The 107,596-nt window shown below is 40.7% G+C and overlaps 3 protein-coding genes across 11 annotated transcripts; 1 reads left to right on the forward strand and 2 right to left on the reverse strand.

The window, feature by feature from the left end:
* The first annotated feature begins 3,099 nt into the window (after positions 1-3,099).
* Positions 3,100-81,609, forward strand: LOC148316874 (uncharacterized). 8 transcript variants are annotated; one of them, XR_015840159.1, is made up of 4 exons: positions 3,100-3,245; positions 16,506-16,582; positions 41,740-41,798; positions 81,046-81,609. XR_015840159.1 is itself a non-coding variant. In XM_088286250.1 (3 exons), the coding sequence occupies exons 1-3, from the start codon at positions 3,191-3,193 to the stop codon at positions 81,370-81,372; spliced, it is 441 nt and encodes a 146-aa protein (XP_088142376.1). In that variant the 5' UTR covers positions 3,100-3,190; the 3' UTR covers positions 81,373-81,609. The 8 variants fall into 8 exon arrangements, 1 of the variants encoding a protein (XP_088142376.1); XR_015840160.1 differs by lacking the exon at positions 81,046-81,609 and adding an exon at positions 59,480-61,637; XR_015840158.1 differs by lacking the exons at positions 41,740-41,798; positions 81,046-81,609 and adding exons at positions 30,916-30,995; positions 31,152-31,703.
* On the reverse strand, positions 29,663-40,346 carry tfap2b (transcription factor AP-2 beta). 2 transcript variants are annotated; one of them, XM_088286248.1, is made up of 7 exons: positions 40,282-40,346; positions 37,962-38,423; positions 37,073-37,127; positions 35,553-35,772; positions 35,254-35,372; positions 34,587-34,728; positions 29,663-31,402 (listed from the first exon to the last, which is right to left on the reverse strand). In XM_088286248.1, exons 1-7 carry the CDS (start codon positions 40,327-40,329, stop codon positions 31,120-31,122), a joined length of 1,329 nt encoding a protein of 442 aa, XP_088142374.1. In that variant the 5' UTR covers positions 40,330-40,346; the 3' UTR covers positions 29,663-31,119. The 2 variants fall into 2 exon arrangements, with proteins under 2 accessions (XP_088142374.1, XP_088142375.1); XM_088286249.1 differs by lacking the exon at positions 40,282-40,346 and adding an exon at positions 38,531-38,667.
* On the reverse strand, positions 46,331-60,708 carry tfap2d (transcription factor AP-2 delta (activating enhancer binding protein 2 delta)). The gene is made up of 8 exons (XM_088286247.1): positions 60,515-60,708; positions 59,474-59,989; positions 55,844-55,904; positions 51,986-52,151; positions 50,614-50,732; positions 50,376-50,517; positions 48,807-48,920; positions 46,331-48,053 (listed from the first exon to the last, which is right to left on the reverse strand). The coding sequence occupies exons 1-8, from the start codon at positions 60,551-60,553 to the stop codon at positions 47,837-47,839; spliced, it is 1,374 nt and encodes a 457-aa protein (XP_088142373.1). The 5' UTR covers positions 60,554-60,708; the 3' UTR covers positions 46,331-47,836.
* Positions 81,610-107,596: the final 25,987 nt, after the last annotated feature.

The raw sequence follows: 107,596 nt of genomic DNA on the forward strand, positions 1-107,596 counted from the left end.
TCATAGTCACCCCAAATGAGGATTATTAAAGGTATTAATGAATTCAGATTACTGTATATTTTGTTTTGACCAACCAACCAGAAGAGAGAAAATTGCTGACGTCATTGGTCGTATCGACGGTACTGGGTGGGTTTTAAACTTGAATGGTTGACGAAACAGTCCCATTGCTAACAAAGTTTAAGTAGCAGCACTAACACCTCCGAAAGTAAGTGTGCGATAATTTATTTTTTTCTTTTTTAATTTTCCATCACTTATTTACATTTTAGTTCTGAAAATTAAAACAAAAATCTAAAACTAAATCTAAAACTGTAATGAAATCAAACACAGTGAGTAACTGCTCACATGCATCATATACACTCATCCCAGAGTAACATGCATTAAACAAAATGAGTCTTGTATGTTAGCAACCACAAAAGTTTCCTTGAGCATGTTTCATTCCTGCAAAGACTCTCACACACACACAAACAAACACACACGCACAGGGTAGGTCCATTGGGTGTGTGTTTGGCTGTAGGCCCACACGGTGTTAATTGGATAATGATGTACAAATGACAATGACAAATCCATGGTGCTGTGACCACAATAAGGTGCTGCTGTCTAGGTTTAATATCACACGCCTTAATATAATAACGTTTGGTTGGATGAACACACGCACACCAGGCACACTTAACCTAACCTTACCTGACCTCATGGTAAGTATTTGTTCTCAAATGTAATGTGATTTACATTACGAGGATTTCTGTCTCCATGGTCATCATATTACAATCTCGGGAACATATTTGTGTCCCAACAACATAAAGAACACCTGCAACACACCAGCTCAGGTGTTGCTATAATTTGGAATTCAAACGGGCGGTGAGCGGCGTTTCCCCCGGAGCCAATTAATAATAATAATAATAATAATATTGCCTTTATTAGTCCCACAATGGGGAAATTCGAGATTCGAACCCAGGCCTCCTGGGGAGACTGGGTCCTGAACGCGGCGCCTTAGACCACTCGGCCATCCTGGCAGCCAGCCAATTGGTGTCGTCGCAGCACTCAAATAGCTTAAATGCAAAGCTGTGGTTTTGTCCTCTCTTGATTGTTGCACTTTGTCTGTCCAGGTTTATTTGTAGGATATTGGAAAGATAACATTCACTATTATCTTCATGACTATCATGAGACTAAAACACACAAATTGACAATTCTTGGATTTCTCCTATGGATTATCCTGAGCGATTATTCTTCGGTGTGGGGTGTTAATCTTGTCATTATTAACAATTATAATCCAATCGCAAATCCTTGCGTGAGGTCAACAACAAGTTCGGCTGACCCAACAAATACGCGGCCTGAAACCTCCGCTGAGGTCGGACACAAGATGAGAAACAATTAGTTGTCGTGAGTGTTTGCGCAATGTGCTTCACGGGTTACTGTGTATAAAACACAAAGAGAAATTACAAAGAGAAGTGTAAGATAATTGTTGGATTAGTTTTCTTCTTTTTGTTCGCCTGGATGCCTTGTAGCACTATGCTGCCCCCCACAGGTCAGGTTTGGAACTACGACATTCTGCTACATATAGACATTCTTCTCCTCACAAACTTTAAAAAAAAACAACAAAAAAAAACAAGTTCAAAGTCTTCTCTCTTTTCATTCCCTTCGTCTTCTTTAACTGTCTTAATTGACGTGTGCTTTCTTAATGATTGTTTTCCAAAGGCGAGTTAGAAACCTTTCTTGTCATTGCACCACTGCATTCATACACTATGTACTCCCTTTCATTTCCACCTTCTTCCATCACCTCTCCTTTTTCTCTCACCGGGCTATAACAGGGCAGATGATGGGCAATAATTCATCAAAACGCGAGTCGCCTCAGACACGGTCACATTAATTGGATGTCCATATTAAATGGAAAATGAGAGCTGCGCTGAGGGAAAAAGTGGATGACTGACTCTCTTGGCTGCGATTGACCTATGGGGAAGAGACGCTGCCCTTTTCCGTAACGCTCTCCCTCACCCAGTTTTCTCTGCTCCCGTCAGTCTGATGGATATCAAAGCATTCATTTTCTGACCCCTCACCTGGAAGCAGATTAAGCACTCTGATTCAATAGGGCTGTTAATGGGGGCGCCAAAAGTTTATGAGGATTCCTGGAAAAGGCCAGGGAAATTAGATTGTAAGCTAACAGATTTATTGCTCTGTTTCAACACATTGTAAAAAGATTATAGGACCTCGAGGCAGGTTGGAGGGACACGGGCCGTATGCGGCGTGTCTCTCGGTGTGAAGGAGAAGAAAGGGAGGAAAGAGTTGTGCTCTCGTATATTCCAGATAGTGACAGGGCAAAGACAAGCATGTCACCGGGCCGAGGACACGCACGTGCTTGGCTGTAACCTGAAGGATGTTTTGACAGCTCGCCGAGCACCGCTGCCACTTGTCATGTGACCTGCGGTCTTCTTTGCAACATTTCCACTTTTATCTCACAGTGTGACTGAAGCCACATTTTGCAAATGAAATCATACATTTGTATGACCACATGATTGTGGTGATGATTATCAGATTAAAAAAAAAATAAAATCAGTTATGACAGTATGTTTATTTTGGTGGTTGTTATCTGTTGTCATGTGAAATGGTTTTCTAATCTTTTGATTACCTTAATTAGTTTGTAACTGGGGCTTACGTGTGCTTTGTAGTTTGCAGTCACATTTTTTTTTCATTGACAAAATCAAACAAAGTCTTTCAAATTATTTGTATTCAATTAATTATTTTAATCTATTAAGTGAAGATGGATAATTTGGGGGGAATTGCTGGCAATCAGTCGACCAGTGTTCCCTAACTTTTAGTGAGCCAAGGTACACTTATTTCAAAAATTTCCTGGCAGGTTGCCAAACAAATGAGATCAAAGAGAACTTTTCAAGAGGGGAAGTAAACATAATCAACCCAGATAGTTTGGTTGCACAACAGTGCACACACTCTTGCAGCTGGGTTGGCTGTGCTCATAATCAACCAATCAGATTCAAACTCACGTGAAATGGGAGGCGGCGCACACCTGGCACCATTTAATCATCATGATGATGAAGTCTTAGAAAGTTCCTGTGGATTATCAGGTTTTTATTGTTTTTTTTTAAATTGCTTTCAAGCAGAAGCCTCAACTTTTGTGCTAACATTGACTGCTTTTTGGAACTTTTTATAATCCTATACCCCTTTTGTGGAAGCCCCAAGAATGGAGCAAAAGACCCCCAAAGCACAATGTTTCCCCCCACCATGCTTCAATGCAGGTACGGAGCTCTTTTGGTGAACTTTTCCAATTACAGTATGGCCAAAAATGTCATCAGAAACATTTCAACTGATCTATTGCAAACTTTATCTAGCTTTGGATGTTTTTCTTAACTTTGACAGATGTTAAGAACATCAAAATGAAAAATTTGATTTAAAAACAACAACAAAAAATATGATATTTGATTCAGTTTAATTAGTCATCCATCCGACCAAGACAAACATTTTGTGTTAATTATTTGAAATAGAGTTAGCTGTAGTGATGAAGTGTTGAGTACGCTAACTCAAGTGTTTGCTCATCCACTCGGAAGCAAAGTGAAACTCAGACTGGCACTCGAATATGTGCATGGCGTGCTAAGTTTAGATTGACTCGCCAGGGTTGAAGTGTCTCCGTAGGCTAAACTGCAGAGTTTGGGTTCAACCCTCCGTGCTGTTGGGATGCACACAGGCGCTTTGGGGGCCCTTTCTCGCGTAAATTAATTTACATTTGGAGGATTCTCTAAAGATGCCGGCTTCCTGCGGAGCCTGGCAAGATCAAAGTGTCTCGTTGCGTGTGTTGGCTGATGTTTGATGTTTGCGTTGAGTGTGAATGTTGCTGACTTGTGGTTCTGTCTCGCTTGCACAGCGGGTGCTGCTTTTTCCCGCCTTTCACATTATGCCCTTCCTCCCCCCAAATCCGACAAATATTTTTTTTTTCACCAGCGCGAATTCAGATTCCATTTGCTGACATATACTTAATCCTCCCCACCTACCTAACAAGTGCTGCGTGGTGGATGATGACTGATACTGGAGAAGTTCAAATACAAACTCGGTGTAAAAACTATTTATGTGCTGTCATGAAAATCAAATGTTTGGCAACTGAGTTTTCCATGCGACAGATGCTTACATTTGGAATCTGGTGAGGTTTTTTTTTTTTTAATCGATGAGCCATTCATGCATAACAGTGTTCATCTTATTTTTCAAACATTGGCATTTTTTTTTTTTAACTGGTTTACTATGTGGTGTCCATCAACCACCTGGTGTCATGTCCCGAGGCAACGTGGGACCAATGGGCATCCAGATGCCCAAAAATACGAAGATGAGTATGTTTAGAAGAGAGGCTAATTATCTATTCAGCCAACTCCACTGTGATTAGAAACTTCAAATTTTTTTGAGGCGAGATGCTCAAATTAGGACGCTGTCGTTGTTGTGAAGTTGCATATCTTCAGATGGTTACTTTATGACATGATCAGAACTGGGCACTTGACCCATTTTTGCCGGTCACTCCCCTGCCCTCCGGCCGCAATCTCTGTACCGTTCCGGCCTTGACCCTCCGGCCTTATTCATAAAATTTGTCACCAGCCCGACCCCTGCCCTAATAATGGGCGACCGGCCGGGACGGAGGGCCGGATGGTTCTGCCCCCGGGACGGGCTACAACTGCAACTGATGTATTATTAGCAGAGCCAGATTGGCAATTGGGAACTTCGGGACAACTCTTGAACAGCTGGGTTATATCATGCCGGCCTGGTCCAGCTCTTCTTTTTTCCTTTTTCTTCTTTTATCCTTTTTAATTTTTTTTAATTGAAGGGAAGGATTAATACTTTTCTGTACTTCTATAAGCAGGCTCAAAACAGTTCTCATGTTCCGGAGTGTGTTTCTTAATGTAATGTAATACTTTTAAATGACCCCATAGGCAGAATTTAAATGATAAGTCAACTGTGAGCAAATTATGGCAACAAGAGAGGTGTGTCAATGCAGTTGCCGAGATGTATTGTACATTGGAGGTTACCAAAATCACATTTTTGCTTGTAATGTGCAAATTTTTTAAAATTAAAAATCTGTTCTGATTCACTAGAAACTAAGTTCGACTTAATTTGCCTACCAAATGTTACTTGATATTCGGCCTGAGATGCTCATGCTGCTTTACTTCAATGTGCTGACGAACATTCCCACCACGTTGATGATGCAGAATTGGTGCATAATGCAACATTTTTGTAATTTATATAATTTTTTTCATTGATCTGTACGGCCTGTTGCAAAATGGCAAATGGGTGATTGGAGACCAGTCTGTGTGTTCATCGATCCATCTTCTGCAGCACTTGTCATCATTAGGAGGGCATGTGAGCAGGGGTCAATCGCATCTGACTTGACACCAGAGGCACAGTGTACACCTTCTACTGGTCTCCAGCCAATCATTGTGTGTGCGTGAGGTTTTTTCTTTTTATTATTTCTGCCATGTGGCTGGAAAAGCCTGTATTCAATATCCTAATTATAATAGATTTTTACGTAACGTACTGACATAGAGATTTGTTTAAACTGTATTTTTTCTATTTGCATAGATGTAATGACCGATGACCTCATTAAAATTGTGACAGGACGGCGTGATAACGCACGTGAGCGCTTAACACCCACTAACAGTCGAGCGGAGTCTTGTTGGTTTATCCTCGTTTTCCTCCACGTTGAAGATCTTGGGAGTGAGACAAGTGTTTGTGTGTTTATTGCATCCGCAGTATCTTAGCTGTGATATTCAGCTGACCTCAAAGCTAACAATCACCCCCCTTCCACGTCGACTGTCCCCCTTTCTCTCCCTCCTGCCTCACCCCCCCTCCTCTCTCGTACCTGGGGCAAAGTCTTATGTAAAACACATTTATTTTTAATGGATTTTTTAATGAATTTTTTAGCTGCCTATTAATAATGCCATTAGTGGTGGCAGAGCGGCATCAGACAGCGGCTCAGCCTGCTAATCCTGCCCCCCAGCCCTGGCAAACGCCGCTAATCCAGGCCCCTGCTTCTACTCCAAGTAGGCCTCACACAACCGTACACACGCAGACCAAGCTTGTGCAAACACACACTGTATGCACGGTTGTATGTCTTCAAGATGTGTGTGTGTGTGTGTGTGTGTGTGTGTGAGTGTCTTCACTGACCCACACCACCTCTTTTTTTGCATTTGCTTTTAATCCCTCTGTCACTCTCTCTCCTCCCTCACGTCCATCCTTTGCCTCCCACCTTATTATGCTGCTTTCAAGTCTTCCCTTCTATTTTGACCGCCCCCCACCCCTTTACTCTCTCTCTTCATCTTCACATCTCTCCTGAAACGTCTTTCTTCTTCTTCTCCCCTGGGCACCCAGCAGGCCTGGCCTTGGTGCTTGACTCCTCGCGGAGTCTCCTTACCTGGGGCCCTGAAGTGTGCATGAACGCACACACCAACACACTCACATCTGTGGATTCTGCAAAAATTCGGTGTTAGGCGGGCAAAGTCGGGAGCCGCCTAATAGAATTTGAGCCTGGCTCAGAGAGCACAGCAGAAAAGCTGTTAATTACTCCTGGTTTTAATGCTAATTAAATGTTTCAATTAATGGTGCGTTTGTTGCCAAAATGTGTGTCGGTAATTGGTGAATGGCAATAAGGTGTGTGAAGGCAATAAAGAAAGACACAAAGAGAGAAAGAGAGCGTGCTACCTCCAAGATGTGCCAGGAGCCTGGAGCAGTGCAGCATGGGAAATTGCATTCATGAGGTAGAAAAAAGGCCTGGAACAGATTCAATACAGCTGTTTTCCATAAAAATGTTCATGGCCTCCATCAAATAGAGTGTCTGTCTGGGCTTTGCTGGTGGTGTATACTCTGTAAATACTAATGAGGGCACCGAGGGAACAATACAAACAGACAGTGTTTTAATCAACACGGGTTCGCTATTTTCCTGTAAGGAATTCATTTTATGAGCTAAGGGAAACTTAAAATAGAAACATATGCGATGACATCAAACATTAGAGGCTTTTTTTTTTTTTCTTTTAAAGACATCAAATGATTTTTAGAAATACTGTATTTACAAAGGAATTTCAAACGTTTGACTTCCCTTTTAATTTTTTTTTAAAACATTTAAACCCGTATCTCATTACTGCCGTGAGAATAGTAATATACGGTATGTATACTAATTTAAGTACTATTTACTCTACAATGTCCATTCAGTCCAATATAAACATGCAAATATGGATACGTAGTTCTCAGAAATAATTTGGACAACTAAGTCTTAATTCAGTCTTCGAGTGAAATTCACTATTTACTGTATTTTGGGAGGGCAGACTGAGCCTGTTTGGGGCATGCCCCCAAAATCCAGACAACTGAGACAGTGAACAAGTTAATGATTCAGTACTAAATTCTCAGTCCGTTTCACATGTTTTTAGCACTAATCTTCAAATGTACGTATATTATAAAAAAATATATATATATATATATATATATATATATATATATAAAACAAAAAACCTCAAACGTGACCTTACATATTCTAGATGGCAACTTGGCACGAGTGCGCTAGCACGACAAGTGAGCCTCGCAGTCTAAATCTTCACTCACCTTTAAATGTGTTTGAAAGTTGAGTTTCCATATTTTGCCCCCCATAGCAAGAAGTGTGATTCCAGACAAAAACAGATGCATAAACCATTTTTTAATATTCACTTTAAAGAAACTCACTCACACTTTTTTCAAATTTATTTATTTTTTTGTGAACTTTGGAGACTTTTACCGTCTGACCGTGGCTGTTGACTTGCTGCCTTTTAGCATCGTTAGTTGGCACGACAGGAGAGGGAAGAAGGGAGGAAGGAGGAGAAAAAAAGTGTGTTCCATATGTCAGAGAGGTGATCATTTTTATTTATTTATTTTATCACAAGATTACTTTGCCCTGTGTTTACTTTCCAAGTTGGTATTCAAATAATATCGGGTAGGCTTTTCAGATGGATTTCCCGACCATCATCCTAGTCAAAGTTTAACTTGTAAACAAACAAACTTATCACACAGTCAGACTTCTCCTGGTATTCGATAGGTGGATTTGTTTTCTTCAAAATATTTGGCTTGTTAAGTTCAAATTTGGGCTGGCTGGCTGTCTCATTAAAAGTTTAGTCAGAGCTTGAAAAACTGAACTTTTGCAGTTGCCAGAACCCTTATTGTTCACTTTTTTACTTACAACACGAGTGTTGTATGTCGAAAACCTACAACGGAGAAGCTCGTGACATTTGAAAGTGTTTTTCGTCAGTATTTGGATGGTTTTGCGCATGAACCTCACTGATGTGCATTCCACCTGACTTTGTATACAAATCTAAAGACGTTAGTGATGTTTTATTGCACAGTGGTTCTTTGGGATGATTGTACTCTACTGTATGTTTTCTTCACAGTAACTAATTTAGGTGCTGCTTACACATGAACGTTTTAAATAGCAATGAATAAAAACTCTAAATTGTCAGTAGGTGTGAATGTGAATAGTTTTCATCAGAGTTGATTTTGTGACACCATTCTCCTCCTGTTGCCAAGTTACCACCCACTTTTATAAAAATGAAGAGCAATAAAGAACTTGTATTGTTGAAAAATTGCCTTTTCTGCCAATGATGCCCGTAGCGCGTAACTTTAAATCATGATATTAGTGTTTGGTAATTTCATTCAGAATTTTAGCGTCTCAAGGAAATGAACACAAATCAGTTGAAGGTGTGTGTGTATTAGAGAGAGAGAGTGTGTAAAAACGCTTATACATGTGTGTGAGTCCTGAGGCTTTGGGGATAAGGATGTGAAATTCCAGATCAGCGTTTCAGTGCTGAAGCCCGTAGGCCCCTGTCAATCCTGCTGACACACACATACACTGACACCAACACTCACACGCTCTTGGAGTTTCCGGCCCATATTAGCATAATTAAGTCATTTGTTGTAGTTGCGCATGATCAAATCATTGAATTATTCAATACCAACAATATCACGGGATAGATAAACCTGTGCGTTTATGTGCAGGGCTAAAACAGCTCAGCACCCACGGTGCTTGCTCTCCTGGCTGTGATCTGCCAGTTTGGCATCGCACATATTCATCTGTTGCCGTGGAAGCAACATTGTCAACAAAAAGGGTTCGTTAAACCGTCAATCACACAGTCTTGATGTGCTCTCACCTTATTTGTTGCCTCCATGTTGTAACAGCTTTTATTTTTATTTTATTTATTTATTTTTTTGGCAAAACGTAGTAAGGGTCTAGTGTCAGTAAGAAAGTAATGCGCTCTGAAAACGTAGCCAACGTAAGCGTCTCTAAAAGCCTTAATATTCCTCAGTCCATGGGACGACTGATTTTTATATAAAGTAAATAGAGAAAGTCGAATGAAATAAATAATAGCTTGTCGCTGTAAAATATTCAGAGGGAAAATATTCAAGACAGGAGGAGGAATATTTGTGATATGATAATGGAACAGACAAGATGTGCATATTCTGAAAAAGTAGAAGTAAGGCATGACCCTGTGTGTGGGTAATATGAAGTTCATGAACTTCAAATGTGAGGTAAATTCAGTTCATAAAAAGGAGATCCAATATTTTGATATTCTCTGATCTTCACTCCACACTGATCTCCGCATCAATGAAGTCCAAATCTTGACATCAAGTGAAAATCACATGTCGGTAGCCGTCCAATCAGAGCTGCACACACAAAACCAGGCAGAACCCCCCCCACACACGCACACACACAAATGGAAAAAAAATAAAACACTGTTGTGAGCTGCCACTTTAAGGAAACAGCAACAATAAAGGAAAAAAAAAAAGTTTAGCAGCAAAAACTAATAATTGCAAAGCAGCCAATTAAATTGTGCGGGTGAGATGAAACCGCTCATATTTCCCCTGGTAATTTCATGCTCTAAACTCGCTTCCGTGCGCACATAAAAAGAGCAGAGAAAATATAATTTCAGAAGCTGACAGAACTCATTGTTCGTGGAATTCTAAATTCAAAAAAGTTAATAAAGGCGAGTGTGAGACGAAGGGAATTTGCATTTCTCAGATTAACAGCATGTAGAGCAGCGGCGGCGCGCGCAGCCTCGGGTCATCATTTAAGAAACCTTTGCATATTTTATTTAAGAGTGGCCCGGTTTGGAGCGTAATAAGACAGACAGATAATGATTAGAAGGTCGGGCCTGCGGGGCACAACCGGGCCGGGCGCTGCAACGCTCGACTACCCAACACACACATGCATGCACAAAGCACAAGCAAGCCTGCGCTGGCTCCTCTAATTGGCTCCTGATGGTTTATGAAATGTTTTCCAAAGGTTTTGAAATTGTTGTTGCTTTTATTGCTTTCATTATTTTAATGGAGGTTCCAGCCTCTGAGTAGCAGTTTAGCTCAAAGCCACCAAGTTTTGCTAACATGCTCCTTTTTAATCAACGCAAACCGGTCGGGAGATGTTAGACCAGGCTACAATGCTAATAGCTTGCAGGGACAATTGTCATTCTATAGTTTAGCTTTTGTGCCAACATCCAGGGCCATACATTAAAAAAATAAAAAAATTCCTTTATGGAATGTATGTATTTAATTCTCATCTTATTTTTCAATATTTCTTTGCTGAATTAAAGCAGCTTTGATTTAATGCAACCAGGTTAATATAAAAACGTTTTTTTTTGGGGCGTGGGGTAATTGACACCTTTTAGTTCGCAGTCCAATGGAGCCACTCATTTCCAACGTAATCAGTTCTAATGGATAAACAAATGTTGCGTTCAGGATGAGTCAAATTTTAAAAAAGAAAAATAAATACTTTCAGTGTTGAAATTAAAAGCTCCATTTCTATGAACAATGTGAATCCTGCGTGCGTACTAGATGCCGTGTTCGTAACTTAGCAGATGAGCACCGGACGGAGGATCTGAGAAGGTGTGCGCTGCTGTGGGAGTGATCACAGTCGACTTGGATCATGGTCAATCCAAGTAGCTCCTTTCATTCCCTTTTAAAACAAAGATAGTCACACACTGATATCTCACATGGTGCAGCGTCCCCGAAGACTATCAGGGCGTCTTACAGTCACATCTATGAAAATAGAGCCCCATGTGTAATGTATTTGCTTATACTAGCGTTTACTACTTTGAATGTAGGCACAACACTTAACTGCATTTTTAGTCTCCTAGTCGTCGTCTTCCACTGTTTTGAGCCTGTTTTTTTTTTTTATGTTTTACCAAAACTTTTCATACGGAGTTGAATTCTAAATTCCAAGGCTTAGGTTTGAGAGCTTCCGTTGTGTTTAATGTTCACGGTAATCTGCATTTATGACCTTAGATACCAACCTCCAAAATACATGCAAAACAATTCCGTTTTTTTTTTTAGTTAGCCTTAAGCAGTGTACGATGCGGCTTGGTTCTAAGAGAAACTTGAAGCTTGACTTGTTGTCATGTCGTCTTCAACTTCCCCCAACTCTGCCTCAAAAATGCATTCACTGATAATCTAAGCTGTTATTAAAGAAAAATGCTGAAATTCTATCTTTGACGTCGGGAATCACAGAACCTTTGTTGTGTTACTTTAACATCCACCATCAAGATAAGAGAGTTCGCAGCACAAATCACCTCTGTTGTACCTACAAAGTAATGTCACCAATTAAGAATAGCGGCATTTGGACGGAAAGCAGGGATTGATTCTTCTTTTGTGCTATGCTTTCTTTTTGTACTATCTATCTGCAGCCCTGAAACTATGCATCTTTTTGATCTGTTGCACTCGGAAGTGTGTGTTTGTGTGTTTCCGAGGCCTTGGGGCTGTCGGAGCATCGCTACCATCTCACAGGCCCCCTCCATGGGATTGGGGTCTTATTATGTGAGAAGGTAAAGTCATTTCTCAGCTCGATCACTGTTCTACTCAAATGTGCGTGTGTGTGCGGGGTGCGTGTGTGTGTTTGTGTGCACACATCAAAGAAGTGCAAAGAGATGAGCCAGATAGTATTTCTCTGATTAATTTAGTCATTTGGGACACTGTGTTAACTGGATTACATTCAGATGTGTTGATATGACCACATGGCCCTGGGATCCATGTGTGTGTGTGTTCATTCTCTACATTTGTGTGTACATTTAATAATTATAGAAAATCACAGTGGAAAATATCCTCTTGTGGGGTCCACAAATGAAAACTGAGGAGGAGTTCGCAACTTTCCAGTCACAAGGGATGCCACGTTCTGTTGTCAAGCTTTAAGGGAAAAAAAGAAATTTGTTTATTTGGAATCGCACGACTAAATCCACAAACTTACACTTATAAAATATGCACACTTTGTTGGACAAGATACAAAGCAATACAATGTCTTTTATTTGTGTATTTTTGTTAAATCCAGTACAATCATATCATAGGATTGTGAGTAGAATTATGCTTAAAAAACACACACAAAAAAACAGGTATGGCAGAGGTGGTTGCTATGGCAATATGACTTTCTAATGCTTACTCAAACGGAATGCAGCCAATCAAAGATGCACCCTGACCAATGAGCAAATAATCTGTGGTAAATAAAACTAAATATGTCCTATCCGACGCTTTTTATTTATTTATTTTTTAAATGAACGCGGGTTCCCCAGACGCCTGAAGTGCAAGCAAATCTTTTATTCCTGATGTCGACATTTTATAATGCTCCACCTTTAGTCCTTTTCAGAAACACTCATGTAACATCGACGTGTATCTGGGAGCTTCTGCTTCTTCTCTGTGACATTGGTGGCAGACGAGAATGTTTGTGCGTTGAGATTTATGTGGGAGGTCTGTCACGGAATAAAAAAATAAATAAATCTTTTAAGATTTGAAAAAGATGCAAATGCAGTACATTACTACTACAGTAAATTACTACTTCCAAGTTTTAAAACACACTATAATTTCCGGTCAGGTTTTGTTGCAAGCATCTTGTTTTGCTATGTCTGACTAATTTTCTCATCTGCATTCCGTGGCAAATGTTTTTGCGCTTTTAAAATCTTGCCAGCCATCCGCGGCAGTTATGGCCTGCATGTTTGCCCATCACTTCCCAACATGTTGAGTCACAACCAACCAGAAACAGGGCTGCCATTCCTGCCGAGAACATTGTGTAAAAATGACTTGACCGACTACAAAAAAAAAAAAGACAAAACATAATCTCTCAATTTAAGGGAAGAAGAGATACAACATTGTTTTTGAAATAGTTATATTGAATTCTAATAATCATTCTAACAAATGTTAAGCAGAACATAACCTTTGACCTCGTGCTAATCGCACTTGTATGTAATAAACTCTTAAAAAGAAGACATGGAAAGGTAGAAGCAAGAGGGAGTTCATGGAAATAAGTAAATTTTGATACTCCTGTGATACTAGAGGAGACAATGACATTCTATTGATAACTTATGTGGAAAGAAACTTTCTCATGTGATGCTAACCATAGAATTGATACAAACAAATACACCTGAATCCGCCAATGCACATAAAACCGAATATGTTCAAATGTGCCGTAACGCCCAAACGCAATTTTGAGAGTCTATGCAGTCGAAATGCATTCTGGAAGACAAGCGAGAGGGAGTGGTTCGGAGTATAGCGCTGGGTAGAGAGACACCCAGAAGAAGAGAGCGAGAGAGAAGAAGAGCACACAGGCGAGAGAGATGGCTGAGTGGCCAGAGGGCAGTGAGCATTAGAGTAAGAGCCTGATTGGCTCTGACCTTCCTCACAGCCAGCTGTCAGCCTCTTAGATACACACTCGCGTACACGCACGCACACAACACACACGCACACACACGCACGGCCTGCTACGGCCCTGCAGGCTGTGATTACCATATCAGCACAGCCTCATTTGCATAAATCCCAGCACTCTTAATTAGGCTTCATCTCTCTCTTCCTCTCTTTACCTCACTCTCGTTTTCTACTCTTTCCCTCACTTTTTCTCACCAGCTCTTCCTCTATTTGCTCGCAGATATGGGCTGGGGTTTAGGGTTAGAATTAGTAGATAGGAGGGTCCATGACTCCCAATTAGTTTAGCGCTGATTAGCCTAATGACAATTTCACTTCATCAACATGCATTAGCAGAGTGTGTTCTTTTTTTATTTTTTTTTTAAACAGTGTCCCATTCATATAAACATGATATGGTACGACTTTCCTCTTCTTTCAGCTTCTCCCCTCCCTGCACTTCACCGCCTCTGTACAGATCAGAGGCTGCAGGCGCTTACGTTATCGGGTTGTCCAGCCATTCGTCTGCCTGTCCGTCCCATTCTAGTACATGCATATCTTCGCACCACCTTAAGGGATTTTTTTCCCAAATTTGACACAAACTCGCACTTGTGACCCGTTGATGAACTAAATAGATTTTAGTGGTCAAAGGTGAAAAGTCAAGGTCACTATGGCCTCGCATTTTACCGTATTCTTATGAATATCAACCAGAAGGGAATTTTATTGTCTCTGGCTCTAGAATGTGATTGGAATGAAATGTGAACTCATTAGAATTTAGGGTCACGGGTCAAAGTGACTGTAACCTTACAAAATACATTTTTGGCCTAAATACTTCATGCTCGGGTTATGTCAAAGAAAGCATATGTATGTACAGCATGTCAGGACATTTTGCCTCTACGCGGGTGAAGGTCAACTAGTGAATACATGTCGTGGGTGTAAAGAAGTTTAAATGTTTTGGAGTCAAATATTGACAAGAATTAAGTCTTAAAATTAGAAATTGATAAAAACTTCAAATTTAATTACTATATATATATATATATATATATATATATATATATATATATATATATATATATATATTAATTAATAACAAAGCACACTGGCTATGATTGGTAAATGTTGGGACACAAATGAAAAGGACTTTGGTTCCTCTCTGGGCCTGGGGCAATCGTGATCCACAGACCCCTAGTATGTCTGTCGGAGGGTTTATGACATCACCTGAAATTCTGTGAAAACTGACATGCACTAAAGAACCAACTTCTATGGCCAAAGATGCTCTGCTGCGTTTACATTATTTTTTAACAAAGATTCACAAGCAGATGGTTTTTAGGGGTTCCAAGTGGTACCAGAGGGCGCTCTGGGAGACTGTTGAACCCAAAAAACACTGCATTCTGTGTGTGTATGCCATATGTGTGTGTTGTCAGAGGGAGGTGTGTAGGGGGGTTAAACACAGCTATATTCTGTAGATAACAGGATTAGCTGGGAAGCGGATAATAAGTTAGCATTTCCTGCCTGCGGCACTCTCTCCTCTCCTCTCTTTAATCCTGCAGCTTTGATGTCCCTGCTCCCATCAGGTATCTGGGCTGCTCTGGCCCCGGGGCCCTGGGGCCTCCAAATGCTCAGACACTGTGTGTGGATGTGGGTGTGGATGGTATGCCTGTTTAATGTGTGTGTGTGTGCGCGTGTGTGTGAGTTTGTTCGGCGTCCTCATTAGTTCTGCTCGTTTTCTAAAGTTGGCTTCCTGGGATGAAATCTGCTGTTCGGCCTCTCTGCCAGAGATCTGCTTACTGTTTACAGCCCGCTCTCTTTCTGCCTCGGTCCGACCCGGCTCAAAACTGCTGATCAGGCATCTTCTGCCTGGCATGAAACATTTAAGCCATAAAAAAGGCTAGGCACACCCATACACACAATAATATACAAAAGACAAGTTTTGCAGAACATTTCTATTAATTGCTAAGGATATAAATAAGGAAAAATGGTAAAATCTCAAGAATAGTTATTTACCATCACTTGAATTGTTTCTGAAATCGATATGGTCTAACTTGTTAAGATCAGGTATGTTTATGCTTTATGACATTTGTCGCAGAATTTTATGACTTCTTTTGATCCAGCATTGTCTCATAACATCAAAGTTATGTTCTCATAAATACCCTTGCATCATTATATTTGTCATATTGCATTATATCGTTGGCATTGGGCCAAAACCTCATAAGTCACATTTTGGTGAATTTCATATTTTTTCAAACACCTCTCCTATTGATCAATCTACACATGTGGGTATTAATTTGACACATTAACCAATCCAAAGTGTTGATAATGGCTTGCTCACTTTCACGAAGCAATGCTAATAGTTGAACAAACTTGCCATTTATTGGGGTCTCCCGAAAAGTGAACATTTTCGAGGTACAAGGTTTTGGCCCGACACCAGCAATATGCATTTCGTATTTTTCATTTCATAAAAGGACATACCTCCCTTCGGAAGTAATCGCATATTTAAAGTTAATGTTTGGATGATTGGTGTTCAATAAAATATTCAAAATATTCAAGAAATATTTAAATAACACTGCAACAAGTAACCAAATAAAAACTGATCATGTAAACTAAATTAGGGAACTATTTTGGTCCTTTTAGCACGAGTGTGTATTTTATTATTATTTTTTTTTCCATTAAAAAAAAAAAAAGCAATAGATTTATTACTATACAATGAATTCTTGCTGTAATGTGATTACAATGTCTTCTCGGCAGCAAAAGTTCATACAAGCACCAATCAATAAGTGTACCAATTTTTAGTTCCTACAAGAAAAAGCAACAAGACTCTGATATTGATTATTCTGATTGATTGTTTGTTTTATCTTTAGGCAAAATAATGCTTCATTATTTTTGGGAAGTCAGATGCCCAACAAGGATTGTTTGAAACAATAACCACGGACAGCAGGTAAAGCCGCCTCTTCTTGATTCCTCACTGTTTTGTTTTTTTTTTCGCCCAAGCAAACGCTATGTCTCCTTCTCAATGGGAAAACTTTGAAAAAAAATTCTTTGAAATGGCTTATTGATCACTCTCGCCAATTTTAGACGTAACCCAGCAAATAATTAAGATCAAACTTCTTCTTGTGTTGCACGTAGTTTTGTGTTACTCAAACGTCAGCCCCGGAGATTTTGCTCCAATCAGTGCTGTTTCTTGTTCAATGGGCTTCCTTCTTTTATTGTCATAAATTGTAACACGTTTGTATTGATTGTGCTGTACATTTTCAATTTGACGATACAGTGGAATGCTCAAGGCTCAACACGATCTATTCTGAGATGCTGGTGGACCTCTGATATATTGGGGGAAAATAAAAATAGTGTGTCCGCCGCATATTGTGCGTAGCCCGACATGTAAGTGGTCTGTTTTTACTCATTTTGCTAGCTTGTTTGATTTAACATTCGCCTAATGCGACAGAAAAAAATTAGGGCGTCAAGTGTCCGATGCAATGCAGATAAGCCGGTCACTTTTCAAACTAAAATATTTTTCAGCCTTGAATAATTAATAAATTGTAATTACTGCAAGTTTTTTTTTTTTTTTTCATCTGTGCGGTCCGGGCCAAAGTGGTCTGCTGTCCGTTACCAGGACACAAACCAGTGTTTGAGGATCACTGATTTTGTACACGTTTTGTGTGCTGGTGGGTCTTTGGTTGCATACGTAAATTATACGACATTCGAGGTATTCAGATTCTCCTGTTCGTCACTATTAATTTTCTTTGTCACTTTGCATTCCAAGTTTTCGATCATGGTCAAATGTGATCATCTCGATGCTGCAGCGTGAAAGTTCAAGAGCGCCCCGTTTGTTGTCATGGGGCGTAGGCTCACTGAATGGAGCAACTTGGAGGGGATAAGGAATTGAGTGGAGAAATGTGTGAGTCTAATTAAAACGATGAAAATAATTACTGATACAGGCTGACAGACAGCCTCGCCCTCAGACATCCTCAGTAATTAGTTAATTAACCAAACGCAAATTAGCAGTGAGAATTTGTCAGCCTGGCTTAATGGAGAAGATGGTGAGCCCTCCTCTCGCTCTTTACTTTGACGCCCTCTTCTCCCGAACAGCTTCGTTATCTGCTTGTTTGTTTGTATGTTGTGTGTGTCAAACTATAATGGACATTTTTTTTCAAATAGTTTCAAATAGACCATGTGCTTTGCTTCTCCTTATCATCAATTTGCATGCCAGTAACGTCACAGAAGGTAATATATTTATGGCCAAGTCAATTCATTCACATTAAATATGATTTCAAGATAACGAGGCGAGAATATTCTCGAGTTTCGCCTCAAATAACAGGAACAAATTGAGTCACTGCTGCCATCTGTTCCTCTTCAAACGCCCTCATGTAAAGTTAATGAATTGCATAACTTTTTAAATATTTTCTTGGATAACTTGAAGCAAAAGTTAAAATATTAAAGGGGTCGTGTTATGGAAAAATTATTGCTTGTTCTCAAATGGTTCGACCAAAGTGTGAAATCAAATAATCGATTATCTGTCTATTTAGGAAAATATCTGTGAGTGAGCTTTTCTGAACATTGCCTTTAAAGTTAATATTGCATAATAAACACACTCACTGTGCACTTGGAAGAATTAAACGAGCTAAACTAATCTGGAGGAAGATCAGCTATTTACAAGCCCGGCTGCCTTTCTGTGAGTCAGCAAGCTAGCGGTTAGCTAGCAGTTAGCTACCAACTAGCTCACATACTAGCGATCTAGCTTGCTTATGGCCCGGCTTACAATAAAACGATAATAAAAGCAACAATATTCCAAATCGGTGATGATCTATGTTCACTCAATCCAAACAATCCAGTGCTCTTTTAGTGAAACCCTGCAGGCCTTAAGTACAATCCCTCGCTTCCACCCGCACCCTAGTCAATGTGATTACAAGAGTGCGAATGAATATTCGCCCACCATGGACTCCGGGGAGCGAATGGAGACTCAGTGCTGCAAGCGGTTGGTAGCCCTTCTTGTTAACACTCATTTTGTCTTGCCTGTGGCTCCTGTTAGCCAAGATCTGAGAGTAAACAATGTGCAACAACCTACAGACCTGACTCATGATAGCCCCATTTATGTCTAAATAACGGACCATTGCGGAAATATTCTTTTGTTATTTCTTAATATAGTACTAATACATGTCCAGAAAAACAGCCTGCAGCAATATTTGACAATGCCCCGTTCAGATAATAAACGTTTAACGACGTCAAAAGTGACCGTTTCCGAATGTGTTCAACCATTGAGATTCTGCTCTACTTTCTGTCATTATCGCACTACCTCCTCCTTCCACCAATGACAAAATATTTTGTTGGTGGTCTTTTTTTTCCTTGACGATAACTTGACGGTGACGAGCTTTTTGATGGCTAAAACGTGTTGACACGATGAAACATGATTTGAAATTTCCCACATAAGGGTTGCATGGAAAAATCTAAATATTAAATTGACAAACTCATCATAAGTAACCTAATAGATGGGTTTTCAAACTGGGTTCAGGGGACCTCTTCGGGTCCGCGGACCACAGTTTAGGGGTCTGTTAAATTTGCTATAAATTGTCATGTCATTTGTCATATTTCTAAAAATACCACTACTACTACTTACCTTCGGAATCAATTTCCAATCCCCTACTTAGCTATCTGCCAATTAAGAAGTTAAGCTATGCCTTCGACCTAGCACATTAACGTCTCACCCGAGCATCATGCACTTTACTCGTGAATCAGTTGAATCACAGCATTCCCAGCTGCTGAGAAAGGACAATAAATTAAATATGAAAATATGACTATTTGGACCAGGGGTGGGCAAACTGATTGGCGGGCCACAATGGGTTCTAAAATTTGACAGAGGGGCCAGACCAGTCGCAGATGGATGGAGTCTTTTGGTAACCTCACCTCATCAGAGAAAATAAATACATTTAATTTTAAATGAAAGTGGGAAAAAAAGCATTTCAACTATATATATATATATATATATATATATATATATATATATATATATATATATATATATATATATATATATATATATATATATATATATTGTAAAATCACCTTATTTAGAAAATAAAACATTAACAGGGTTTATTCATTTAATTTTTTCAAGTTTGGCGGGCCGGATTAAAACGTTTAATGGGCCGCATGTGGCCGTAGTTTGCCCACGCCTGATTTAGACCAAAGTGTTAAAAAAAATAAGTAAATAAATTCTCACTGTATATCCTCAGGGATTTGCATGATAGTTACAATATGTTTAATTGTCCTTCGCATTATGTCCTTGGAAAGATTTCTCCTCTCTGTAAAAGTTTGTGAATCTTTGACTTCAACTATCATGCATTTAAATCTTGTAAATGCACACAACCTTAATTAGTTAAGACGAATGACAAAATCTGCATATCCAGCCTGGGTAAATTGCAACCTCCATACATTGAATGTAGAAAGTTTTGTCTGTGAGCATCTGAACAGGCACGTGTAAGGTGTGTTTTTTTTTGTCTGTGTTTGGGTGTGTGCTGGTGTGCCGGTGCCTTGAGGGATAGAAGAAATATGCACATTGAGGTCAGAGCTGTCAATCAAGCCCAATCTGTTTGTTGTATGCGTGTGTGCGTGTGTGTGTGTGTGTGTTTGTGTTTATGTGCAATGACTCATAAGAGTAACCTATTGTCACTGGAAACGTTTTCGCTCTATTAGCGCCATTGTCTTTCGGTTCTTGGCACACTTAAAAAAAATTAAAAAAAATTAAAAAAAATGTTGAAACCTGAGAAACATTATCCTTATTTGTATGTATGCAACAAAGTGCTTGGTTGATACGCCTTTTATTTGACCTTTTCAATGATTTGTTTCATATTTTATCCAACCTGTTTTTGTACTTCACCGAAAGATGCCCTTCAGCATTGTTGTTATTCACAAGCATAAATTACTAACGCTCAATGTGCCAGCATAGTAAACCTTTCATAGTCTTATCACCTACTTTGACTATCTGGATCAAGTTTTGTGAAACCTCCCTTAATGGCCCCAACGTGGCCGTTTTAAGTCTGTTAGTTGCACAATTGCACTGCAATTTGTCACTGTGCCAGTAGAAGGCGCTGTGGTGCCATCAACGGAGAGAAACTGGGATTTTTTTTTTTTTTTTTCGCGGATTGCACTGCTCGTAGATAGTCAGACTCAAGAGTCGACTCGAGCAGGCTAAAACTCGTCAATGTTAGCAGTCGCGATATTCCCATCAAAGGTAATGGAAAGCATGGGCAATAGCTTAGCATCGGCGTAAGCGTGCGGCTCAAAGGAGCGTGTCGTAGTTACCTATTCATATCTATGGCTGTTTTTTACTCAGATGCTAGTATACATGTCTCTTAAGCATTCTATTTTTGGTGCAGTAAACTTTTTTTTGTTGTTGTTTTGTTTTTTGTAAAGCCCTAATATAACATTATTAATAGAAGTGAAAAAAGGAAGCGCTAACATCCCGGCGTGTGAAAGCGACAAGTTTACGTAAACTTTTTGAACAGTATTAACAGAATATTGATTTTGTACTGTACTGGGCATTTTTAAACTACGACTAAAAATGCTTATTTTTGTACTCTACTGGGTGGTTTTAGGCCATACATTAAAGTCCATTAATGTACACGTACGTCAATCAGCTCTAATGGTGTGACCTCTTGAAAATTATCTAATCTCGTCACTATTTTGTTAACCAACATAAAATTGTCTGGCGCTAAATAAGCCAAACAAAATAAAAAAAAATAATTTAAAAAGTAATTCTGGGAATCTCTCCATCTCTTTCTTAATGATTTTTGTACTTGTGACAGTTCCCCCTCAAAACCTCAAACAGTAAATAGGTAACGATTTAATTTGTTTACCTATACAGCATAAAAAAAAAAAACAATTGCTTTGAACAATAATTTACATTTATTTGTGATGGATCCATGGAGGAAACATGATACTCTATTTTTCCTTGTAGTGACTTTGACTTGGCCAAGCATCCACGGAAGATCATGCAGATTTTGGCCCGGTGCCGCATCCAGTCTGGCCACTTACTTTGTTTCCACTGGCCACTCTGCACCCGACTTTGCCCTCATGTTGAAGATATGGCATGACCCGCAGGCATCTGTTCTCCTTCCCTTGGACACCCTCCCCACACCCTTGTCTTGTGGTATTCCTCGGATGTCCACGCCCCGTGTCCTGTGGTGTAGCTCCTTTAGAGAAATGTATGTTTTGGTTATGGTCAGTGACATGCAAAAACACTGTGGGGCCTAACAGAATGTGAGCACTGTCACAATCAATTAGAGCCATACGTGTTGTTGCGTTTGTGTGTGTTTGGCTACGTGACTGGTGGGGAGACACCAGTACAGATGGAGGCTTCAGATGCGATGAGTGTCACGGCCGGGCCTCCTTCTGTCCTCTCTGGTCGACATCAAGAAAAGCCCTCGTGCTTCTGTTCAAGGTAACCCAAGGAGCCCTTTGGCCACACGAGTGTCCCCTTTTGTTTCCTTGTCTCACATTTGGCCAGTGTGGGTATTGCACAGTTTCTTGTGCCTGAATCTTGAATATGTTGCCGGTAATGTCTGCTGGAAACATAGCAGGAATATAAATAAATTGCCAAGACACAGGTTTGTGAATGAGATCCTCATTTGACAATCATTTTGCTTGAAATAATTTTCAATTGTCAGAATGCAAAGAGAAATTAAACATTTTCTTAGAGGACCATAAAAAAAAAGAACAAACTTAATTCAATGCAATAAGAATGCAGTGTTAATTGTTAGTCGGTTATAAGAATTGATTATGAGTACCGGTGAGTAACTTGCGCAAAAGTGGTATCGTCTCAAAAAATGTCATTACCGTAAATGATGAATTTTGTCTAAAATGCGTTAAAACCACCCAATTTTTAGTTTTCAAAGTTCAACATAGTTTTCAAAAAATATATATTTTTCATGGCATGGAGCCTTGAATATCAGTCTGATACGTGTCCAAGCAGTGGTGTGCAGGCTGAAACAATCACTGAATTAAATTAATCTTCCAAATTTCACAAAAGCATAACTTTATAAAAAATCTGTAATGTCTTGAAACATTTACAAGTCCAATTTTTATTTAACCTAATTACAATGCATATTAAGTGAACTATGAAATGAAAATATAAATGAAATATAATAGGAATTATTTTTTAAATATTTATTCATGTTATTATTTATTTTATTATTATTTCCCCTTAAGTCGATTGACACTTTCCAACTAATTGCATTGCAATTCTCTGATAATAAATGACACGTTTGTAGTTTTTGTGTATTCAAACTGAATTGGACTGGTGGCTATATCGCTGTCTAGCCTTAGTGCGCACGCACGCACACACACAGGGTATTAGAAGTGTTATGAGGCTGGGCTTGATGCTATAGGGGCAGATGGTTGGTTCATGGCCTTGCTCACTCGATCAGACTAGGCATTTTGTTCAGACACCGAGCAGAGACCTCCACTGCCCCGAGGCAAACTCTCTCTCTTTCACGCAGTCTGTGAGCCAAAGATGAATTTCTATTATATCTGAAACACAGCAGATAATACACTGTCTCTTCTCCCCCTCATCATCTTCTTCGATAACAAATGATCAGACCTGCTCCCCTGCTCTTATCGGGGCCGCAATTGTTGTTGGCAAATCTGCGGTCACGCCTTACCTGTTTGCAATGCATTTACGTTATAATGTGGAGGGACACAGAGGAATGAAACAAGATTCGTTGACCTGATGTGATTTTTTTTTTTCTGTCTCCTCCAAGGTTAAAATGATCTGACATAGACTTTAATGCGAGGTTCTCCGAACTTTTTAAGCTTAATCAAGTCAATTGCTTTTTGTTGTTTGCTTTGTTCTAGCCAAGGCACTGATATTCAATCCTCCATTATACTTCTCCGGGTTCAAATTCATTCATCCTGGACATAACGAGCCGATATTAATCTAACATATTTGCCAAAACTATCCAACCCAAACCTTACAACTCAACGCCCAAGTCGTGAACCTAAAACCTGAGCTAATGGCGAGCGAGCGCTTCTGTTTGCTCCTCCATCCCCAGTGACACGCCTCAGTGCACAAGCGCTCTGTTTATTCAAAAGGAGGGATTAAGAGGAACCGTGCAAATGTTTCTTTTGAAAGTAAATCAATTCATAATGCCAGCAGGCTTTAAGGGGTACTTAACAGGGTCAATCAATTAAGTGCGGCTTCAAACATTTTCATGCTAAGACTGTAAACTGAAAACCTGTTTTGATGGCTCATAATGTTGATATTTTTAAGTACTGTCATTTGTGTTGGGTGCGTTATGATCCTTTACAGTCTGACGCTTTAATGCGCTCGGATTTAAATAGTTGTTTTGCATTATTGGCAACTCGTTAACTAGATACGTCTCATATACACATTTTGATGTTTACTTGACAACTTATTTAACTCGCCCTTTTGTAGGATTAAAATACATCAGTCTGCTCTTATTTAATGTGGGTTTGTCTCATCTCTGACCTGGAATGATTTTTTTTCACGTCCCTGTTTTTTTTTTTTTTGTCCGTAATTGCTCTGACCCAAGCATTCCTCAAACAATAACCACACCTAATAAATACCAGTTCTCAAGGGATTGTGAGGTGTACAAATATTATGCAAGGCGGAGGTTGCTGGGCCTCGGCAAAGTCGCGTTTAAGGGTTGGCGCCCAGGATAGCTTTGCATTTTGTATCAACATTGTGATTTTATTTTGGATTCAGGTTAGTCCGCTTTGCTAAAAGCGATTGTGATGAGCTAATAATCTTTGTAGTAAATTGACGGGCATGCTGCTCTTGGTTTAAAAGCAAAACAAATGGAAAAGATCTGTTTGAGTTACTTTAGAGGCATAACTTTTGTGTTTGCAGTGCTGACTGAATGCTGCGGTTTGCGGAATATGCACCCTTGAATTTTTTTTTTTTTCCCCCATGAATGTTTGTCCAATGACAAAACAGGGAATGTGTTCAACTCTGCAGGGTCTAGTGTTGTTGTCATCCTTGTAATGTTACTTTAGTAAAAATGCAACAGGTGCAAACCTGTAATAGGTCACATGACTAGGCGAGAGTATTCCACGGGTCTGAAGTTGCCAGCCAAATTGATTTGATAGAAAACACATCAAGTATCATGTCTTTATTCATTTTTTTTGCAGATAATCAGAATAAATTGTGTATTTTTTTTTTATGTTGGGATGGTTTATATTGCATGTTTCTGTGTCCAAATGAGCATTGGTGACGTGGTGACAGGATTGCGTCCTCCTCTGTGTGACCTTGAGCCTTCTGGAGAAGCCGCCTTGCCTCGGCAACAGCGACTGTGTCACTTCAACTTAATATCTTCAAACCGTCCTCAAGGAACTCTGACTGCCAGCATCCCTCCGAGACCCCCCCCCCACTCCTCCGCCCTTCTCCTCCCAATACAAGCACCCATAACTCCCACCCACAACTCGCCCTGAGCTACCATCCACGCGCATTGTCTGTCATGCATACTGATCCACACGCTGCGTCTCAACAGCAAACACTGACTCGCTGCTCGACTCGACTCAGCCGGGCTGGCCCCGCGGACGCAAGAACGGCCCGTCAAGGCGCACACTGGCCTGCAGCTCCTCCTCGTCAGCTCTGCATATGTCACGTGTTAATGACATCAAGTCGGTGGCCACCCACAGGTCACGGTGTACTTGAGGGCCAGCACATTGAGATACACAGCTTTCTTTCTTCTTTGGAATGTCAACTCTTTTCCCTTTTGGCTTTTTAGTGTCAGGATTTCAAGGTTTTAACAAGAAGGCGGGTGGGTTTTCTTGACCATGCAAAATTTGGTCATTTTAACGAGAATATTTTTTTTTCACATGGCAGCAGCAGGATGAGCGTTGAATGAAGTTGGTCTTTGTTGTTTTAATGGCATCGCCTCAATTTTAGCATCTTTTTCGTGTGGGATTTTCCCAGCTACTGGACCTACTGTCGCTATATTGAGTTTACGTTTCAGCCCTGAGCATGTTGACAAGCTGGAGTTTCTTTATTTTTGTTACAGTTGACTTGTGCTTTTGAATGTAAAGTGTTTGCAGCCCTAAGCCTCGGGCCTTTTGTGGAGCTCTCCCCTCTTTTCTGTTTTTTCCCCAAAGCAGATGATTAGTGGTTGATTGTTGAAACCTATTAATGGGAAACAAACCACTTTGTATTTGTTGAACAAATACACTTTCATTTGTCTTTCTGACATCCAGAAATACATTCTGCTTGTTGTTTGGGGTGTTTGTTAATAAATTACAGGAGGGGAGTTGGGGTTGAGCCTTTTTTCGCAACCACTTAAGACATGAGAATATATATTATTTTCATGATAGAAGGCAAATAATAAGACTTATAACGCCATCAATGCACTAGAGCTGATTAATTTAATATATTATATTTCCATAGGGTGTTTAAATGGAGCAAAATACTGAAACAACATATTTATTCAATTGTGCACAGCAACCGCAATGATATCTGATGCTGATTTATTGATAATATACTATGTGATGCGTTGTATCACAACAGTAATATTTTTATCAAATTCCAACACTTTGAAAAGTCTATTAATAATGAATAAACTACGTGTTATTTTAGCCCTTTCCCCGAACGCCAATCCCATTTTCAAAATTCTCGTAACAAGCTGGTGTTTACTGGTACAAGATGGGCACAGCAACAGCCGTGACGCATTTTTTTTTCTTCTTCTCTGTTGCAACAATAGCAGCAGAACTCTAACAAGACTGTTTAATTTTTTTTCCTGTGGTGACTACACCCACAAAAAAACAAAAAAAACAAACATTCACACGTCATTAATGTCGGCCGTGAATAAAATAAGCAGCAGCTGTGCTAACCTTCTTTTATGCTAAACATGAAATGGTAAAGTGTCGCCCGCACCTTCCGCGTGAGCGGGCGGGTGTGGTGGGGGCCCTTGCCTTTCATATCGATCACACTTGTGCCAACTGTTTGCTTTGTCTTTTCATATAAAGAACCTCGGGCGTCTATTGCAGGCCCCAGCGGACTTTTGCTGCACGCTAAAGGGCTTTTTTTTGTGAGGTAGTGTCACGCTTGCTCGTTCCGCCAAAGCTCCGCGTTTCTTATTATTCATGGCTCTCTACACATTTGTTGAGAAGGCCAGGATCAAACAGGCCGATTTGCAACGCCTGACACCCGCTACTGTGCATGTGTGTGTGTGAGAGAGAGCGAGAGAGAGAGAGAGAGAGAGCGAGAGAGCGAGAACTCAGCTCTAGCTCAGTAATGACAGGATTTGTTAAACAGTAAATTAATGAATAATGAAATATCCAGCGCCTCTATTGCCTGCAGCACAGTGCTGTGAGCAGGAATTACTCCCGACCTGCACTCGGCTGTCTGCGTGTGCATGCTGTATAACCTGTGTGTGCGTGGGGGGGTGGGTGTGTGTGTGTGTGTGTGTATGGGATAAGCGTTTTTACAGCCCATTGGGTGACTGAGTGCTGAAAGGCTTTGCTGATGGCAACATGCTTTCTCACTCTCTGGCAAAATGACAGGCCGACACACAGGATACAAGTCGTCACATCTGCATGTGCTGAGTTTTTATGGACTCGTTTTTTTCACAGCTGGAACACTTTGAACCGGTCGTCTCATTAAAGTAACACCCTGTGACATTTCCATGAAAACAACTTCGTCAGACGCATCAGTCATCTTTTTGTGTGCTTACGGATTCATATAGTTGATTCAACAGAATGGATCGTCCACTGGATTTTTCTGGTTAACCAACTTTGAGACCAATGAGAATTAAAAGATTTTTCTGAATGAACTGCAACAATTAAACACTTGCTATTTAAAAAAAGAATATAAAAGTATTCATACCCTTTAAAGTTTTCAACATTTTTGGCATTTTACGGCCTCAAACATATTTTATCTGCCTCTTTTAGGATTATACCAACCCAAAATGTTGCAAATAAATGAGAAGTGAAAAGACACTCATATATGCATTTTATGAAAATCTAAAAAGCGTTGTATGCAATGGTATTCGTCAGCTCTTTTACTCTGTTACCCCTAAATAAAAACCTGGACAAACAATTGCATGAAGTGACCTCGTGAGTGAATAATCTTCCCATGGTTATTCTAATGGGAGGGCTGCGCCGGTGTGGGAGTGATCACAGCCAACTTTAGTTATAACCAATCAATGTGGTTTCTTTTATTCTTCTTCAACGTGTTGAGCTAGTGAATATGAGAGTCTGGACATGGCGCAAGTAGATCTGCGTCATGGAGTGATCTTGTGGCCACACTTTTCGGAATCACATAAAATCCAAATAAGTAGTACATGTGGGAATCATGACAAAATGCAGGCTCAAGGGTTATCAACTTTTGCAAATCACAAATCTATTGTGTATCTGGGCCAAATGTTATTGAGAATTAATTTATCATAAGGTCATGCTCGTCTTATGCACGATTGTTGTTGCAGCCAGCCAACCTGCCTTTGTTGTGCAGCCACTAATCCTCAATAGCGTCTCCTTATGTTGAACGGGAATCGCTCACGGACGTGCGGGTTCTGAACTCTGCACCTGCGTCACGCGACGTTCCACTCCACGGGTCACATTCAGCCTGAGGCTGCCTCTAGCACTCTCTTCCTTTCTGTCTCTCTCTCTCTCTCTCTCTCTCTCTCTCTCCCTCACTCTTTCTCTTGTGCTCTCATTTTGTGTTTTCTAAGATATTTTAGTTGTCCATTGCCAATATGCACTGTTAAAAAAAGCCTAATGAAGTTGATTTCAGAATCTCGCTCTCTCCCACTCTGTCTCTCCTCGAACCAGCGCGTCACGTGCTCTCTCATCATTAGTACATTGCGAGATAACCACCACAGGAGAAGATAGCCAACACAGAAGAAGGCCCCCCCCAAGGCACAATTCCTTTCCCCTTGCACACTTGCGAGTGAGAGGCCTCTAGAATGCAGCCAATTATCTCGCTGGAATCCATCCTGCTGTGTTCATGCTCTGGAATACATTGCCGCCTCCTTGCATGATGAAATACCAGTATCTGGTCTATTTTTACCAGTAGCAGTATTAGTATTGTTTTAGTTAAAAGTGATATTGTTTGCAAAGAACTATTAAATACCTTGTAATAACTGGTGTTGGACAAAAAAAAAAAAAAAACATCAAATCATCAAGGTTCAAATGCATAGAGTGAATTTATAGTATTGTAGTAGTCGGAAATGCATATCAAATGATTGCGCAATGATGAATTGCATAATGTCTTGGTCAATCAGAGCAATTACTAAATTACTAATCAGATTTCTCTGACGAGGCAAGGTTCCTTGGAATTGCTCTGATGTATTAATCAGCAATAAAGTTTATAGATTTTAATCTTAATGCATGGCTCAGAATAAGTGGTTTCGCACGGCAAAATTAGCAAAACTGACGGTGAAGCCATGCTTATTGCTCAGCTAACCTAAGACTGATGGATAGTGCGTTTAACACCGCAATTAAGGGCTTAGGGTGACACAATACAATCATCACTGAAGTATGACTGTAACCGTATTAAAGCCTAGAACATCCAACTTTGAACAGCAAAATAGCAGACAAATTAGTACGTGTCTCCGGTGTGTACAGCAAATTTACTCGTTAAACAGAACTGGACAGCAGGAATGAATTGCGATACCCTGTGTCGTACATCAACCAGGAGGAGTGGCCTATTAGCTTTGAAGTATATTAATATAGTGTAAAATGTTGATAATATTGGTCATATTATTTGTTTTCACAACCAAGTTTTGAGTATGGATTTTGACTTTTGAGGTCTACATTACAATATATATATATTTTTTTTAAATCAATTTAGCTTTGCTTCCAGGCAAGAAAATATAGTTTGTTGCTGCTACTCTTGCTTCCCTGTGAAAAACAAAAAATGCAAAAAAATAGAATAAAAATGCTCCACAAAATTAGAAAGTTGCTCCTCAAATGAAGTCAATGACTGTTCCGGGGGAAAAAAAAATATTTTGAGCCTTATGAACCAATGGTAATAATCTTAGCCGGACAGCTGCGATAAAGTTTTTGTTTACAGAATTAAATATATTTTTCCTCTTAGATTTTATTCAAAACACACCCAGCAGTCCCACGCGAGCTGACCTTCTTTTTTTTTTTATCTTAGTCTTTAATTGAACTTTCAACTTTTGTGGTACATGGGAATAATAAGGGAATCATAACCTTCACCGCCTCTCTGGATTTATTTTTCAAAATAATGCCCTTTCTGATGGAACTCTTATTACAACATCTTCCAGTCAGAAAGATTTGGTGTCTTGTATATAGCGCATATTTGAAATTCCAGTATGAATAATAAAATTGCTTGAAATGTTTAAAGACTGATTCATTTTATTTTTACGTTGTCCCTGATAATTCATCTGCATTTTGTTTTTTTTACATTTGTAAGATAGGACGCATAAGACATCATTTCCTCCTGTAGAATAATTATATTGGAGAGGTCCGTTTCAGAATTTAGAAAAATAAAAACAATATTAAAGCGCGTGGCAACATTATAGGAGAAATATTGTTAGCCAGTGCATGCTGTGATCCTAATGAACTGAATCTCTGAACAATTTCAAGGGGATCATTATTGTAGGGTAATTAAATCTAACAGTAAGTTTTTAATATAACAAAAAAAAAAAATCTCTGATGGTGGCTAAACCCTCGGTTATTGTTTTATGATTATTTTAGAGCTGGATTTTAAGTAAAACTTTTGGTCAAATTCCCAATTTCATTTTTCAACACCGGCACAGTCGCAAAATTTCGGAACAATAAATCCCTTCTGAAATGTTGTACCATGATGAATATTGCGGTTTGCAATCTGTATCGAGGACACATTTACGAGTGGAGTGTTTTCATGGAGGAAGGGTGCCTGCAGCATACCTCTCATAATAAAACACATGGTTTATTATCAATGTGATAGAAATGAAAGCACAGGACAATTCAAAGCATGTCTACCCATCATCAGCACCATGACAACAGCTCTATAAGAAGAGAAAAACACCGGATGAGTCCTCACTTCCCCCATCCCCACCGCTGGCGACTCACAAAGATCAAATCACAGATAAATAGGCCTACTCCAAAATAGCTGGCACCTATTTACAAAATCAACCATTTAAATTAATATAAATAAATATGTACACGCATAAATTACCCCCGACCCTTCTTTTTGTTTTGATTCCGGACAAATCTGTTTTACAGATAGATAGCTCATCACCTATCTTCATACTCACAATGCTTTTGTTGCGTGAGGACAAACACAAGTGCACACACAATGTCTGTTTCGGCACACAGCACCGCAGTCTGGATATCGGCACGAGGAGCAAAATGGATGTAATGCCGCAACCAGCATGTCCTCAGGGCAGTGAAAGAAGGTAACGCCGATGAACAATCCCTCTGTGTCTCTGAACTCCTTCCTCCCCTTCCTTCCTCATGCGGCCCCGCGTGTGTGCACGTCAGTCTCAGTGGCTTAAAGCTGCAAGTAACATCACGTCTGGTTCATTTCCGTTGCTTTTCCTCTTTCTCGCCAGCCTTGTTGTCCCCGTGCCTGTTGGGAGGGTTGTTGAGGAACATCTTGTCCAGTCCTTTGAGGGCCTCTGTGAGGTAGTTTTGGAGGGCTGTGAGCGCAGCGCAGATGGCGGGCGAACCGAAGCCGTGTGTGATGAAGGAAAAGTGAGAGAGGCAGCTCTGGATGCCGGGCTCCAGGATGGGGGCGGGCCTTGAGTTGCCCAGGGGAGTCCTGTCCTGGGCCAGCAGGTCTGTGAACTCCTTACACAGCTGTCTGTAGGGAAGAGAAGCAAGAACATGTCAGGCGAGAAAAGATCTTTCCTAGATTGATTGCTACTTCAGATGGCAGAGCCCCGCATGATGTTTGGCTTATCTCTGTAACTGTTGCTTTTAGTTCTAAAATCAGAATGTTGTCAATCTCCAAAAGATTATCTATTTTCATGATCGGCATTAGTCCTGTGTGCTGTCGCTCTATGAATAGGCGGGTGAGACCAGATGAGCGCAGGCCAGCGCATCTGAGGGAGAGGACTCCAATATTGAAAGAGAGGGGGGGCTGCAATGTTGTGGGGGTGATCACAGCCGACTTCAATCATGGTCAATCAATTACTTTAAATGTGGCGCACTCGTCACATGGAGTGAGCCGTTTGCTCATCTTAAAAATCAGGATCCTCCGGCATATTTTTAAATTATTACATATTTTTATTTTTACAGCGAGCAAAAAATGTGTTGTTTTTGTATATCTAACTTCATTCTGCTATGGCTGTGGTGTCCAAACTGCTGCCTGGGGGCCATTTGTGGCTCACCATCTGTTTTCCAGCGGCAAGGCCCGACAATAATGTGACACATTTATCAAAGAAAATCGCAACGGAAATTAAAAGTGATATGAAGAAGTTGGCCATGTAAAACTGCATAACCTATCCATCAACAACTTAAAATTAAAAAATGATAAATAAAATTTGCATAAGGTTTACAATAATCTAAAAGTACTGAAAATACAGTCAGCATTTAAATCAAGTGACGTGGATATAATAGCAGAAGAAATGTTCTAAGGTTGAGCTCAACCCAAAGCATAATCATTTCACAGAGTGGAGATAAAAAGCAGTTTACCTGTGAACCTCTAAAAGTGTTTGCAAAAGCCACGGTGTACAATTTTTGAACATCAGTAATTGGCACTGTGGAAGGGAATAGTTCACGTTTATTTATTTATTTCATTTTTAAAATTACGCTGATTTGTTGTACAAAAACGATACACACTGAGTATTATTTCCCTCATACTATTTTGGTAATGTGACATTGCCTGTGATTTTTTTTTTTTTTCATGTTTAAATTTAACAGTTTGATTTGCAGTTGAAAACATTTTGCCAGTACCTGTCTACTCTTATGTAGTGCACGTTTTCTCTGGAGAGCACAGAAAAAAACTCAAGAAATGTGATCGCATAAAAGTTTTTTTGTTTTTTTTTTCCCAAGTAAATATAAACCCCAAAGCATTGTGGATTAGATGTCATTTAAAGAATAAAAGCTGTTGCCTTATTTTGTGTTTTTAGTTATTAGGGGCACATTGTTGTAAGGTTGTCGGGGGCGGTTGAATTACTCCTATGGTAGAGTATCGCTAAACAATTGGAGGATGCCTCGCGGGACAAACTGTGGTTGTCTAAGACCATACTGTTGTCATTGTTTATCATACCATCCACAGTCAGCACATCATTAAATAAAATTAAAACATATCCAGAACAATGCCCATTACACTCATAGCAGGAACACATCTATTAATTAATTTATAATATATAATTATAATAATGTATTTTGCTTTTGTGTACTATCTCGTAGTCAACTTCTAATTTTCCACTCAATAAGGGGGTGGCCACACCCTGTAGCGCCGCCCCTGGTTTAAGATTTTCAATAGATTTAATTAGTCGCCATATAGACTCTTGTTGCAATGTTGACATAAATGACATCATTGTTAAAACCTTTGAAACAACAAATGGCAAAATAATAGCACAACAAAGAAGAGGTATATTTGAAGGCGTCAAAATGGGGACAATAGGTTTTAACATCTCATTTTGGACACCCTGTTAAATTTAAACATCCTTTTTCATTGAGTTTTGGGCCCTATTTATATCCGAGGGACCTCTAGGTTATCAGCCCCCACCCCCAACTCACACACACACACACACACACACACACACACACTATAGAGGCCTAAGGGCAGCACCGCAGCAAATGAGTGACAGGCGGTGCAGGCCGAGCCCAGCTGGGGTTAGTTGAGTAGAGAGAAGTCTCCACCTCGGGCTACACTTTAGGCCCTCGCTGTTGTTTTCTGATGACTTGAAACACTTCACTGATAAATAATGAATTTCGAAGAGGCACCACCGGCACACAGTAGTGGAGCAGGTTCACATCTGAGCATCAAACATCCACGGGCGAACATGTCAGCCATACTGAGCACCAGACAGACAGGAGAATTTACTCGCAAATATTGCCATGCAATTATATGACAACCCACTTATTTTGGACTTTTTCAATGTCTTAATGTTAATCCTTAAAGGTGAGTGAGTAATTGTGTGTTGCTCACACTTCCACTTCCACTGCATAACAACTTTAAAATTGATAAACAACTTTACATAGGGATCAGTACAATCGATCGCATCTAATATGATAAGCAGGGGTCAAAGATGCACAGCAACTGAGCTTGTTTTTTCAAATGTCAGTGAGCTCTCCTGGTCTCAGCAAATTGTTCACCATTAAATATATTCTGAAAGGTTTCCTCCAAATGAACCTTTTAAAGATATTTAAATGTCCGGATAATGCTAATCTTGGGCTGACATTTGCCACAAATCAAATATGTTAATATTAGAGCTATATTTTCAGGAAGCCAATAAAAGGTTTAATGCTGAATCCTTGCATTAACTGGTGATATTTTCTAATATCAAACATTAAATTTTATTCCAGGTTAAAACCATATCAAACTATGAATAAAATCTCATATCCAAATGTCATTGCCATGCTCGCTTCGCCAGAATGGTCCAGACATATATGCTGTAGCACAGCAGGCTTTGCTCCCTCAGGCCATCCTTTAAGAGGAGGACCAAAGAGGGCCCTGGAAAATGAAGGGAGGATTTAATTTCTCACTAATTCCTTCAACCAGAAATCCCCCCCATTTGGAAGTGATGAATGCCCTATTTTTTACCCCAATGTGTGCAGTTATCTCATTCAATTTAAACGGGCAAAAATATTTCTGCAGGGACTTTCAAGTGAGGGAGCTATAGGCTCAGGTAAAAATAGATTTGCATTAGTTATGCATTGACTTGAAAATATTTATTTCCACTTAAAAAAATAACAGAGATTCGACGTTTAAAATTAGAATACGGTGCTATCTTTTTAAGGCGTGCAAGGCAAACAGCAGAGTGGCCATAAAAGACAACGAGTGAGAATCCAATCAAACGGTCCATCAAACTCACTTGGTGGCCAGCAGCATGTTTTTCCGCGTGTGCAGCTCGTTGGGATCCGCGTGCTGCCGGTTGAGGTACTCGCTCACGGCTTTGGTGGGGAACTCCGTCTCGCAGATGTAGCCGAAGTCTCGGGCAAGGTGCACGGCCTCGCCTGCACATAAGGACCGCGAGTCAGCGTGGATGCGCACAGCAACAAATTCACTTCTAATATTCAAATGCGTCAAATAATATCCTACTTTCGTGTTTGGTAAGTATTTAATGAATTGGCGTTCAATCAAATAAATTGGAGGGCCTTTACGCACAAAAGATGATTTGCTTTTTCCCCTGAATGATTTACATGTATTACGTTTTTTATTTAATTGCCCAATTATAATCAATTTGCTAATAAAATAAAATAAAAAAAACATTTATTCCCATTAGATGTACAAGAATGGCAAATGGTGACTATAAAAATAAATAAAATCAAAGTTGTAACTATTATTATTTATTATTATTATTATTATTATTGCTTGAATTCTTTAATCAAATTCATTATCATCCCAGTCCTCCCTCCTCTCGCAACACTCATCGACCTGATATTAAGCTGCGGAAACTGCTGCTCGGCCACGCCCTCTGGGGGGGGGGGGGGGGGGGGGTAATATAGATCTAAAATTTAAATAAAGATTGTAATAATCACCTTCAACTAGTGATGTTAGTAACGTGACATTTGCTGCCTTGCGTCTCCCAGCAGGTAAATTCAGTCCAATCTTCTCTAGTTTTTCCCTCAGGCATTTCCCACCGTTTTTGGACTTTGCTCTGTCAAAATGTAAAGGAGGAAAAAAATTGTAAACATTTGGATACACAGCATTTGCTTTTCGAACGTGCCACGAGGGATGCTTGAAGTAATATTGTCTGTATGTGTGGATGTGATTGTTACAAAGTGTCTCCAGAGATCTGCATAGACGTGCATAGGTGTGGGTGCGCGCGTGCGTGTACCTTCGCAACACGCCCCCCAATAAGGATGCGTTGAGGCACTCGGGCGGGGAAAGTCTCCTCTGCACCTCCCCAACGGTCACTTTGTATTTGGAGGTGGAGCTGAGCAGGGACAGCCGACCCGGTACCGAACAGAACAGTTCGTTTATGTTGACGCTGACTCCACCAATCAGGCCGTCCTTGCCCAGCATCAACGAACCGATGTTCTTGGGTGGCATGGGTACTAAAAGAGGGAGATTTTTGTTATATATTTTTCATTATCATTATTAATTGACTAGAATTTTGACGTAAATTAGATCGAATACAGGAGATACATTAAAAAAAAATGTTTTCAAAGATGATAATGTGAAGTTGTGGTTTGTCTCCCTCGCGTTTTTTCCTGGCATTTTTGTATATTGGTGTGTAAAACATGCACTCATAGATTTTCTTTCGGTCCTTTGAAACATGCTACTTTAGATAATGAACCTGTTTCTAGTATTTTGACGAGCGATATAATTACATTGGCCAACCCAAATATTCGATACGCTTGCCTGGCGTTGTCGATTAAAAGTGATTATTTTTAGCTTTGTCAATGCAGAATCTTAAGTACAGTTCTTGCAACATATATATTTTTGCGATTTTATTTAATGCTGTGGCCCGTGGGTGTATTTTGGGCATAATTGCTGGCGCAATGTTTAAATGAATTCTTCTCTTAGTCAAACTCGTTCACGAGACAACAAATTTCTGGTTGCAATATCTTCGATTGTTGCTCCAATCGCATTAAATCACCCATATGCACGGCCATTTTTAACTCCCACCAGCAACACTCAACTTGCTTCCAATCATGTGAATGCTTACGCGAGGTGTTAAAAACGCCGCTGCAGCCAAGCAGGCGCAGGCATGCATGCGCGGGGCTAGTGTGATTATTATTATTTTTTTGATAGCTCCACGGGGGATAATACAGCAGATTAGCTCTAAACGAGCTCACGAGATCTCCGTGAGCGGTGCCATTTATTACATCAGCGGATTAAATGCCCCGCGGGGAGCTCAGTCACTCAACATCCCACTACTGAATCATTGCACATCATCAGCGGCTCGCCTGCATGCGTGGCAAGCCTGTCAGTCGCTCTGCAGGGGGAGCAGAGGTCGTTATCCCGCTTTAGAGCCCCCCCATGCTGGAGCCACTGAGCAGGAATAAGTGCCCGTTTTTACCACTAGAACTCCCTTTTAATACTTTCCAGTAATACGGTGCCTGAATCGTTTTAGTCCCTCGTCATCATCTTGTGGCCAACAATAAGAAAAACATTCACCGGTCATCTTATTAGGAACAGTGATGACCAATGCAAAGTGATTTTTATTTTTAAATTAACAACAACAAAAAAACGTAAATTATTTTTTTTTTGTCAACCCTGTTTCCAATTTGAAGTGAGCCCAATGAGTCGCACTCGGGCCACTTTGACATCGAAGCAATCTTATAATTCATCAATACAAACATGCATCATTTTAAAAATACCATATCTATCATTTTCATTGCAGATATTTACCTTTCTTAATAACGGATTGATCCAGTATGTTGGTTCCATTGGTGTCGTCAATAGTCTGCCAGTACCAAGACAGATATAAACCATCGTTAAAAGCTTGTTGTAAACTGACAGTTCACACTAATAGCCCACTTACACGTCACACGTAATTAAGTCTTGGGTGTGTTAAGTGAATTCAGACAAACGCCCATTCATCACATCACGAGCAAAAGCAAAATGACTTTGCATGCCACTCAAATATACATTGGCAATGAACATCCTGAGCGTGCAATTCAATTTACATTGACAAGGGGAAAAAAAGAAAAACAAGAGAAACTCAGTTTCTAACAATTTATTCCATTTGAAGTTAATTAATACCCCATTTATTTATAAATAACAAATGTAAATTTACTATTTATATAGTCCATGTTAGTTTAGGTTACGTTATTTCCCCCAGTTTATTTTTTTAAAAACGACAATTTCAAAATACTATATGATTCAAAGACTATACATTTTATATCTATTTAGAACAGACACTCTGGCATGCATGTAGTGGCCTTGTTTTTAGCCTTAGGCCCTTTTGGGTCAGACCACAGCTGCATTTTTTTATTTCCAGAGGTCAACCCTGAGCGGGCACCTCATTCACTGACCCCTGATCCCGTTCAAAAATTCACAATTATTTGATCCAGGCATGTAAAGTAAATTATTTATAATCTCTGAAATATTTTTGGGAAGTGTTAAATTTTCTGTCATTATATTCTTTTGGGGGAATTCGTTCTTTAACAGTACAGGATATTCCATGTTTTCGCACTTCAAATGTAAATTACAATTTGAAAGGATACACACAAAAATGGAAATAAAGATTTACATCCCTCTCAAGGTGAGAAATGTCATTTTCTGACCTTCGACTCACCTGCACATCCTCCATGCCGTGTAGCCCGTGCAACAGTCCGTCGCCCATCCCGGGCTCCAGTCCCGGATGAGCGGCGTGCAGGAGCACGTCGGGCCGCCTCACCCCTCCATAGTCCCGCCGTGGGTCCAGCCCAGGCAGCTGCGGCAACGAGGCCCGAGGTTGGGCCAGCAAAGACGTGCTGTCCATCCGATCCCCGGCGGCGTCCTGCCGCTGCCGCGCCCCCCATGCGCCCTGCTGGCTCTGGTGCAGCGAGTTCAGGGAGTACGGGTCGCTCACGTGGGAATAGGGGTCCTGACTCTGGTAGTGGGCGAGCGGCTGGTACGGCGGAGGGAAGTAAGGAGGCTGGAAGTCCGACGAGGGCGCGTGGGAGAGGGGCGGCGCGCTGGAGTAGGGCCCGGCGTGGGAAACCGAACCCAGCTGCGACAGGCGAGAGCTGTGACTCGAGACACCGTCATGGCGGTCCTTGAGGGAGCACAGAAAATTAGAAACTCCAAAAAAAAAAAAAAAAAAAAGCAGCCTGAAGAAATACATAAATTAACCACAAACCATAACCATGAGCATAAACTCACCGCAGTGCAGTAAGAATGAACTAACATCTGGACAACCGCTGTCAGCCTCACTAAAACAACAAAACCGACCGAAACGCCAACTTTTTAGTCCAGGAGAGCCCCGGCATATGCTCCTCCAAACACCTCCAGGGGCTGACTGCTCTCTCCCTCTCTCTCCCTCTCTCGCTCTCTTTCGCCCCCCATTCCCTCCCCCGTGTAATTGTTATTCAGGACTGAGATTTACACGACTACTGTATTAATGCGCGCAAGGGAGGCCATTGGCGTCATATGGGCACGAGTGAAGCATCTTGCGCCACCATGTGTGACGTTCTGAGACGCGCAGGGACGTTTTTAATCGCATGTGTACAAACCCCGGTTTTTCGCGGGGGTACGTTTTGATCCCTGAAATTAATGAAAATGCTGGATAAAAATAAACAATGTCCGCGTTAAAATTGATTGACTCCTCTCACACGTATAAACACGCACACAAACGTATTTGAAATTGCAAAAATATAAATAAATACTATTCAGGTGTAGTGCTGTGTGTGTAATTTTCCTTAGGTGGCAGTAATGCCAAATGAATTGGGCGCCACGTTCTTAGGCTACTTTAGGAGTTTTTATCTTTTCCTGTTGGCACATAGGCTCTTTACCAAAATCCTTCGAAGATAATTGGAGGACTTAAAATGAAACCAAAAAGTTTTCTAACTGAGAATGCATCATGATACAGTCAGCCAATCGGAATCCAAGAGAATGAAAAGCCAGCAACACTGTATTTATTTTATGCAAAGCCTTTTTCTACTACAGTTTCCAATTTATATCTTAAATACTATACAGTAGACTATTTAAAAAGTTGCAACAACCCATTAAAAAAAACAAGTCTGTGATATGGTAGCATCTCCGAACCGCGATATAGCGGATTCACTTGAAATAGAATAATACAGACTATACTACAACAAAAACACTGCTGTGAATCTCCATGACAACACAAAAGTAGCTCACCAGATAAAACACGCACCCTCAAAGTAAGTTCAACAAACGGAAGTCTGCCCTATATGCACTGTTATCCAAAAGAAACTATGATTTGCGCTCCACGGCGCGTGGGGGGCTCGTGTGAACCGTGTCACGAGTCAAAAGGCGCATTAAACTCCACAATGCCCTCCGCGTAGGGCTTGTTTAATGACATTAGGCGCTCCCTTAAACTCCGGTGGCCGTGGGAGAGAGGCCATGTGCGGCACGAGACAAGGCTGTCCCACTGGGCTCTGCCGAGGGGCCCTATTTTTTTTCTCTCGCTCTCGCCACTCCAGTCTGCAGCAGTTCTGCTATTTTCTTCTATTATAGTTCTGGGATAAAAGCCAAGGTGATTTACATATATCTCACGCTTGAACTCGTTTTTTTTTTCTTTTTTTAACTTTTGATGTTGTATATTTTAGCCAATTTCAGACAATATTGCCTTTGAATTAAAAATGTTTAAAATGCTTACATTTTACCACCACCCCTTTATTTTAAAAAATTATATTTTTCCTTAAATATTCTTAATCAAATCAACATATGCTTCAAATAAATACAAAACATGCATCAAAACCACAAGCACTGCATCCAAAATTACAAATTTCACCCTAGGAGGCTCGCATTCATGTCCACAAGCCAATTTAGGCCTATAACGGTTGCACCACCTGGAAAACACCTGGCGGACTAACGGCACACGGATCCATTTAAAGCATGCCTAAAAATTCCATTTTAGCCAAATGCAGTAGTAAGGATTGTAACGTTACCTCATAAATATCTTCATACTTGACATTCTCAACTAGTTTCCACAGCATGGTCGCTGCTTCTCCGCTGTCTGTAAACCGAATGCGAGAGAGGAAGAGATGTCACATCCCTCAGTCTCTCGCTCTCGCCCTCCCTCTCTCCCTCCTGCTCCCTCCTTCTCCTGATTTCAACCCCCTTCCTTGTTCATAAAGACAGACTTTATGAACAGTGTAGCCCTGAAAAGACTCTGAGAGTCAACACAAAAACTACAAAAGTACTCATGTGTTTGTGTGTATATATAAAATGTATATATTTAAATGTGAATTACATTCATGCAAGGGGTACAATACGATATAAGGACAGTATTTAAGTGGAAAAGTAGCTTTTGTCATGTTTACGATGCAACAACATATAAAAGCTCCCCAAAAGCCTAAACTATTCAAGTTCTTTAAATTCAAAGAAGTAACAAATGTTCAGCCACATCAAATGTATTTATACTAATTTCAACCTCTTGAAAAAGGCAGTGTGATAGGTATCTCAATCAAAGAGATGTGATATGATTTAATCGCATTGTTAAACAATTTTTATACTCCTGTTAATCAACGTAAGTGGACGAATATGCTCATCTCGTGCAAATATTGTTGTATCTTTTAGTTCATTCACATAGCAATTTTACGTAATTCATATAGTTAAAAACTTTTACTGTGAAACATAGTCATAGATTTGTGTGGAAGTAATTTGTCTGCCAGTAGGGGGATTTAGAGTTCCAAGTTGGAAGTTGGCAACACTAAAAGTACATTTTCATTTTCAAATTAAGAGGAAATGTATTAGGACATGAAGCAACTTGTGAACTCCTGCCCATTTTGTTCATTGAAAATTACGAGTACCCATTCCCTCCCAATATTCATTATTATTGTTTCTATTATTGCACAATTGTGTCACAGTGATGTCTTGGCAGAACATTGTATGCCTTTATTTTTTTTTATGCTGATGTGCATTGTTATTAGAGGTGTACACCTCATGTCTAAGGAAGAAGTCACTTAGAGTCCCTCCAAGTGTTAATCTGCATTGAAAAAACAAAAAATTAAAAATTAAAGTAACAAACAAAAACTAAACTTTCCAGAAATGCAGTGACTCTAACCACAAGTTCCGAGCATATAGTTTTGGTTCTCATCATTTATTCCCCAGATGTTAACCCAAGTCACTCATCAAACTCCATGTGACCTTTTGCGCTCTTATAAGCATTAATCGTAGGTCAGCATCATTCTTGTTCTTTGACTTCATTTTTCTCCAGATGTTCCCTTGCTGTCTCCTTTTAGGGATGTTATTATTGACAAAATAGTGATGGATTAACGGTACACTATTCATCCTGAAGGATGCGACCCTCCAATTATATTGATTTCGGATATTTTGGTAGTTTTGTTTTTTGGGCCGTAGAAAACAAATAGAACTAAACATTTTATCTCTCCATCTCATCACAGAGTTGACGAAGATGGCTGCTCCACAAGGACTCTTGGTTGTAAAGGTTTCTTTTAACGAGGTGAGTTTGTAAATTCTAATTATTGGGTTTTGGTGCTCCCCAAAATAAATTTAGATAAAAAAAACTTTTGTAAAATATTGAGGGAGCGTGGCGTAAATCACTCAGCGTGTCTGGCTCAGAGTTCTGAAGTTTAGGGTTTGAATCTAGCTCGTGTGTGGAGTTAGCATTTTCTCCCTTTCTTGAGTGAGCTTTCTCCAAACGCATAATGTTGGACATTAAATTGTCCATGTGTGAATTGTGTATCTGTGCTGCAATTGGTGTACTGTTGCCCAAAATCATCTGGGATAGGCTCTGGCTCGTCCATGACCCTAATGAGGACTGAATGAATGATGTTTAGCCATCAGTTCCATTTAAAGCTGATTTTCCAATTTTCTTTATCTGTCCACTCATCTTAAATTCACACGCTTGGGACATGCAGAATTAACTTTTTTTTTTTTAATCAGACATACGTTTAAAGTTAATTATTATTTCCTTTTTTGACCTACGGGGTCTTTGGCTTCCGGCTGCCTGTGAATGCCTGTTCTTGTTTAATGTAAAAATAATCAGTCAAGCACCTCTCTGTGATTCATTACCTCAAATTAACAATTGCAGTTATTGAAAACACACTGTGTGCATTGGCAGTTATAGGTCTATATTGCCAAAAATATTATTTTAATATTAGGTCTGGGTTTATTGAACAAGTACAGTTATATTGTATTGTATTTATTGTATTGTACTGCTGTAAATGACGAAACCTGATTTCCCCTAGTAGTCCCTAGACAGATATTTTGAAACAAATCATGTCAACAGAATATTAAAAGAATATTAAAATGAAATTACAACGCATGCTACATCCTGGTTGATAATATAAGAAACCCCAAATAAAACAAGGGCACATGAAAATGAAAATAGTCAAAAACAACATTATACTGTATCTTAAGACACTGACTGAAGCATGCAAATCAGTTACAACACACTACGCGTACATAAAATTAGTCTCGAGCACATTAAGGCAGACTGGTGATAAGGAATAAATCGACAGGTGACAGCAGACATACGATTTATCACAGAATCCAAGGGAAAAAAATCTTTATATGAGCATTTCTGTACACCATACACATTTGGCTTAGTGATTTGCCTTTAATCATTACATCATCATGCTTTGAAATGTGCATTGGCTCTAAGTGTCTTTTTCCCCCTCAAGTCTCTCACATGATCCTTGACTTTTAGCAATTCTTGAGCAACTTATTTCACTGCAGCAAAGTATTAATTTTCAATGTGGTGTAACTCATCTGTATTAGTCATTGGAAATATTTGAGCACGGTTCATCAAAAACTCTTGCACGTTATACCCCCAATTACGCAAATTATTCAGTAGCACTCAGTCCAACGCCCTTGCAATCACTTTTGTTTAAACGTGTATAAGGTGCGCCATCTAGCGGCAAATCAACATTCATGCAGCCATTTGTACCAAATGATTCTGCTTGCCGTTTTCTAGCATTAAGTTTCTTCCTCTTCTTCTTTTAGTCCAAAGATTCATTCACTTATCTGCCTGAGTGTATTAAATTTAATATGCAACATTTTTTAGGTGTTTGCACCAGTTCTTGACAAATACACTGCTTTTGTTTTAATACGAAAGTTGTTCAATAACATACAATGTACATTTGTTTGGTTGTTAAAATGACTAATCTTACTTTAGCTACGCAGTTTTACTGTATTGGGCCAACTAGAGGCACCATCAATAATGTCACGAACAGTGGATATTCCCGTTAATTTTGTGCTTTCTGCCATCTAGTGGAGGAGTATTTAATTGCATGTACTGCTGGTCACGAAATGTCACTGGCATAGACGGTTGAACACAGATACATTATTGGTGTGCACCTGATGATGTCTCAAGACTGGTTGGTAATCACTGAGACTTGGTTTGGATCGCAAATTGTCTTTTGTTGTTCAAGCCAAAACAAAAAACGAGCGCATCCTTTTGACATTAATGTTTTAGAAGCGTCTCTGAAATGACCTGCTGCCAAAGATTCATCCATCTTTTTTTTGTCTGGCTTTCTATCAGACGCACTCGCACACAAAGGAGGCATATGACTGTTAGCAATGACAGATGTCCTGACAGTCTGGAGGTCCGGAGGCATATTTGTGGTGCTATCCTGAAGGGCTTTGACACACGATGTATCAGCATACATAACATATACCACACATGTCACAAGAATACAACTCACGGGCCTTTTTGTTACATTCATACCCGTTAGTCATATTTGTATTTATTTCACCTCATTTAAGTTAAGGTTTTCTTTGAACCTGCTCTGACCTTTTGGTTTTGCCATATATTATATTCAAACCGTTTCCTATCCTATAGAAAGTAGCTAGGAAGTGCAGATTAAACCAATGTGATGCAGTTCGTTATTTGGCCACTAGATGGAAGAAGAAGACCATATGAGCAAGCAGCCAGGACGCGGGTCAAGACCATTGAAAGGAGTTTAACTTTGCGTTACCATTGTTTATTAGGGCGTGTGTTAAACAATAAGTAGCAGTAAAAAAATGGCATCATGTGATGAAGTGCTGCTTTCACTACTTTTAATCATAACATACTATTCATGTAAAACAGTCACCCCAATTCACTTTTAAAGTGAGCCCATTAACCGAATTCCGGGCTTGTTGTTTTGATTTGTTTACACTTTTTAGCCCATTTTGATCACGCTGCTTATGATTCTAATGTGGGTCAGATGAGAACGGTCCTCCACCGAGATTACGTGTTTCTTCACACACACAAACAAACAGCCTTTTGCTATAGTGTATTGCTAAAACATTTTTCTGTGATTGTGTGTGTATGTTTGTTGATTTTTTTTTTTTCCTCCTGTGGGTTTCCATTAACATCAAAGCTGCTTTTCTTCATACACTGTCACTAGATTCCAATATAGCTGTTCCCGAGGCTTAACTTGTACCTATATATTGTGCTGTTGTAACCCTTTAAGTGACGAATATTTGCACACAAACCACGCGGCAACACGAGTAGACAGGCACTACAACAATACCCCCAGATGTATATTCTTTATCCACTGTGATATAATATTACTGGTAATACTGCCTTACTGAGTAGCCGTCTCAGTACATCTCGGTTGGTGTGTCCATAGGTAGCTAAGGCACACATGGGAATGAGCAGCACAGTGTACATTGAATTGAAGCGCAGAAAAAGTGACCAAAATGGTTTCATTCTAATTTCCATTCGATTAAATTACATCATTACAAGTATACCTATGCACAATTAAACATTCAAGACTGCAAATTATGAAACAAAAAAAATCTATTACTTTTTTCGACTGAGTGGGCAAGAATGTCAGTATAGAGTTTGTTTTTTGTTTGTTTGTTTTGTTTTTAATAGTAGATATTGGGAACAATGTGATCTAATGAGGAAAACCCCGCTAGCTATGAAGAAGAGTTCTTCTGTACCTCCCTGTCGAAGCCAAACGGCAACAAAGAAAACAAAGAGAGAGGTGAACAAACATGTGCTCCTTATTATCTCGATAGCAAGATGAATGAATGCTAAACATTCTTCCAACTGCATTTTTTTTTTTAAACATCAAATATTTATTTCATCATTTGGGTAGACTTGTCAATAAAATATTAACATGGCTATGAAATAGCAAGTAATAAATAGCATTGTAATAATAAAAGAAAGTAACATTTTAAACCTAATAAGTGCCATTTAAGTAAAAAAAAAAAGAATTAAATTCATTGTGCATAGTGCAAATGCACTTAAAGTTTTAAAGGGCATTTCTCTGTATTATCAGTGAGTATCTATTTATCTAATTTCTCTGCTATTTTTGCATAATAAAAGAAAAGCTTTTAAAATAAATGTATCCTTTAATCTGGCAAATTTTCACACATGTAATATTTCCTTAAACTTGTCCTTGAATTACTTAAGTCAGTTGCTGTTTTCTGTATAACCCCTTCCTGCCATATCTGTAGCAGAATGAAATCTAACAATAGCAGCAAACCTGTAGCATCTGACAATCGTACACCCACGGCACATCTTTCCTTCACATATCACTGTCTTCACTGATAGATCACTTTCCCACCAGAAGCGTCCCGATATTGAGTGAATGTGACAAACCGGTGCAGGTGTCTCTGTGAATGTGACTGATTTTTGTATTTTAATGCCACGTAGTGAGCGTGACCTCCTTTTTAAATGACTGGAATATTAACAAGTAAACACAATCTACAGAGGTGGGATGGAGATGCCGGCAGGCAGCTGCTGCGCTCTCTGTTTTATCAGTTTGTTTCTTTAAATTTATTTAAGCAGTTAAGCTGAGAAAAGTCACTCAGCCTGAAAGCAAACATGAGCGCATACGCAAACAAAACAGGCCTTTTGAACACGGTAGCGCCTCACCTCGCATCATTTGGAAGAAAGCTAATGTCAGCATTGGAAACTTTAATGAGTTAAAGGTGTTTACTTTGAACTCTGGTAGTCAATTCATATCTATTGTGTTAGTTAGTGTGTGTGTGTGTGTCTGTGTGTTTGCATGTACCACACATTGAGGCCCCAAGTAAATAATAGAACACATAGTAACTTGTATTTATTGAACACCGGCATTTTTCAAATGTAGGGGTTTAAACATATATATAGTCGAAATCCTACAAGAAAAGTAATTTAAATATTTATATACTGTATATCTTTACAAATGTTCATGAGTGAGTCGGAGAGCTTGTGTCGGCTAACCCGGCGGTTTTTGGACAGTGTACAAAGATAGACATGGACATGCACAGGAAATAGTAATTGCTGAGTCACTGTTACAAAATGGCTGACTTGGACCCATCTCACACTTTACAAACCCTCCTCCCCTCCCAAAAAAACCCAACTCATAAAACGTACATTTTCACACGCACGTCACAACGTAGCCGATAGCTCTTGTTGTAACATTCAGGGTGTTCTCAGAAGAATTTAGTAAGAATTGGTCAAATTCTCCAAAAAACAAAATGGCCGACCCTGCTGTAGCACAATCCACAAACACGGCAGACGCACTTTTGTTATAAAACGTTCAATTTTGCCACCATTTCAAAGGGTTTCGAGCAAATCATGTCATTTAGCAAGACAAATTAAATTTTCATTTCAGTGAATCATCCCTCATACCAACCGACTAGATTCTCATGAGAACAGACTCTTGCAAAGCAGGCTCACGTTTGAAAAACAGTCTCATATTCTTTGCTGTTCACATGGTAAACACATTAGTTGCCGTGGCACTGATTGTGAAATTCCAAATGAAGGCAGCGAAGTGCTCTGACAGATTTTTGGGGTGGGGGCTCATTTGTGCGTTCAGAAATGGTTAGGGCGACTTTTGTCTTCAAAAAGTTTGAAAGTTTCCCTTCAAAGTTGATTATCAGGGGTCACCAACATGGTGCCTGCGTGCAAGGACCACACGAGCTGCCTGTGGGCCCGTTCTGAAAGTAGCTCCCTTGTGATGGGACATTGTGATTTCCTTGGAATGTTGTAGAACTGATCATTTAAAATGTAAACACTTGCTGAAATGTATACAAATAAAGCGGCCCGATTTTCGTTTTCAGCGCAAGTCTAGCTGTGAGTGGAATTTTCCTTTATGTTGGTATTTTGCAAGACTTTGCATACGTAGAACTGGGTGCAAAGGGGCGTTTGCGCCGTTGTGGGTTGGAAGCAGTCTTTTTCTGGCCAAACGTGACGGCACCCCTCATTTGCATTAAATTGCGGGCGGTAGGAGGGCAGTACACTGGTTTTGACATTGGAGTCCGTGCATGGCATTGGGACTTGCGAATTACGTAGTCATCCGTGTACGTGACATGGGCAGTTGGAAAGTAAATTCTTGTGGTTGATAATGTCTCAGCACATTCAAATGGCCTCAAACCCTTTATGGTCTTTGTGTGGGTGTGTTTTGTTAGTGTGCGTGTATTGTGCAATTAACAACCCTGCCATGGCACACTGATGTTAGAATGTGTATGTCCATAAATAAATAAATAAATATACACGCACACTCACACTCTCACACACACAGCTCCAAGGCACAGGGGACCAGGCGGTTGGGACTACTCAGTCTTTTCAGTTTTCCCATCTTTGCTCTGGGGCTCAGCTGCTTTGCGGAGCTGCGACTTTTCCGAGCTGCTGTTAATCTGTTGATCAGTTGGTCCGCTTGTTTTGCCGCTTGAGTTTTTGTCCAGGTAGTTGAGCATCTCACTCAGGACTGTTTGGAAAGTGCTGAGAGCTGCGCAAACAGCCGGTGTACCAAAACCATGAGTGATTAGACTGTTGGGAAGAAGAGAAGAAAGCAAATGTAAGAATTGTTAAAAACTAACACTAAACCAGAAATAGTGTTATTGGATAAAGCCTGCACGATATATTAAAAAAAAAACATCATCATTGCCCTATCGGCCCATGTAGTTCGACCAATTAGATGCAACCTCAAATGCGCATCGCCATGCAATACAGGAGCTAGGGAATTATTATTTTTAATTTCATTTGATGACAAAAACGCTACATGTTAAACATTGCAATATCAATATCGCAATACTCATCACTCATATCCCATTTTGCATGTTTTTCCTAATATCATGCAGCCCTAATATAAATTCAATAGCCTGACTTGTTGCTCACAAATCACTTTAGGAACAATAATAACTGGCATTCTAGTGTTAATTATTATATAATTATTATATGTTAATTATCAGCCTCTGTTAACTGACTTCATGCTACACGTACAAAATAAAAAAAAAATAGCATTGTTATGTGAGTTAATTGGAGTTGCTAAAACTTTCTCTGGAGGGTAACATCACACATGACCTTTATGCTAACAGCCTGCTGGTTGCCCTCGACAAACTCCCACCAGCGCTACTCTTTCCTAATGGAAGAAATTGCAGAGCTGCCACATTTTGTAAATGGCAAATGGTTCAGTGGAGACCAAACAGGCACAGCATTAGTTTACGCCACTTGATGCTTCATTTGAATTCTGCACCAGAGGTGACGACAGAAAACGTTTTTGTTCGGCAAATTCTTCGTTACCTGAAGTGTGTGAGGTGTCTCTGGATGTCCAGATCTAGGATGGGTGTCGGTCTGGAGGAGCCCAAAGGGGAACGATCTTGACTCAACAAGTCCTGGAACTCCTTACAGATTTGCCTGACAAAAATCAAAGAAATTACTTAAGTATCAGCATTCCCTAAGCTACTGTTGTTGTTGTTTTTTTGTTTTTTTTGGTTTGTTTTCGTTTTGGGAACAAATTTATGTTTTTGGATTAGGTACAAGAAGGGATTTGATATATTTATAGTAAAGGAGCATATCTGCCTATTAACAGCAACCCCAAGGCTCACCATAAATCCAACACATTTCTTTTTAGGTTGGCCGTGTTTATGCTAAATAAATGTGAAACTCTCTTAAGAAAATTAACAAATGATAACAAAATAAAAAGGATTGCTTGGATACAACTTCGTAAAAATCTTGACTTTGAAATGAAGTCGACAGTAATGATATTCACGACTACAGTCTTCCTTTCTTGTCTGATAGCGAGTAAAAATGAAAAGCTGGCTAATTTAAAGCTGCGGTGCATAGGTTTTGACTCGCCTTAAATAGGCTGCAATTCAGCATTACAATAACACAACTATTTCTTTGATAGAAGATATGCCTGGCCGGAAAATAATCACAAACGACAGGCTGTATTTCCGTAGACAGGCACCCGTGCGTTCGGCGTAAAAACTATCACATCTTCATTTTCGTGCCTTGGACAAGTCTATCCTGGGGAGCCGGCAATCAAGTTGGCTGTGTTCACTCTCACAACAGCGCAAACTGCCATTTTAAACTCCACTTGTCTACATATCTAAATACCAAAAGAAAGAAATCGAAAATAGGGCCCCATGTTGGCTGAAATAGTTAGCTGCACACATGACTCCGTTTACGCTCTGCCATTGTGTCTACAGGCTCCGCCTCCGCGTTATACGCTTAGCCAAGCTGAAGACAAATTAGTTCCCACCGTTGTATAATTTTGACATCTCAATAGTTGAGCTACTTTCCATTGCCAGTGGCCAAGGATGTATTGGACTTCAACTAATTGATGTATCACAAATATTTATATTTGATTTGAGAATTGACTTTGGAGCAGCCATGGGAAAACTATGGCCTGGGGGCCACATGCGGCCCGTTAAACGTTTTAATCCGGCCCGCCAAATTTAAAAAAAAAATTCAACTTGTTAATGTTTTATTTTCTAAATACTGTGGTTTTTCTAGGACGTATATTGTTGTAATGCTTTTGTTGACTTTCATTTAAAATGAAATGTTTTCTTCGATGAGGTGAGGTTACCAAAACATTCCATCCATCTGCTTCTGGTCTGGCCCCTCTGTCAAATTTTAGAACCCATTGTGGCCCGCCGATAAAAAGGTTTGCCCACCCCTAATTTAGAGCATAGCGATCTGATATTGGAAGTATCAATATTTGAGCTAGAGATGCACATCACAGTCATTTGCAGTATGAATATTCGAAACAAACGGGTAGGCTGTCGTGGACCTACACAAACCAGTAAAGGTTTTATATGCCTTTGAGTAAGAAATTTTTGTATGCGTGTGCTATGTGCGGCTCCTCACTTTGTAGCCAAAACCATTTTCTTTCGTGCGCTGGTTTCTTTCGACTCATTATGCTGCCGGGCCAAATGTTCGCCCACCGCCTTGCTGGGAAATTCTGTCTCACAGGTGTAGCCAAAGTCTCTTGCCAGGTGGAGTGCTTCTCCTGCATACACACATTACAGACTGATGAGTGGGATGCGGACCAAAAAGTTGAGGATAAAAACAGCATTTGAAACTGAAAACATCAAAAGTAACTCACCCTCCACTAGGGAGGTGAGCAGTGTGACATTGGCAGCTTTCCTCCGTCCTGCCGGCAGGTTGAGGCCGAGACGGTCTAATTTCTCCCGAAGACACCGGCCGCCGTTCTTTGACTTGGCCCTGTGGAAGAGTCAGCCAGTCTCACGTCACGTCTTACATATTTTTAGACTATTTGGATCTCCAGTTTCTTGGGAATAGTTCCGAAATACAACTCGCCAAGGCAGCAGGAGTCCGGTATAGACAAGATTTGATTCTATTATGACAATCCCATTATAGTAAATCAAAGCCTGAATAAATTAAAAGGTGCCACCCTGCGTATAACCGCCACTTCTTTAATCAAACACATTTGCATATTTAATACACTTTCGGGTTGTAATTTCCCTTGCGTTTCTTTGCGTCTGTTCTTTGCGCATTTATCTTTGGTTGAATACTTACTATTTTAGATCCATGTCATTTTCATTTTCTGTTCCATGCGACAATGTGACAATATACATTGCTAACTTCTCAGTGTACTTATGTTAAGACAGAACTTGATGAGCTTTTGTGGAGGATCATTGGGTTTAAAATGAGTTTCATCAAACTGTACTAATTTCCAAACAAAGCTTTGTTTTATATGACGACACATCAGCAAAAAAATAAGCCTTTAAAAGATATGATACTATTTTTGCATTTTACAAATACCAATCAATTTGATTCACTGCAGAGACGTATTGTGAAATTTTATTAACATTGTTGCAGTTTTGATTTCTGATGTTTCCGTTACCTTATTTGACCAGCCCTCTAAGCCGGTCTCCTCTTTGCTTGTCTCTACCGCATCAATAATACAGCCGACCCTCTGGTTCCTCTAATCCTTGCATAGTTTGGCTCTGACTCACCAATAGACTTTGTGGCCGCCACTCCAACAGCATGTCCTCTCTTTTATCTGAGCTCTACAAAGACTCATGTCGCGCTCTTCAATGTTCATTAGATAGATTAACATTTAGCATCACAATTACTATGGCCCCTCTAACGCAACATAATTGAAGTGTCTGGAAAGTATACCGCATGGCCAGGAAATGTTTAATTAATCTTATTCCATAATTTTACCAGGCACCATACATGAGTATTGTGTGGAGTACATAAGGACTGAATTTAGATGTCGCAAACAACTAGTGTATTAGTATGAGAAGAACCTTGTGAGGTCTTTTGCATTCATTTTTGATTATTAATCACTATGGGCGTGTAAAACTGCATTGCATCATTTTGACAGGTATTTATTATCTTGCTTCTTATCAGCTTCAGTGCAAGTGTACCTAAGTGGTGTCTCGAGTCCCCCAAAAAGTAATATAGCTGTCACATTTATGTCATTTTTTTTTTTTTTTTTTTGCACGAACCTGCGCAGTATTCCACCCAGTAGAGAGGCATTGAGGCACTCCGGCGGTGACAGTCTTCTCTTCACCTCTGCGATGGTGACTTTGTACTTAGAGGTGGAGCTGAGAAGTGACAGTCGACCTGGTACCGAGCAGAATAGATCTGTCGGATTCACCACGCAAGTTCCCCCTGTACGGAAACGCAAGACAATGTGTTAGAACAAAAATACCACAACAACTTTTTGGGGGGTTGGTGGGGAGGTGAACTGTGACAGAAAGGAGAACATTTGTTAAAATGCAAATGTTTTAGTTGTGCTGCTCATCAAAAACAATGCATGACAAGAAAGTGGTCATTACAAATGTGCGTATGATCACTCTATTCTTCTGTTTGTGGGCTAAATTATTTAGGTTAAATTAAACACGATGTGAGTAATTATAATAATGTCATTCATTGCATTGAATGTCTATAGTAGGGACCGGAAACCTTTAATACTCAAAGAGCCATTTTGACCGTCTCTCACACGGAAAAAAAAAACACCACAAAAACTTTTTAACTTCTAAAGTGAGGAAAACACGGCATTTACTGTAAACAATATCCCAAAAATATATTGAAATGTCATTTTACCAGTGAGTCCTCGCCTTCATTAAATTAAAGCCAAATTTAAATTATTGAACTGTACTCACCCAAAAATGCACAAGAAAAACGCAATCATTTTATCGCTTGTGTATTGTGCAGTCAGCTGTCCAATTGGATTATTTCACTTAATGTAGAATATATATTTGCAAAATAATAGCCAATGGAATTTTGTATTTGACCTGGATAATATTACTTTTTTTTTTTTGCTCCTGAATGGCACATCAATGCTGCCTGTCATTACCTCCATCTTAACTCATGATTGCACGTGAGCCTATGTGAACTGTGTTTGTTTTTTAATATAGTTCATGTGGCGTGAATATTAAGCATTCTGTTTTCTTGAAAAAAAATAATTTAAAAAAACTTTTGTGCGACAAATATTTCCAGTGTACAAATAATGTTTTAACACCAGAATCACAATATTTACAATTGTAAATAGGAATCCAACCAACTACTGTTATTTAAATATAAATAAGATACTCCTAATTTTCCAAAGTCTCAGAGAGTCGCAGCAGAAGATTGAAAGAGCATGTGGCTCCAGAGCCATGGGTTGCAGACCCCTTATCTTTATGGAATTTTTGGTTGCATTATAATTATTGAATAGATCGTCTTTATTTACTTGTGACAGGAAAGGATTGTTCTTGGCACTTAGCTAATATCTTTTTTCCCCATTCATGTAGTCCATCACCCACTTCTCATATTGTAAAATAGACTATTTTCATTGTATTGTGTGTGGTTGAGCTTTAAAATAATATTTGTACGTCTGAAGGGTCTGCTTTAATTCAAACAAAACCCTATTTCATCACCTTCCACCCACCACCAAGTTGACTAAGTTGTGCTTGTAAGGCGTGAATAAATAATTCCATGTGAAGGCTCTTACGCATTATTAACTGCATCTGAATGAGTCTCACTGCTATCCTCCTGGAAAATATTGACTGCTCTAGTTGAGAAGGCCTATTATTAATAAACTTTCACTTAAACTAACGTGCCAAGCAGCTGAAACGCAAGGTTGCTGTCTGATGTACTGTGGGCTATATTCTATTATTCATCTGCCTCATTATCAAATCTAACAGCGGGGTGTGTCGCTTTGTTATCAGGCCATGATGTGATGGAAATGGAGGAAAAGATGCCATTTAGGCCAAACAGAACAAGGCTGTAGGCGAAGATGCCCACGCCAGTTTTGTGTGTGTGCGCGCGTGTGTGTTGGGGCAACGTGGATACATTTGGCCACCAACTAAGGCTTTCTAACCTACATTTTAGCTCTCAAAATGTATTATTCACCATCAGCACCAATGCACCAGTCTGTGTTACTTTCCTACACAGAAAGGCAGCCGGGTCTTTTTAAGAAAAACAACGGCACTTTATTTCAGCACCTGGACAGCGACCCCGTGGACACAATGACCCGGACGAATACTGTGCACGTGTTTGTCGGATTCCTCTGAACCAGAACCAATATGTGACCTGTCTGTCAGATTCACGCGCCCTGACAGGAGCGCGCGCCTCTGAAAGCCTCGGGTTCACATCGTATTAATTCCCCTAAAAATGTTTTGATACAAAGTAGTTTGTATTTTATGTTGCCAAGGGCAATCGAAACGAGCTATTGCTGCTAGTGCAGCGAGTGGAGCGTGCGGGCCCAGAGGCGATAACGGTATTTAAGCAACGGAGAGTAGCCTCGGGCTGCGGCGCGAGCGGCGGGCGGGATCACACGCGGAATCAAGCGCCTGTTTTAAAACCAGTTTGCCGAAAATTAAAGAAAAAGAACACGGGCCAAATGTCATTCTTCTCATAGTTTAACAACAATGTTTACAGCTTCTTACAAGCCGGCGTGACTTGCTTGACAGCGCGCAAAGTGAGCGCGTGTACGTGGTGATGTCATGCTCGGAACCGGAAGTGGGCCTCGTAGAGTGATTAAAAGCGCAGACGACTCCTTAAGTAAAGCGAGCGCCTTTCTTGACTGCTTTTCTTCTTGGGGAGAGGGGGGCTGACGGGTTGTGTGAATATTCATGCCTGCAAAGCCGCAGTCAGAAAGAACAACATTAATATGATCTCGGCTGAATCCGGGCCCCGCTCCTCATTAGCATATCAAAGCGTGCGCCCGAGGCGAGAGAAGCTATCGATACAGGAGTGCGAGCTAAAGCAAAGATTATTGGTTGTGATGGTTGCGGCGGCTGAGCTCAGGGCCAAATACTGCGCACCATTAACCGAATGTGATAGCGGAGGGATTCCCGCGTCAATCCGAAAGAAAAACCCCAACACCTAAGAAGGCCTGATGAAAAATTAAACTGGAGACACGCAGCTTTCCTCTCCGTATGGAAAAGCACAACGGTCTGAATATTTCCCTAACAAACACACGGACACACGCACGCACACGCACGCCAGTGTTCTTAAAGCAGCTTTTGCTTTCAACTTTAGTGTAAACAAACCAGTGAACTGTTTAACTCATCTAGTCAAGAATAAAGACAAAATACATTTTTCTGTGACAAATGCGATTAAATAGAACTCGGTGTAACCTAATAAAATTGGCCTGGAATTAAAAAAACAACAACCAACATATTTGATTAGTTTCTACTATCAATCGAATTTCATCCAACAGTGCAAATTTCGCCTTCACAAATAGGGTAGAATTAAATTCTCACATTTTCATTGTGGCGTGCTTCTAGGCCAAAATATAAAATACGACCATGCATTTAACCAAATAACACTCAAGAAAAGAATAAAATTTATTCAGCACATGTAATTTTGTCAACAGAAAAAGAATATTCCTGTCCTTGAAAATAACTATGGTGTATGAAATGCTGTGGTTTTGCAGTGCGTGTATTGTTTTTAACCCGTATAATGATCCCAAAATGCATTGATGTATTTAATTGCATCACGAATTCTATATGATTCAATTAATTAACATTCGTGCGAGTGTATAGTAATAAACAAGAGCCACGTGCCCACAGTGACGACCTAAACAAAGTGCACGTAATAAATAAATACGATCAAGCAATTTGCAAGAATTAAAGGGCAAGAAGGTGTTGACAGACTTTTCAGTGATTTCAGACCGGAAATAGGAAGCAGTGTGTATCCACGCGGTTACAAGTGATGTGTGTAACATGCTGACAGCACACGAGTGGGGTGTTCCGGCGTGTTTGTCTGGCTGCTCTCTTTTCTTGTCTACTCGTGTCAGAACGTGAGTGTTCACGGCCTGGGGTATACAACAATCTAACACAACAGAACAGAGGAGACGTGGAAGTGGGTCTTACCTCTCCGGATGACGCCCCCTTGGCCGTTGAGCACGAGCCCACACTGCGCTTCCACGGAGCCCTGTGGAGACGCGCGCTCGTTAGCACAAGAGTGCAAAATCACTTTGCACGCCTTGTTGTTGGGTTGCAAAAGGGGACAACAGGTGGATTGTGTATGTGCGCTTAAACAATAACGCATCCATCGGAGCCATACAGTGCCATTATAAATAGAATATTTTTCGAAAGGTTCCCCAACTGTTTTGATGCATTCAATTGTTTTGCAACCCATGACATCAATCACAACCTCTGCAGTTTAAATTAGCAGCAAATGTGCATCATCCATTATGTATCGTTAAAATAACGCACTATGTCGTTTTCTTTGCAAAGCGCACGTTGATTTTTTTTTTTAATTACCTTTATAAAGGTCGACAAGCAAGGATATTATAAATATGATATAGTACACGAGAACTGATTGCATATCCAACCTGTAGACTTATTAGTGCATGCGTGAGCGCCGCCATTTTAGGACAGATCAGCACTATCAACAATGTCATCAAGAAAGAAGAACACGCTGTTTTTATTCAGAAAGTCCTAATCCCCCGTGCGAGCCTCAAGGCCCGCGCCCACGCAGAAAACCCCCCGATTATAATAAAGTGGGGAAAAGCGAGCTTGTTGTAGCTCGTCTTTTTTTCTGGATGTAGGCTACACATAAAACCAGCTACTGCTCTGTTTCGTTTTATTCCATTGCGCAGCTAAAGTGATTATAAAATCAATATACAAAACGCAGTGGTCTTGCATGAATTAGCTTAGTGACGGGCGAAAGGTGTGGCAGCTGCTTTTGTTCGGCATGAAAATCTCTTTAAGGCGCTCAAAAGATGACAGTGGGCTCCACGGAACCATAGGCGCATCTGTTCCGTTCACGCCTTGCGCGAGCTCGGGTTCACGGAACCTTTGCTTTCTTTCTTTTCCTCCATAAAAAGCCAGAAACTGCGCTGGTTTTATTCCACCTCAGTCAATATAAGATTTCAGTTTAACAATAAAGGCAGGGAAAAAAACAGGGCGCAATTAAAAGAAAAGTAAAAAGAAAAAAAGCGGAAACGTAATAAATATGTAATAAAATATTTAAAATGCTGCTACAAATATAATAAACGAATATATTTTATATATTGAGGTCCATGTCTGATTCATGAATAAATTCAATAAATAATATACATACACAATTTAATACTTCAAGATTCCATACATTCTGCTTGGAACATACTACATTTAAATAAGTCGCAATTATTTTTTGCATCGTTGGTAAAAACAAATACAGTAGTAATAATAATAATAATAATACTTATAATAATAATAATAATAATAATAATAATAATAATAATAATAAAAAAATAAATTACATGATGGACATATTGGAACCACGGGTGTAAAATAAGCGAGTTCACTCACTTAACGCTGCCGAAATTATTTGGCGACGTGTTTTACCAGAAGCTTGTTTAAATCAGCTCAGATGTCGCTGCATAAGTAACAAAGTTGATTGACGTTAAGTCGGTAATTGGATAAACTACGGTGCTTTATGGTGCTCGAGCAGGGTATTGTGTCCTCAACCCCGATCCCTTAATCCGCCCTTGACCGCGGAATAGAAAAACTAGCCGCTTTTCTTTGCCTCAACAGCTAGCCCGACACGCACACACGCACATGCGCGCACACAGATTTTTCATCTCCACTACTTCTTTACATCCAAAAGAATTATGTAAAGTCTGGGTCACGTGTGCGCGTGGAAAAATAAAGGGCGGATTTGACGAGGATTGTATAGACTGCCAGTCAATTAACCTTTGGAAAAAAAAGACGCCTGGCTTTCAGAGGCGCGGCCCCGTGCAGACTTGACATTTACTTGTTGTACGGTCACGTTCGTTTCGGCTTCCCCTCCTTACTTGCTGGCAAGCAAATGATCTCGAGATGATATGCAGCATTATTCCCTTTTCTCCATAGACCTGCTCACTGGCTTGCAAAGAACGGAAGGGCCTTGCTCAGTCAGCAGACTGGCAGACATCTGGCGCCCTCCTTCCCACTCATATTTGGGAGTTATGGTTGTAGTGGAGGGGCGGTGGGGGCTGTTGCCAATAGTAGGCCAGTGGGGCAAGGGGGCTGGGGGTGACCATGCTAGACTGGATTGTACTAGACTATGCTAAATGTTATAGACTATTTTCGTCTACATTGTGATGGGTGTATTCCAGGCTGCATAACAATTGACTATACTCAACTAGTCGATTCATGAGTAGATTATACACTACTGACGGATTCAAAACTATGCCAGGCTTGACTTTGTACTTGCCTATCGTCCCTCGCTGTCCGGTGAAAAACACATACCATTTAAAAAAAAAAACGTTCATCTTGATAGAATATCTGTAAGGAAACACCATTAATGTAAATTTTTTTAAAAAGGGACATGTTTTTTTACAGGACAGCGATGCTACGCTATATTGTACATAGCCTAAAGAACTATAGACCATTCCAGCCTATGGACTCGGTTATTATTGACTAGATTTAAATTGATTACGCGACCAGTTGGATTACATTATGTTTGATCCACTATTACTCCGAAGATACCAGATTTTATTTTCCTCTGATTTACTACATTGGACTAATTTCACTCTGTGCCTATACTAGACTATCTATATAAGGATACTGCCAGATGTCATAGAGCGCTATGCTATGCTATACTGTGCTATGCTACCCTACACTGTTCTATGCTCTGCTATGCCATGCTACATTAGACAACAACACCAAAATAAGATGATTAGATTCCACCACACTCAATTGGACTAGACTGGAATTGACGATATTTGATTGTAGTACATTGGCAGAGATTGTATTTGACAATACTGTACTGTACTTGGAGGCACTATTGACTATATACATTGGATTACACTTGACTGTTAGTCTTTTAAACCAATAAAATATCTGTTTTTTTGTTCAATAATTATGACAAGCCATAATGACAGTGCCTGAGTAGTCTTTGAAACCCATTATTCATTTGAGTGATTACAAACGTCTACATAATGAAAAGAGTGTATGAGATGTCAAACACAGCCTACATAATAACTGTACAGTACAATTTTTGTTTGTATGTTTTCATCGTTGTATGTCCTCTTGACACAATTGAAAAAGAGGGCTTGGCCTCAAGTATCCAGGGAGATTTAAATGAAGGATTGGAATTAAATGAAATATCTGCAAAAGAACCACGAACTAGTCTGCATTAGACAATACTACTGTGCTGGAGTGCACTTGTAACTCCAAACTCTGTCATGAAAGATTATCAGAATTTCACTGAGATGGTCAAAAATGTTTTGCAAAAAAAAAAAAAAATGTAAATATCATATTTTGGTTTTCTATTCGTGCCAGCTCGTGACTGGCATCACAAATAAATGCACTTAGACTATATGGTCAAAGGAACATAATTACCTTGTGTATCTACTTTTTGTCACTTTTGTCTTGGATGGTGTGCCAAGTCATTTTTTTTTTCGCAAATAAAAGATGAACCATGGCTCAATGAGCTTTTGGGAAACGCTTTGCCAATGTATGTCATAGTGCTTTGCAGTAAATGTGATTTTGGTTTGGAGAGGGGACAAAGACGGAGGCCACATCATGTACCTGCAGGTCGTCTGCAGCCGAGGGGAGGCCCAGCCCGGCAGCAGGCAGCAGTCTCTGGTCCGGATGGTGCATCCCGACGCCGTAGGCCTGGGAGCCGTGTGACGTCATGAGCGACAGGTCGTGTCGCCGGTAAGCGTCGAGGCAGCCCAGCTCTCGCCGTTGCTGCTCGTCTAGACACGACGACTTGAGCGCCGATCGCGCGTTGTGCAGGTTGATGAAGTCTGCGGGCTCTCCGTGGTGGATCTGCTGGTAGTACTGACCCGAGTGGAGCGAGTTGAGGCCGTAGGCCTCCGGGGCCACTGCTGGGTGCGAGTGCTGGAACTCATAGTGGAAGGACTGGTGGTGCAAGGGAGTGTACTGGTGGTTGGCGGAGAAATAAGGAGAGGCGAACTCCGTGCCCGCCGGCGCCGGGTAGGTGAGCGGGGAGGAGGAGGAGTAGGCGACCGAGGAGTTGGCCACGGACTCCAGGCAACCGAGCTGCATGAGCCGGTAGCTGTTTGATCCGTCGTGACGTATCTGCGGGATAAGAAAGACAAGCGGGCTGTGGGAACCATGTCATTTAGCATCAGCCGCTGTCTCCTCACACTCGCTTGCAAGAGAGAGGAAAGAAAAAACATTCCGAAAAAACACAACTCACACTCTCAAAGCGCGTTTCCCCCCCTCGCTTTTAACCACCTGAAGGAGATGTCACCTCCACACGCCCGGGAGGGAAACTAACGCTCCGCAACAGGAGCTATTTTTTTTTCTTTTTTTGTAAGTTTATCGGCGCTATTTAAAACTAACGCTTTTAGATTGTTAAATATTATTTCATGCAGCCGCTCACAATGGATAAATGTACTAATCACACCGTCCTCCACATACTAATAAAATATATTTTCTTGCGCTACTTGTGCATTTTGCCGTCTTTCAAAATACATTGCTTTGCTTTTCCGTTTAAATCTTACAAAGCAAAATTGCATATTTAAAGCTTGAGTTATTTAACAACAACAAATTCTTCTGCTTCAGCTTAATATATTTTCAAGTGCATAAAGAAGCATTTACCTCTGCGTCGTGGACAAGTCCCGGGAAGGTCGCTGACATTGTGTTTTTCTCCAAAATAACCCGTTGCTTTTCTCTCCTCTCCTCTCCGACGATGATAAAAATGTGTTTAAATCCCCAAAATGTGCGATAAATGGAAAAGGCTCCCCTCGCGCACTGTGTGTGGGTAATAAGGGCAGCAAAAGCTGGTGCAAGGCGAGCGTCTCCCCTCTGCACGGACGGGGCTGGCTCACGGATTTTGTACTTGCAGGGTATTTCTCGGCTGATGTCGTAGGTCCCTTGGTAATATAGAAGTTTTGAAAATTAAGCATCAGCACTGAGGAATGGGAGGACAATAGACGTAGCGGAGCATCCCAGGAGACCAGGAATAAATATTGTATCTTCGCCTTGATAAGGAAGCATGTGCTGCTTTCAACATTTTCCAGCGTTTTTTTGCGGACATTTCCCTTTTTGACCGGTTTGTGCGTGGTCGTCTGCTCGCTTTCACCGCGTTGTTTATTTTCCCCCTCCTTTAATCATGCCACCTAAGCTTTCTTTTGTTCTTATTTTTATTTTTTTACAAACACGTGCGGACTTTCGACCAAGAATGTAAGTTTACTTTCGAGATTTATAGCGACTATTTGCGTATTGGTGCAGGGAATTAAAACGAATTTTTATCGTTAAAAAAAAACAACAACAACAAAAATAATTAGTAGTTGATGTGGAGCTCTCGGATGCAACATTTGATGATGCTTTTTTTTTTTTGCAAATCTAGCTTTTTTTGTGTGTTTTCTTTTCATTTAAATGCGGATTTTCAAACAAAAGGGCTGCATTTTATGCACGTTTCTTGCACTTGTTCGTTGATTTTTACGAGATCAAAAATGATTGAAACTACACTTTTTACATTTTTTAGCAACCGTCGAGTGTTTTCATTTCCAGTATTGCTTCGATTGTTACATTTTTAATTGATAATTGAATCATGACATTTGACTGCATTCAGCGATTCCGTCATTGTATTTATTTGTTTTTTAGTGAGATGTAATGTGCTTTTGTCATTGTGGACAAAAAGATTGATGCAAACGTTTCCCCAAATTTCACTTAAAATTATTTCCTGCCCTAATGTTATTAAATAATTATTATACTATTATTGACCTGATGTTTTTTTTTTCGATAACTCGATTGTAACATTTCTCTGTGTCTATACTCCTGATTTTACTCACCTGTGCACGCGCCCTCGTGGTGGTCGCGCTGGTCTTACAAGGATATGTTAATATAAAACGAGGGTCTTTTTTCTTCTCTTTGCATGCGTTTCATTGACTTTTACCTTCTGAATTACAATGTTAAAAAAAATCAGTCGAACTCTTGTAGGCCTACTGGAATAAAGAGGCTAATATGAAATAGTGGTGCGCCGTGTGATGTCTGCAGCCTGTTTAAGGAGTAGAAACACCACCTATAGCTATAGTCGTTGCCCTTGGGCAGCCTAGGAAGAAACAGCAACACAAAACGTGAACGGGAGAAGGTAAAGCTCGCGGCCAGCAGCCTGGAGAGGAGCAAAAGCAACTGTGGAGGAGATGGGAGGGGAGCAACATGCACCGTCTGACTAACTGTCACATTCTTTACCATTCACAGCGAATGGACAACAGAGAGCATAGTGGAGATAAGCCCCAATCAGTCTTGTTTTGTTTATATTGCTAGTCAGCTGTAACCAAAGCCACTCTTCATGTGATATTATTAAAAGTGCAGACTGCTGACGCCCAGACGCCACCATTGACTCTGCACTTTAATTAAGCAACTATTTAACCCTCCCATCTGTTCCTGTATGCACGCCTCTCACACTGTCCCCAATCGTTGTCATAATAATAATAATAATATTAATAATAGAATATTAATGATTAAACATCTACAATAAAAAATTTATTTGACTCATATTTCATCCTAGTGTGCTGTTGGTAACGTAATATTTCCTGTTACGTCACTAAAGTGGACCCTATTTTTTTTTCTTTCCCTCGAAGCACTTTGTCTGAATCAGCAACACATTCACATAACACGCCTCCAATCGCATGCTCTAAAAAAAAGTTCTCAAGGCCTTAAATATTTTAATTAACCATTCAAGGTTGGGTTTTGTGTGTGCACGTGTGTGTGCCCTCCAGGCTCAGCGTCAAACCACAGCTCCACGAAGGCCGGTTGTCGCATCCCGGCCGAGTATGCAAAAGCTGCTGGGGGGTGCAGGTGCATGGATGAAAGGGTGGGATGAATGAGAGAGGTGAGGAGGGGGCTTGCATCAGGCGAAAAGAGCGAGAGGTAGCAAGGTGATGCTCTTAAAGTGGCCAGTCTGATGTGATTACGTGTGATATTTTACTTAGCTTTCTAGTACTTAATTTTCTTGGCCATGATAACTCGCTTTAATAAATGTGAAACTTGAAATGAGCAATCTAATATAGAAAATTAATAAGATGACGTTTTCTTTTTCCGCTCAAAGTCATACGAATGTTACCAAGTGCAACAGTTGCACGGTCGTCTATCATGCAGTATCTGGGTCCTAAGTGGGCATAATGGTGTCTTAATGGTGGCCCTGCTGTATATACCGAGAGCTGGAAGCGCCGCATGCAGCAGATGCGCACTGATCTCCGGACAGGAGCCAGTCCATCTGCCGCCTGACGAGGCAGGGAAAGGCCCAAAACGCACTCAAGCCCACAGGCGAGAATTTTGATCAGCCCATTGCTGTTCTGCAAGGAGCCGCGGGGTTGGTTGATATATTTTTAGAGCAAGTGTCAGAAAACAATACAAGTATAGAGCTTTGCAGTTTACGTGTGAATTTGAAGCCACACTCATAATATAATCCTAATGATGGTATATTTGACTATCAACCCAACAACAACCAGGAAGCATGCTGACTGAAGATTTAAAAAAAAAAGTCCCATAGTGATTTTACTCATCTGTCTGCAAGTGGTAATTACACGTCCTTTAATATTTATTAAATTATTTGAAACTTATTGATACTGCTTCCCCGATGTTTCTGTATGGGACCTATTTTGAGTTTTATTTTTTTAGCCTCTGTCATTGTCTGCTCCGTGTATCACGGGTCACTTTTTAAGTGCAGTTTAATCCGATCCAATAAAAGAACTGCAACCAAAAATAATTTATATATACATTAAAAATAGAATAATGCACAATTTTGTTTGATAGTGCCAAACAGGTATACATTTAATTACAGATGTTCGCCAATGGACTGAGTGGAGTTCCTCGTTTATTTCAAAATATTAGACACAGCTCTCAGCTCATTATGGACACAACCGTAGATGGTATCGAACATATTGCTTGAAAAAAATGCAGCTCTTGAACTGAATTGCATCTGATTCTGCACATGTCCATAACCGCGTGACCATTGAACGAATAAAAGGTGTTGTTTATTCATTCGTGCAACAAAATAGAGTAAATTGTACAAGTTAGTCCAAGTCTTTTCCCTCTCTGCGCATGCGCCGGTCTTGTTTTCGCGTCCGTTTTCATTTTAATCACTCATCCAGCTCATATGGCTGTGAGCGTCCGTTGCGTCGGTCCTGCAAGAGTTGTGTGCATGCGGACTCGAACCTTTTGCTGCCAAATAACGACTGCTGTAATCATGGCGTGAAGCATAAACAAACGGCCCAGAAGATGTTTGTCCTCCCCAAAAAAAGTAATTAGGAGAAATGGTGTCTGACCTAGATAAAGGATGCGCCACGGACGGGAAGCACAGGTTAATATGCTAATATGGATCTGCTAATTGTAGGGATTTACTTGTCAGTTTGCAGAGTGTAATGGGGGGCCGGGGGGGGGGGCGTCAGCGCCTTGTTTTGCAGCAAATTAATTTCTGCCCATGAATGCATGCAGTGCGTGAGGTGAGGAGGCAGGAAACAGGTGGTCGCTACCAAATGGACAGTCAGGGAGAAACAGATTGACGAATAGAGACACCAAAACAATCTTTATTGACTCTTTTTTCCCCCTCCACTTTACATTTCTTCCCAGTTCTTTATTCATTTATGTTAAAATACAAATAAATAGATCACACTGTTAGTCAAACGGATATTAATTAGTATATAAATGCCTCCTGATTGTTCTTAAAAAAAAAGACAAGTTCAACAAGATGGGCGTCGGGGTATCATTGATGGTTTGTGTTGCCAATTAGTGCGTTTAATTGTTGTTCTTTGTGTGTGTAATTAGTCCTCAAGTCAATTGAGAGGTTCATTGAGGGCAGACACGTGTCAGCTGCTGCTGAAATAGTGCAGCTAAGGCCAATCTGCCACCAACGGACAGCCGCTCACCAGCCATATTGGAGATGCTTAATCCTTCGTTGATGCTGATAATGATAATATAAAAATAATCATAATAAAAATGGTGATAATAATGCCCCCTCACACAAAAAAGTCCCTCATTTTTCTTTCAGATTTATTGCTCAGTAACGTCTCCATCCCAGCAATCAATCAACGCTCTTCCACACGGTCACTGATGAACAATATATTTTTTTTAATAGAAGTCCACAGCCACCAAGCAGCAACCGATGCTATAAAATTGATCTTCAAACTTAACTTCAGCAGCTGTTGGCTCAGTGGGCCTGGTGCGCGTGCGTCTGTGCGTGTTTGCGCGTGGATCGATGCTCATTAACTTCTCTTTGCCAGAGTTCTCTCAAGTGCTGCTCGAGATCACACGGAAGCCAAAAGTCTCTCCAATATTTTCCATTCACTTTTATTTTGAAATGAACAAAAAACGAGGGAAGGTTTTTCCATTTGATTTTCCTCCTCGAAAGTAATTTATTTGCCTTTCTATCGTCCTGCTATGTGAGGATGAGAAGCAATAAGAATAATGTGCTGACTTTTCAGTGACTTTATGTTAACAAAACGTTAATTATTATGGTTGTAGTATTTGTGATGTAAAACTGCAGAGCAGCCATTGCAAAGGTGTTTTAATCTAAATATATTATATATAATATATATTTAACCTCTCCTCACGTTGCAATGCAGTTCGACACCAGAGTAAATTAAAACCACTCTGACAATCACAATATCAAAACTGAACTCTTTTATGGTGTGTGCTATGCACCTATATTGTGGCAGATGATAACATAAATAATACAGTCGTTGGCAGGGAATTTTGTTAAAGCTTCAGTTCCACTTTATTGACTGAGACTGAGATGCGATACATTGAAACTTATGGTGATGCTAATCTTATTTTAATTGCAAGTGATGCAGGCTCAATGTAGTTTTTCTGCAAATACTTCAAAATACAAATGTATTCACTTTCTGGATGGTCCTTGATTACTTGCTTCATGCTTTAGTTTTATTTCTATCAAGACAAAAATATTTATGAGCCTTCACCCGAATTTCGTGCCTGATTGTCTTTAAACTCATTTTTGGACGAAGTATTTCCCTTCTTCCTGCTATTCATGTCCCAACCAGCAGAGTGCGCCACTATGGCATTGCAGCCTGGGGGGAGATTAACCTGCCGCTCTGTCAGAGCAAAAGACAAAACACTCACACTGCAATTTTACACATGCAAGTCGGCGCTGAGCAGGTTCCAGAGCTTCAGTTGTGTAATTCCTGTGTAATCTCTGTAATCTTTTAACGCAGTGCTGTTTGCATGTTGTGAGTGATAATGTGTATTGTGTAGATTGAATTAGCAAGATGAAGCGGTAGCCTGTCTGTTAAAGGAGAAGTCTTTTAAGGAAAAGCTTGAGGAGTAAGTGGATCTTACCACTTTGTCCTTAGAAGCTTTTAAACCCAGATAGAGCTGATGCATCAAATAAATGTACATTGTGATAAGATTGTCAGTTGACCTTGAGTAGACACTAGCTAAAAGTTGATTTTTCTTTTCTCTCCACTTGATTTTCACTGTGCTGTCAACCTGGATTGTTAAAGTTAAGTTAACCACATTTGAGAGAAACTATACATCAAAAGTTGCCCCCAACCTACTGTTCCAACTATTATCATGTATGATATCACGTTAGACATTGTCTTACTTCACCTCACTTGACCTCCGTTCAAAGCATCAAAGCATTCTCATTGCATGTGTTGCTTCAAAGTATGAATTCAGCATGTATGAATGGAGTGTGCGGTCTTACTATTTTTAGTGCCATGCCAGCTGGACATGGTGCAAGGGTGAACCAGGAGTCACGTGTTGGCAGACAGGGATGAATGAGTTGAATGAGCAGCGTCTGAAGAAGCGTAGACCATGCAGGGTCAGAAAAGTCAAACATAGCATATCAAAACTAAAGCGCCACTTACGAATCAAAAGTGTAACATGTTGGATTGCAGGCAGTACAGTGAAGAAGTGGTTAGCACCTCTGCCTCGCACTCTTCTGTCCAGAATGTTGTTCACCTCACCTTATGCCTTCTTAATTAGTCAATAAAGTCAAAAGTGTTCAAAGAGAGTTTATTGTTTCAATCAGGTCATTACAGAATTAGACGTTCATTTTAGATAAATTTATTTTAGTACTGCTGAACGTCCGGAATGAAGCAGCAAGGACAAATACTGATTTGAGAATTGTAATTTAGGACACTTAAAAAAAAAAAATAATCTATTTTGTATTTGAAAACATGCCACATATTATAATCATAATATTAAACTAATACTAAAACTAAAATAAAATGAAGAATTTCCCAAAATATATGAAACTTCTACAAACTATCAAACCTTAAAAAAAACCTAAATAAAACTAACTGAATGTGAAAAACAAAAGTCCAAACAAAATAAAAACTAACCGTAATGAAAAATCACTAACTTTTGTAACCCTGGTGAGTACAGGTTTTATCCTGTTCTCACGAAACCGCTAGCAAGATAGCATACATGCAAATGCACCCAATGAAGCCATCAAAATTGGACAGTTCTGAAGGTATATGTTCGTATTTGTTTCCAGCCAATCATTTGTAAGATCTTATATCGTTGTCCTGTGAAAAACTTTAGAATCCCCCCCTTTTTTTTTTTTTTAATTCTTTTTTCATTTTTACTCAAATGGTGTTTCTGCATTGCAGACATTAATGTGAAAATGTTTTGAAATATACAAGGTTGGGCGTACGTGGTTTTCACTAGACGGCCACAATATATTTATTCCAGTGCCTCCTACGTTCAGACAGGAAATAATGAAATTATGGTCGTTATAGTTATGAACACCACTACATGTGACTATAAACTATATTGGATGCTACAGTGCTTTTTAAAGTAGACTCTGCTCATGAGGACTCCTCGGAGGTCCTTAAGTGGCCTAGGTGGGTTCATTTTGCTCAATAGATCTTAAATTAAAAGGTGCTCACCCCAAAAAGAATCTGGCTGCCAAGTACGTCATGTTATTCCCTCAGTTGGCTGCCATTTTACATATATTCTTCTTTAAATGCTTCTACAAATGTATGAGCTCCCAAATGTCTGACACCTCAAATATCAAAAACAAGCGGAGAGAGAAGAACTGAGAGCCGTGTTGGTCAATTGTAACTCGCGTCCGATGCCGGCTTTCCTTTGGGCGACCGTGAGCTCCTGTTCAGTTTTGTTGTTGTTTTTATTTATTTACTTTGGTTAAGTCACAGCGCCGCCATAGAAACCTGTTTCCTGTGTAACAACCTCCTCGGATACCTGCTTGTGCGCGTAGCAGCTCACCTGAGATCACAGACCTGCTGCTTCATGGCAAGACAAACAGCCACATTACAGCCTGACACGCCACAACACAAGACAACACGGATGGGTGCGTGTGAGACGGTGACTGTTGAGTGCAGAACGTGTGTCGTCGTGGCGTGTGCGGTTTACTAGCCTGCTCCCGTGTAATTACCTGGGAAGTCTCCTGATGTGGAACCTTTGCCGTTCTTACGACGAACCCATTTACTGCTGCAAACCATCAAACACCTGCCAAACACACACTGATGGTTTGCATGCTGGAGTGAGTACACACACACTGGCGCAGGCCTGGAGTTAGTATCCACACACATCCACACATCCCATTTCAAACGGATGCAGGGAAATAAACAGAGACGAGAGCACACAACCCCTTCAACCCGGTGGGAATTTTACTATTCTGTGCTTCTCTCATCCCCCTTCACACTCTCACACACGCATACACACGCACACTCACACACGCACACTTTTTCTCTCTCTCTCTTCATCTCTTCCTCTGCTCCTTTGTCTCCCTGATTATGCAGTCGATCCCGGGGTGCCCTACTCACTGAGATCATCCACCTGTCAATCTAAAGCACACATTCGACACACATCTACTTTTTGCACACACTCTTCCACCGGTGATATTGATACTGAGGAAATATTAATGACTTCACTCACCTGCAATACACTGTTGTGTCTTGCATTTCCAAACAGAGCTGTATGTAATTCATCAAGGCGCTCTTGGAGCGGGGGAAAAAAAAAAAAGGGAATCAACCTGGTGAAATAACGGCGAGTGTTATGATATGTCAAAGAGCGTCACTTCAAGTGGGAGAAATGCAAGATGGCGGGGGGATTTTGGCACATCTTTACGAGATGTTTTGCTGTTTTTAAGCGCCTTGCCTTGCCGCACATATGGTGAAATTCCATATCTGATTTTTGTACAAGAAAGACGCAAGTCATCACATGAGAAGCCACGCCAAGGCAGTGAAGATGGAAAAGGGATACAACTACGCTCAGTGTATAAATTTATAAAGATCTCCTCGGTCATAGCTTTTGATATGCTTGCGTATTGGATAAAACATGCATAATTAAAAGTATGTATATTTTAACATGTCTTTGCTTAAACTACAGAAAGCAACAGCATGTTGTCCTACATTCAAGAAAAATTGCAGAATGACTGTGTTTGGATTACAAAAATTGCTACACAAAATGACTCCAAGTATAACATGGCAGGTTGTAAGATGATATTATTAGCTAAAAAATGCAACTTCAGCAGTTGTACAAGCCATGTAAGAATTTTTTCGACGTGTATAATATTGTGCATGTATATACGAGCACATCGTGGAAAAGAGCACACTCGGCATGACTTCATCATTACTGCAGTTATTAAAGTGGAACCTTTCTAAGCCAACAAGTGGCCGAGCAAAATGCTGAGCTGTTCGGAATAAGTTTCTAGCTTACCTTCAGATTTGATCATATAATAATAAAATAAGACTAGGGAGAAAACATACATTTCAATTCCCATCTGCGTAAGAATGATTCGCTTACTGTATTTTGCGGACTATAGGGCACTACTTTTTTTTACTAGATTTTGAACCTTGCGGCTAATACAACGTTGCGGTTTTTCTGTGGAGTTTTCTTTCACCAGTAGGGGCGCTCTATAGTTCAGAAAATACGCAAAATAAGTCTAGATTTTTTTTTCTCTTAGGTTTGTTCTGTTTCAATTAGCAAAGTTGTTGCCGTGTTAATAGGCACTGTTTTAACAATCTGTTTATGTACCTTTATGTGCATTCACAGTACAAAATGGTTCTGTTCATATATATATTTATTTATTTATTTATTTATTGCCCCCCCCAAAAACAGTTGTTGCGGCCTATATACAGGTACGCCTTATAGTCCAGAAAAGACTGTAATTGTATTTTCGTCCCTAATCATAAAAAGAACACTTATATTAGGGTTGGGACAAACCTGTAATTTGCGATTCACAGTTATTGCTATTTTTCTTAAACAATACATTGTTTTCACATTTGTTTTGCTACGGCTGCGTGGATCAGGCACTGGCTCATTCAGATGACATAGTATGCTCCGCGCTGCCATCTGCTGGAGGAAAGTGGTAGCTCCACCTTTGCTTTTTGCAAAATCGTGAAAATTGATTATGAACTAGGTAGGCAATGTGTCTTCAATATGGGTCATGTGTGGAGGTGAACAATCGCTATTCTTAGTGGTTTCAAATTGTATAAAACAACATAAACCAAAGATAGTCCATGTGAAGTTCTACAACTTTGCACAGAGTTGTTGTGAAAAGAAAAAAAAACTGCAATTGCACAAAAAAGTCAGTTGATTTTTACTCAATGACAGATGGAGGGATGGATGGATATGGAGCTCATTTCATTTCTCATGCCGTCTCACTCCATCACTCTCTGAGATCACAGGCCTGAGCCTCATGTGTTCTGCTGGTAGAGGTTACCATGGCAACGGTGTGGTCTTGTGGCCCTGGATGTGCCCGCACACACCAGCGCGCTTGCTCTTCCCCTCTCCCTCGATCTCTTCCCGCCGCTTCATGCATACATATTCGGAACTACAGGTGCCCCCAAAAGTATCCTTCCCGAGTTTGATTGACATGCTCAAGGGGCAGTGGATCACAATTAGTGATGTGGCTAATTTCCCACAATGCCCTGCAGCCACTGGGCAACCGCTGCGCCCAGTGCCAGCTCATCAATATTTATGACTGGTTTGATGAATATGCAGAGAATAAAGTGGCTGCACGCAGGTGAAGAAGCACGATCCAATCGGTGGTTGCGGTATGTCCACGGTGGGAGGGGTGGTAGAAGTCAACTTTATTTGGATAACTTGCTTGTTATCATTATTATTATTAGCACGTCCTGATTCAAATCAAAAGCATCATCGTGGAATGTGGTTAGCACGTCTGACTCAGTTCTGAGATTCCTGTGTGGCCGTATTCTTGGCCGATAGCTTTGTGGAATTCGGATATTCACCACCATGTCTGTTTTCTCTAGCTATTATTCCAAAAACATTCATGTTATCTGCATTAAATACTTGAACTTGTTTCGTAATGTGAGAGTGATTGTTTATTGTCACAGTGTATGTGCTTCTGCCCAAAGTTAGCTGGGATAACTTTTTTGCAGAGCAGTCTGCCAAAGGCCGGCACATTTTGTTTTGTTGATGTTTTCTGACAACATTTGAAAAAAAAGTTCTGATAACGTATTAAAACAAAGAAGTTGTGTCTTGAGATACAAGTTTAATTTGACCCGTGAGCATGTTCGTAACGTAACATATTGTATCTCAAATCATCTTCCCTCATTGAAATGAATGAAAATGCCATTAATCTGTTTCAGCTTCCTGGGGAGGGGGGGGGAAGCAAATTGTGTGAAATGTTTTTTTTTAATTGAGAAAAATAAGACATTATAATTTGTCAAAACATGAAATTATAACATAAAACAACATATACTGTCTTGTTGGCTCAACTCCTCTCTCAGTTTTTCAAAACGGCCGCAGTATTAGTCATTCTTTGCAGCAGATAAAGAATACATGCCTGCGAGTCCTGTTATATGATCTGTGTTGCAGAACTGTTTTTGTTCAGATCTCCACTGGTCATTTTGCCATTTGGAGTTTCCCATTGGACAGGATGTTAGCATTCATGCCGTGGAGGCGGTATCGTTGCTTTAAATACACAGCATGAAATTCTCTTTGTTTAATGTTTAGTTTGACAGTAATTTCCATCTGAAAGTGGCAATAAACAGCTTGAAGCCTCCTTTTTTAATATTATTTAACTAATTCTATCTGGCAAACGCTCTCAAGTCACAGCAATTAAATAATTAAAAAAAAAAAAAAGTTTATATTTAGAAAAAATCATGTCGTAGCTCAAAGCACCCCTGTATTGTTTGGAGATTTTTGCTTGAGGTCCATGAAGGCTCTGAAAAGTGACCACGTATATAAAATAGAAAAACAAAAATTATTTTTCCGTCTCGTTTGTTGAAATTAACCCTCGTCTCATTGTTGTGATTAGTTAGAGTCCCTAAAACATCTTGCGTTTGGTGATTTACACTTTGACATAAAAGTCCACTTTGTTGTGTATATGGAGTCACGTATGCACACGCACACACGCGCACACACACATTGGGAGCTGCGAGAAAAACCAAAGCAGACAGATCAGAGCAGAGATATAATCAAGCCTGAGTTCTGAGGGAAAAGCATTTCGCTCCTTCCTTCCAATCCATCTCACCTCCTCTCATCTCCATAGCATCTCAACACCGCACCCCCACTTTCAGAACTTGTGTGTCAATGTGTGTGCGCGTGCAAACAAGCGTCTGGTGGTACTGGTATAAACAGTTCAGGGTTGTTGGAGACAAACCGACAGCCGGTGCTGTGAGTCCAGTGCTGCATCTCAGTGGTGGGGCTCACATGGTGGTATGTGCTACGGTGCAGAGTTCGGCTAAACCGGAAGGTTCATTGCTAGGTGTGTTTGTGTGAGTGTAGGCGTGTGTGTGTGTGTGTGTGTAGGTGTTATTGAGAAGCACAGCTTTCCCCAGGGAGATCCTCCATTAATTGTGAAGTGAAGGAGCCTGAGGGCGACACCAGGGACCTCCATTAAACACAGACAGCCAACTGACAACCTCACTCTCTCGCCCTCTCTCCCCACTTCCCCCCCTCTTCACCCCTCATCCCCCTCCCCTCATTTATCCTCTAAAATTCAAATTCACATTCAAATTTAAACAAGGTTCATTGGCATGAAAGGAGCAACCTAATAATGGCAAAGTAAACGCGCGGCACACAAAAGAAAAGAAGTTGTGTTGATTGTGAGAAGCTGCAAACAAAGAAAGAAAGCATCACCTAAATGCAGCTTGCTTTCATATCTGAAGGCAACTGTTAAACACCTTTGGTGCCGCGTTCTAATTCAAGCTTGTCAGTTTCATCAGTTTGACTTTTTAATTTCCTCTGCTATTCGCGCTGCAGACTTTGCAACTTCCCCAATTAGACTTTGGAAACATCTCATGACACCCCGTCTTCCTTTTTATTGCTAACATTTGTTTCACACCCTGAATGATGAGCCTCATTATATATACACTTGAGCTTCAATGAGGCAAGTTGGGACTTACTAATGGTGTCACTTCTGTCCTTGGAGGGTACCGACAGTATAGTTTTTGCTGTAATTACCACACCAGGTAGATTCCGATTCTGTGCCTCTGGATGGTTCATTCCCAACAGGATGTGTCCAGGCTCTGCATAATTTCACATCACAATTTTCCTAAACAAGCAGGGAACTGCCCTTCACGGTGTAAATTACTTGTTCTTGCTCATAGTACACCATTATCCTAATTTGTGTCAAAAGAAATTAATTATTGCGTGTACATGTTATATGCTTGTCTTTGCGTGTAAGCGAGAAAGCGTGAAATGGTCCCCGGCCACTAGAGGGAGCACTAGTAGTGTGGTAGGCAATTCAGTGCTCAATTAAATCTGCCTTTCGCTTTCCATCGCTCCTCCTTACACGCACACACACGCGCGAGCACGCACGCACGCACGCACACCTACATACACACAGTATAGTGTATGGCAGACTACTACCAGTGAACTTAATAGAGCCCACCTTAACTGATTATCAATGAGTTTGCAGTGAGAAAGCCAGACACACACACACACACACACTCTTACACATACGCTATAGCAGATGTTAAGGATTAGTCTGTGTGTGAGTGTGTATATGGATGTGTGTGTGCCTAGCCTCAGGCAATGTTCAACAATGCATTATTCCTGAGTGCACCAGTTAAGAGGGGCACTCCATTGCCATGGTAACCACCCCAAATCTGATGTAAACATGGGGGTAGTTAAACCATCGGGCACCATGAAGTGGTACCCCCCGAATTGCACACAACGTAAGATCACGTGGATACGAATGTGTGAGAATTGGATGTGTTTGATGCAAGGTTGTTGTAGTTAATGAAAACTAATGAATGAACTAATTTTAAAAAAAAGATTTTTGCTAAAATGCTCTAAAAATTTCTGAAACTTCTTTTGTTTATAAAACTAACTAAGACGGACAAGCAAAAAATGTTCTTTGTTTTCATTGTGGTCAATTAATATGGTATGAGAGCTTTCGGGGTTTAAATGTAAAAATGTCAGTATTCAACAGATATAGGAAGGTCGAATATGTCATTTGGGGATATTTAAATTTTATGACTTTATTACTCAATAGTGACCCATTTTTTCTTTCTCGACAAATGACATTCCATATAATAAAAAAACTCAAACTAATAAAAACTAAACTAAAACTAAGCATTTCCCCAAAACACTAATAGACTAACACATTTACACATCATTAAAACTAACTGAATTAAAAAAAAGTCAAAGCGAAATAAAAACCCATTATGATCAATAGAATTAAAAACTATTATAACCCTGTTTGTGGAAGTAATTTAGTTAAACTGAAAGTTAAGTGGCTATTAATATATTGAATACTCCACATATCGTTCTCCTCATTTTAAATAAATTCCATTAATTCGTAAGTGAGTGTCACAAATTAAACATCGGCGGTCTAGTCATGATTATTTGGGAATACTGTACTCATGTTACAATTGAATGTTTTTAGCAAAGAAAAGAGAATAAGAGGAAGATCACGAGCACCATATTGAAAGTGTGACAGTTTTATCACAAGTGCCAATCAAGTTTGACACAAACCCACACGTGAAATCAAACAGCTACTTTAATTACATCGCAAGTACGTTTACTTGCCTTCGACGGTTTTAAGTACAAAAGATGTCATATCTTACAGTTTAGAAGTGTCTTTTGCATCCATGTCAGATTAATTAAAGACTTGAATTTATTCATCGCGGTGAATGCAATTTTGAATAGTTGTTTGTCTAATGTGATTGGCTGTCGACTGGAGACAGAAACTTTTTGAAGTCGGAGACTCCAATTTGACTTTAACAGTTAAAAAGTGCCAGTCATGAGAACTCTGCCTCATTGTGCAAGGTAAATAACTTCTTACTACAACATTATCAGCTTACTACATATTGTTGTTGTCGGTTGGAATCTTTGCGGCTCCAAAATGACTACTTTTCAGGAAAAATTAAAAAACACCCTCCAGCTTGAGTTAGCAAAAACAAAACATCACTTTCACATCATTTAAAATTAAAATAAGTTAAGTTCATATAATAGAGCATGTCGCCAAGTTGTTTCAAGCTGACAGCCGTCCACATCAAAGTCTGCTCTCACGTCGCCACCCCAACCGCACAAAAAGCGTTTAAAACCAGAAATGCAAACAACTGCGGATACATCAAATTCTCAAACTCATTTGCAAAGATCGTAGAGCCATGCTCTAAATAAAACGTGGCGCAAACTAAGCAGTTGAATGGGCAGAAACGAATCTGCACGTGTTTACCTTTGTGCTTGACCACTTCTTTCTGTACCAATACGTTTTAGTATTAGTTTTTTTAAAACAAAAGATGCTATGTAAATGGATCTTACCTGACTATTTTCACTCATTGCTGAAAAGACAACCAGACTTTCAATCTTGAGGAGACATAATGCCACACAAATCCCATAAAGTTTTACTCTTCTCAATTCGATTAAATTCTTATTTATTTTAATAATGTGTAAAATTAACAGATGATGTTGGAGAGACCAATATTGTCAACTTGTGAAAAAAATTACTTTGACCATATTTGGGCATACAAAGTTTTCGCACTTTGAAAATATGAGCCGTTCAAACGGCTTAAACCTTCAAAGATCATTTTAGTCGTGCCTGGAAATTTTCCAGTTGCACTTGATTGTTCCAAAAATAAACTCCTTAATACAAATAATGTATTTGTTTCATATTCATGACATTGACATATGTGACATTTAAATGCTCTTCCACTGGAAGGCAATTAACATGTGGATGCACTTTTTTTTTTTTTTTGATTGTGTCGTAAGTCTTCTAATATCAAATACGTGCTGATAACATTTCAGGAAGACACTGGTTTAAAATGTGTGATTGTCATTTTAACCAATACTATCTTGAGTCGGCTGTCATAAGATGTTAAAATACATTATCCATATTCCCAAATTGTAATTATGACTTCATTAAGTGAAACAAAAAGGAGGACTGTAAAAAGTGAAGCAACAGCCACGTGTCATGTCCACCACTTCATCCAGGCAGAGGCATTACTGTCTGCAAGCCACACAAGCAGAAAAGTAAGGGCGACGGGGTTATCATGCTCATGAGTGTGTTTAGGGGTGTGTGTGTGTGTGTGTGTGTGTGTGTCGATCCTAAACTCTCTCACCATTGGAATGGTTTCTTGTGTGTGTGAGTGTGTGTTTGACAGCTCAGATGAGGACTGGCTGCAGGCAGCTGCTTTGCTCGAGGCCACATTCAGTTCCGTCGCGCTGCATTAGTCCCCAACCAACCTGTCACCCCTAGCAAGAGAGTGATAGCACGCAGTGCGCACGCACCCACACACACACACGCACACACGCACGCACACGCAACACATTTACGCACTTTCATTACCTCTTCCTCACGTACATTTGAGCACAAAGCAACAGACAACACAACAGAGACAAACACTTGATGCCGTCTGTTGTTGTCACTCTCCTGTCCACCCCAAAGTGAGTGTGTTTATTGGTCGAGGGGGGGGGGATACACATTTAATCAGAGTTTTTTTTTTTTTTGCGGAAATGTGTGTATTTGTGCACGCGTGCAATCCGTCAGTGTTGATATGCTAGTGAGAGGGACTAACCGGAGTTGAGTGGAGTCTTTTGTAGCGCAGGCGAGGCCCTCAGGCACAGCCCCAGACCTAGACCCCCTCCCCAAACACACACACAACACATGCATATGCTCTCGGCCGCTGCGCTGTCGATGTGATGTGACAAGTACAGTGAGGCCGACTTTCCCACCATTGCCTTGCACTGCAACAAGATGTGCCCGCCAAAGTGTGTATGTAAAAACCTAACTGTGCGGATATGTGGGTATGTGACTTAGTTGAGGGTTGTCATAATGAGGCCTGGTTAGGGGGGGGGGCAGATGTTGGGAAGTGACGGTTCATTAGCAAGAGAAGATTTCCCGCTCCACTCCTGCCTTGTCTGTTTCTCTGGGTTGGTCGATCTCTATCACTGCCTTTCTCTCCCCTTCTGCCGCCACTATGATTTCCGATGCCCCGAGCCGCTGACAAAGGCAACCCCCCCCCACTCTGGTTGCAATGGTGCATCTCTGATTAACTTTTAATGACTTCACCATCACCACCAGTCACAAAGAGGCCAATGCAGGCAGGAGGTTCAGACTAGTAAGGGAATGAATTAACCTTGACGGTCAGGAATAATCATCTTCTGGTTGCTCCGAGGCTCCCCCTACAGTCCTGAAGTGTAATTTACTCCTGACTGTGCGCTAATTACAACATCATGTCCTGAAGTAAACTTTGATCACATTAGTCTTGTGACTGCCATGTTCAATTTATATAACTTGTATTCCATTTGTGCTCTGTAGCTGGACTGAAACCAACTCCTCCATGAATTTCATTAGGAAACGCACTATATAAAATAGAATGTATTTATTCCATTATTCCAAAACAGCGAGAAAAACGGGGCTGGCATAGCGCACGCAAAATGAGAGGCTGCGTGGACAACTTTTCTTCACGTGTTCGGAATCACAACGAAAATTATTGTCACATATTGACTACTCAGCAATGTCAATCCAGAGCTTCCGTGATCGAAGGGCTGATTTTGAATCGATCAGTAGGAGGAGTCCTGCCATGAGTGCTATCCCTACACATTCAACAATATACATTCATTTTTCTCAAAACATTGTATTAGAAATAAACAGATATATAAATCTAGTTGTTGTGGGGAAAACAATGGGTTGAGAAAAAGTCAAACAAAGCAGTGAAAGCCTGCTAAGGGAGAGTAGGAGAGATGTGACGGGCCAGCGACAGGAGCGGGAATGATGACGGGGAAGTGGGGGGATATGGTTTTGCGACTCCACCACAAAACCTGCCGAGGGCTTCAGCAAAGTGACAAATGGATGTCGAAAACCGACCACTTGTGGTTCACGGTGACCCACTTGCTGGCCGCTCATTTAGAGACACTTTTCTCACTGTTACCGTTATTCCCAAGTTTGAAATCATGTTTTATTTATACCTGTATAATTCTTACATTTAAAAGGTGCTGTGTTTTCAGGCAGGGAAGAAAAGACATGAAAGTTGGGGTGCACCCGTAACATTGCATTTAATCTAAAATTGGCTCGAATCAGTGATTAGAAAAAATAGGTTTAAAGTGACTTAATCTAGTTTTGAAATCAAGCAGAATAACCTGATTGATGCGTTTAGTAAAACTCAGTTTAAATTCAGTTCAACTGAGTTTCAATTGGGATGATTGAGAATTTTGAAATGAAAATGGAAAATAATTTACGCAATCAAATATATAGGCAACACCAGCGGAATACAATACACCCAAGTGTGTTTCAATGTTTTTTGTTTTTTTTTAACCAAATATTACCTTGTCTTTCATTGCTCGGTGCAAATTACTGCTGAGCGGTGTTTACTTCCTGTCATGCAGGTCATGCGTAACATAGGTTAAAGGTGACCTACTTTTTTTCCTAAAGGGGAGATCAACCCTCTAAAAAATTCTTTACAAGAATATGTTCTATGCTCTCCCCCTCGTCTAAACATGCCATTTTAAATTGGGTTAATATAAGTCTATAATATGTATAATCCACCAAATTTTCGCCATCTCTGGGCGCTGCCATCTTGTCACTTCTGTCAACTTAAAATGACGTCACAGTTGCTCACGGCTAACGATCAATCATGGCTCAACTTAAAAAAACAGGTGAGTTGTGAAGTCATCAAAGGTGACAAAATGGCCGCTCCCGAAGATGGCTAAAAATGGGTGCATTTTGCTGTTTCACTCATATTCCACATTTTAGTCAAAATGCCATATTAAGACTAGTTAGGGTACAAAGAACATTTTATTTCAAGGATTTTTTGGGAGTTCACTACCCCTTTAAAAACACCAAATTTGATCAACTGGTTGGGTATTCAATTCATTCATTCATTTTGTTGTGTATTTCAGACAAATAATAACTCTGAACGGGTCCAGACGACTTACGTGGCACTATAGCGTGCTGTTATATTGTATTTTGAGTAGAATTGATATATTTTTTTGGGGCAGTAGTTTTTAAGGGTGACATCCAGAGGTGGCTAATGACCCAGGTACCAGAGGCACAGCCTGCCTCTGCCTTTATCAATATTACTTCTTTTACAGCCACTTCAGCACTTTGTCCACAATCTGTTCAAAAGGTTTTGACGTGAAATAACATTGCACATTGTGCTTTCCTCTAGGTTGTCCAATACATCAATGCTTCCTCTTGTTGTTATTAACAAAGATGATCACGTGTAGTCGCTGACTCCTCGCCACACACACGCACACACACAGAAAGTCAAACATGCACGCAAGCAGTGTGCTTCTTCCAAGGCCAACCCAAACACACTTCTAGTGTGTCCTTGCATTAGCATTTATACCACAGTGAAAACTGCTGCTTCGGCATCTTTTTTTAATGACGTTATTGGAAAAAAAAAAGTTCATAGTCGTGTGACAGTTTGGCAGCTCATTTCAAGGACTCTTGCCTCATGATTATTATTGGGGCAGGTGTCTCGGAATGAAAATGTTCAAAAGGTTGAAAGTGAAAAATGTACAGTTATCGAGGGATTTTTAATTTAGTTTATTTTTGAAGGCTAAAACGAAGACCCAGAACAATAAGATCATTTGGTCGAGGCAGAAGGTGAACCATCAGCCTTTCAAAGCACATACATAACTTACTTTGTATTCATGTAGGGTGTCCACAGCCTTGTGTTGTGTCCAAGCGCGCCGGCGTGTGTGTGTGTGTGTGTGTATGCTTGAGTGCAATGCGATGTTGCATCTTCTCTGGGTGGAGATGGAAGGCGACATGGCGGCCTGCTCTCTGTCAAAGGAAGGCTGAGTGTTAATATTTAACAGAGGAAGGCTCTATTTAGAGCCTGCCGCCTCTCCTTCTCCCCTGTGGGCCTCACGACGCTGATCCCGCCCAGCGCCGTTATGGAGGAAAGCTGTAGAAAGCAGCCGCACGTCACTAAGTCTCCCTGACAGAATCAGTTTGCAGATGAGCTTTAAAACGCGTCGCGTTGTTTGCCAGGCTTGTGTGTGTGTGCGTGTGCGTGTGTGTGTGAGACTCCTGCCTGACAATCTCTAATTTAACTTTCTCCTCGGAGATTCTTCCTTGGCATCCCAACATGCTTTGCATCTTAATTCACAGGCTCATTGTAGGCCGTATGGGTACACCAGTGCTGCACAAACGCACAAGTTTCATCAGAACAGAAGATTTCATTCTTTCCAAACATTCTTGTTTCAAACTGTGAGAAATTTCTACTTTCCTTGAATGATGGAAACAGATCATTGTTTTCTAGTAATATAAGTGGTGTTTATGCATAGTCGTCAAGCTTCTAAAAGTAATTGTGCCTTTATTACTATTTTATATATTATATTAGGATAGTCGTATACCGTACTGCTAAGCGATGTTACAGCCGTGTTGCAAAGTATCAGTCGTACTCACGTTCTCTGACACATTTTGAAGACGAGGCTGGACTTTGACTTTGCTCCGCTCCCCTTGTTCCTCACACTTCCAGTGAGCTGCCAGTCCAGTGGTATCACTGGTATGACACTTAAGACATATCTGACATCAATCGGACTAAACGAGGCAAGCGATGCACGGCTAACGGCTATGCTAGTGCAAAACTAAAAAAAGCGAGGGACGACGCATTTTTCGTTATGCCGAATTTTTTTCATGAAATTAGACCTGTACCAAGGTTAACCACATGTTCCACTGCACCCTGACAATTTTGGGAACCGCTACACCCGCATGCCCATCTGCCTCAGCTCTGCCCCCAGCAGTTTTCAAAAGATCGTCGACACCATTTTTGCAGGAATCCCAGTTGAGGACCGGCCTACGATTGACTACTGGGCAGGATCAACTAGGCAGCCTCCAGCCGGCCAACCAGCATATTGTGCGACCACTCCCCGGCAGCGAACGCTTACGAAGCGGGCGGATGGGAGTCTCCAGGCAGACCCTTCATCGCGGCACTGCTCAGAGGGCGTTAGAAATTCTGCGAGGCGGGGCATCCAACGTGCAGCGGGCTCCATGGCAATACGTCCGGGGTTTGTGGTGGGTTGTATTGGCCTCGCTCCAACGAGGTCGCACCGAGATGGCAGCAGGCAGCAAGCACATCCTTAGCCATAGCACGGGAGAATGACGTGGGAGTCCAGTTTTAGCCGGTGTGGAATGACTGTTGGGAAGGAATGCGTGTGCGTGTGTGCGTGTGTGGGGATCAATAGTCATTTGGCAGGCCAAGTTGGCATCTGCTGATAGAAGAAAACAGGTGCACACACGGCAGCTTGACGTCCACCGCGACTGAATTGACATGAAACCACTTGACCTCCCCCAGAAGAACCAATTAATTACCCAAAATGGTGAAATTGAAAACAATTCAACTGCCGTGCGTCAGTCAGGCGGTTCGCTGGAAAAATATTTCCATATCGATGAGGGGCAAACCTTGAAAATACAATTTGATGACGCACCAAAAAATTTTACAAGCGGTGCCGTGGGGTAAGTAATGCTAATGCTACTGCTAATGTACTGCAACTGAGTTGAATTGGCATGACATTAACTTAGTTGAACACAAACTAGTGCATGGGCTACAATGAGCATGAACAGTGATTAAAATGTTTAGAAAATGAAATGTTTCAACTGTCACGCCTGGACGGTCGCATCATGGGTGCTCAGTGGTCTCCAATTGCCGATGTTACATGCCCAGCCAACTACAAAATCCGCAAGGGGAGATCTTGCATTTTACCAGCCAATGTCAAGCACAGACCCCCCCAGCGTATCAATTTCTGTTTTGCCAATCTCAAGCACATCATGCGTGCTGAGCATGCACTCTAATTATGTCACCCCTTAAAATGCTTCTCAATTAAAAGCCCCAAAAAGTTGTAACTCAACAATGTCAATCACCTGTGAGTGCTCTGAGTAGGGGTTAAGGTGTGTGAGGTGCAGGTATCAGGTGGCTTTCTATTTCAGACCACCGAGCTCAAATGTTGAAAGCTGCCCTAATTGAGTGCCCCTCCCATGGCCAGCGTGGTCCTAGTGTCCCTCTCTCGAGGCCTGCGGGGGGCCTGTGTGGTTGTCTGGGGCGGAGGCGGGGGGTCTGACCCCAAAACCCTGCCTTAGGCACTGACTGCCACCAGCCTGAACCCTCTGCTACCCCCTGCAACTAGCACTGTCCCCTCTCGGCTCTCTCTCTCTGATGCTCAGCACCTCTCTGCCCAATTGTCTCTGAGCTACAGACTTCTTTTGTCTGTCCTCATTAGAATACTGATCCGACACACGCACACACACTTTCTCAGTAATTGCAGTATCATTAGTCGATCCATCACGATCCAGATGGTAAAACAAAAAAAGGAATGAAAATTGAATTAAGAAAGTAGAGTCAAGACAACAAGCGATTTTTATTGTATAATACACTCGCCAATGAATCACTGCATATTCATATTTTTTTGTTTAATGCAACCCATTTGTTAATTTGGGATCTTTTAAAACTAGTAATTACGTTGAATTTATAGTAGTAACTAGGGATGTACCAAAATGAAAACCAAAAACTGAAACGCTGAAAGAAATGATAACATTGTACTTTACAAAAATCAAAAATATAGACTTCACTTTCCCGAATTTGTCGCAGGCAGTGGTTGTCATAGGCTGATTTAGATTTTTTTTTTTTTTTTTGCGCATTGTGTCTTGTCTGATGCGCACATGGCAATTTGAACAGCACAATCCAGACTTTTTTTTTTCAAATCTAATCCAAACCTCTTTCGTACGTAAATATAAATCGGGTATGTACCAGCTGTACCGAAAATGACACACCACTTCAAATTAGCTGTTTACTTCGCCAAACCAACCACCTGTTTGGAAGGTTTGAAATGTGATATATAAAATGTAAAATTATATCTGAATGTGCCTAAGATTTCTTTTAATTAAGATCGTCTTTTATGAATAACTCTTTTTATTATATTTTTTTATTAATTTGACCAAACAGCCTTCTGCTGTTTTGCCAAGTTCGAATTTATTTATTATCTTCATATTCAGCAAATGTATTTATATTTATATAAATACCGATGTTTTTGTGCAACTTGGGTGCTATTGTGTGGTTAAATTCCACACTTTTTAACAACCATGTGGTTCAATTTTAGAGGTAGTATGTGCTAGTACAATCAGACCGCAAGTTTTCAGAATGTGATTTTACAAACACGTTAAAAAAAGAATTAAAAATACTAATTTACATGTCTTTTCTTCCCGTGCTTTTCGAAACTATTCTATTATTTTTAATTTGGGACTTTATTTTCTTTGGTTCTCACTGACTCAGGGATAGCCATAAATTTGCCGTTAAGGACACGTTCCAGCCCAAACACCGCCCAAAAATATTTTGCACTCCATCGACCATTATGATGACCAACATTAAATACAGTAGCACAGTAGGCCTTAGTGTTCATAAAAATGAAGCGGATGTTTCATCCCAAAAATATATACAGCTATTTTACATAAATGTAAGGAATTTGTGAAACTGTAACATTGTGAAATCTTTACAATAACATTTTCCCAGACTCTAAAACAACTTCATCATGATGATTAATCTTCTGTTTACAATACTTTGTAACATTTAAACAGGCTGTAGCCACGAGTAAAAATTCTCACTGTATCAAAAATTTAAAAACTTGTAAGTTGCTGCATTTTAATCAAGGTTCCACTGTATCTTGAACAGTGGTATAGGCTTGCATTGTCTAACACACACACACACACACGCACACCAACTCACACACACTCTGTGCAAACATGCTGCATCAGTCTCTTCAAAACGCTCTCCTCCATCCAGTATCCGCCTGCAGCTGTCCGTCATTTTGACTGACAGCTCAGAAGAGGGCTCTGATGGCTGATGAGAGCGAGGAGCCGACGTGTGCCTCAGAGGCAACAGCGGCAGTCCTGTGTTCTCCTGCCCACCTCCTTCTGCTCCCCTGCCCGTCTCCCGTCATGGCCTCCTGCTGGCCCTCCCCTCTTACGGGCCCGCAACCAATTAAGAGTGGACGAAGTCTCTTGAAGGACATGTAAAGGTGACGACGAACCGGTGGTCTGTTTGCTGTATAGAGACACAAGAAAGCACATCGTACATAAACATGTCACGAAGGACCACCGGCGCATTTAAGAGTTGTCTCGGTGACGTCTGCAGAGTTCAGACAGACTTCACCATACAGGCTTTTTCTTCCCGGCTTTCCGATTCCTTTAGATTGCTTTTTCTTTTCTATCCATATCCAACATCTCCGCAGCTGCATCTCAATCTCAAGGACCACCTTTATCTTTCTATTGCGGACCCTCACATCGCTCTTCAACCCAACGTGCTCTGCGGGACCAACTTGGGCTTCTTTCTTGACCCCCTGGCTCAGTCGGCCATACGCGGAGCCACATTTGGCCCGATTCGAGACCCAGCACATTCTCCTCCGCACGCCCCCTCATTCTTAAGACTCCCCATGACCACCGAGCGGACCGGCTGCCCCTGCAGGCCACGCTTGCCTCCTCAGGCCCTCGCTGGTCTCCAGGCTTCTCATGCCCACAGCTATGCCTGTTTGATGTTGGTCTCCTGACAGGCAACACAAGGCTTGCTGGATGCTATGAGCTGAAGGAGTCTCTTTGGTGTGTGTGTGTGTGTGTGCGCGTGTGTGTGTATCTCGCATAGGTGTGAATGTCTTCTCTTCTCATTGGCACACGCACAACAAAAAAGGCGAACATGAAAAGGACTGAATGATGACAGCAGCTTGACTCATTCAGCCTGGTACTGGCCACAAGTGGGCGGGCCTTAGCGTGATCACTGACATCACCATCGTCACAATTGTTCACCAAATTCAAATTGTAGATGTACCTCAACGATGACCCTCACAACAAGATTAGAGAAAATTGATTAACATTAGAGATGTTTGATACCACAGTTTTTTTTCATATTCACTCTTTGGGTTCTCCCGGATACTGATTATTGATACCTGTAATACTTTTGATATCTAAAATTTCATTCAATGCAGCAACAAAAGATTTCTTTCGGATGCAGATGATGGGACACTGATGTGTCAGACTGCTGCAGTATAGCACCACCCCTGCTGAAGAACTTACTATAAATGTCAGATTTTCATTTATTTATTTATTTTTGCCTTAAGTATCGATGGCTAGTATCTGCAGTCTGCTAGAAGTACCCGATACCTTAAAATAAAGCCGGTATTAGTGCTTGCCCAAATGTATTATTTATTTATTTATTTTTTTTTAAAGTTGGTGGTTTCAACTTATTGCTGTAAACTGAGTTAATCTTTCCCAACCCAACCTGAGATGCATGGATCTTAATTCTCTGTTCTAAATGTTCTGTAGTTCTGCCATGCTATTAAGAAAGCAAATAATGACTTCATAATTGAATATTCATGTAATTTGCGATGGCGAGCGCCTTTCTAGCCACTTCGATAGTTGCCAGTGACCTTGAATAAAGAAGTGTGTTATTTACTTCTTTAATGAGTTCAAACGGGAACAATTATGTGTCACTACTCGTGTGGTGTCTTGAGCGTAACACATCAATACTTAAAAGAAACATTTTTGCTCCAGTTACTGTTATGCAGAGAGAACCGTCTTTTTTTTTTTTTTTTTTTTTAACAGAACTATAGAAATGTCTCACTTGTCCCTCAAGGGGTACGACTTAAATGTCATTTTTGTCAAGCAGAGTTTGACAAACTTTTGACTCCTTATTAAAGGCGACATGTCACAGCCCATCAGAATTGTTGTGGGGAGCAGCATTAGACGCTCTGTAATGATTACATGTGGTTTTGATTTGAAACGAGGCAACAAGGAGGCGCCATCAAAGTGGGATTCTCGTACTTTAGCTGCAGGATGTAGATGGATGTACGGCCTATGGCTGGCAGGCTGCTGCTAGCACTCTGCCAGGCAGATGAGAGCCGGGTTAATGTTGGGATTTGTTCCCTAAAGCTCCCACACAAAGGAAATACTGATCAGCTTTGCCGTCAGCCTCGAGACCTGCTAATCGCTAATCAGCACTTACACTGCTTCTGTCTCACTCACTCACTCGGTCGCACGTACACACGCGCAACCTGAGCGATGACACAATGCACATCACTGTGTTTTAGAACACGTCTTGAACTTTTTAATTGTGCACTTTTCCAGCTTCATACGTTTGTCTTCTGTATACAGTGAACAAATATGACAACTAAAAAAAAAAACATGAATACATCAAACTTAACTTTCCTTTGACAGTTCCCAAGATATGACTTTTTCAAAAGTGACATTGACTTACATTCATATCAAATTTACCTGGTTTAACATTCTCAATTTTTGGCTCCAACCACCATAATTGACTTTGCTGACTTTGATCAGAAAGGAGAAGAAAATTATAATTTTGACGTCTTAACAGTACACATATTTGGCCGGCTTTTTTTTTTTAAACACAAACACAGTATCTGTTTGTGTAACACATTTGTACCAATTTGAATTCCTGTATTTAATACTTGCAGTCTTAAACGTAGCCAGAACTTAATCCGAAGAAAAACTAATGTTAGTTATATTTTTTTCTATGACATTTAAATGCAGTGGAGTCATTTTAAACCTCAGTCTTTAAACACACTGTTCGCATTATAAATGATTTATTACACACACACACACACACGCACACGCACACAAAACTAACACATTTCACCTTCATTCATTGGCAGCTTCATGTGATTATACCAACACCTCAATCACACCATTTAGCAAAGTGCGACCCCCGCGTCCACACGAGCCTCAGATGGGCTCAATCGTCCAGAAAGGCAGTACGCGTATTGTTCCAGGCTGGGCCGGCCTCTCTGCAGGAATGCCGGATTCTGTTTGAAGTCAGGATCCAGCGCGGCTGACTCACCTGCAAGATCAATACGCTCGGTTCAAAGTGGCCGGCTTCACAGAGAACACACTCTTATTAATTTATAGAAACTTCGAGAAACTTTGTCTGAAGGGGAAAAACCTCCAACTCTGTGCGGCGGAGAGGCAGGAGGAATTTTTAATATACCTGCAGAGAGCGCCAGAGTCGGCCATCTTCTAACACCTCATATGAATATTTAAATGAGTTGGCGTTTGATGCTCATTGATCATACAAAAAGTGAGTGTTGCTGCGTTGTGTGTGTCGGTGCGAGGCAGGCGGATAAGGAAGCTGCTTAAAAGCGTCTCCAGATCAAGAGCATGTGTAAGTGCATGGGCGTGAGCGCGCGTTGGCGTGTGTGTTTAACTCATTAAGGCAGTCCATTTGAGTTTTCCTTTGTTGTCAGATTTGATGATTTGGGGGAAATTTCCAGCCTTGGATTCAAAGCACTCCCGTTTGGCGCTCCAGGCCCGCTGCATCGGGAATGAAACATTCTGCATCTATATTTCATGATATCAATTTATCAACAGGAACAATCTCAGGATGTTGGCTCAGATACGAGAGCATGTTCCTCTGTTTTTACCTGAGGGACACATGTGCACATTTTCTTGCCACTTGCGCACTTGTTTTTTTTTTCTTCTTTACAATCACACGTTTGTGCCGCGATATTCACGCACGATGACACTGTGGTGTGCAACATGCAAGCTTTTAAGGAATTTTTTACGAGATGATGCAAAATAAAACAATCACATTCAACATTAAGAAAGTACGGAAAGCAACAGCAAATCTCAAAATGTGCAGCTTTATTTAACAGAATCACCACAAGTGGTTGACATCCATGCACGCAGTGTGGCTTCAGTTTGCACTTAGAGAGAGTGTGAATAGATTTCTCACTCTATTGGCTCTATTTTCGGGCCAAGTTAAATAAAACAAAACAAATGTGCTTGCCAGATTCCCCAATATTATGGAAGTGATTGATTCCTTTTTTTGTTTCATTTGGGTTTTTTTTGCATCATCTAACACTTCCAATTTTGTCAAACGTCCTTTTGCCTCTTGCAATTGCTCCATTGAGAGGAAAAAAATAGATATTTTTTTTTACCTCTGTTGCCAACAGTGTGCAAACTATTTGGAAAAAACTCTAAAAGATTTAAATGTTAACACATCACACGCAACAAGTCCACCAGCAGATAATTTAGAGCCTGCTATTTAGGATCTTAATGAATCAGGCCCTACATGTCTTCCAATTGTCTAGCACAGGCGTGGGAAAACTACAGCCCGGGGAGCGTTAAACGCTTTAATCCGGCCCGTCCAACTTGAAAAAAAATGAAATCAATAAACCATGTTACTGTTTTATTTTCTAAATACTGTGGTTTTTCAAAGACATATATATTGCTGTAATGCTTTTCTTCACTTTTATTTATAATTAAATGTTTTTTTTTTTTGGAGAACAATAGAGCACAGCAAATGGATAGATTGTCCAATGTAGGGGGGGAGGGACAAAACAAATCTTCAGATACAAAGTTGAATTTTTTCAAAGCAAAGTAACAAAGAGCGCATCATTCTCCTCGTGCTGACCTGAAAGTTCAATGCGATGTTATATTGTATACTTGTGTGTGTGTGTATATATCCAGTGTTGAGGTCACAATATTACACAGCACGAAACACACATTGAAATTGGCACAGACATATTCACACACAGCACGAACAAAGAAGTGGACACTCTACATCAAATCCTGCACATGGGGCATAGTGCATGCTTTGCACATGTGCAAAGAGTCTCACAGACTTTCTCCCGCACTCTTTCTCTTGTGTCTCTCAGTAGTTCTTCAGTGTTTCATCTGACAGCTTATTCCCAGTGCGGCTCCACTCTGTATTCACCCTGGTAACCCCACAGCACAGACACCTCGTGAACACTGTCCCAGGTGTATGTACTCTATTCGTGTGAGTTGCCTGGAATCTCGCACTCAAATCACAGTTGATGACACTGTCATCAATTTTGAATCCCAGAAGAGCCCATTCATGAGAATTACAGTGTCTTTTAGGATATGCATTCAATCTCCAGACACTTTACTACGTATTACTGCACAGTCCAATGTGATACTAGGTGCTTTGTTTTGATTGATCTGACCTCATAAAACCTTTGGTAAAAAACGCTTACAGGGCATTTGCGCCGTTGTGGGAATGAACACAGGTGACTTGTTTGCTGGACAATGGAAGTAGCTCCTCTCTTTCCGTTTAAATTCAGCGCTAGCATAACAGACTTGCTGGTGTCCATGCAAGAGATTGACATGCGCAAAGTACGTTTCTAAGGAACTGCAAGGAGATCTCTACTTGCGGATGATGCAAAGTTGGCCGCTGTGATCACCTTCCACCCCTGATCGTGTGACGAAAAAAACCACGCCCACCCATAGAATGTGCCGCAGTCAGGTGGGTAATTTTACAAATATATCAAAGATGATAATAATGTTACATTCCAATTAATTAATTTATACAATGATTGGTTCGAGAGATCGATACATGTGTTTTTATGAATGAAATACGATGCCATCCGCCACAAATGTTTGTGGAGCTCAGAATCTGTCTGCCTGCAGACAATCAAATCCACCAAAATCACATTCCCATCACACGCACCACAACTTAGACCTGCTTTCAGATGGTCTTAAGTTCAATCAGGAAAGCTGCGCGGTGGGGGGGGGCGTTGTAGCATGCAAACGCAAACGTCCTCAGTCTGCCAAATTTCCAAACACGGAAAAGAAGGCTTGGGAGGCTTGCACCTGCACGAAATATGCGCAGTGTCTACGAAAGTAGAGCACCAAATGTTGTTTTGTCCCCGTCCAAACTACTTTCCTCACAACTGCCTGATGTGGTCAACTAATGTGTTGCGCTTGCAGCTCTGACTTACCTTGCTAGTTACAATAACAGTGGACACCTCAACATTTAGTGGTGACCAAAGTGAATATGACTCTGGTGCTCCCAAGCTTTGTCATCACTGCCCTAAAGATTCAATCTCTGCCTGCATTGGTTTCCCCTACAGCACTTTGGAAAGAAATCCAGCATCAGCCAAACCGCCGTCTGCATCCCTCGAGAATGGGTGACACTCGCAACCTGTGTGAGTATATACTGTGCGCGCACACACATCCGCACACTCGATATGAATGTGTGTATCCGTGCATGATTGCGTATGCATGAGAGTGAGAGCTGTGGCTAGCCCTAAACCATCAGCCTAGCGGCGCTACAGTAATAACCACACGACTCCGTCACTACCACAGGCATTTGGCAATGTGCTCGCTTGCTCGCTTTTGTATATCTGTCAATCTTATTACTTATCTACCAATATTGACATTGATTGATAGATAAATAGACACTGCAAAAAAAAACACTATTAACAGACTTCAGCAAGGACTACATATGTTTCCCAAAAGAGTGATAAAGAAATTAGTTTTCCTTCTATCTCTCTCTCTCTCTCTCTCTCTCTCACACACACACTTGCTCTCTCTCTCTCATTCATTCCTGTTGCCTCTCTTCTCTCTGCTGGCTGCAGGCTTGATTGGAGGTTTTGTCACGCCTGCTTTGACAGGCCGGGCAGAGCTCAGGTCCCAATGGTTTGGCAATTATCCTATAACCCAGCAAGCCTAGCACTACACAAACTCCAGCTCTTGCTCGCATACACACACACACACACACACACACCCCCACACGCACACATACAGTACATCCATGGCATGCATGTCAATACGTCAGCAATGGGGGGGGGGGGGGGGGTGCGGGGGAGGGTCTGTGTTTTCCATCTCCTTCCCCGCTCTCCCTCTCATTAGACAGGTGCGTGTTAGGTGTGAAACTCGAGAGACTCTTCGCATTCCTCTCTAATATACGAACCATCTTAAGGCAGCCATGGCTTGAATTGACACACACACACCCTTACACACCTCTATTGTAATCCCGGGAGATCAGGTGGGCTCGTCTTTCTCTTTATAAGTAGCGTTGGACTCGCTGACAGACTTATGCACCGTGGAGCAGCTTGTCAAGTACAGGAAGTAGTTTAGACGCTGGAATTAACTTGAACATACACAGTTAGGCATGCCAGGGAATGTTTAACTTCATGTAACTTAAAACCACTTCTAGAAGCATGCAAGCACTATCAGAAATCTACCTGATAACGGTGGCAACAATTACGCCATTCAAATTGCTATTGCAAAGTGCAAGAATTGACTCATGCGGCACTATTGTCGTTCCCTGCGAAAGACTAGCTCAAAGAGCAGTCGAAGTGCATGGGTGGAGTTTTCTATCTTTTGACATTTTCATAGACGGGTGAAGTTAGAAATGGGCGTTTGCGCCGTTATGGTACAGAACAGTCAACTTGCTTTTTTGCCAGTCAAAAGTCCTTTTTTAACATCATTATTCAAAAGAAAAAAAGGCACAAAGAATGGCTTCTGGCAGAAACAAACACCAATTAAAAAGGTTGGCTCGGGTTAAGAACATAGTCACATTTTTTTTCTCAATTAAAATCATCAAATATACATTTCAGTGATAGGACTCTTACATTCCCTCCCAATTTTAACTTAGTCAGTCAAGTTTCCAACATGTGCATCATCATCTGTGTTTTCACTGAGTGCCCTGGGCGGCGTAATCGTCAAATCCATCAACACACTCACTTGGCATCAGATCAGCACGGTGCTCTTTGAAGGAGATGGACGTCGCAGCTTTATCAAACAGACAAAGCAGAGATCCCTTCCGGCGTCAAACAACTACTTTCAGTCCACCTTTCAGCAACACAAGTAGCTGGCTAGCTGGAGTAACACTAGATGGGTGTAATTGTGAGTGTGCATGTGTGTGTATATGTTGTGAGTTTGCATGTGTGTGTGTGTAAGCGGACCTTGCCTCAAGCTAAAGTCATTGAACAGTTAAGGAGTTCCTGCTACACTCCAGGCTAAAGCTGAAAGGCAACCACCAGGCCATGCGTGAAATTACCAGCCTTTTCATGAGTCCACACACACACTTGTGTTCTCACTAACAAAATCCTAATTGGACGTTTCCGTGTGTAACATGGTGGTATGCTGTGAGATGCACACAAATCCAGAACCGCCACCACGCACCTCATCACAAAATACCTCGGCATATCAGATTTCATCTTAGAATGTAAAATACCCAATAAACAAGTGTGTTTTGCTTTTTCTTTTGGCTGCTCTGTGTGTGTGTGTCCATGCGTGAAGGGTACTAGTAACGACAAAGACGTGACTGTGACATAGTTATATCATAATATATAACGTATGTGTAACTGATAGCAAAAAATATATATATATATATTGTTCATACACTCTAAAAACAGCTGAGTCAAAAAAAGGACCTTGGCTCTATTTGACCCAACTTTCTGAGTTGTTTCGTACAAAACAACACATTTTGAGGGTGGTTATTTTTTTGTGACCCAACTGTATTTAAAAAGTAAACACAGTTGGGTCAAAAAAAAATAACCCACATAATCAAAAAAAGAAAAAAAAAGAAAAAAGGGACCGACATATTTTTGGGGATATTTATTTAATCCAAAAATGTGGGTCAAATGGAAAAACAAATCTGTGGTTGTTTGTACCTGATTTTTGTTTGTGGGTTATTCATTCATTTTGGGTGATATGAATAAGTTGGGTTGGTCTGATTTTTGGAGCAAGCTGTTGTTTTTTCAAAATACTTGGGCCAAAAATAAAGGTCAGAAAAAGGACTAACCTGACTTTTTGGGTTATTCATTTAATGTAAAATGTTAGGTCAAAAAGTTTTGTGTTTTTTTTGTTTTGTTCATTCATTTTTGGGCGAAATGCTCCACCCAGAAAGTTGGATGGTTCCCTTGTTGACCCAATGGGGGTTGTTTTTAACCCAACTATTTTTAGACTGAAAAGAGCCGGGATGTAAATAACCCATATAGGATCAAAACGGGATTGACCCAACGTTTGTACATTGATTAATTCATTCATTTTTGGGTTAAATAAATGACTCCAATGTACAAAACAACCCAATTTTTGTTTTGCGGTGTATTCATTAATTTGGGGGTTAAATTTATACCCCAAAAAGTTGAAGCAGTCTCATTGTGACACAATTGTAAAAAAGTATCCAATTTTTAACCCCACTGTTTTTAGAGCGTAATTTTGTCAAAAAATGTTGCTTTTACAGAGCTTATCACACCTAAAGCCAAGGAGCATCACCTCTAAGTTGTCTATAGGATTTCAATTAGATCTGATGCAAACTGATTTGGAGCATTCGATAACACACAAGCCTGTCAAGCGACGCTAAAAACAGCTCTGCTTACTTGGGCTGAAAACTCGATTACACTCGAGCTCCCCTCGCGCAACCCGTTTATCTGTCAATCAATCTATTAATGTGGATGAGGTGTCACTCGCTCGCTGTCACACACGCGCACCCCCCCCCCCCCACTCCACACGCACACACGCACATACATACACTTAGCAACGGAATGTCAGTTGATAGCGGGGTAACAAACACAAACCTTTCAGAAGGCGATGTGTCACAGCATATTACGCCAATTTTACATCACAGCAAGAGTCATTTACACACGCACGCACACCCCCACGCACACACATATAGTATAAGCTGGTTATACACACTCACAGACACACACCCAGCCATCACTTCAGTCGTCAGATTTGGTTCTTTTGAAGCAGAGCAGAAGTGTGGTAATGTCACAGCCTTGGGCGACAGACTGCAAGCGCCCTGACACCCGTATTATTCTCCTCCCCTCCAGCTCAGGCCAGCCCTCCCTGCAAACGGCCGGGCTGCACACTACCGACAACCTCACCCTCCCCGCATGAACTGTCATTAAATATTTTGCACCACAATTTTAGATCAGTCTATTAGTCTCAAATAATTTGTGGCTAATATGGGAGTAAATATGTTCTAATGGGCCGAAAAGTGAATCTTTCACTCATTGGACACAGATTACATACTGCACAAGCGAATACAATCCAATAAAAGTGTTGCAAATTCATAACTCACTTTTGCCAATCAGAAATGTTTACCCGCTTGAACTATTTCACCCTGGTAGTTTAAAACTGGAAGAATCTGCTAGAAAAGTATGTATTTATTTAAGTTATGATAGTTGTCACAGCACATTCAGGAAGTCTGCCAGCCTGTCTTATGGTTTAGTCATGTGACGTTCTGCATAGGGCCCATAATACATGTTTGATCTAGATTTAAGCAGATGTAACCAACCTTTACGCTTCCGGTCAGTAACAATTCTGAGATTCCTCAGTAAAGAAAAAAAAAAAAAGGGAAATTTGTCAAGAGAGGCTTTTGCTTTATTCTCCATTGAAAAGTGGGCTTAATCTCTTTCATGGTTAGCAAACCAAATATGACTCGGTTTATCACGGTTTAACTATACGAAAGTCGGGTCACTTGTATCTCAAGGCATTTTTAAACTGTCCTCACAATATCAAACTGTCCTCACAATATCAAACTACAAATTTTGCCTGGTTGCTGAAACGGATTTCACATTGCACATATGCTCGTACCTTTCTGGACATGACAGCTCCACATCTCAACTCAATATTTCATCACATCCAACAACCCTGTCCAGTTAATTCTCCTCACATCCCACTCAGCATTCACATGGGAAACTGGAGATGCAGGGGAAGGTTTGGGCAGAATACACAAGATGGGGTGTGTTTTCACACGTGTTGGGGTTCCTTTTATTTTTGTTTGTTTGTGTGTGTGAGTGCGGCCCAACTGATGTGCATGTGTTACTGTTTGCATTATAACATTTGGGTGGTAGAATTGTGCAGGGGTGTGTGTGTGTGGGTGTGGGTGGGGGTGCGTGTGTGAAAGAGAGACAGACCATGGCCCGAGGTCATATCTGCGTCAAGCGGCTGCTAGAGCTCAGTGCCGGAGCATGATCCCCTACGCTTTTAATTAGACACATTAACATACACCCAGACACACATTTTTTACCACACACAGACACACACTTCAGTTTCACTTCATCCTCTCTCATTCTTTCTCGCTCTCTCTCTCTCTGCCTCTCACAATAGGCCTGTTGCATGACCCGAGGCTATGTCGGCCGTAGCACATTAAAACCTGGACTTATCAGACTCATACTCTCATGGACACTTGCACACTCGCGCCGGGGCCCACCCTGCAAGTCACATGCAGAGCTCAGTAATTACCCAAACAGAATTACAAAAAAAAAAAAAAGTCACATTTCGATGCGATATGCTGTCTGTGATGGGAAAATAAACCTTCAGTCCAGTCAAATAAACAACAGGACTGACTTCACTTGGGGATAACGAAGGTTGAAGTAGATCATGCCGGATGTTTCCTTATGGATTTTTTCAATTTGCATTGCAGCGTCGCCAAGGAAAACACATCCGTCTTTTCGCCTGTAGTCAAACGGACTCACCCGCTGAGTAAATGTATAATCATGGACTTAAAACAAGTGCACATAAATCAAATGAGAATTCATGAATGTAAACTTATTGTAAGTCGCTTGGGTTGCGCCCTGACTAGAGACTTAGCGTGATCTAGTGGTGCTTTTATTTGTTGAGCCTGCACTGGAAAAAAATGCTGTGCTGAATTTACAAAATTTTATTACGCCAAATGGCTCTGCCACTGTTGTCCTAGAAAGAATACACTGCTGAATTGTGACAATGTAGGCAGGCATGCTGAGACTATTTCGATGAATTAGGAGTAAACATTGGTCCCGCTATTTTGCCCTACTTTGAACAGGAGGTGAATTTGCATTCATCAATTTCCAATGCTTCCTTGTTGCTTTGTAAGAGAATTGAGCCAAACAGCCTAAATATAACATCATTTCTGACATGCGCCTCTCTTTGACTCTTCCACCAGGCTATCTGTATTGTGACGCTTCCCAAATAAAGAAACAATCAGTAGCCTGCGGAATCCTTTATCAAATAAGCACTCTTTGTTGCAAATCAGTAGTTTTCCAGCGGCTAGTTTACTGAGGTTTGGACGTAACAGTAGCCTGGGGGTGCAGAGCCAGGGAGCCTTGAGGCTGCCACGAGGAAGTATTGTGAGTAATAGAGGCATGCGCGGGCCGCTAACCTACTGTTAAATACCAACCAGATGCACCCGAACTGTGCAGAGTAAGCAGACTGTTCATAGTAGTCTGATAGATAGCGACCAGACTATTTGTTGATATTGCACCTCGACATCAAAGTGTTACGCGAGCTTGCTCATGTAGTTTCCAAAAGAATCATTGAATTAAATGTTCAAAATGAGCATAGTGCAACAGTGGATTTATTTATTTATTTTTCAATCTTGCGCAGTAAATTTGAGTACAGTTCAGTTGTATTTAACTTTAAAAGTCCAAAGCATTTGTTGTTATGCTTTAAACAAACATTTGTGATGGTGCAATGTTTATTTAATTTAGTTGCAGCACATTTTCAAACTTTCCTCAATTCAAGCGCAGTGTGTATCAAGTCACAGTGGCTTTACAAAAATCTAAAATATACCCGTGACCGTGTTTTTATGAACACTTGGGCCTACTTACACGACTGTGTTCTCACGGTGGTACTTGGATCATGATTGATTGATTATGAGAAGTGTCATCAGCATTTTGATTTTTTTTCTGATGTGTTTTTGCCGGTGCAAAATCAGAAATATAGTGTCAGAATAGCTTGTATGAATGAATAAATACACACTACAGCCATAAAAGCACACCAATACACGATCGGGCGGCCATGGGCAACCGGACATGAGGGGTAGAAAAAGCTCAATGGTTTACGCTCTGAGCACCTCTCACCTGGAAAACTAATGATTATTGACTTCCCTCCAGCGAGCAATGGGGACGTTCGCCTCAGGGCCTTAACCAGCTACCTCAATGCACACGTAACACACACACACCCACACACACACATATGCACGCACGGGCTACAAAACTACAGTTGACACCAGACACATGCAGCCTCAGAGGCGGAAAGCTTCAGCCATTTAGCATCTTCCTGACAGAAGCCATGCACATACATTTAACATTGACAGGGCGGGGTTTGCAAGGAAAGGTGCAGGGGTGGGGGTGCATTGAGGGAGTCAAAGAGTAGTGATGGGTGAGGGTGCGGGGCCGGGGGGGGTCGTCTGCTTTTCTTTTTTTTTTTTTTAAACCGCAGTAACTGCATTCTAGCCTGGGGGGCTTCAGATCTGCCACTCCCAGCCGGAGTAGAAGCCCTGTCACTATGTGTCTATGTCACCGTTTGTGTACGCGTGTTACTGTCCCGGTGCGTTTTTGCGCATTTCGCCAGTGTTCACGTGCACTTGTGTGTGCGTCTGCGTCTCCATCCCTGCGTTGGTTTATAAGTGTGTGTCACCCCGGCTCTGTGTCAGCTGCTTAAAGCTGCCAGGCCGCATTGTGTCCTCTCGTTCTCTCGCAGGTTTGCTCTCTCCCTCGCTTGGCTCTGATTGGCCAGTCCCGTGGTTTCCATTGGTGAGTGAAGCATGAATAAGCGAAGAAGAGGCGAGGGGTGCGGCCAAGTAATTAGATGAGTTTTAAAAGGAACTTTTTCACAACTTTTATGTCTGTTTTAAGAATTTGTGAGCGCAGTGTTTGGAGATGTGTAGCACGCAGCAACTAGATTTGATGGGCATACAAAATTTCATAGCAATAAACAATAGAATAAATTAATTTAGAATTATCTAGTTTTTCGGGTGTGTTATGGGAAATTCCATTCCAGAGTCCCTATAGTTACCCATCCATCCATTTTCTTTAACTCGTACCTTCATTCAGGATGAGCAGGGGCATATCCCAATTGACTTTGGGCAAGAGGCGGCTTACAGCCAGGACTAGCCAATCTAACCACTCATTCACAGTGCAACCTGATATTTTATCACAAATACGTACTGTCATATGACATTCCAGTTAACTTTAAAATAGTCTAAGAAAAAAAAAAACTTACCTTTTGACATATTGTAGAGAACGGGGCTAACAAAATGCAAATCAAGTTCAACAATGGTGCTCTTTAAAGCCCGTCACCATCAAACAAGCATGAGTGGAGATGACCCACTGTTCCGCTAAAAGATCTAATCCTTTGTGACTCACACGAAGCAAATATCAACACAAATTGAGGCATTAAATTAACACTAAACACTTTAGATTTAACTTGAGAATTTTTTTTTCATTATCCATAGGCAGTTTTTTTTTTTTCATTTGCAAGCAGTTCCTCATAAAAGTACTTTATAGGCTTTGACCCCCGGCATGGACTCCAGAAAATCTCTTTCTTCTGCCACTATGTTTGTTGAGAGGAACTTCTTCGACTGGCGAGAAATCAAGACGACTGCAATCACGGCCACACGTAACCCAGTCTAGCCCACCTCCATACAGATTTCGACTCACACCAGACGTTAAATGGAGTCCGTAGAGTACATCTGTTTTGCTCACCGATACGAAATGTCATGCGTGAAAAGGTGATCTTGGATAATGTGTCATGCAATAAAATCAGTTCCATTGGCAGCCATACATGCCCACGTCATGCCACGACAACTTCCGTGCTTCACTGATGAGGTTGCACATGAACTTTATAAAGGATAATGGTCTAATATTTTCCCCTTTACTCTAGATTGTCATGTATTCTAATAAAAGCTTTAGAAATGTTAAGACTGTTTTTGTTAGAATCTTTTAACACGAAAAGGCTCTCAGATAAAGAATGCTAATACTGTTTGACACTCATTTATTTTCTGCTATTTAAATTGTAATTTGAACCAATAGTACAACTAGAACAGATTTCACTTTTAAACTGGGTGGCGCATGTGACATTAAACAAAGAAGAGTCTTTGCTCAGTTAGGACAGCTCGAATTAAAAGCATCATCAGACTGACAAATACTGGCCTGTTTTTATCGTCACCATCAAGCAGCATTTGACTGATGTGAGGTTGCGCTTGCGTGTCTGCAGCCATCAGTCTCGGATGTCTGACTGGATTCCGAAGTATGCGACGTGCGCGGGGGAGGTTTTCCCACAACTGACAGATGTGTAAGAGCCGCACGGACCCCCAAAACCCAACCTTGTCAACCTTCAACACGCCACTGTCAGATTCCTGGTGACGAGCTCCGAGGGTGAAATGCCGAATGAAACGAGCACATCGCTTTCTTAATCATTCAAATTGTTTGGCTGTCATTAGGAAATTGCACAATACTTTTTTTTTATCCTTGACAGAATAACGATCAACGGACTTCAATTAGATTAGACTAATTCCGTCAGCTCGGTGAAATACTGTTTAGGACATCTGTTGTTTGACAGTTCTGAAGTTGGGGGTTCAAATCTCAGCTCAGGCCTCCTTCATTGTTTAAAAGAAAAGCTACAAAATGAACAGTGTGTTTCGACTTCCATCCCATTTAGCTTGATGAACAGTATATCGAGGTGACATATGGAGCGTTATATGGAGCAAAAAGTCTGACTTTTAACTCTTAATTCTGCTGGAAGAATCTGGTTTACTCTTAAGTGTTTCACCCCTAGGGCATGTATGAAAACTTAATCAGTGCCACTTGGGACGAAGCCCTCTATTACAATAGGCTACTCGGGGGGGTGCGTGTGTGTGTGTGTGCACATGCACAGTGGGCAAAAAGTCATGGTCAGTGAGGTGTGTGGAGTTATGTCTAATTGATGAACAGCTGGCAGCAGGTGGGCGGAGTCTATGCCGTGGCATAAGCGTAAAAGAAGAGAGGAGTGAAAATATGCTCCGAAATACAGTAAATGGAGGTCCATATGGACACATTCAGATGTTTAGCATGCCTGAAGGTGCGAAAGCTTTAATCTGAATATGAGCATTTTGTAGTGAATGATTTACGCGCTTTTATTGGATTGTCCAAAAATTGTAATTGAAAATCATACTTGTCGGGTGGAGTAGAATTTAGTTATTTTATTTGAGGAGACAACGCGTTCAAGTCCCGTTGTAGACAAAATGTAAAAAAATGACATGGAGTTATTGGAGAGATGTTGGTGTGCATTTTGGTTACTATCAAAGTGTCCTTGAGCAACACGCCATCCCTACTGTTGAATGTTTACAAACTCCATCCGATTAATTAATAAATTAACCCTTGTTGACGTTGTTGAATGTAGATATGGACAGTTTGGGTATTTCAGATAATTGTCAGTAATGTCGGTGTGTTGGTTGAGGTTGGGGTGAAGGAGTGTAAGAATACATTAGAATACGCTCCTGAAATAAATGTGTGCGTGTGCGTGTGTGTTTCATCTACACATCTGCTTGTCATTGAGAATCGAAATATTCTGTGTCCAGCATCGGCCTACTCATCGATAGCATTGATCACTCTGTATGGTGTGTATGTATTGTGTATGGTAATTCTGGGAAGCTAATGAGACGCACATGCACACATGCCCACACACACACACAGAGAGTTCAACCCACCTGAGAGGTAGTTGCTTCCCCTTGCAAAGAGGCACCAGAACAAAACACTCATTTATTATTCAGATTTTATTCATCTATTCAATTAGCTGCTTTTCTCCCTCAGCAAACCAAACGAATCAATGTGGCCAGTAGATGTAAAATGCATAGTCCGCCGTCTCTAACGCACACACACACACACGATCTGTGATCAGAAACACATACACGTGGACACACACAAACCAGACAAAATTTGTTCCGCATTCTCATTGTTTTTCAGTCTGCTGTAGCGATTGAGCGAATATTTTTTGGGCTAATGAAAGTGTCGTTCAAATGCAGCAGTTTATTTGATATGAGTGCTAAGAGACTCCCCCTACAGTTGTGGAGTGGAATTAATTTTAGACTTGAGTGAAAGCTGTCGACAGAGGTAAGTGAATGTGTCATGATCAACTCTAAGAAAACATCTCTGTGCTGTAATAAAAATTCAAGTTTAAGCAATGATGTGGAGAAATAGTGCCAGTGCAAACTGAGTTTTTGAAGTGCAAGTGAAGAATCATACCATGTGAAGGACATCTACAAGAAACAAAGTTGATTTTTTTTTTTTTTTGTCCAAAGATTCAGCATCTCTGACAGAAAAATACTTTTTGGGGCAAAGCTTTTCTTTCTTTTTTTTTTTTGTCTTTTTTTTTCAACAGTTACAGTCCAAATTTGAGGATTATAGCAAAATTGTTGATGGTTAGTATTGAGGTCAGACAGTCACTGATTGTAAATCAGCAGAATCTTGTAATGTTGCTGAACATGAACAGTTAGCGAGTAGATTCGTTTTGCTCGGGGTTTCTACTACAAAAATGAACCCCCACCAACGCTCAACACCGCCGACCACAGATCAGACGAGACGACCTGCCGAACCTAAGCGTATTACGAAGCGGAGGGAACTCAACCTAACATTGTGCCCATCAGAAGATGTGACGTCATGTCGACCAGATTGCTCCCAAAACAAACGAAATGAAGATGGTGACAAGCAGAAAGACAAATGAAGTAAGTGTGTGTGTGTGTGCGCGTGTGTGGATAGTCTAAAAAAAATCTTTTGATAGAGATAGAGGGGCAATTTTGTGTCCCTCCTTGGAGGGGATCATTATCTTTTGCATATTCATATATGCAAACATGACATGAATAATTTCCCTCTCCATCTTCCCCACCAACTCTACAAAGGTTAGCTCATTAATTACAGCCACACAATTAGCAGGAAATACTTTTTATAATTAATTCTTTGGTGTTTCTTTGTTAGCAGCATGTGTGCATAACTTGCAGCAGGGTCACAGCCCAGGACAGCTGTTGAGAGTTTCAGTATAGAGAACCGTGTGCTCATGCTAATTTAGAGTGTGTGTGTGAAGAGAGCGAGTGGATTTTTTGAAATAAAAACAGATTAGTTCTTGCACCATCAAGCGGAAATCAACGTATGAGGCAATACAAAAAAAAACATGCTCATAGGCACCGACCAAACATCCTTGTTCAATCTCACACACGCGCAACACACACAAACACACCCCCACACGGGGATGTGTTGCTCGTTGCCTGTGGGCCTGCAGTCTTTGAACTGCCTTGCAGACTCCAGTCTGTCCAAATTTACTATGAGAGATCCAGCTCTGCCTGCCTAAACTACTACAAGTCACACACACACACACACACACATACACAGACGCACACACTCGAGTATATACTTGCGCACTCGTTCACACACAGACACGCATGCACACAGGCTGTATTTCAATGCAACCTCACGTCTTGAAAAGTTCACAAAAAGTCACTTTTGTTTTCTACGCAGTCTTGTGCTCTATAATATGAATAGAACATTTTTTTTATCAGAAAACTTTGCCCAGGAAACAATTTGATCAATAATCAATGGACCGCATTGTGGTGGATTTAGTTTTCGCCTTTGCTGTTTGAAGGTGCGGCCTCATTGACTTATTGAGCATAATATATACGTATAGGCATAATATATAATAGTAATAATAACACTGAACTAATTCAACTATCCTGACATCACTCACTTTGCTGCACCACTTAAAGGCACACACGTTACTGTCCCTGATTACAGATTGATTGAACAATTAATTAAACACTTTTACATGTCAGTTGTCATTCTACGTGAATTTCGCTATTCGCGGGTCAGCCATGGTCAACTGTTGATATATGAAAAATATCTTTCCTTTTTGCTTCCCAGAATACATTGCATGGCACAGTACAATTATTTAATGAAGTTATAAGGACATTAAGCACTGTCACATGTGTGATTGTGTTAACAGTAGTTGAATGCGACATATGAAGTTTGACTTAATGCCATTATTCTAAATATATTTAAGGATACAAGGTTATGGCATAGAATTCTATGTAAAACAAAAATAATAATAATAATAAAATAAGGTGACCTTTGTGCAATTGCTGTAAAAGGTTTGGCGGATGTTTGAAGAGCCATAATTGGCCAGCCCATTAATCAGCCTGGCCCCATAAGAAAGTTCCTTATTTAAAATGCAACATGACTAAATGCAACAAGTTTATTTCCGTTATGTCTGAGTCAACAAGTGCTCAATGTGATAAAAGATGCATTATTTCCCCTCACAGCTTTTAATGCAAAGTGAACAACACAACAGGATTATTTATAACGGATTCCTTTGGTCGAATATAACAAAGGCTCCTTTCCTGTCACAATGTTATGCAACAAACTATTTATGTTCCTTTACGCAAAGGTATGACATTTTTTCACTTGAATGCAGTCTTCAGCAAAAAAGGTTCGATTTGTGTGTGCGTGTGAGCGCGCCTGTGTCGGAGTCTGCTTCCTTTAAAGATGGGTGTTTCAGCACCATACAACCTGTCCTACTCGTTTCTCCTGAAGACTAATTTACCCACGACGCCTCTCATGTAGGTGCCACTCTCTCACCACAGCAAAGCAGTTGTTGACTTCAACTGAGGCAGGTTGCACTCATCAGTTTGTGTGTGTGAATGTGAAGGCGAGAAATAGAGACAGAGATGACACGTGGATGTTTGAAGAGTGAAAGGAAACATTCTGCCGCTCTCTCCTCCCATTAAATATATTTGTACATTTCATCGCCAATAAAAATAGCAAATCAATCTCATCCAGTACTCTTCAGAGAGTTCTTTGATCCCTTCTTAGTAAACGACCTCCCACTTTCTCCATCAACCTCAACCCCACACTGAAATAAAAAATAAAAGACTAGTGCAATATTTATCTCACATCACAAAAAATGTCTTTGCTTTTTGGGGGGTTGAAAAATCCTTGAAATTTTCATCAAAAGCACTTTAATCAGGCACTCCTCAGGTCAGCTAATGAGCTAGCAGAAGCGGGGCCCTTGCTGGGCCGGTCGCTTCAAAGCGCTAGCTCATTAGCGTTAGCAGCTCTGATTATGATACATTCACATGCTCCCTTGCATGCACTGGTTCTCTCTCTGCTATCTCTCTCTCTCTCTTTCTCTCGTTCTCTCTCTCACACACACACACACACACCCCCACGCACACACACGCACACCTACACTAAAACCCACACATTGAGCGAGAACGCTGTCATTAGCCCAGCTAGCATCATTAGCGATGAATAGCCAAGGTCAGCGTTTGAAGGCGCAATCACTCCTAAAGCAAACTCTTACAGTGTCAATTTTAGCTTCTTCAACAGCCTCAAAGTTATAACATTGAGACAGAGGACATGGAGAGTGGAGAAAACGTGACAATCTCGCGTGAAGGAATTAATATTTACAATGTGCACTTCGATCCTTTGGAGGATTTCTTTGAATCTAGAGTTTGCCTTGTTTATTTTTCCCATTGCGAGGAGGAAAGGATCACGGATTATTCATCTACATATTCACTGCCGTCAGTACACCACATCAGTGTTTCTCATGTTTATTGACACCAGCTGTGGTCAAAGCTTGATAAATGTGATTGACAATGTAGAACAATAGCCCGTTGGGAAAGGATTTAAAGCGTGCACTGTTTCTTCTAAAAAAATAAATAAAAGAGTAACTGCTTGTGTTGACTGTTTGTATAATGTATAAAGTCTCCCAAACTAATCACCGTAATAAAAATTAGTTTGTAACTGCATTTTAGTAATCTGATGAGTGGATTTAAAAAAGGTTGTTTTCACCGTTGTGGGCGTTGTGAATGCATGCTGTGTGCATATGTGTATGGGTGTACTTGCAAGGAGACCCTGTTGAAAAAGAAAAAAAAATATCCAGTCCGATTAGCTCCATTAGTGGATTAGCCGGATTAGCGGGTTAATTGCTGTCTGTTGCTGCGTTGGTTCGCGCAGGCTAATGATGGCTAACGCTAGTTAATCTCACAACACAGCCGCGTAAAACAGCTACTGTCACGTCTGGCAACATGGCGCACACATCGAGAAGCTTCCCATGAGGATTAGGAGCAAGAGTTGTTTGGAGCACACATCTGTAGCTAATCTCGGATTAATCATCACAGGTTTAGCTATCTTTTATTGACCACTGTGGCGTGTGAATTTTGTTTGACATGACATGTTTTCACTTGGCTTTTCACAATATGTCACTATATCAGGTCCAACACATGGCCTCATGTGAATATGTTTCCAATACCTTTGCAATATGTTTCCACTAAACGAACTAACACTCACTTGACTCGCCTATAAAAAGTTAATCGCTGGCTATTTACAACAACTATTCTAAAAGATGCTTGACTGTGTCAATTCTATGGTTTTTCTTTATCTTTACCTTTATCTTTATCTTTAAGTTGTCTTACTTAATTAGTCCAAAATAGTATTTTGTAATCAATATGTTTCATTCTTGATTTCTGATGTCTGTCTAAACTAAAACATCTCTTTCATCTTCTTACTCAAAATAATTCCTGACCTTTCCTCGAGAAAAAGAACAAACTTCTGCTAATCACCTGACTAGACTGTGTGATTTATTTTTTCATGTTCCCACTCTCTCCCAAACTAGAGGTGGTTATGATGGCCAGGATGACAGAGCTGTGGAAGACCCCCTTCCAGGAGAGCATGAAGGCGTGGCAAAGAAGGATCGGAGAGTGCGACTGACTCCTCAACGATGAAAACGTAGTTGCTTTTCGTGACACCAGTGAGTGTTTTTGTTGCAAAGCATAAGAGTAGTTAATCAAAGCTTTATGATAGTACCACTTGCATCCTTGAATGGAATTCTGGAGAAGTCCATTTGCGCTTTATGACGCTGCGGCGTTTATTTGCCGAAGGGAACCAAAACAAACTAGACCCCAGTAGCCACAGTAAAAACAAACGTTTACAGAAACAAAACATACAAAGCCTTGTAAAGTGATATGTCGGCCGTAGGTTGTGGTGTTGAGATCTGAGTGAGAGCGCTCGTTATTTATGCGGTAGCCAATGAGGTTTGACATATGGCTTGAGGACAGGAAACGCCAGGGGTTATGGGTAAAATGGGTGTTAGGAGAGTGTGCAGAAAACCAAAAGCGCGCCCAACCCTATGCACGCCGTTTGCACGCCACAATGTTTGTAGTGGGAGGGTGGGCAGCGTGGACACACCCACACACACACGCGCACACACAAGTGTAGTGTGTGGGCACCTCAGCCTCATTAAGGGGAAGTGAAGGACTCCCTGCTCATCTTTTAAAGATAAAACAAAGTGCTGTGATGTCATACCTCATCAGCCTTGGCCAAGTAGACGAGAAGCACTTTAGCAGAAAGAGCATAGTGTGTGATCGCCTGAACGCGCAGACCTCCCTCTGACTCTCTGTTGTGCTATTTCACTCGCTCTCTCGCTCGCTCACACACACGTACGCAGACAGACACACAATCGTTGTGGCGGTGGATGGTGGATGAGGGATGCATGTTGGTTTGGGGCTAAACATGATATCTCCTTTCCCCAGGGCCAGCCAATCAGAACAGCCTGCCAGGAAAAAACAGCAAAAGCACTCAAGACAGGGACAGGAAAAAACACACACACTCGTAAACACAAGGCAGGACACTAACAGGCACGTAAAGCTGCAAAACACGCTCTTCACAAACTTTAACGTGCAGCAAAACTCCCTCCGAGCAAACAATCCATCATGAGAAAGAAATGCTTGATGCACAAAATGCAAGTTGAGTGATTTTTAAACATTACGCAACTTCTTCATCATCACCATTTGTGCTCATCAAAAGTGGAAATAAGAACACACGTACATGGGGAAGAACGCGTGAACAAGCGAGTACAAAGCCAAGCCTCGTCCTCAACGCCATCGTTCTTAGAGTTGCACCAGTGCCTGCAGGGCTGTGCTACCTTAAGGTGGGTGCTGACGGGTGTGGGGCACAGGAAGTGAGTACCTGGGGGGCAACAGGGAGGGGAAGTGCCTAGAGGTCCAGAGTCACCGCTGTGGGCTCTGTTTAAGGGGGAACGATCGGGGCAAAGTGTTTCAAGAGGAAGTGGAATAGTGGCAAAACAGGCGGAATGGAAGATGTAACCACCAACATCAATTTGGGGCTGAGATGTAAAAAATAAATCAGAGTACATTGAAAAACAAAAACAGCTTGGCCATGGGAGGTTTCTGTGGAAGAGTTATGCCTTGCTAATATGCCAGAGATGTTAAAATGCTTCACACTCCTACTTGTAATTACCCTACACAATGTTCAATTATTGGGTGGCGATACATATTTAAGTTTGCGTCTGACTGGTCAAGTTCAGTAATAATAAAATAACAAACGCATACAATTAATAAGAAAATTATTGACACTCCGATATGCATATTGCATCAGCCAATAGCACAAAATCAGATGCATTCATTAAAAAGAATAAATCAATAAGAAACATCAATTTTACGGTACCGTTTTTTGCTGTTTATTTTCATGTGTGTCATGCAACAAATAACAGCCAGCACACAAAAAAATGGTTACAATAATTCAATTTTCTTGATTCAATTTGTATTAAAAGTTTTCATTCTCATCTGTGTTTTCCGCTTTCACAACTCACAAAAGGAATTATGGTGAGCAGCAGTGTTTGTTTGTTTTTAAAAAGTTGCCTCTTTCGCATCCATTGCAATGTATTGGAAATCAGACCTTCCACATTTGCCGTTTTTTCTAAAACAATTAATAAGATTTTGCAGATTACATTCATTTAATTCATTTTTTAGTGCATCACAATAAGCCGTATTT

Source organism: Idiotropiscis lumnitzeri, chromosome 21 (assembly GCF_059441095.1).
Source record: "Idiotropiscis lumnitzeri isolate Australia: NSW breed Sydney's pygmy pipehorse chromosome 21, RoL_Ilum_1.0, whole genome shotgun sequence".
Lineage (NCBI taxonomy): Eukaryota > Metazoa > Chordata > Actinopteri > Syngnathiformes > Syngnathidae > Idiotropiscis > Idiotropiscis lumnitzeri.

What these genes read in the sequence shown, in the direction of transcription:
- LOC148316874 (XM_088286250.1), top strand. Translation starts at nt 3,191, where the DNA reads ATGGAGCAAAAGACCCCCAAAGCACAATGTTTCCCCCCACCATGCTTC. An exon ending in CCCACCATGCTTCAATGCAG is followed by an intron (nt 3,246 to 41,739) that starts GTACGGAGCTCT and finishes ATCTCATCACAG; the next exon opens with AGTTGACGAAGATGGCTGCT. An exon ending in TAAAGGTTTCTTTTAACGAG is followed by an intron (nt 41,799 to 81,045) that starts GTGAGTTTGTAA and finishes CCATTTTTGCAG; the next exon opens with GAATCCCAGTTGAGGACCGG.
- tfap2b (XM_088286248.1), bottom strand. Translation starts at nt 40,329, where the DNA reads ATGCTGTGGAAACTAGTTGAGAATGTCAAGTATGAAGATATTTATGAG. An exon ending in AGTATGAAGATATTTATGAG is followed by an intron (nt 38,424 to 40,281) that starts GTAACGTTACAA and finishes TGCTCCCTCAAG; the next exon opens with GACCGCCATGACGGTGTCTC. An exon ending in TCAATCCGTTATTAAGAAAG is followed by an intron (nt 35,773 to 37,072) that starts GTAAATATCTGC and finishes TCCCTCTTTTAG; the next exon opens with TACCCATGCCACCCAAGAAC.
- tfap2d (XM_088286247.1), bottom strand. Translation starts at nt 60,553, where the DNA reads ATGTCAGCGACCTTCCCGGGACTTGTCCACGACGCAGAG. An exon ending in AGGGGGCGTCATCCGGAGAG is followed by an intron (nt 52,152 to 55,843) that starts GTAAGACCCACT and finishes GTTTCCGTACAG; the next exon opens with GGGGAACTTGCGTGGTGAAT. An exon ending in CTGGGTGGAATACTGCGCAG is followed by an intron (nt 50,733 to 51,985) that starts GTTCGTGCAAAA and finishes ACTCTTCCACAG; the next exon opens with GGCCAAGTCAAAGAACGGCG.